Below are 139,293 nucleotides of genomic sequence, written 5' to 3'. Positions count from 1 at the left end.
TCTTTGAAGTAGGTCACACAGGACAGGCCGAAATGCGGGTGTGATATATCTACTGTTCATGCCCAGACTGCTGTGGGGTGGAGGAGGACAGATTTGTGCTCACTCTTTAGGGAGCCCCTGACAAATCTGGGTACCTTCCCCTTTACCACAGTCCTAACTGTGGCACCTTTCCCATTCCCACTCCTCTGGCTCACAGAAATAGAGCTGGGGGGAAGTTTTTTGTTGTAACTTCATTTACATCAAAATGATACATTTGGTCAAAGCAGGAAGCATCAGTAGAATTACTTAATGTCTGGTCCATATACACAGACCGTAGCAGGACACCTAACAGGAATGGCCATGCAGATGGTGGTAAGGACAAGGGATGGATTCTCGCAACTTACAAGCTCAGACAAGAAGAAGATGCAATGCAGGGAGTTCCTGATTTGTTTAAACCAGCACTGCTGCTTTATAAGCTTCAAGTGTTCATGTTCTGTCAGAGACTTCCCATAGAAAGCAGCTCTCAGCAGCCAGGAGGGTACACTGCCAATCACCAACTGCCTTGGAACCTTCTGGCTGCACTATTCCATCCCTTCCTGGTTAAATAGATCCTTGATGGCCAGAGAAAGATAAGTTACTTACATTGTAGCATCTAAAGTTCTCTGAGATGAGCGGTCGCTGTCTATATTCCACTGGTGGACGTGGACGTGCATGTGCTCTAGGCACCTGAGACTGGAAGATTCTTACTTAGCAGTGTCTATTAATCTGCACCTACACCCTTCTCATGTTGCGAACCAAGAGTATAAGGGGCAGCATGGACAGACCGCTTCTCCAATTCCTTCACCACCACGGACCAAGGCAGATGGGAAGGAGGACAGGTAGCGGAATACAGATAGGGATCACACACCTCAAATTACTTTAGTTACTATAAGGTAAGGAACTTCTTTTTCTTCTTTTAGTGCAGTACCTATGTTCATTCCACTATGGGTGACTGACAAGCACAAAGGATGTCCACTGTGGAGGCTTGTACTATAGCATAGTGTATAGCATAGTGTCTCGGGAAGGTCTAAATGGAATGCCATGTAGCCACTTGGCTTATATCAAGGAGTGATGCTTCTTGAAGCAATGCTACTGAAGGTGCTTGTGGTCTGGTAAAATGGGTTCTCACCCCCTGTGCAGGAGGAAGATGTGTCAACTGATATCAGAGCAGGATATAATCTGAAATCCACTTAGAAAGTCTCTGACAGGAGATTGCTTGACCTCTCATTCATTCCACTAGGGAAACAAATAGTCCATGTGACTGCCGGATAGATTTTGTTGTTTGCTGGTAAAAGGCTGATGCACAGCAAGGAATGGAGTCTCTTATCCTCAACACTGGTATGAAACTTGGGGGGGGGGTAGTTGTCTTATCTGATTTACGTGAAATTATTTTAGGAGTTAGTTTTTGATGAATAACAGGGCCCCTGCTTCCTGAGCAGTCCCCCATGGCCAGAGTTCCCTATGCAGCTACCTCCTTCTGTTCGCTCTCTTTTTCTTCAGGGCCCCTTAGGGTATGTCTATACTGCAATTAAAAATCCACAGCTGGCCTGTGCCAGCTGACTCAGACTCAGGCTATGGGGCTGTTTAACTGCAGCATAGACATTCAGGCTCAGGCTAGAGCCTGGACTGTGGGACCCTGTGAGGAGGAGGGTCCCAGAGCTTGGGATCCAGCCCAAATCCACATGACTACACTGCAATTAAACAGCCTCACAAGCCCAAGTCAGCTGGTATGCCCCAACTGCCGGTGTTTAATTGCACTGTAGACATACCTTTAGAGACTCTCCACAGTCTCTTTTAGAAGTCCTGTCGCCCTTTAATTGGGGCTGGTTTAGTGCCCGCAAACCATTTCAAACAGTCCCACCAATTAAGTCCATCACTGCAATCCAAAGATTCATACTGATTTCTAGAGGTTCTGCCATCCATACTGAGCTCTTCTACCAGCCTACTCTTCACAGGGTCATGTTTCATAGCTGTGTTTCCCTGGAGTTTAGCCTTCTAGCCTCTAACTTCCTTCTCTTACCAGTGTATCCCCTGTTCTGAGCGAAAAGGCAGTCTATATACTGCCTTCCTCCAGAGAGCTCCTCCTGGTCGGCTGGAAGACAGGGGAGGCCCTGCCCCATCCTATGCTACATGGCTCCTGATCCTGAGCCTTTAAAGGAACAATGCCTTAGTGTTTTTCCCCATCCAACCACTTCCTCTCTTCCACTATCAGGGCATTTCCTGGGACCTTGTGCATTCAAACTCCCTGGAACAGGGTCTTCTGACCCTTCCACTCTTAACAGTATACCCTGTTACAGGGTCCAATTGCTATGAGACCTTCTCCTTATGGAATACTGTATACAATGGGTCACCCATCAGCGGTCCAAGTTTTTCTATGCTTCTGGCAGAAGTGATGGCCACTAGAACTGGCGATTGTCATCAATAAATGAGACAAACACATTCCTAATGGTTCAAACAGTGGTCTAGTTAATGTTAAGAATACCAAGATAAGATCCCAGGTTGGAGTTGGTTTGGTTATTGGTGGAAAGGTTCTAATTACACCTTTGAGAAAACATACCATCATCATGTGGGTGAAGATAGTGTGGTTGTTAATGGAAGGGTGTCAGACACTGATTGCTGCCATCTGAACTTGCAGCAAGCTAAGGGAAAGGCCAGCAGACTTGAGGGTGAGGAGATAATCCAAGATAGCAGAAATCCCCACTTTCTCTGGGACATGTGATGATGCTGAGCCCAAATGGAGAATCTCTTCCACTTTGCTATATAGCATTTTCTGGTGGATTCTTTCCTGCTATGGTGAGGATGACTTGTCTTCGGAACATCTCTGTTCTAGGTTTGATTTCCATCCGAATACCAGCTGTGAAATGGAGAGTGTGGGGGATGTTGGACCTTGCCATGTCCTGGGTCAAGGACTCTGGAAAGAATTGAATGCTGATGGATGGACAGATTGACAGGTGAAAAAGGCTGGAAAATGGGAGTCACAAGAATGATTATTGCTGTATCCTGTTGGATCTTCTATAGAACTTGAGGAAAGGGTGGAATGAGTGGAAAGGCATCCATGAGATTAGCAGGGCAGTGCCCCATAAGCCCTGACCCAGAGTCCCTCTGGAGCAGTACATTTTGCATTTCCTGATCGCTTGGGATGCAAAGAGATCCTAATACAGGGCTCTCCACTAAATTGTGTATCATGGTCAGTCAAGAAATGTCCAATGAGGCTGTCTGCTGAGAACTGTGTTTTCCGAGAAGTGAACTGCTGATAGGGTAGTCTCATGTTGAATGCCCCAGGTTCACAGACTGGCTGCTTCTATGTAGAGGGGAGTGGATCTTGCCCCTTCCTGCTGCTTGATGTAGAACACTGTAGTTCTGTTAACCAGCATCACTAGAATATGATGGGATCATATAACTGGTAAAAAAAGCTTTGCAGGCTTCCTGGACAGCTCTCACTTCTAGTAGGTTTATATACATTCTAGCCTCCTGAGAAGTCCATATGCTTTGTGCTGTATCCAGGTGGGCACCCTAAAAAGTAGGAATTCATCTGTGCTCAGCATTCTCTTTAGTGTGGGAGGGAGGAAGGGGACCCCCGCCACACACACACACACACACACACACACATATCATTGTTCACCTACCACTTTAGAGAATCCTTCAGTCTGGGGGGGATCATTACTACTGTGTCCTTGCTGTGTTTTCTTGGCACACAATCTGTTTGAAGCCAAGTTTATAGACAACAGAGATGAAACCTTGCAAAAGATGTCACATGGGTGCATGACACTATGTGACCCAAGAGGATAAGGCAGAAACAAACTGATGTCTGTGGACTCTTCTTGGTTGATTAAATTGTTCATTGACTGGAATCTGTCTAAGGGAAGATAAGCTTTTGCCCTAACAGAGTCCAGAGTTGCTCCGATGAATTCTATAGTTTGTGTTGCAGACAAGATAGACTTTTCTAAATTCATACAGTTCCCCAGTGATGCCAGAAGACTCAGAGATTAAGTTGATGTCAGAACTTTCGACCAGAACTTGCCTATCAAGGATCAATTGTCTATATAAGGAAAGACTATCGAGCTGTTGTAACGGACACATGCTGCTTCTACTGAGAATACTTTTGTAAACATTTGGGACTGCTTGTGATATTTCCACCTCAATGCTGATATATATACCCAAGGAACAGGAGGGTTGCTGTTGAGTCTTTTATGCTGTGTCTCCACTACTAGCTACAGGTTTCAGGTTCAGGCAGGTACATAGTCAGCTAAGCCATGTCTCCGCTACCCATGCTACCATCCCCACAGTACTCGTGCTAGTTCGATGTCAGGCACATGGAATGCATGCGTAAGACACTGTGGAATATACATAGGGACCAGCACTAGAAGAACCTACTGATCCCACTGTTAAAGTAATATCACCAAACATTCACAGGAGAGAGCAAAGCAATATTTTTCCCACATGACAATAGCAGCACTTTCTCTTGCTCTCACAGTTCCTGACACAATCACAGGAATGCACGCAGGAGGGCATTTTACCCCTCATACCACAATTACCTTGAAAATATCAATGGCTGGCTGCAGGACTAGCCACCTGCTGCAAATTGGATTCGTGACTCTGGTGGTAACACTCAGCCCACACAGGGTGAAGAGGCAGTAAGAAGGAGCTACTGTTCCTCCAAATAACAGCCAACCCCAAGGTAAAATCTTGGATTAGAGCAAGTAACTGAGTTTTACATACTTAGTTCCCTTTTTTCATTTAATGTAACCTGCAATCTATACACGTAGCCAGTCTATGCAAACATGCGTATCCTTTTACTCTTGTCTTCTCCCCACAACACACTCCATTTTATTTGCAACACCCTCATGCATATTTATTTCTCAGAAAGGTACACCTGTTGTTGAAAATGAAGAACTTGTAAGCTGTAAATAAAAAACACAAGAATGCAAAGCCAAGCTCTCACATATTAACTACATAGGTTTTTGAATCTGCCCTTAAATACTGACACATTTTTACTAATTTACTTACTTTTTAAGCACCTGATTTATTAAAACTTTTTGACCGACTCAGTGTGAATGTGCTGAAGCTTGATTGAAGCTGAATTGGCTGAGTGCAGATCTTCTAAAAATTTACAGTATTCTGAGTTCAGCTATCCTGAGTTCAGTGATTTTTTTTCTTTTTAACCTCAGTTTTCCACCATTTTGATGCCACACACACTGTAACATGACCTCCTACATAAACAGATTTGGAGTCAAAATCTGGATTTTAAATACTAGAAGAGAAGGAAGGAACTCAGGATTATAAAGCTCTGGGCTTACCTTTGAATTTTGGATCAGTCATTTTGGCTAAGTAATGGAAAGTTTCCAAAGCTTCTCTGCATTGTTTTTCAATGTTGTCCTTATGTTGTTCCAGATTTTTGTTAACTAGATTATGCCAGATTTCCACTCAAACTACAACAGTATAATCATGAGTAAATAATCTGTCAAGTCCCTCTGAAACCTCCTTCAATTGTTTTTTTTTTTTAAACATAATGCCTCTCTGTAGAGTCCTTTATTGTGTAAAGTATGTGCTGTGTTATGACTAAAGGCCGCCTTGTGTACAGTGCAAATTTCATCATACTTGGGACAGCTGAACATAAATTGAAGACACAGTCCTCCTGAGAGTTCTCTTGAGTGTTATTGGGAAACTGAAGCATCAAGCTCAGTGCTCTTCTCAAGGCTTATCTGTTTGGGCCGTCCCTAAGAGAAGTAGGTTGAGAGACTTGGAGTGATTGTTACAGGGGATTATTTATGGTGGGATTTTAATGAATTGTTATAGTGGCTTACTGTGTGATTACATGGGCTAAAGTATTTTGTGTCTAGGATATGTGTCCTCTTGTGCTTTCAGAATTGTTACAGGTATTTAGAGTTATGGTAGATGCCTTAATATATTTAAAGAAATTCCCATGAACAAGACTGTGAGATTTTCAGAAGTGCTTAGCGCTGGCCTAACTCTGCCTTAAAGTATGGAAAGTCTGACTTAAAGTATGGAAAGTTAATTTGCAATGGTGTGCACTTTGAATTAAGTTTTATAAAGGCCTAATTCCTACTGAAATTTAACTTCAAAGGGAGCTGAGTTGGGCCAACGGTAATAACTTTTGAAAATCCCTCCCAAACAAATAAATAGAAAAGCAGGACATTTTAAAGTAAGGTTGCACTTCCAAAGTAAACCACAATCATTCTCAGATAACTACAACCTTAAGTCTGCACCACAGAGACAACTAAAATCAGTCATGCTCAAAACTTACAGAAATAGCATTCCATTACATTGAACAGCCACCAGTAAGTGCAAGTAAAGTGGGCATAATGTTGCATTATGAGTTGGGCCCTACTAAACTTACTTCAAAGTGCACTCCATTGCAGATTCATTTTCTATACACATCCAAAATTCTAGGTGCATACATTCTGTTGCTATGTACGTAGGGAAAACTACTTTCAAACTCAAAGCACTGTGCATTCGTAATTAAGAAATTATATAATTTATTTTCTTAAGGTATCTTAGCATTAAAGTTATTTGGAAAATACAAGGCTGCATACCATTACAGCAGTCCCATTACTGTAGTGTCTACACTGGAGACACTTGCTAGGAAGGTTGGTAAATAAACAGTATATCAGAAAATAACCTTGAAGATCTCACAGGGTGGTGTTTTTCTATTGGAAAGGAAAACATACTGGGAATTACTGATGTTTCCTTGTTTTCAAAAACAGCATTATGGAAAGACAACACAATTGTAGTCTATAATGTTTTTGTCATAGTTGTCTATCAAGCAACAGAAAGCATGCAGAAAATGAGAGGAGCTTGAATGAAGTGTTAAGCATTGATGTCAAAGATTTCTTTTGTATTACGAAAACAATCACTACTAAAATAACTTCCTCAGATGTGTATTTCTTAGACATTTGCCTTTTCAATATCCCTATTCTTTTAATTGTTGAGGACCAGAGTTGTTGAAAATGCCTGGTGGGACATTTACATTTCAAACAGACGATTGGCACCTTGCCAAATGTTACAGCATATTTCACACTGGAATATTGTAGAAATTTTATTTCTATGCATCTGTATCTTGTGTTAATATCACAGCAGTGAGTACTGACTTCGCATGTTTTGTTTTTTACTGTGTTTTAAAATTGATTTTTATGTGATTTGAGCACACATACATTGGGGCTGTTGAAAATTACAGGCCACTCACAGTGACCCAGAATTATTTAGAGCTGCTCAAATGCTTTGACTCGACCAAGTATAAACTGATTATCTAATTTTGTAACTTGCTACTTTAAACTTTTTTGTTTAAAGCCTTTTTGTGGTATCTATGTATATAGATTTTTAGGATCCAGAGCCCATTGAGGTCAGTGAACCCTGCATCAGACCCTTAATCTATGTCTGTTGCCCAGCTGTACATGGAGATAACACTTACCTACCTTACACTGGTGTTGTGAAGCTAAACCCATAAATATTTGTGAGGCATTCCGATACTATGGTAATGAGGCCCATAAGGAGCAGATAGAAAGACTTCCTAAGTATTACCATTCCTTTTTATTATTTTTACTCTGCTAAACAACGCAGACAAAAATGTTTTAGTAAAAAATAAATGGGGATGACAAAACATTGTCTCTCTCACCAACAGAAGTTGGTCGAATAAAAGATATTACCTTACCTATCTTATCTCTCTATTATCCTGGGACCTACAGCTACAACACCACAGCATAAAACACTCAAATAACATTTTGAACAAAAATAGTCCATTTCCTACTGTGACCGGAGTCCCAGGGGAGCCAACTGAGGTCAGTTAGGGTGAACTGCAAAGAATGGGGCAGACAATCCCCAAAGCTGGTGGATATTCCAATACTTAGATTTACCAAGCCAGCACAAAAAAGCTTCTATAATACCTCACTGGTTACCCAGAAGCCAACAACACAGTTCCCTTGAAGTAACCCAGCCTTAGGCCTCCACCCAGGTCAAATATTATGAGGATTACTGAAAATCTTATTCATCATATAAGAAAGTTCTACCAATCCCAAAGGATCGGACACATTACCTCCGAGGTTAATGAATATTCCAGATCTTACCCAAATACATGCTTATGCCAATTCTTATTAATTAAACTAAATTTATTAAAAAAGAAAAGAGAGAGAGAGTATTGGTTAAAAGATCAGTATACATACAGACATAAGTACAGTTCTTGAGATTAGATTCATAGTAGAGACGCTGCACTTTGTAGTTGCAAAGAGTTCTTTTAGAAATAGTCCATAGGTTATAGTCCAAAGCTCATATTCAGGGAGATCCAGTCACGACTGGAGATCTCAGCCTTATAGCTTAAGCTTCCCGTGCATGAAGCATCAAGCAGATCTGAGATAAAAAGGATCAGGACCCAAGGGTCTTTTATACAGCTCCAGGCCTTCTTTGACAGGTCAGAGTCCTTAGGCGAACAATAGGCAATTATGGGGATTTTGAAGTAGATGTATTTCCTAAGCATCACCAGTAATTAGCTACACAAATTAACATAAGGCAGTTTATCCATTAGGTAGTCTATCACAAACTTTAGAGAGACATATAGACAATGACATTATTTCACCTAAGATTCATCTAAATGTTAATATTCCCTTTTGATCTTTGAATCAATAGCTATAGTGACAGACAGGAACTGTCTGTTTACATGGCTAACATTTAACAAGATATGAGTACACACATACAATTAGTATCACCTTTAATTTCTAACAACATAGGTTTGCATTTAAAAGTTCTAGCCTATGTACCATGGAATGGCCCTAATTACCATTCGCATTCTTTTCTAACATGTCTCTAAAGATTGAATCTGGATCATTTATCCTGCAGAATACTTAGCACTTTCAGGGCACGTGTCACATTTGTATAAGTTTTGTTGCAATTATATAACGGTAGCTACAATGATTTGCCTGGTCATATTTTAATTAGATAATGTCACACCTACTGTGTTCATATTACAATAAAGCCATCACAATTGGCACTAAAGTCTACTTTTCTGGTAGTTAAAGCAAAGAGAATAAGGACAAAGTAATGGAGCTTGAACTACACTATCACCCTGACGGTGGTGCCTTCAGAACAGAACTGAGGCTCATTGGTGGGACAATGTGGGAAAGCCTACACTGTTATTTATTTAGTAAAAAAAAGTACAGAAAAGATAAGCTCATACCTTTCATGAGCATTCAACTAACTCAAAACAATTCAAAAATTAATGCAAGAAAAAAATTAGAAAGCACCTCAGATAAGAACAAATTTAAATACTACTGCTACTCAGCACTTGTACAGTATTTTGCAACTTCAGAGTATTGTACAAACATGTAGTCTTACAACACAGCTGTGATGTAGGTAAACAGGAATTATGCCTATTTTATATATGGAGAAACAGCTAGAAAGGAGAAGTAACCCAAGGCTGTGCAATGAGAGAGTCAGGATTAGAACTCACGTTCTATAGACCATATTGCCACTTTAAAAAACAAAAAATACAGCTATTTACCTACTGGTATGAAATATGGGACTTTGTTTTACACACTAACAAGTGGTTTGAGCATTGGCCTACTAAACCCAGGGTTGTGAGTTCAATCCTTGAGGGGGCCATTTAGGGATCTCGGGCAAAAAATCTGTCTGGGGACTGGGCCTGCTTTGAGCAGGGGGTTGGACTAGATGATCTCCTGAGGTCCCTTCCAACCCTGATATTCTATGAAGTATGGAGTTTGTTAAAAAATAATCAGTAAGAAAATCAACTCTGAGAAATATTACAAAGTTCGATGAAAATATTCTTACCTCAAAAAGCAAACTAGAAAAGTACATGAGACTTTTTTCTAAGCAGTAGAGAAAACTGAATGATTAAATCAAAAGTAAAGAAATTTCAGTATAACATCATTGTTGCTTTTGCAATTCTTTTTTATAGAAATAATTGTAATTAATGCTATCTGGAAGTGTCTTCTGCATGTCACACAAAGCGTGACTATAAATAGGAGTGCTCTCCAGTAATATTACTGACCCTCTTTTTTTACTCGTTGACCGATCACATTCTTTTTTTAGTTACTGATCCATAGCGAGATCCAGACCAGGAGACAGGTGAACACCACAACTGTTCCAACTGACCTCACTTTCCTAAATGTATTGTTCCTGAATGTGAATGTCATTAAAGTAGCTGGCATAGGCCAGTCAAATTTTTCAATTAGAGCCTGATCATGTAAAATGTTATTCATGTGAGTAGTTTTTAGTGAGTAGTCCTGACTACTAGTGAGTAGTTTCACTGACTTCAATGACACTACTCATGTGAGTAACAGTTTACAAGAGTGGGCTCTTAGGCCTGATCCAAAGCCCACTGAAGTAAAAAGGAATCAGGTCCTTAGGAAGCACTGTCCTTTGCCATGTGGGAGTCCTAGTTTGGGCAGAGCTTGTAATCTGTTGGTCTGGTAGCAAAACACTGATGTAAGGCACTTAATCTTCAATGGGTATGAGTCACTCTTCAGTGCCCCTTGGTAACTGGTTTTACAATATAAGCACATTACAGCATTAGAATAGATAAAAGAATAGTGAGTACAGTATTCCAGGCACATAGGTCATGTACATTTATTTTGGAGGGAAAATGGGGCTAAATAGATACATTGCAAACTGAAATCTGTAACATCTCTGTGAACCTATCTCTAAGGATACATTTGAGAATGGGGAAATATATACTTTCTTACCTCAGAACATTTTAGGAACAGGAAATGGCATCTGATCTAACATTCTCTGTTCCTTTTTCTTTTATTCTGACCTTTTTACTTTATCATCAGTCCCCTCATTCTCATGTGTTTCTTAGCATTTGGATCTGTCTGCACAGCAAAGTTTTCCATGTTGAGGCCCCGTGCTTTTAATATGATATGGCAGGGGTCAGCAACGTTCGGCACGCGGCTCGCCAGGGTAAGCACCCTGGCGGGCCGGGCCAGTTTTATTTACCTGCTGACGCGGCAGGTTCGGCCGATCGCGGCCCCCCTGGTCGCGGTTCGCCGTCCCGGGCCAATGGGGGCGGCGAGAAGCCGCGGTCAGCACATCCCTCGGCCCGTGCCGCTTCCCGCCGCCCCCATTGGACCAGGATGGCGAACCGCGGCCAGTGGGGGCCGCGATCGGCCGAACCTGCCGCGTCAGCAGGTAAATAAAACTGGCCCGGCCCGCCAGGGTGCTTACCCTGGCGAGCCGCGTGCCGAACGTTGCCGACCCCTGTGATATGGTGTGATCCATTTTACGACATATTTGGGGCATGCCAAACTGTTATTGCCTTTACATGTATAGACTAGGAAGCAAATCCAAAACGGGCAGTTGAAGGATTCCCCCGTGGAGGTGAATCTCTGGGTGGTATAAAAACAGTCTAGCCAGCTCTAAACAATCTGCTCCCTCCCCACCAAACAGCCAGAGCATTCTGTGTTCCAATGATACAAGGCCTTTGCTCCTGGGACAAGTTAGATTACTTCTGAGGTTGTTTAACTTCTGCCAGGGGCTGACCCAATCCCAAGCCTCCCATTGGATTGAGAAAACCCCCATGTCCCTTTCCCTCCTAATGTAGCCCTGAGAGTAACTGAGGATCTGGTGCTATAACATGGTTACAATAGTTCAATACCATTCCCACACACACAAAAACCCTGCTATAATATGTTAAGGCCCTGACAGTAAATTTTGCTGTGTTGACACAGGCCCTTCTTGTTCAGCAGTTCTGTTTGAGACTACTTACACCACTTTTTCTAATGTACTTGATGTTCCCGAGATGCTGAACTCCTTACTAGTGGTAAAATATATTACTATTGTATGTATTGACTTGTTTTTATAATTTTGAAAAGCTATGTAAAAGCTACCTCAAAGTCACCCACCTTTTTTTCCAATGAGATGTCATTAATGAAATATTAGTTAATGAAAACTGCTAGGGCTTCCCATTACAATTCTATAGACTCTCCTTTTGGCAGAAGCAAAAACAGGAAAGATTTAATCACACAAGTTATGAAGCCAAGAGACTGACTTGCAAATGCTTAAAAGAAAAACATTTCTATTTATAGTAAAGAGCATATTTTCCTCTAAATTCTTGTTTATTCTGAGTTACAAATATTTTTAAAATACATTTTTCCGATATGTTACAAGATACCAGACAAGATTCACAGAATGGGCTTGTGTTTATGTTTTGTTAATAATTTTCATGTTCCAAACCAACAAGAGTCTGATTCCATTCCAAGGGGAAACGTGATGTTCAACAGCAGTTTAATGAATTGTTTTGACAGAGTGAAATACACCATGTCCACTCTTAGTAATGAGACATTTGGCAAAAAGTATCACATCACAAGAACAATAGCAGCAGATTGTCAGGACAGTCCACAAAATTCTTTAACCTCTATGCAATATCCCTTTAAACAATGGAGGGGAAGCTAGGATTACATTTCTTCCTTGGCTAACTGATTTTTTCCCTAACATTTTAGGTTTATAAAGTTTAGAGGGATTTCACTACTTTCGGGGAAGAATTAATTTAAGTAGTATTTTTGAAGTTGCTGATCTTTTTTTACATCCTGTTAATAGTAACACTTAACTGCATAGCTGATTTTTTTTACATAGATTTAGATGTACAGAAACACTTTCTGGACTAAACAACTAATTTTTTAAATATATTAGAAGATCATAACAACATCATTTAGTGGTATCTGTGAAAGCAATGTTATATCTATGTAACATGATCTAAATTTTTATGGCAGAGTCAGGAAATATGGTTGGGTGCCTTTCTTTTTTATACTTTGATTTAATTAGTGCTCTCTGGCATTTATAAAGTGCGTGCCACATCATATGTACACTATGTGGTGTTTGACTCTAAAGCAAGATAGCAAAGCAGCAGTGGAAAGGAAAATGGCAAATGGAAAATTCATAAGTAACCATTTAGTTAGATGTTACTTGATGCTCAATGCTAAAATAAATGAGAATAGGTTACAATAGGTGAGGAAATGAATGCAACAGTGAAGGCTATGTAAGAGGTTAGAGTGGGATTTTACTTAAATTGTACATGCAACAACTTTGATGATCTCTCTCAACACTCGACAATAACAATCAAATCGTCCTACTGCTGCTTCTTTTGAGAGGGGATGGGAAACAACTGGAAAATTAACGTCAGGAGACAGAAGCACAAGAGCAGCCCTATAAAATCATCTTCAGTTTCTATGTGATATAGAGTTCTGGTTTTGAAAAAAAACAAACAGAAAAATTGGGATTCTTGCAAAGATACTATTTAAAGCCACAAATGTTGCCAAATTGACCTTCAAATATTTATGCTTAGACATCAGACCAGTTACAGCTCTCTCCTCAAAAAAGATTGCTTCCATAATAATACAACAATGTAAGCTATTACAAAAATAATGTAGCTCTCCTGGACTAAGAGGGGAAAAAACATGGACTTCCACTCAGTAATTGAAAACTAATTTTGTCCCTTAACAACTTAAATAACAAACATGCACTTTCAGATTTACAGATTTCTCTCTAAACCAGATTCTAAATCAGTAAAAAAAAAACACATCCAAGAGTCAAAGGCCTGGAGCATTAAGCTGCTTTGGCATTCAGTACAATTTCACAAATGTTAAACACTGTATATAGTACACTAGGTCCTTCACAACAACATGTATACCATTTCTCATAAAATAGCATTTTACACGTCTGGATATTTCTTCAAAATGCCCCTGTTGTCCGATGGAAAAGGTTATGTATGATCTCAAGAGAGAAGAGCTCAAAAGAAGACATGATATATTAACAGCCATGTATGTAAAATACACTGGAATGTCTTAAGTAACTCAAAGGAGTAGTTTCAGAGAACAGCTTCAAATCCCTTGGTCTTCCCTGCACACGCATTTGGACAAGCGAGAAAACATTATTAACGCAATAGTTGTGGACTTTCCAATCTATTGCTGCTTATACATTTAAAGTAACATTGAATCGCCTGCTTGAAGATTTTAAACTATTATTTAATTTGTTTTGGAGCATTACAAACACTTGGTATACATATACATAAGGTTTTAGTATTGACTTTATTAGTTTGTTTTATATGTTACATTCATATATTAAAAATTGATACAACACATTTTTTTAAAAGGCAGGGTCTTGCGAGGAGGCTTTACTGAATTTAGTTAGTAAGTGGAAACATCACTTGGATAGTGGCCCCAATGGGAGATTTGCATCTGAAAGTACTGAAGGTTTCCCCATACTACAGATGTTCCACATTGATCCAATGGGTCAGTTTTCAGCAGTTTCCATGGCAACAACTATGAGAAATGCACACATAATTCTACATACGGTAGAGAATTGTGAATGTGCCCAATATGTGACACAGGGAATCCTTTTTCTTATTTGCCATATCTCTTCTTCTCTTTACACTTTTCACACAATCTCTCTAGACATCCTGTTTCTTGATAGGTTTTTAATGATGCAACAAGGATTACTGTTATCTTTAACAACATTATTAGCCATTAACTATAGAAGATTTGGGAATGAGCCAGTGGATTAACAGTAATGTGGTTTGAGCCAAGTTCAGGTATAATTTGTATCTTGATTTTAGTAAGGCTTTTCACACAGTCCCACATAACATTCCCATAAGCAAACTAGGGAAATGTGGGCTAGATTAAATAACTATAAGGTGGGTGAAAAACTGGTTCAGAGACCCTACTCAGAGTAGTTATCAATGATTTTCAGTTAAACTGGGAGAACCTCACAAAGGTCTCTTCTAGGAAAATATTCAATATTTTCATTAATGACTTGGATAATGGAGTGGAGAGCATGCTTATAAAATCTGCAGATGACAGCAAGTTGGGCAGGATTGTAAACACTTTGGAGGACAGGATTAGAATTCAGAACAACCCTTGACAATTGGAGAATTGGTCTGAAATCAACATCATGAAATTCAATAAAGACAAGTGCAAAGTACTACACTTAGGAAGAAAAAATCAAATGTTTAACTACAAAATGGATGAATAACTGGCTAGATGAAAAGGATCTGAAGGTTTTAGTGGATCACAAATTGAATGGGAGTCAACAAGATGATGCACTTGCAAAAAAAAGACTAATATCATTCCAGGGTGTATTAATAGGTGTGTTGTATGTAAGACCTGGGAGGCAATTGTCCTGCTCTACTTGGTACTGGTGAGGCCTCAGATGGAGTACTTTGTCCATTTCTGGGGGCCACACTTCAAGAAAGAAGTGGACAAATTGGAGAGAGTCCAGAGGAGAGCAACAAAAATGAAAAAAGGTTTAGAAAACCTGAACTTTGAGGAAAGGTTAAAAAAACTGGACATGTTTCATCCTGAGAAAAGATGGTGGGGGGAACTGACAACAGTCTTCAAATATGTTAAGGGTTGTTACAAAGAGGACAATGATCAATTTTTCTCCATGTCCACTGAAGGTAGGATAAGTGGTAATAGACTTAATCTGCAGCAAGGGAGATTTAGGTTAGATATTGGGGAAAACTTTCTAACTAAACTGGAATAGGCTTCCATGGGAGGTTCTGGAATTTTTGTCACTGGAGGCTTTTAAGAACAGGTTAGACACTTTTAGGGAGAGTCTAAATATAGTTGGGCCTACATCAGCATAGGGGGCTGAACTAGATGACCTCTCAAGGTGCCTTCCAGCCCTACATTTCTATGATCCTATGATAACTCAAGTCTCTTACTTTCTGAGATGAGACAGTAACATTATCTGTCTACAAAAGAGGGTTAATAGATAGCTGTTCACAATATAAATAACCTGGCAATATTAATTATATGTTTATTATTATTTATTTGTATAAGCATAGCACCTAGGAATCCCAGTCATAGACAAGGACTCTATGGTGCTAGGTGCTGTACAAAAAGATGGTCCCTGCCTCCAAAGAGCTTACAATTTAAGTATAAGACGAGATGGATATAGAAAGACAGATGGGGGAATACAAGGAATGAATCAATGAGACAATACTGGTCAGCATAATAGGTAATTGTGGTTTCAGCACACCAGCACCCTAACTGTCTCACAAGTCCTTAAGACCAGAAGGTAGAGTGTTTGTTTGATCTAGGGTTATTTAGTATTTTATGGATCCCTAAATTTTTTCCTTCCCTGAATGATGAAATAAAAACACTGAGAACCTTAGAGAAATGTGCAACACTGCAGAAAACACTGGGGGTAAAAACTTGCACTGACATCAATGGGAGTTTTCCCATTGACTTCAGTGGAGTCAGGATTTCACCTGTTGCCTCCTTTTTCTCCATAAACAGACTTTCCATTCTGATACCGATCATAGGTAAATGCTTGAAAAATATACCAGACACCCACAACCCTGAGAACTAAACTTACTAACCAAAGTATAAAATGATGGCCCCTAACAGCCACCCTCCACCTACAAGTGGGCAGGTGGATTTTTCAAGCCCTGATCATGACTGTTACTAATGCCAACAGTTCCACACACGTTCAGATCGTTGGCAGAAGCACTAAGTTGGCAGCCAGTAGGCAGTAATTCTGCAGACCTACAAAAGAAATAAGAAAAATAATTTAAACATACACGTTTCCTGAAATTGCAACCACAAATACCTGTTTGGGATCCCAGCTGCATTTAGTAGGGTAGACTCAATGTTTCCGCTTTAGCGGTCACAAAAAACATGAAGCTCTCTCCAAATTGGCATTATGACAACTACTGACTTGTGAGTTTAGAAAAAGTATAAAAGATTTTTCTTTTAAAATACAAACATCTTTGCCAATAATTACTCACACTTACCAATCTTATCAAATGTTATTCTGAGTATTTAATTGCATTTCTTCAATACTCACAGAGAGAATTCATCTACTGTATTAGAAACTAATAACTACTTCACAGCAGGGCATGTGTTTTTTCATCCATCTTTTATGAAATAGTTGTATCTATTACATACTGTGTGAAAGGTTGATTTATCTGCTAATTAACAGGTTTTTAAATTAGAATAGCATATTGCTGAGGGGATGATGTTGAAGAGCTCTAGTTAATGTTTAGCAGTAACTACTTTAACACCTTTCTACTTCAATTGCAACCTCAAAATACTATGTTTTAATTCAAATATAGTGGGGAAATGCATACTTAATGCTTACAAATGTGTACTTTTTAGTTATGTTCCTGGTACTTTACAAATAATTTTATCCGTGTCAGGATAGTTGTTTGCAGACACATTTTTATTGTTAATGAATGAATATTACTACTCCCCTGTTGCCTCATAAATTTAAGCTGTTGCCTAGATATAAGTACTTGTCTCCTTGTTTTAAAAATGTTTTCAGCATAAGATCCTGATCTAGCAAAGAGATCCACAGAGTGGCATTTCTTAACTTTTGAGTGCTTGCTTTTGCAATCTTAGTACTGTAATGTCCTTTTACTGTAGATTTTCTGTGTGTGTAGTTATAATAATATAATTATAGTATTGACACTCATTAAATGATTCCAGAATTGAAATTATTAGCTTCCATTGTGGGGCTATTTTTGACACACTCTCCCCTCTGACTTTCTGAAAAAGCTAACTTTCCATATTTCTTATGTAGTTTCTTCCCTGGTAGAATTTTTTTTTTTTTAATTTCAGGTTAATTGGATAAACCGTTTTGGGGTTATGAGGTTTCATAAAGGGATGTGTTTTCACTTTTTGAACATTTTTCTACCTTTTTTCATTTAACTCAACACAAAATTGATTTAGCTTAACAAAGTTAACCTTGTTTTTTCACACTAATCCTCAATGGTGCACAGAGGACAAATCGGAGTATAAAAGCTTATGATTATTAGAAAAAATCTGTGTGGGAATTATAACTTGAGCTGGTCAAGACTTGGACTTTCTGGTTTATGGGAAATTCTAATATTTCAAAACTTCCTCTTTCCAGAATTGGAATGGAAAGTAAAAATTTTGAAGTTCCCCACAAAAAAAGTTTGAAAATCTTTGTTTTGGAAATTTGGAACATTTCCAACCAGCTCTACTTATAACTTCTCTAAGAAAGTTGGAAAGTGTTACGAACTTTGTTGTACCTAATCTATGCTTTCATTTAAAAAAAAAAAAAAAGAGTGCCACAGAGGCCAAGGAATGAGACAGTGCTGCAGCCCATTCAGAACAAGGGAAGCTGAAGGGCACACAGGCCCAGTACGGTGACCAGGGCCGTCCTTACCCATACGCAAGTATGCAGCTCCATAGGGCACCAGGGAATTTGGGGCACCACATTTCCTGGTGCCCTGCACAGCTGCGTAATGCTCCAGCCCCCTGCTCCGCCTCTTCCCCATGGCCCCCACCCCTGCTACACCCCAGCCCCCCGCCTCTTCCCGCCCCTACTCCGCCCCAGCCCGTAGGGCACCAAAATGGCTAGGGACGGCCCTGGGTGGGACCCAACCACGGCAGCCTAGCAAGTGTTCAACTCTATCTCAGGGAACTCTACCAAGGCTGAGACACATACTGGAAAAAGGTGGGAAGCAGTTTGTTGACCAGTCATTGGCATTTTTACTACAATGACAGCTAGACGTGGATTGCCCTCTTTTAGGAATTCTGGCCCAGATCCTTTGGCTCCTAACTTCCATTTAAATCAATGGAAGTAGGAAGCCTAAATACCTTTGAGGCTCTAGGCCTCTCTTCCCTGCATTCTTTTGTGGGTCTGACCTTTTAAATTTTTCAGACCCAAGCAGCTGCAATCTTAATGTGGCTATTTTGCAAAAGGTTGCTGTACCTCTCACTATTTCTGCTCATATGTATTTTCACCTTGAGTTATGTTTTTCCCCGTCTTCTCGAGTACAATGTAAGTAAAATCCATTTATTCGTGTCTGAATATTGTGACATCATAGCAGAATTTTTGGAAGCCTTCTGAATCCATTGCTAACTTCCCAAACTCAGCAGCTGACCTCCTAGTGATCTGTCACAAACCATGTATCTATCCATCTCCATGCTGGTCATTCCCTTCTATGATAATCCACCACCATTCCTTCCATGATAACTTCTGAGTTTATTCCCGTGTACACCTGAAGTGATCATATTCTCAAGTAAGGAAGAGGAATTTAAGACAGAAGAGGGCTTTATTGAATCAGACTTAAAAACATGTACTTTAAATTTTAAAAGTATAGGCTGTATATTAGCTAAACAAAATCCAGAATAGATTAATTGGATTTATCACTTCACAGTGGATAAATCACAAAACTAATTTTACTAAAATTCAGTAGTAATATTCTTCTCCGACATACTGCTCTTTATCCATATATCTCAAAGCAGTTGCAAGGAAAGGTAAATTTCTGATTCCCGTTTTCACATGGGGAATCTGAGGAACAGAGTAATAAAATGATTTGCCAGAAGTCATACAGCAAGTCAGAGGGTTACTGAGAATAGAACACAACTTTCCTACTTCCCTGCCTGATGCCCTCTATACTGTCTCAGTTGAATGGAAACTAGGGGAAAATGAACAAAGGTTACCAAAAATACAATACATATTTTATAAACAGTATACTTTGGCAGTGATCTTATTTCCATGGATGGTGATTTACCCATCTTTGTTACCAGATAGGTATCCAAATCCTCACACCATGAGAAGACTATATATTCTTGTACTGTTACTTTGTATTCATGCCCAAAATCCAGAAAATGCAATACTTCTTTTATCTTAAATTATGCATACAAAAATCCCCTTGATGAAAAAGAGCTAATAGTGAGTGCAAGTAATATAAGTTGGATGTATTATTGTTCTTTGCTTTGAGAGGATGTACATTTAATCTATTGTGCTTCATTTTGATGCAGAAAAAGCAATGATGCAGAAATGAAACCAGAGTAATCAACTCTGACAGGAAAAAGACATTAATAGGAGCAAGCAATGAAAAAATAAACTGGAGATCTAAGTAATGGCTAATCAACCTAAGAGGATTTACCTAATTAATCCTGTGTTGCAGAGCTATCCAGATTGCTTCTCAGTCTACTCCATATGTAACTATTTGTTACTTACTGTTAGATTTCTAGAAAGAAGTAAAACATCTTGTAACCAGGAAGACTACATTACCTATTTTTGAACTGCTTTATTGTTCTACTGCACAGGTAGTCCCCAATACGGCTACTGTACAGTCAAAATATTTCCAGAATTTCAATAATTTTGCAGTCATTCTTAATCATAGTCCAAATGAAAAGTGAAGAAAAATAATAATGTTGAGTGTAATATTTTTTATACTATTACCTGTTTTCTTTAAAGAAATTGTGAACGAAAACAATAGTTAACTATCAGAAGGCTAGATTGCCTGGGACAGATACAGTTGCAAAATCTAACACTTATAAAAGAAATTTAAACTGTGGTCATTTTTTTTGTTTTGTTTTGTTTTTTCCTTTACATCGTTACATCATTTGCTGAAGACAATCTCACAAAAAGTATTTTGTAAGAAAAAAAAGCAAATGGTTAATGTTTAAAGAACATTATTTTTTTATAAATTTTAAATATCTTACAAAGAAGTTTCAGAATGTGGCAGATGTGTGTCATGTATACTTCTACAATCTAAGTAAAGCAACCATATGAAGAGATTTTAAAAAATAGATTAAGTGTTTTATAACCTTGCCTACACTAGCCAGCTGAAGGCTTTAAATAATTTAATCCCTACAGCAACTGCCAGTCCCAACTGGAATACTGAAACAAGGCCTGAATTCAGTTTGAAACCCAACAGGTGCAGTCTAATAGTGCTTCCTTAATTCAGCTACTGATCTGAGTTTATGCTCATGGAGGACACTATATTCTTAAATTCACCAGGGCATTAATTAAATTAGTCTAAGTGCCTCATGTTTTGTCCCATCTTCCACTATCAAATTTACCTCAAACATTACTCTATTTTCTCCCCCCTCACTCCTAGAAATGCTTGGTTTTCATGCCAGATGCAATACAAATAGCTTTTAAAAGCTTTTTAATGTTAATATAGTCTTATAATTCTATGCTATTATGATGAATTGGGGCTATAGCTATACAATTTATGAATTCTGGTTGGTACTGTGAAAAACTGCTGTGTCGTGAATGCCTATATGTATGTGGCTCCACTATTGCTGACAGGTCCTGTACAGTACACAAAGAGAGAGACACTGGAGTGGTGTTTAGGACTAATAAACAATGGGTGAGCTCCATCCTCTGAAGGGGTGGAAAAGGCAGGAATGGTGGAAAGTTATCTAAAAGACAGAACAAAGGAAGCTGAGGCAGGGGAGTTGGGGGAGGATGTTAGATAGTAAGTAAACACATGCTCTCAGGGCAGCCTGCAAGTGGGCCCTTGTCTCAGTTTCCCTCAATTCCTGGCATGAATTCAGAACAGCCTTCAGAGTACATGAACAGCCCTTTTTTGAGAAGCCTTTTTTTACCAAAACTACCACTACCATAAACCAGAATCCTCCCCACTCCCAGTACAATCCAAACAGAACATTCATCCCCACATCCAACATCTCTCACCAAACCCCATCTTGGGTACAGTTCTGGCATCTCTCTCACCATGGCTCAGCTCAGCTGAGGTATCTCTCACCTGGCTCACCCCAGCTCCTATACCTGGGATCTTTCACCACCCTGTTTCCTTCCCAGTTATGGTTCCAGGCAGCTCTTGCCTGGAGACATCTGCCAGCTCAGCCTTCCATCATTCCCAGCCTTCAACGCTCTTTAGTCCTCCAACTTTAGGTCTCTAGCTCAGATAGCCAGCAAGCATCTCCCTCTCCAGCTCTCAGCCTTCAGCCCTCTCCAGCCCAACTGTGGTGTTCTAGCTTGGGCTCCCACTCGGGTGGACAGCACTTGGTGCTGGGCACACAGTCCTTTTGTAACCTCCCATTGCCGGGCAGATTATTACAAGTCATGTGACTATTTCCTGCTACAAGTTCCCACCAAACTTCAGAAAGAGCGCCAACTGGGCAATAAAGAAAGGGGACTAACATGGAGGGCAAACAACAACTCAGGCAAATCAAAATGGCGAAACCAGCCAAAATAGTGAAATTGGCCCTACTGAGAGAGAGGAAATCGTCTGGATGCAGTGGGCATGCCATCTGACTGGGAAAGAAAATAGCCTGATGCATGACTGACGTGTGTTGTGCCCCTTGCAAGAGTCTCACATCAATTTCCAACTGGGAGAACCACCATCCTTTTGCAGGGTGCCTGTTGCTGAGTCATTGGTCCATCTACCTTGGGGGGAATTTATTTTACCTGAACCTGTTTTAAATATGGTTCCCCACTGAGTTCCCGCCCTGCTGAGCAGCAGCAGGAGCTCTGTGGCATTGAATGAGCCTGCTATCCAATCAGATGAGAAGTACAAGGTAGAATTTCATCATAGGCGCGTGAACCACCAGCTGGGGGAGGCTAGCCCCAGCCCTGCCCCTACAGTCTGAGGCCTCGCCCCTTCTACCCCCGCAGCCCCAGAGCCCTCCCCACTGCTGCTACCAGCCCCAAGCCCCACTCCAGGCTAGCCCCCCCAGCCCCGGAGCATGGGAAGGTGGGTGGCATGGGGCCCCAGCCCCCCCAAACCTCCAGTCCCAGAGCGCCAGGAGGGCAGGCGAGTGGTGCTGCTGCAGCCCCTCCAGCCCTGGCCAGAGCACAGGGGGACTGGAGGTTGGCGCCGCACGCACGTAGAGTGATGGTAAGCAGGAGTGGGGGGGCCTGGGCATGGCAGAGCGTGGGTGGGCCCACGCCTGGCTGTTTGGGGAGGCACAGCCTCCCCCAGCCTATGGGACCCACCACCCATGGATTTCATTATTTCCATGAGTCAAGTGGCAGACAAAGCCGGGCAAAATCTGTGCTTAAGAATAACTTAATGGAGGGCTGCATGGCCCAGAGGATATATGAAGGGATACCAAATCTTCCCTTTCAGGTCACCAAGTCAGTTCTGACCCCGGTTGGTAGCTACCAAAAGTCATGCTTGCAAGATTTATTGTATGAAATTAGTTGGTGGTCTCAGTCCAGTTCCCAGTGAATAGGTTCATATCTGTCTGAGCAGCAAGGCCAAAAAGTAAATGGAGGCTTGTGACGAAGTGGAGATTTCCCCTTGTTATGTTGTATGTGAGTCTTACTGTTGAGCCTATGTGAGTTTTACTGTTTTGCATGAATACAATGTGTGCCTCAGTTTCCCTGTGTGCTGCACCAACACCTCAGTGGTGGGAAGAGGAGTCTGTGACTTTGGCTGAGACCTCTGGGGCAGATGAAGCTGCTCCAGCTGCCTGCACATATGCTATGACCTGTGCCCTTCATAACCTTAGACCCAGGAGGGGGATGCAACCAGGTGACGACCAGGTGACTCTTTGCCCAGGAAGCGAGACAAAGAGAAGGAGGAGGAGCAATGTGGGTGTCTGAGGTCGGGTCGCTGGAAGCTGGCAATCTGCTTAGGGGGACTGGAAGAAGGGGAGTCCAGGCCGCCTGGCCCAGAACTCCCCAAGATGGACTTAGCTGAAAGTCACTGATTTCTGTGCTAACAAGTTCTGTTCTCCGCTGTGTTCCTGTCGACTAATAAACCTTCCATTTTACGCTGGCTGAGAGTCACGTCTGACTGCAGAGTTGGGGTGCAGGGCCCTCTGGCTTCCCCAGGAGCCCCGCCCGGGCAGACTCGGTGCAGGAAGCACACGGTGTGGAAGGGGATGCTGAATGCTCCGAGGTCAGACCCTGGAAGGTTGAAGCTGTGTAAGCTTCTTGCCCTGGTGACAGTATGCTCAGAGAGAGGAGTCATGCTCCCCCAGAGTCCTGGCTGGCTTAATACAGAGTATTAAGCATCTCCCCGTTGACTCCGTGACAAGGCTGAGCCACCAATCCACAGATTCCTGCAAATCAGGGTGAGATACTAAAATAGAGCAAGTTGGTGCAGCAGCTATTCATGTTATAATATGAACAGAATAGCTGCAGTGACACTGTAGGATTATCAAGAGTCCAAACCCCAAAAGTATAGGCTTCTATCAGCTTAAAGTAAAACTATTTTTCAGTACAAACCACTCCACAGGCAACCTTAAAGGAGAAGCTAGGAGGCAAAGGTATCTGGCTTCTTCATGTTTTCTCAAACCCCTTTCCCTTTCTGTTATGAAGAGTCATGAATTTCCTATCAGGGTTTCTGTGGGTGTATCCCCAGCTGGGGAAGTTTGGCCTAAAAAATTTTGCTTTCAACGCAAAATAGCTTGAAGGCTTTTCTCTGCATCTTCATTCAGGATCTTCTTCTTAGATCCCTCTGCCCCCATATCACCTGCCCAGAATCTCCTTTAGCCGAGTTCTAAGGACGTAAAACAGACTTTGTGGATGAGCACTGCTTTTTTTATACTTACAGTCCTCCAATATTCTGTTGGCATTTGGTATTGGTGTAAGTGATTTAAATGGACTGTCCAGTATGTAAAGGTGTATTATCTAATCATATGCATAGGGAATGGAGCGTTCAAAACACCAGAAGAATCAGCCCTGGCTTTTCTGAGAAATGTATCTTGTATTTAAGGTAAGAACATTATTAATGGAACAAGTAGCAAGTGCATGACTGTAGTTTATTTTAGTTAAAAAGGAGGAATCAGACTTCTTTTCGTTCAGCTGCCTGTGTGCCTAACGAAGGGACACTACTAACTATTCTCTGGTTAAAGTGCGCTTTGTTGAAACGTGCCACAATTTAAGATACCTGAGACTGTCAGATGATGCACTAAACACATGAGGAGATATGAAGGAAGACACAAACATGCGAGTTGGTTAGCATTACTAACATAAATAATAGCAGTAATCATGTATTGTTTGTACAGTCCCAAAAGTGTCTAGCTGCTTGTATAAACTGAATGTTTTGTTGTGGGTTAGCCAGCTAGTTAGGATAAAATAAGAACTGCCTTATCACTGTGTTATGACCCCAATATTTTAATAAGAGACTGTGACTTTACCCAGGGTACAGTCTGGACTGTTGAATGGCTGTATCCCCTCAATCCTTCAGCCTGGGGTGCCTTTTACTCTGCTTTGCTGTGAGAGCAACCACTCCTGGTCTGCTCACACACAGCCTCCAGCATGTAAATCACTCCCAAATATACTGTGTGAGTGCTATGGCCAGCCACTGTTGAGTTACACTGCAGAGCAACACCAGCAAATTCCCAGTCCCACAGTTGCCCCCAGAAATGTGCATCTTGTACTGTCCAGCACCCTCCTGCACAACACAAGCTCATATAAAGTCCGTCATTTTATTAATAGAAAATGATATGGACAAATCCTGTTATACCAAATGGAGTTTCCCAAACTCGTCAGTCCAAGCACACTGGTGTTGATAAAACATAGATAAAACAATAAAACAAGTTTATTAAGTACAGAAGGATAGCTTTTAAGTTTTTACAAGTAATGAGGCATAAAAGTCAGAATTGGTTACAAGGAAATAAAACGTAAAATGCAATTAACACCTGACTTAACAAGCGAAGTGAATTCAAAGAAAAGTCTCCCTCACCACATGTTCCTCAGGAAGGGCTAAGTCAGTTTAAACACAGCCTTTTGATATCAAACCCCCTTGTCTGTTGACCTCTGGAAAATCCAGACCGAACCAGTATATGCAAGCCTACCTGGGGCTGCCACTCTGGAGGTGCTTACAACCTGAGTGATTCACCTTACTCAGCCCTCCCCATCGTTTGTAGTTCATGGAGGAACCGTGGAAATCTTCCCCATGGCCCAAAGTGATATATAAACCATATATAACCTTAATGCAGTATGTTTCCCCTAAAGAGCCTGCATGTGGGTGCACCCTCAGTGCAGAAGCCCTCCCATCGGCATAGGGAGTGTCTTCACTGAAATGCTACAGCAGTGCAGCTGCACCATTGCAGCATTTTAAGTGTAGACAAGCCCTAGGGTTGCCAACTTTCTTATGGCACAAAACTGAACACCTCTGTCCCACCCCCTGCCCCTTCCTGAGGCCCTGCCCCTGCCCCACCCCTTCTCCGAGGCCCCGCCCCTGCTCACTCCATCTCCCCTCCCCCCTCACTCACTTTCAGGGGGCTGGGATGCGGGAGGAGGCGAGGGCTCCGGTTAGGGGTGCGGGCTATTGGATGGGGCTGGGGATGAGGGGCTTGGGGTGCGGAAGGGGGCTCAGGGATGGGAATGCAGGGGGCATGAGGGTTCCAGCTGCGGGTGCAGGCTCTGGGGTGGGGCTGGGGATAAGTGGTTTGGGGTGAAGAAGGGAGCTCCAGGCTGGGGCCGAGGGGTTTGGAGTGTGGGAGGGGGTGCAGACATGGGATGGGGCTCAGGACTGGGGCAGGGGGTTGGGGGGGTGTGGGGGAGGTGAGGGTTCCAGCTGGGGGTGTGGACACTGATGTGGGTCCGGGGATGGGGGGTTTGGGGTACAGGAGGGGCTCCGGGCTGGGGCTGAGGGGTTCGGGGTGTGGGAAGGAATGCGGGGTGTGGGGTCCAGGCGGCGCTTACGTAAGGTGGCTCCCAGGAAGCAGCTGGCAGGTCCCTGTGGCCCCTAGGCATACGGTGGGCCAGGGAGGCTCCGCACGCTGCCCGCGCCCATAGGCACCACCCCCACAGCTCCCATTGGCCGCGGTTTGGAAAGAGTGATGGCCAGAAAGGTATTGTGATCAAGGAAACTATCTCCTGTTTGATCCTACTGCATGCAGCAAACCAGGCTTTTGGCATATTCTTTGTAAGTGAAGAGGATTGCAGCACAGACATACCTGACATTTTTATTCTAACAGAAATGAACCACAAGACCTGAATACTCGCTAAATGCAAAAAAGGGTAAAACTATGGAGCTCAGCAATCCCTTTGGGGGAAAAACCTTAGAGAGATGTATTGTGGATGTTCCTGAGAAAAACTGAGACAGCTCCAGCAGATCAATGAACTATACAACTTAAGGGAAAGTTACACCCGGGCACAGTAGCAGGTGTGCATCCACTGTGTACCAAGGCATACTAGACTGGCACTAAACTGCAAAATCTAGCCTGAGGTGCTAAGTAGCAAGTAGGAATGAAGCAGGAACCTGGTGTCCTAGCATAGGCGCCGACTCCATGGGGAAAAATTGGTGGGTGCTCTGCACCCACCGGCAGCTCCCCGCCCCACCCCACTGCCCCAGCTCACCTCCGCCTCCACTTCACTCCGCCTCCTCCCCTGAGTGCACCATGCACTGCTATTTCCCCCTAGCTCCCAGCACTTGCGCCACGAAACAGCTATTTCACGCGGCAAGCGCTGGGAGGGAGGGGGAGGAGGGGGAATGCAGCGTGCTTGGGGAAGAGACGGGGCCAGGGCGGGGATTTGGGGAGGGGTCCAATAGGGGCAGGGTGGGGGCGGAGTTTGGGCGGGGACTTTGGGGAAGGGGTTGAAATGGGGGCGAGGCAGGGGCAGGGAAAGGGTTGAGTCGGGGCAGGGCCAGAGGTGGGAGGCGCGAGCACCCACCGGCGCCAGGGAAAGTTGGCGCCTATGTGTCCTAGTGCAGCAGGCACTTTGGCTGTTGCATTAAATAGTGTCCATAGCACAAGTCTCTGCACAGAGCACATAGATGTTGGCTGATGCCCAGGAGAGGGGTGGAGTGTGTTATGCTGCATGCTTTGGCAATATAGGAGAGTGGTGAGGTGGTATGTGCAAGGGGGCAAGTAGTGAGGAGGCATGTGATGTTGGTCCTTGTGTTGTCTTGTGGAGTCATAGGAAGGAAGGCTCTGTTAGAGCCAAAACATAGTTACATAGGAGAGCTATGTACTCCTAGCTATGTATCTGATCAAGCTGCTGCTAGACTGCTTCCAACCAGTTCTCATTAGCATGTGCTCTGCTCTTAAAGGCACGGTATACACTTCGAAAAACAGTGGCCCGGGAACTGGGAGGTGGTTGATTACAACAGGGAAACCACGTGTGGTAGGGTGACCACCTTTTCAAAAGGCAAAAGGGGGACACATTCAGGAGCCCTGGCCCTGCCCCCTGCTCCTCCTCTCCCCTCCAAGGCCCTGCACCTTGGCCAGGCCAGAAGGCAGAGTCGGGCCCTGGTAAGAACCACCCAGGGAGCTTGGGCCACTGTGGGGAGTCCTGGACCCTCCACCTGCCAAGGGCCATGGGGAGGTGGAGGGTGTCACGGAGTCACCGGGCAATGCTCTGGAACTACTCCATACAAAGCCAGTCAGGACTCGGGGGGAGCATGCCTCCTCTCTGTGAGCAGACTGTCTCCGGGGCAAGAGCTTACACAGATTCAGCCTTCCTGGGTCTGACCTTGGAGCATTCAGCATCCCCTTCCACACCGTGCGCTTCCCACAGCGAGTCCGCACAGGCAGGGCTCCTGGGGAAGCCAGAGGGCCCTGCACCCCAACTCCGCAGTCAGATGTGACTCTCAGCCAGCCACTAAAACCGAAGGTTTATTAGACGACAGGAACATGATCTAAAACAGAGCTTGTAGGTACAGAGACAAGGACCCCTCAGTCAGGTCCATCTTGGGGGGCAGGGAGGCCAGAGCCCCATCTGGGCCTCCCTCCATTTCCCCAGCCAGCTCTAAACTGAAACTCTCCGGCCCCTCCTCTAGCCTTTGTCTCTCTCCCGGGCCAGAAGGCCACCTGATCTCTTTGTTCTCCAACACCTTCAGTTGGCACTTGCAGGGGAAGGGCCCAGGCCATCAGTTGCCAGGAGACAGGGTGTTGGCCATTCTCTGTACAGACAGCCTCATTCTGGCCCTCTAGGGCTCTGCAACAATCACACACCCTTATCCCCCCACCAAGATAATTAAGAAATGCATAGGGGAAACTGAGGCACCCACACAGTATACAGAGAAAACATTAAGAACAGTCCCACTTCGTCACAGAGGCTCCAAAGCTCCCCACAGCAGCTTGGGCTGCTGTGGGGAGCAGGGCCTCAGCAGGGAGAGGAGGAGCAGGGGGTGGGGCCTCATGGTGATGGGGCCTCATGGTGATGGGGGGCTAAGGCTCACCTCAGCCTCCCCCACCAGGAAGAGGCTGGTGCCGCCCCTGAGCCTCAAGTAGGCGCAGAGCGGTACCGCAGGGAATCCGGGACAATGCAATCCTGGACTCAGTCAGCCCAGGACTGGGACTTGAACTCTGCATTTCGGGACGGTTCTACTCTAACATGGGGGAATATCTGGTTTTTGATTTGGAGAAATGCAGTTTATTTGGTGTGATTGGTGCAGGGGCGTTTGGTATTTACATAGGGGGATGCAGAAGAGAGGTATGATTGTCACAGGGGATGTCTGGCTTTTCAATGCTAACTGCAAATTGCTTGGTGTCCTGCAGGCCATGGAGCAATGAATTAATTGCAGAGGAAGCACTCTTTCTATTTAATAAAAAGGGGGGTTACTTTGCAAACTGTGCCTTGCATCGCCCTGATGATCATGCAGCCAAACCCCTGAGCTTCACAGGAAGCATAACCTTGGGCTGGGCAAAGCCTTTGTGGGCCTCTGCCCTTGAGGAGAATTCCCATACTCCAGCCTGTCTCTTTCCAAGCAGGCTCAAAGATTGACTCAAGGCACCACTTTCTGATAAACAGCTGGATTCCTGAAAATGCTGCCTCAGCCAGCAAGGGGAGGGGGTTGGATGGGTTGGGAGTTCTGAGGTAGGGTTACCATATTTTAATTTTAAAAAAGGAGGACACTCCACGGGGCCCCGGCCCCGCCCCAACTCTGCCCCTTCCCTGCCCCGCCCCTTCCCCAAAGTCCCCGCCCCAACTCTGCCCCCTCCCCTGAACGCTCCGCCCCCCTGCTCCACCCCCTCCCCTGCTTCCCGCAAATCAAATGTTCGCAGGAAGCCTAAAACAGGGAGGCAACAGGGAGGCAGCAGGTAAGCTGGGGCTGGGGCACTGGCGGAGGCGGGGCGCGAGGAGGCGCGGCCCAGTCCGGCCCCCCCGGCCAAGCGGCTCCCTCCGGCAGTCCAAGCGGCTTTGGCCCCCGCATCTCCCGCCCAGCTCGGCTCGGGCCCTGGGACGTCGGACCTGGTTCCGGCCGAGCGGCTCCGGCCCGCCCGGGCCCCAGCGGCTCCGGCCCAGCTCGGCTCGGGCTCCGGTTCCGGCTGAGCGGCTCCGGCCCAGCGCCGGCCAGCGGCTCCGGCCCGGCACCAGCCCTGGCCGAGCACCGCCGGCCAGCGGCCGAGCACCGGCGGCTCCGGCCCGGCACTGGCCCTGGCCGGGCACTGCCAGCCCCAGCGGCCCGGGCACCGCCGGCCCCGGTTCCGGCCGAGCGGCTCCGGCCGACCACTGCCGGCCCCAGTGGCTCGGGCACCCCCGGCCCCGGTCCCAGCAGCTCCGGCTCAGCTCGGCTCGGGCCCCGGTTCAGGCCGAGCGGCTCCGGCCCGGCACCAGCACCGACCCTGGCCGAGCACCGCCGGCTCCAGCCCGGCACCGGTCCTGGCCGGGCACCGCCGGCCAGCGGCCGAGCACCGGCGGCTCCGGCCCAGCACCGGCCCTGGCCGGGCACCGCCAGCCCCAGCGGCCCGGGCACCTCCGGCCCTGGTTCCGGCCGAGCGGCTCCGGCCGAGCACCGCCGACCCCAGCGGCTCGGGCACCCCCGGCCCCGGTCCCAGCGGCTCCGGCCCAGCTCGGCTCGGGCCCCGGTTCCGGCCGAGCGGCTCTGGCCTGGCACCAGCACCGACCCTGGCCAAGCATCGCCGGCTCCAGCCCAGGACCGGTCCTGGCCGGGCACCGCCGGCCAGCGGCCGAGCACCGGTGGCTCCGGCCCGGCACCGGCCCTGGCCGGGCACCGCCAGCCCCAGCGGCCCGGGCACCGCCGGCCCCGGTTCCGGCCGAGCGGCTCCGGCTGAGCACCGCCGGCCCCAGCGGCTCGGGCACCCCCGGCCCCGGTTCCGGCCGAGCGGCTCCGGCCGAGCACCGCTGGCCCCAGCGGCTCGAGCACCCCCGGCCCCGGTCCCAGCGGCTCCGGCCCAGCTCGGCTCGGGCCCTGGTTCCGGCTGAGCGGCTCCGGCCCGGCACCAGCACCGGCCCTGGCCGAGCACCGCCGGTCCCAGCGGCTCCGGCCCCAGCGGCTCCAGTCCGGACCCAAGCCCCACAACCCCTCCCTCCCTATTTTCCAGGACATGTCCAGCTTTTGGGGATTTCCTCCCGGATGGGGATTTGAGGACCAAAAAGCCGGACATGTCCGGGAAAATCTGGACGTATGGTAACCCTATGCATGCCTGTCTTATCCCCAGTTTAGAGGAACATCATTAAAATATTCCCAAACTGGGTCTCTTTTACAGCCTGCTGCCATTATAGGTTTTCCCTTCTAGTGACAGAATGGTATGGTAGATCTCAAATCAATGAAGGCAATGAGGTCAGAAAGACCTTAAGTCTTCTGGAATATGCTGCTCAAACAGTTTCACTTTTGTTTCTACTACCTGTCCCTCCCTTCTCACATTTATCTCCAGACTTCTTCTCCTTGTCCCAATCTATTCCACCCCCAACAATCTTCTATTCATTGAACTTTTTGAAAATTTGCACTTTTAAAAAGAGGTAAGGGATTGACACTCTGTGTATACAAATTTGCAGAGGGACAATAGGGTTGAGGTCTGTTATTTCTCACCTCAATATATTATTTATTTATTTGTTTGTTTGTTTGTGTGTTCGTTTGTTTATTTTAAAACATTTTTTGCTCTTAACAAGACTGTTATCTCTGGAGACACAAATCCACAGTTTGAGAACTGCAAAACTAAGCATCTCTGATGGTATCTTCTAGACTGAGCACTGAGTCCCATTGGGTAGATAGAAAGATTAACCTAAATAATCTATACAGAAGCCCCTGGAATCCCATAAAATTGGGTCCCTAATCCATGAACTATTGGAACTCATTTACAAAACTTTTTTTAAACATTACATGAATATATTGTCTCCTACTATAGAATTAGAATTTATAATCCCTATTCCATGGTGAGATATCTTTGAGCTATAATGTATCTTGATTAAAATGATCTTTAGATAGGTTTTTTCCTCAAAAAGCATTTTATCAAAAAAATCCGGTTTTGATTTTTTTTTTAAATCATTGATTTTTATCCACCCTGATTATCATGTACACAGAGGTCCCTTTACACTGCAGCAGTGAGCAGGTGCACAGCTCCTATCCTGAGTCCCTGGGTGTGTGAAAGTTGCACTATCAATAGTGCCCATACCAAAAAAAATCATAACAATGACTTAAACCTCACTAAATTAAAATAATCAGTTGTGGGTTCCTTTTACTTGGCTTCTGGGTTTTGAGCCTATAGAGCAGGGGTGGGCAAACTACGGGCTGCGGGCCGGATCCAGCCCGCGTGGCGTTTTAAACCAGCCTGCGAGCTCCTGCTGGGGAGCAGGGTCTGATGGTGTCCCCGCTCTGGCACTCCAGCTGGGGTGCAAGGTTGGGGGCCGCACCACACGGCTCCTGGAAGCTGCGGCATGGCCCCGCTCTGGCTCCTATGCGCTCCAATGGCCCCCTCCAGCGCTCCAATGGGAGCTGTAGGGGCGGTGCTTGCAGACAGGGTAGCATGCAGAGCCGCCTGTCTGCGCCTCCGGGTAGAAGCTGGAGAAGGGACATGCCGCTGCTTCTGGGAGCCGCTTGAGGTAAGTGCCACTCAGAGCCTGCACCCCAAAGCGCTTTACAATAGTTAGCTAATGGTACAAACAACATTTGGAAAGATCATTAAGTGGTCCGCCGAGACCCTCAGCAATTTTCAAGTGGTCCGCGAAAAAGATAGTTTGAGAACCACTGGTCTAGATAATATTTAGTCCTGCCATTAGTGCAGGGGACTGGACTAGATGACCTCTTAAGGTCCCTTCCAGCCCTACATTTCTATGATTCTATGTCCCCACCTCCTTTGTGTCAATGTTTGTCCTTTGGGGTCAATGGAGGGAGAAGCTCCTGCTCTTCCCCAAGAGCAGAACTGTGGTTGTCTGGCCCTAGTGTGGAGCACACAATTGGTTTGGCATGCTCTCTGTGCCCTCTCCCCCTTGTACGTTCACACAAGAGCCAGGCACAAACTAGCCTTAAATTGGGGAGCAAGGTACTAACTCAGTTTTATGTATCCATTAAACTATTTCTATTTGATTTTGCTATTAATTTGAATGAAAGATAGCATGGATGCAAGTGAGAAAATAACACCACTTGCTAGAGCCAGGCATGATGTGAACAGACACCATGCAGCTTCCCCTCAAAGCTCTGCCAATGCACAGCATTACTGATTAGTCTAGTCCTGGGAACTTCCTGAACAGAGGCTGCTGAACAGTGGTGATTCAGTGGCCTAGGTAAATGTCCAAAACTCCTGCCATCCAAGCTACTCTGCTATACTGCAGAATTATTATTAATGCTGTAATCTTCTTTTTACTCTATCAGGTGTGTTTGAAGAGCACAGCCATTGCCTTATCTAATCTGTGATCAATTTTAATTAACAGAAAGGACCTTGCCCTTCCAACTCCTCAGCTGAACCACAATTATTTATGTGTTGTTTTTGTTTGAGAAGGTTTTGTATGTTTATCTTTTATTCATTCGTTCACCTTCATTATTGTAAAAGGCTATACAGATACGTGTTGCACATCATGCAGTGAAAACAGTCAGCCCAATGTAAACTGATCTCCAGTTGAAGGCCCATCAGGTACAATGCTTTGCCCACTCTATTGTATTGTCTTTCTTGTAATGTTTTAATGGTTTATGGCCCAACCTGCAGGTGTCCTCAACTCCCACTGAAGTCAGTGGGAAATGAGGCTGCTCAGCCTCTCATAGAACCAACCCTAGAATATTTTAATCTACTTATGGTTTTTTTTAATATTCATTATGTTTTTGCTGTAATTTGTATATATCTCGGAATGATTAACAGATCATTTGAAGTAACAGTGCTTGTACTTCTGTTACTGGTTATAAAAGCTACATCAATGTATTTTAAATACTGTAAATACAATATGAAATGGCAATAAAAACGACATCACAGTCAATTCCCTGTCCATTTTTTGGACTATGAGAGCTCATATGGGAGCAGATGATTCCTCCCCAGGGGTTTCCAGATTTTGTGACAGGTAGTTTTCCACAACCCAACGAGGTGTGCCTAATCTGCATATAATAAGGATACTTTATACTTGTAAGGCATCTTTTTTCCAAGTATTTCAAAGCATTTTACAAATATGAATCTATGTATTTTAAGTATTTATAGTAGAGCTGTCGATTAATCGCAGTTAACTCACGCGATTAACTCAAAAAAATTAACTGTGATTAAAAAAATTAATTGCGATTTAATCGCATTGTTAAACAATAGAATACCAATTTAAATTTATTAAATATTTTGGATATTTTTCTACATTTTCAAATATACTGATTTCTATTACAACACAGAATACAAAGTGTACAGTGCTCAATTTATATTATTTTTATTACAAATATTTGCACTGTAAAAATGATAAACAAAAGAAATAGTATTTTTTAATTTACCTCATACAAGTACCATAGTGCAATCTCTTTATCGTGGAAGTGGAACTTACAAATGTAGATTTTTTTTGTTACATAACTTCACTCAAAAACAAAACAATGTAAAACATTAGAGCCTACAAGTCCACTCAGTCCTACTTCTTGTTCAGCCAATTGCTAAGACAAACAAGTTTATTTACATTTACATGAAATACTACTGATTGGGGCTTATTTACAATGTCACCTGAAAGTGAAAACAGGCGTTCTCATGGCACATTCATATGCCCCTTCGGCCACCATTCCAGAGGACATGCTTCCATGCTGATGATGCTTGTTAAAAAAAAATGCGTTAATTAAATTTGTGACTGAACTCCTTGGGGGAGAATTGTATGTCTCCTGTTCTGTTTTACCTGCATTCTGCCATATATTTCATGTTATAGCAGTCTGGGATGATGACCCAGCACATGTTCATTTTAAGAACATTTTCACAGCAGATTTGATAAAACGCAAAGAAGGTACCAATATGAGATTTCTAAGGATAGATACAGCACTCGACCCAAGGTTTAAGAATCTGAAGTGCCTTCCAAAATCTGAGAAGGATGAGGTATGGAGCATGCTTTCAGAAGTCTTAAAAGAGCAACACTCCAATGCGGAAACTACTGAACCCGAACCACCAAAAAAGAAAATCAATCTTCTGCTAGTGGCATCTGACTCAGATAATGAAAATAAACATGCGTCGGTCCATTCTGCTTTGGATTGTTATCGAGCAGAATCCGTCATCAGTATGGAAACATGTCCTCTGGAATGGTGGTTGAAGCATGAAAGGAGATATGAATCTTTAGCACATCTGGCACGTAAATATCTTTCAACGCCGGCTACAACAGTGCCATGCGAATGCCTGTTCTCACTTTCAGGTGACATTGTAAACAAGACGTGGGCAGCATTATCTCCTGCAAATTGTAACCAAACTTGTTTGTCTGCGCGATTGGCTGAAGTAGGACTGAATGGACTTGTAGGTTCTAAAGTTTTACATTGTTTTATTTTTGAATGCAATTATTTTTTGTACATAATTCTACATTTGTAAGTTCAACTTTCATTATAAAGAGATTGCACTACAGTACTTGTATTAGGTGAATTGAAATATACTATTTCTTTTGTTTTTTACAGTGCAAATATTTGTAATCAAAAATAATATAAATTGAGCACTGTACACTTTGTATTCTGTGTTGTAATTGAAATCAATATATTTGAAAATGTAGAAAACATCCAAAAATATTTAAATAAATGGTATTCTATTATTGTTTAACAGTGCGATTAATCGCACTATTAATTGCAATTAATTGTTTTAATCGCATGATTAATCGCAATTAATTTTTTTAATCGTTTGACAGCCCTAATTTATAGAGAACATGTAGATGATAGTGTCCGATACTGGCTCACTGAGGTCAATAAGAACTTTACCATTGACTTCAGTGGGTTCAGGATCAAAGTTCAAGTGCTCAGAGGAATCCTGTGAAGAAACAGAGGTATTATTATGCACATTTTATGGACATGGGGACTACAGTTAAGTGATAATTTAGTATATTTAGGTTTTTATACTACATTCATCACCATAGTATCTGGGTGCCTTCCAGTAGTGCATTAAGTGATGTGACTAACATCTGTCACATGTGGTTTATTCTCCCATCCTATTCCCAGGAGGGGAATTTTGTGTGCGGTTGAATATTTATTTTGGTAGGTTTGGGAGTTTGTTTTGTTTGGGATTATTTTTTGGAGGGGGGGGGTTGGTTAATGCACAGGCCCGGGGCTCCAGCTGTCTCTGCCGCCCTGGTCCTTAAAATAGCCGCGGGAGTCCCGCTGCTTCCCCAGGGCTCCCGCGGCTATTTACAGGGCCGGGGCAGTAGAAGCAGGGGAGCCGCGGGCCCTTTAAATAGCCCCCAGAGCCCATGGGTAGCAGGGGGCTCCAGGGGCTATTTGGGGGGAAGGGATAGCTCAGTGGTTTGAGCATTGGCCTGCTAAACCCAGGATTGTGAGTTCAATCCTTGAGGGGGCCATTTAGGGAACTGGGGTAAAAATCTGTCTGGGGATTGGTCCTGCTTTGAGCAGGGGATTGGACTAGATGACCTCCTGAGGTCCCTTCCAACCCTAATATTCTATGATTCTATGAAGGGGCTCCAGCTGCCTCTGCCGCCCAGGTCCTTTAAATAGCCGCTGGAGCCCCGCCGCTTCCCCAGGGCTCCCACGGCTATTTACAGGGCTGGGGTGGTAGAAGCAGGGGAGCCCCGGGCCCTTTAAATAGCCCCTGGAGTCCCAGGCTGCTGCTGCTGCTGCTACCCCAGTGGGGGGGGACACTTACCTTACAGGGTGGGTTGGGGCTGGGGCTGGCTCTCACTCCCTCAGCCATGCCCCTTCTGCCCTAGGCCCTGCCCCTTCCGGGGACCAGAGCTGGCACCAGCGTACCGGTAACTCACTGGACTTACTTTCACCCCTGGATTCAGTAGGCCAAAGACCTTCAAACCCTTCCCTAAGGGTGGGGACCACCCTTAGACCAGAGGACCTGTCCATTTGCTGGATCAGAAAGAAGGCCCTGAGTCAGTTTAAACTCAGGCTATTTGACAAAAGTCCTTTCTTTTTCTGTTGGTTCCTTGAAGATCTAGTTTGAACCAGTATATGTGAGCCTTTCCAGGTGGTGGTAGCTCTGTGGAGGTGTTAACAACCTCAGTGAATTTGCCTAACCACCCCACCACTGTTCTTAGTTCCTGGAGATCTGTGGTTCCCCTTCCCCATGGAATTACATATAATCCCACAATAGTAGGGTTACCATACGTCCGGATTTTCCTGGACATGTCCAGCTTTTTGGGCCTCAAATCCCCGTCTGGGAGGAAATCCCAAAAAGCCACACATGTCTGGGAAAATAGGGAGGGAGGGGTCGTGGGGCTTGGGTCCAGGCAGGAGCCTGGGGCCGGCGGTGCTCGGCCGGGGGCCGGAGCCGCTGGGGCCGGCGGTGCTCGGCCGGGGGCCGGGGCCGCTGGGGCCGGCGGTGCTCGGCCGGGGGCCGGGGCCGCTGGGGCCGGCGGTGCTCGGCCGGGGGCCCAGGCTGCTGGGGCGGGAGACGCCGGGGCCAGAGCCTCTTGGCCTGGGCCGGCCGGCCGCCGGAGGGAGCAGCTCGGCTTGGGGGGCTGGACTGGGCCGCGCCCCACCCCAGCCCCAGCTTACCTGCTGCCTCCCTGTTTCAGGCTTCCCACGAACATTTGATTTGCGGGAAGCAGGGGAGGGGGAGGAGCAGGGGGCAGAGCGTTCAGGGGAGGGGCAGAGTTGGGGCGGGGACTTTGGGGAAGGGGCGGGGGCGGGGAAGGGGCGGAGCCGGAGTGTCCTCCTTTTTTAAAATTAAAATATGGTAACCCTACACAATAGTACATAAACACTGCATTTATATTTTTAATACAATGAACTCCTAAAGTACCTATGCTCAATTCAGAAAGGATATTGTCTTATCTGTCACAAACAGGAACTTGATACTTATTTTTCAGGCCCTAGCCTCCACCTTTTCATGCGTGTTGATACACTAAAACCTGCATATACAGGTACTTGGGTCTCGCAACTGTTTGTGCAAAAAATACTGGGTAGAGAAGGAAGTCATTTTGATGTCCCATGTAAAATCTGGCCCTCTTTATACACAACCTACACAAAGGGGATTTGAGGATTATGTTCTGAGCTTTTGGGAACATATATACACATCATAGCACATTGTGAGGTGTTTTCTTTTCTTGATGCACTGACCTCTTATTTAATTTAAACATGCAGTTATATACACATCTACAGGAGAGGATTAGATTCCTACAAGGAGTTTGGAGGCTCAACAAGGCCTATGCAGATCAAGAACTTTGCGTCCCCCAAAGCAGACCCCTCCCCCTGCCAAACTATGGTTAGCACCCCTCTGCCCGCACCTCTGTTTTCCCCTTTACTCTTGATTTTGCTCCAAAGTGAAGACCGGGCAGCCTGTAGTCACTCAGCAGTAACCTCTATGCACTGGGTTAACACATGCACCTCTGCTTCTTACTCACTGCTGTACCTGGATCCTCTACAGTCCCATGGCCCAGATACAAGTTTTTTTCTGGCATTCAGCTCCTGGATCCCTGTGCCTTTTACTACAGAATCTCATTACGGCCACTGGGGAAAACCCTATTCTTTGGGCCAAATGCTGGTATTTGCCTACAGCCTAAGCAAACAGGCTAAGAACATGGGAACTACACAGAGGCTAGGGTACTAGGTTGCAGTGATATCTCAGGTCTCTCTGTATGAGTTTTAGCCATTGGATCCCTGTAGTTGTAGATCTACTAGTCATGCAACCACCCCAAGTCCCTCCACAGCTGCTTAATTCTCCTGCATGGCCTCTCTGCTCTGTGCCCCTCTCCTTGAACAGTTCTTCCACCCCAGGATAATTTATTATTAAAAGCATATAACATGTTGTGGCTTTGATAGGCACCAATAAAGTCAGCAGTTATGAAGGATGTCATAGCCACACATTTTTTTTCTTTTTTTAGTAAAACCACAGTGTAATTAATCCACAATAACTTGTATTTGTTGTGCATAAAATACTGAAGAGCCTATGGTATTTACAACCTAAAGTATCATACATGGAGATTATTTGTTTAATTACTTCTGTGAATAAAAGAAATTCTTGCTTGTTTATGGTTACTTGCCATACCTTTGTACAATAATCCATCATATACTGTTTTTGCTGAAGTGTCATATGGTCCAAATCTTCTGACTACTGAGTTTCAGAAACAGCATTAGCAGTATCAAGTCCACTCTAATGTCTCTTGCTGTCAGGGTCTTAGCAAGCATAATGTTCTCCATAGTGCCGTTACCATCACAGTCACTTTAATTATTATAATCAAAGGTGACATCTGTGTCATTCAGATGTATAACTGCATTTTATAAAGGTGATGAACAGTTGCTTAAGGTAACAAAGGAAGCAACTGGACAGTGCAATAAAAGAGTACAAAGTTAATGGGATCATTAAGATGTTTAACTATGTTCTATTCTGGTGAGCAGAGATAACAACTTACAAAAACATAGAAAAACAAAGGACCAGTATGACAAATGTAACAAGTATCAGCCTTCATATTTTCATGTATATTAGTGGCTGCCTCTGATGGGATGATCTGACCGCTTAAGAGTAGTGGTGGCTAGCAGGTAGCATGGCCCCTTTAAGATTTTGGGAGGTCTGAAATACAAAGACCAAGCAGATATTCCTGGGTCTACTTCCTCTCTCCCAGTAACTAGTGTTTGGGAAGAATCCCATCACTGTTTCTCTAAGGGCCATGAACCAGGAGCCTTGAAGAGTGGGTTGGGCAAGGCTGGAATGAGATTTAGGAGGGTGTCACAGGACTGGCCCTGTAAGGGAGTCAGATGCCCAGCCTGCCTGTTACAGGCTCCACTGAAGGGAATGAGCCAACCCAGGTCCACCTGGGCATAGTTGACTGCCTAAGTAGCTGGAAGGCAATTAATTAAGGAGCACCTGTACTTAGGTGCTTAGGAGAGCTCAGTTGAAAAAAAGCACCGGAGGAGGGATGCTTCTAGGGTGACTAAACTAGGCAAAAGCTTTCCAGGCAGGGAGGTCCGGGAGAGGCTGCTGAGCTCACCAGGCAGCAGAGAAGCCTAAGGCCTTACAGTAGAAGGAGCTACTACTGCTGGAACACAGAGATGTGTGGGGATTTTTTAAGTTTTATTTGGGCTCTGAGGTAAGAGCCTTTAAACACTTGCACAAGCACTCCTTTCATAAGGCTTTATTAAAGGGATAGAGACTGCTGTAGAGTGTTTGACTTCTCCTTCATTGGGCTGTTTATGTGGCCTCATTGTTACCTAATTAAGTGGGGGCACCCAAGGCAGGACATAGAGTCACACTCGACTGCCAGGGGGTACTCAGGAGGTGAAAGTGCCCCTTCTACAGATAGGGAGCACCATATATGCTGTCTCCTCCCTCCAACAAGGCAGCCACCAGGAGCAGTAGAGGGAGAAGGGGCCCCAGATGAAGGTGAAGCTGGTTAAAGCCCTGCAGGTGCCTTAAACCACAAGCCCAGCTCCAGGAGGATGGCTGGGGGAACTGCCATCTGACAGAAGACGTTAATTGCAACCTTTTATTGGACCAATTTCTGTTGGTGAAAGAGACAAGCTTTCAAGCCACACAGAGCTCTTCTTCAGGTCGAGGAAAGACATTTAGCTCTGAGACTTGTAGTATTAGATGAACAGATTATAGAGCATAAGTAATTAGCACATATTCTAAGGGACCATTCAAGGCAGATACTTGATACCCAAACATGTGACACACAAAATACAAATATGTTCTGCCCCACCTTGAGCTTTATTTTCTTTTTTAATTACTGGATATTAATCACTGCTCACACTATTCTAAGGCTATGTTTACACTGGCAATTGAACGACAAAACTTTTGTCTTTCAGAGGTGTTAAAAAAAAAAATCCTGAAAGACAAAAGTTTTGCCACAACAAGCGCCAGTGTGAACAGTGCGTCCTGCCAACAACACAAATGCCACTCAGTGGGGGGTGGAAGTTTTTTGTTGGCAGGAGAGCCGACAAACAGTGGCTACACTGCATGACTTTTAGTGGCACGGCTGTAGCGACACACCCATATCGCTTAAAGCTGTGTAGTCTAGACATAGCCTCAATATTAGGAGCTGTTCCCTCTCTGAGTGACATTCAGCCTTTAACATCTGCTTCCTCCCTCCCACATCCCCTCCTTGCTACTTTTATCTCTACCTTGAGTGCAAACAGCTTTAGAACTATCCTTCTGAAATAAGGCATAGTTTGAATACTTAAAAAGTGACCCATCATTGCAGGATGAGTGTCCTGGAGGGGAGTCATAGAAAGCCACATTCAATGTGACATAGGAATGTGAGAGGGTAGAGTTCTGGAATCTAGATATAAAACCACCAGAAATTACAGAGATTCCATTTTCCCTGTTGGACTATTGCCAGGAATGAGCTGAGTCTCATGACCACATGCTTTCCAGAACTAAACTAAAGAGTTTTTGCTGGAGTTGTGTTAGTCTGCCATCTAGTGAATAACACTGAAATGAACACTTGCCAGAATTCGAAGGGATGTGAGAAAGAAAAATTTGGTTATCACTTGGTGGGGGTAAAGATATGTTTTAATTACACACAAAAAGAATGTTATTTAGGTTGCAAAGTCTAGCACTCAAAAGTTTGCAAATGCCAGAACTAAGGTTGTCTGTGCAACCTTAATTATGTACCTTTGTGAGTATACATAGTTCTTATTACATGTTCACATACTATTCCCTTCATTCGGTGCACAGGTAAGACAGTGTTGATCAATATTTCTTTTTGCTTTCATCATGTGATGCCTTATTTACTGCACACCATCCAAAGCTTTCACTGAATACAGAAATACAGTATTAATTTCCTCAAGGCCTTTTCTAGTAAGTTCATAATGCCTCACAAATGTTAATTAATTTATCTTTACAACCCCACTAAGAGCTAGGAAGATATTTTATCCCTATTTTATAAGTGGGTAACTGAATCACAGAGAGATTAAAGCCAACATTGTCAAAAGTATCCACACATTTTGGGTGCCCAGTTTGAGACATGCAGAGCCTGGTTTTTCAGAGATGCTGAGCTGTATCTCCAGCTTCAGTGGTGAGTGCTCAGCTCCTTTGAAAAGGAGGCCCTAGGTGTCTCAGGTTGAACCTAGAAAATGTGGGGCACACAATTAGGCCCCAATCTTGCAAACATATATGTCTATGCTTAACTTTAAGTATGTGACCATTCCCACTGAGGCAAATGAGACTACGTACTGGCTTAAAGGTAAGGACAAGTATAAGTGTTCACAGGATTGCGCCTTATTACTAATGCAAAAGAGGATTGCTCTCTGCCCTCAAATTAGCTGAAAAACATTATATAATTCTCTTTTGTATAGACTCCATTTCACTCCTAAAGATTTCAGTTGAGAGCCAGAATATCTAATTGTTGGCTTAAAGTGGATGTCATGCTGTTCCTGATGTTTAGCAGTCCATATTCAGTTAAAAAGTGAATCCTGAAAATAAAGTGCTAATAGAAAGACATGCAGCCTTATTTAAGTTTCCAAAAAGGTTTACAAGAACAATGTAAATAAATAATTACGAAATAATAAAAGTTGACTAATATTTGTATAAGAAAAAGAAATAATTAATTGAGTGGAGAAGAGTATTCAAGTAAAAAAGGAACAGGAATTAGAGAGAGAGAAATAAATCTAAATATGGGTGAATTGTATATACTTCCTGGAAAGCTGACCCAAATATTTCTAAGGATGTTCATTTTTATTTCAGTATTGTGCTAAAACACACAACCAGGGTGAAATCCTGGCCCCACTGAAGTCAGTGACAAAAATCAATAAATTCCTTAGTTTATATTATTGTGCTAAACTACATTTAATTTACACATTTCACCCCATCCTGCACTCTGTCCACTAAGCCATCTCTGACTACTTCTAATATTCCAAATCTCTAAGCATCTTCCACATCTTTTTGTGTACAAGTGTTAAAACATGAATAGTTCCTGTCTACTCTGCAAAATGGAACCATCCTTTATTCGCATAGTATCTGGGTCCTCTGACAGAAGTATTTCATAGATTCATAGGTTTTAAAGCCACAAGGTACCATTATGATCATCTAGTCTAATTTCCTCCATAACATAGGCCATAGAACTTCACTCATTTGTAATGCTGACAAGACCAATGATAATCACCACCACCTTGAATTGCACCTGGTAGTGAACAAGCTGTGAGCACAAAGACTTGAGCACATATGTTAGATGCCTGCAATGGCCCATTCTGCTCAGAAGGCATCCTGCATCAGATGAAGCTGCTGGCTGATCTTTTAAGCTATCCCTAGGTACACGGGGATACCTGCTGTACTCAAGATTGATGATGACAAAAGAGTGCATGAATCAGAAAGAATCATAGAAATGTAGGAGTGGAAAGGACCTCGATAGGTCATCTAGTCCAGTCCCCTGCACTGAAGCAAGACTAAGTATTATCTTAGATTATCCCTGACAGGTGTTTGTCTAACCTGTTCTTCAAAACTTCCAGTGATGGAGATTCCATAAACTCTCCAGGTCAGTGGTTCTCAAACTTATTTGATCGTGCCCCCCTTCTTGGTGTCTGTAGTAGTTTACACCCTCCTGGACCTTGGCCAGCAGTCGCTACTCTCGCCACCCAGCTCTGAAGGCAGAGCAGAGTGGCGGCTGCTGGCCAGGCACCCAGCTTTAAAGGCAGTGCCACTGCCAGAAGCAAGGGTGGCATGGCATGGTATTGCCACCCTTACTTCTGAGCTGCTGCTGGCGGTGGCACTGCCTTCACAGCTGGGCAGCCATCCAGCAGCCACCACTCTCCAGCTGCCCAGCTCTGAATGTGCATAGTAAGCTTCTTTTCCCTAAAGCTTCTCAGGCCCCCCAGAATACATTCTGTACTCCCCAGTTTGAGAACATCTGCTCTAGGTAATTTGTTCCAGTTCTTAACTACCCTTACAGCTAGGAAGTTTTTACTAATGTCTAACTTAAATCTTCCTTGCTGCAATTTAAATCAGAAATAACTATAGTCTTCTGGCCATTATAGATGATAAAAGGGACCCTCACTGTATCTGAGAGTCTGGGAGCAGCAACAGAGCCAATAGCACAACTCAGCTGAATTATTTTTGCAAAAGGTGGCTATATCAAAGGTGTCCATGATTCTTGAAATACAGTTAGGTTCTCTGCATTTATAGTGTAGAGTGGAGTGTCAGATGAATTCCATTTTTTAATTATGGTCTGTGGAGATGAGGTATACATTTTGGACTACATTCTCCCTTCAAACCAAAGAACACCCATTGAAATCAATGGGAAGATCGTACAAAGTTCAAGGGTAGAATATGGCCTTTATATAGTAACGGGCCCATCACCACTCTTCCCTAGGTAGACTCCCTCCCCCCACAACCCCCGACCAATGCTTCCTTGTCTTCAGGCAAGCAACAGTCCATCCTACCCAGTAAAGGACTCTGTGGTATACCCTGCCAACACTACCCAGAAGAACTATGATGGAGTGGGAACAGTAAAGGCTTCCCACAGAGCCCTCTGATGGGGTGAAGAGCTCTGGGTTTCAGAGGTAACCCATAAAAATTGAACAGGACAGTTCAAACCTCTTAGAGACATTGTTTCAGGCCTGGTCTATGCTTAAAATTTAAGTTGACCTACCTACGTCAGTCAAGGATGTGAAAAATTCACACTTCTGAGCTACATAGTTAAGCCAGTCTAAGCCTTAGTGTAGACAGCATTAGCATCGATAGAAGAATTCTTCCATTAACCTATTTTCCACCTCTCAGAGCTTGGCTACACTTGCAAGTTAGAGCGCATTAAAGCAGTCCCGGGCGCCCTAACTCCTGAAGTGTCCACACTGGCAAGACACGTAGAGAGCCTGGACTCTGCAGCTGGAGTGCTCCTGGTTATCCACCTCCATGAGAAGCATAAAGCTTGCTTCACGCCGGCTGAAACACCCAGGCGTCAGTGTGGACGAGGTGTTGCATTCAGGGCCGGCTTTAGGAAGTGCGGGCCCCGATTCAAATACCCGGCGGCGGCACTTCGGCGGCGGGTCCTTCAGTCGCTCCGGGTCTTCCGCGGCACTGAAGGACCCGCCGCCGAAATGCTGCTGAAGACCTGGAGCGAGTGAAGGATCCACCGTCGAAGTGCCGCCGAAGACCCACGGGGGCCCGATTCGGGGGAATGGGGGGAATCGGCCTAAAGCCGGCCCTGGTTGCATTACTGCGCTGTGATTGGCCTCCAGAAACATCCCATAATCCCCTGAAGTCAAGTGGTCACTCTTCTCATTGTTTTGAAATTGGCTGCAGACATGCGGATATCCCCTTTCAAAGCTCCGTTTCTGACAGCCGGCATGCTTATCTGCTCCAGGACAAAGCAAACCATTAGTGTGGAATGCTGCTGTTGTGAGTGTGTGAGAGAGAGAGGCGGGGGGAGCAGGGTCTGCTGCTGTCTGAACTTACAAGACAGCATGCTGACACGCTCTCAGCCCCCCCAAAACACACTGTCTCTCCCTCCACATACACACAACACACTCCCTGTCACACTCCACCCCACCCCCCATTTGAAAAGCACATTGCAGCCACTTGCACACTGGAATAGCTACCACAATGCACTGCTCTTTGTGGCGTTGCAAGAGCTGCTAATGTGGCCACGCCAGTGTGCTTGCAACTGACAGTGTAAATACACAGCAGCGTTTTCCCTGCTGTGGTCTCCGAAGGCTGGTTTAACTCCCAGTGCTCTACATCTGCAAGTGTAGCCAAGCCCAGAGAGGTGGATTTGCTGCTGATGAAAGAACCTCTTCCATCGCTATAGGGTCTACACTACAGTGCTACAGCAGCGCAGCCGCAACTATGCTTCTTTATCACCATTTCTAGTGAGGAACTAGCCTCAGGATGTCTATAGACTCAGAAAGACATAGTTATCCACTACAGTCAGTTCACATTTAGTAGGTTTTCTTCAAAATTTATGTTTTTAAAACACTATAGCCTAGATTCTGACAATTGAAATATGTCATGAAGGCCACATACATGAAGTGGACTGAATGTTTGACAGCAAGAAACTTCTGAATAGCTTGAGATTCAGTTATTTGAAAAATTACCTCTTACCCTATATTCTGAGGTAGCAGTTAAATATCAGCTGGGCAACCAATGATTGGGCTATCTCTGAGAGCAGCTGCCTTTGAAATTTGCTCCACTCTGTGGTCTGCCAGGGTTTGAATTTCACAACCTTCAGGGTGTAATGTAAAGTCCATTTATCTTGTTTAGCATTTGATTGACTGATTCTACTTTAGTTGTTTCTTCAAGCAGCATGTAATTTGTATCTTTAATTTTTGTAATTGAAGCACCTAAGGTGCCACAGTAACAGCTGCTATAAATATTGGTACCATACATAAACTCCTTTGTGTTCATCCACTGATTCATAACTCCTGCCATAGTCAGTTATTGAGCAGTGGAGTCCACAGTGAATTACTCAAATAATTCACACCTAGTTGTGTATTTGCCCTTCAGCTTCATGCCTATTACTGAACAAAGCATGAATCACTACAGTGTAGTTCAGATTAGAAATTGTCTTGTTGCTTTAACTATGTGAGCCTTTCAAAAAAATTAAGAGAAGCTCTGTGTAACAAGCAAGCTCAGATCTATAAACTGTTATTTATTCATGTTATTTCCAAACACAATCTATAATTTAAACAACACAGCCCTCGCAAATGCATTTGGGCTGACTCTTGTTAGGTAACAGACTTCACCTCCCACACATAAAATAAAATTCCTTTTTAATCACACTTCCATGAAAGCCCATAAACGTAACTGAAAAATCATTCAAAGCTTCAACCAGAACTTGCAACAACCAAAACATCTACAGGCATTTTTCTAAAGGAATTTTATTTCTGAACTTAGATGCCTCTTTCAATTCTCTCATGTTGGGCTGTAAAAGAAATAAGACGATGGGGCATGCCCACAATTGGTGTAAATTGTCCTGATTCCATTGAACTTCACTGATTTTAATGGAGCGACAGTTTACACCACTAAAGGATCTGCTCCCATATTTCATACTGGCCTACTTTGTGCCTGGATTGTAGTAAGAAGGTAATTTTGTTTTTAAAGGATGGAGTATTATTTATTACCAATAGCAGTCAGTGAACAAAGAAGAAGGGCCCTGAAGAGTTTACAGTCCAAAGACAGGAAAATAAACAGACAGCAGATAGAGAAAAGGAGAACAACAAACATATGGTTATTAGGGCTGTCAAGAGATTAAAGTAATTAATCATGCGATTAAAAAATTAATCGTGAGATTAATCGCACTGTTAATAAGAGAATACCATTTATTTAAATATTTTTGGATGTTTTCTACATTTTCAAATATATTGATTTCAATTACAACACAGAATACAAAGTGTACAGTACTCACTTTATATTATTTTTTATTACAAATATTTGCACTGTAAAAAACAAAAGAAATAGTATATTTCAATTAACCTAATACAAGTTCTGTAGTGCAACCTCTTTATCATGAACATTGAACTTACAAATGTATAATTATGTACAAAAAAACTGCATGCAAAAATAAAACAATGTAACAATCCAAAGCAGAATGGACTGACACATGTTCATTTTGGAGATAATTCTGAAGGCCCAGAATACAGTGTGTGTGGTTTTAAGATGTAAATGGTTGTGAGAGTCTCCACGGGCTATGCTCTAAATAGTTCATTTTATACCAGTAATCGAGTAGGATGGGAAACAGGGAAGGGCATTACACTACTGAAGCAGAAATGCACCTATTTTAAAACAAGATTGTACTTATAACCAAAAATCTATTGCACTGAAAGTCATTGCGGAGAGGGGAAATTAATAATCTATATGTTAGGCACATCAGGTAGGAGGAAGTGGTGCAGATCCCAGTGAAATATTAAAGTCATATAGCTAATGACATTCTTGATTTAGCAATTAGGATGAGCAACTGGAAATTAGACCACTGTCATAAATCCACCATCATCTCTAGAATTCTGAGGTTGGGGCACTTTACCTGTCGGAGTATTTTGATAGTCTGTCTTCGAAGGCTAATGGAACCAGAACTCTTTACGAAGACCCAGAAGGAAGATACTGTTCCTGCCACAGGCTGTTCTACTGTGAGTTGGCTAGGATGCTATATTCATCTTTCATCCTCAGTCAAGTACCCAGTGGGCACCTCTTCCTCAGACTTCTATGGTTTAACACAGTGGTCGGCAACCTTTCGGAAGTGGTGTGCCGAGTCTTCATTTATTCACTCTAATTTAAGGTTTTGTGTGCCAGTCATACATTTTAACTTTTTTAGAAGGTCTCTTTCCATAAGTCTATAATACATAACTAAACTATTGTTGTGTGTAAAGCAAATAAGGTTTTTAAAATGTTTAAGAAGCTTCATTTAAAATTAAATTAAAATGCAGAGTCCCCCGGACCAGTGGCCAGGACCCGGGCAGTGTGAGTGCCACTGAAAATCAGCTCGCGTGCCGCCTTCGGCACACGTGCCATAGGTTGCCTACCCCTGGTTTAACAGATGATATGTAAAAGATGTGGCAGGAGATAAACTGACTAGAATGCCAGTATCAGAAGTTTTTAACTAAAGCTGAGTGACTGTATCATACAGAATTCAGAATTCTTACGTTATTGCTGTGCAGGAGGCAAAGTGAGTTTTGGCTTTCACTTTAGCTAGGGTTCCTAGGCAGTGGTACTGTGATAATGCAAATAAATAATAAATAGTGGATTTGTTTCACAAAGTAGACAGGTTGGTTAATCTAAATTTCTTCCTGTTGTGGAGAAGTTTCTGATTATTTTGCAGATAAAATTGAGCAGATTTAGGGTGAGCTGTCTGGTTCTGTGGCTGCAAAGCCGTATAAATGCTGTCTTCTCTGGATGAGTTTGGGGTAATACTCACTGAGGTACTAGAGGTGCTGGGAGCTCTTCATCCTATAACCTGTCCTTTTAACAGGAGTCCTTTTGGCTGACGTGGGCCTGCTAGGTGAAAAAATTGATCCACTGCTGGTGGACATTGTTGACGCTTTCCTTATGGAGGGTAGGATGCCAGCTTATTTTAAGTAAGCTGTTGTGCAGAAGAAGAACCCACATGATTCTAACAAGCTAGTTAATTATTGCACAATATCTAATCTTCTAGTTTTGGATAAGACTAGAACACCTATACGTCTGAGGTCTTCAAACAGAAACTGCACTTCTGGTAGATCTCCTCCTACTGAGGACGATTGGGTTTCCATACTGATAGATTTAATGCTATCAGTTGTTTTTGATATTATTGACTGTGAGGAGTTACTGATTCACCTGCAGACTGTGGCAGAAATTGACAGGGCTGCTCTTGGTGGCCCCATTCCTTTTTCGCTGAGCATTTACAGAAAGTGATGTTGGGCAATTGCTTTCATTCTTAAGAGTGTTATCATGTGTGAGCTCCAGAGGCTTCCATCTTGTCTCCCCTCTTGCTGAATATGAATGTTGAGAGGATTAAAGAGGAGACATAGGCTGATGACATCTAGCTTTGTATCTCACCAGATCCTGCCACTGCAGTTAGATGCCTGGAACAGTGATTGGGGCCTGGATGAGATGCAAGTGGCTGAAACTCACTCTATATAAAATGTAGGTGATGTCGGTGCACTGGGGAACTCAACCAGTCGAGGGTGGGAGAGGTGGGAGATGACTGATGGTGTTTCTACCACTTGTCAGGGGTCCTCACCTCAGCCAGCGGTGCTGTTGGCTCTCCAGTTAGTGTGAAACAGAGGGCAGCGGGGCCCCAAGGAGGCTTTCTCCCATCTCCCTCTGGCTAAGGGGCTGGAGCCACTTCTTCTAGATGTGGTCCTGGTTCCTCTGACTCGCATCACAGTCACACCATTAGTTTGGCACAATGCGCTCCGAAGGGGCTGCTCTTCAACAATTAGCGCGGGGAAGCTGAGGCTGACATCACAATGCACCGGGGCACCACTACTAGGTCGGGAGAGTGCGAGCTGCTCCCTTCGGTCCGCCCAAGGGAGCCTCCTTTTGCTCCGTTCCATAGACCAATCCCACCTATAGTACACACATCAATCACTTCCGCCTCGCTCCGGCGTGCTGAGGTCAGAGGGTGTGCGTGACACGCTGTTCTCTCCGTCTCCTCCTTTCCCGCTAGTCTCAGCGCAGCGCGGCGCCCCTACAGTTTCGTCGCTCTCTGTAGTTCTCGCGCGTACGCTCTGCTCCCTCGGCCACCCAGCAGCCCCCGCGCGGTGCCGCTCCTCCCACCCCACCCCCAGTGAAAGCCGATCGGGGGCGGACGGGCGGCCATTTTGTTCTCTGGACCCTGGGTTGCTGGAATCGGCGGCGGCGGCCGTGTGGCTGGCGGGACCCGGGGAGCCGCCGCAGCGCTGGTCGCTTTTTAAAGGGTTTTAATCTGTCTCAAGGGGCCGCTGCTCGGCCCTGTTTTAACCCGCCATGTCCGGAGAGGGAGCCGCTGGCGACCAGGTGAGCGGGAGCTACGAGGCCGGTCCCCTAGGGGCAGCGGCCTGGGGTGGGCAGCGCGGCAGTGGCGACGGGGGTACGCGCGCCCGCGTAGGCCTTGGGTGAGCGGCTTGGCCGAGCCTCGTCTGTGGCTGGGGGAGGGGGCGGTCGAGCCGCAGGGCTCCGCTGGATGTGTGCATGGGAGCAGCGGGGAGGTGGGTGGGAGGCGCGGAGCACAGGCGAGGAACACAGGTTGGTTTTTTTTTTTTTTTGCTCTTTAGACTTTAGGCTCCCCCGGCCAACTGCAGGGCCTTACTGTAGGATGGTGGCACAATCAAAGAATGGGCCCGTTCTCGCCTTCCCCCAACACACATTGTACGAAACCTCAGACTTCCATATTTAACCAAATACAGTTGGGAAACGCCTTGCATGCGTTCACGGTGGGTGCTGGCCTGTTAGACTAGTTAAACCGAAGAAATTTTTAAAAATTCGCTTTCCCCATCCATGTTGGCAAGCACGTTTTCTTTCGAGTCAACTTAGACAATAGGAAGTGTAATCGGTTTCAGTTTCTGGATGCCATGCACTACTAGTAATATCTCGGTTTCAGACTCCAGAAGATAGTTGAAACCCAATTAAGCTGTTTATATACAAATATTTTATTTGCCTTTGTAAAATAAATTTAAGCTTTGGGCTTATACTAAGAGATTGTGACCCTTTAAACAAAACTCTAGTGACTTTTCTAAATTTCAGAAATGTTTTTAATCAACACATTTAACAATGAAAATATTAAAACGTACTTGTTCAACAGATTCCAGAGTAGCAGCCGTGTTAGTCTGTATCCGCAAAAAGAACAGGAGTACTTGTGGCACCTTAGAGACTAACAAATAGCCCACGAAAGCTTATGCTCTAATAAATTTGTTAGTCTCTAAGGTGCCACAAGTACTCCTGTTCTTTTTGTTCAACAGAGGTGGTTGTTTTCCCCTGAACAGTTTTGTAATGGAGGGAATCTCTTCCTGGTTACTTTTTGTGCGGGCAAATACCTCATTTTAATTACTTTTACATCAACTTCATTGTGTGTTTAATTATGCTGTTATGGGTAAATAACTTTTCATTAACTTGTTTTTGTTTATTTTTATAGGCAGATACAATCTGGTGTTGTACATCAGCCCCCTTAGAACTGGTGTTACTATGAAATGCTTTCTTCACTTACCAGCACACTTTCTTTCTTTCTTTCTTTCTTTCTACTTTTGGGTATTGAAGAGCCTGCTCTGCCAGTCAGAGCTATATTTTAAGTCCATACTCACTTTGCGGGGAAAACCCAAAGTTTCTGAAGCAGGGAGGAGTGATGGAAACAAGCTCAGAGGAGATGGAGACCACATATATACAGTACTTATACAAGTTGATGGTTCTGCTCTTCCCGTCTTAGTGAACTTATTTTTTAATGGAGGTGTGAGTTAAGAGAAGTTTCCCTGTAAGTCAGCATGATCACCCCCACTTCTCGCCCTAGGCTTTAGTAGTGGGGAAAGTGAGTGTCTAGGTTATGGGGAGACACTTCAAAGGAACACCGGTTCTTGGGGGGGAAATGGGGACCTCATTATCTATTTTAACATAAAGCTCTCAAATCTTGTCTGCCTGTAAAGTAAAAGAAATTAAAACAAGCTAAATGAAAATAGACTTCACAAAAGTATATAGCAAAATTGAGCTAATAAATATTCAAAATTCAGTGCTTTTCCCATTGAAACCAATATGGAAAGTTTCTTAATCACAGTTACTCTGTTTACTTCTTGGCAGCCATCTTCCTTGTAAAGTTCACTGCAACTGGAATTATGATGCTCCCATACTTATCTAATTTTGATGTAAAATTATGGCAATCAAAAAAGCTAACAATGTTGGGAATCATTAAGAAAGGAGTAGATACTAAGACAGAAAATATCATATTGCCTCTATCTAAATCTATGGTAGCTCACATCTTGAATACTGTGTGAAGATGTGATTACCCCATCTCAAAAAAGATATATTGGAATTGGAAAAGGTTCAGAAAAGGGCAAAAAAAAAAATGGTTTGAGGTATGGAACAGTTTCTGTATGAGGCAAGATTAAGAAGATTGGAACTTTTCAGCTTGGAAAAGAGACAACTAAGGGGGGATATAATAGAGGTCTATAAAATCATGACTGGTGTGGAGAAGATAAATAAGGACACATTATTTACTCCTCATAACACAATAACTAGGGGTCACCAAATGAAAGTAATAGGCAACAGGTTTAAAGCAAACAAAAGGAAGTATTTCTTCACACAACGCATAGCCAACCTGTGGAACTTTTTGCCAGAGGATGTTGTGAAGGCCAAGACTATAACAGCGTGTTGTTGGGTTTTTTTAAATAAAGGAACTAGATACGTTTATGGAGGATAGGTCCATCAGTGGCTATTAGCAAGGATGGTGTCCCTAGCCCCTATTTGCCAGAAGCTGGGAATGGGCAACGGGATGGATCACTTGCTGATTACCTGTTCTGTTCATTCCCTCTGGGGCACCTGGCAATGGCCACTGTAGGAAGACAGGATACTGAGCTAGATGGATCTTTGGTCTGACCCAATATGGCCGTTCTTATGTTCTAAATATTTTATATGCAACATTACATAGGAAAATCTTAGTGTTTCTCTTTAAAAATTGAATGGAATTGTACTGATAATCCTTTGGCCAATTTGAAGTTGTTTAATGAAGAGTTACCTCTTGGAAATAACTTTTAGTGTAGTTTCATGGAAATTTCAACAAGACAAAATTACTGGGCAGTGACTTAATTGTATACCTTTTTCATCACTGCAGAGACTATTAGAAAGTCATTTATGAAAAATTAAAAATATATTTTCCCGTCCACAGTAAGCGTAAAACCATTCCAAAAGTAAGCTTCCTGGTATAATTATTCTTGTGTAGCCATGCATTTGAGGATTTCCATAGTCAAAGGACTTTCAGGACTCCTTGTTCATGGATGTGCAGCATGAGAATGGAAGGTGGTGGTGAGATTATCAATTTTAGTAATGTTTACATGTGAGTAAATTTTGTATAAAGGGAAAAATACTTAAGTTTAGCACCTGAGGGCCAAGTCCTGAAGGGCATCATCAACTCCAATACTGTCTGCAGTACGGAAATGTAGGTCCATGAGCTACCTTCCATTGGTACAGCTGCTGTTAGTAAGATTAATTTGTGTGATGGTAAAAATGCTAGATCCCACTGGACTGTTGTCAGCATTAGATCTCCCACCAGTTCTATCACTGGTATTACCATTTAATTACCTAGTGTAGACAAGGCTATGCTGTTTTCCAATGATAGTTGAGGGTGTTGAGCACTTCAGAGATCAGGCCCTTAAGCATATGCAGTTTGAGATTTCTTTATAGCTTGTCTAAAGCATGTAATTTCACATAAGGTTTTGAAGCTTGTATGGTTTATATTAAAGGTTGCTAATATTTTCCTCCCTGCCCTAACTCAATTTCTTACTAATCCCATGATCCTTTAACTGTATCCATGCTGGTGAACCTCCCACCCAGTTTACTTCAATGGGGCTCTGTGCAGACACAGGGTTTTGACCATGTGGGTATAATCCAAGGATCAGGACACAGCTTCTTCAATGTACTTGGTAAAATTTCCAGTAATCTAAGTGACTTAGACATCCAGATCTCTTTAGTGCTTTTGAACATTTTAACCACAACTAAAGTATCTGTAACAGAATGAAATTTAGAAATGCCTGTTAAGGATAGTACACTATCTGTGTACTAGTATTTTCAGTTTCTAAAAATATGGAACTGGGCAGTTGGTAAAGAATTTTACCAGGATGCAAGTGTAATTGGATTCAGTTTTGTTCCCTGGATCAATGTAAAATGTCTGAGATTCCCATTTCAATGATAACAGAATACACTTTAATATTAAAAGGTTTTCAAGGTAAAAATGAAACCACAGAGAATAACATGATTAAATAAATCCTCCAACTCACTCCCCTCCTCCACTACACTGAAAGTACTTTTACCAAGGTATTTCACAACCTCTTTCTGGCCAAATCTCAAGGCCTTTTTATTTCATTCTCATTCTCCTTGACCTCTTTGGTTCTGCTGATACAGTTACATATCCTTTTTGAACTCCCTTGGCTTCAGCGATACTGTCCTTGCCTTGTTTTCCCACGTCTTTTATTTCTACAGTGACTGTTGTCAGGATGATCCCTCCTTTCTCGGTCCTGGATGTCTCACTGCCAACTTAAACTTAGTGGACTCAATATCCTCTGCTGCACCCAGTCTCCACTGAGCGCAACAAAGGAGGTGTGACAACTCTCTGATTAGGCGGATATCTAGGTGCCAGGTTGCCTCCCTCCAGGTTGCCACTTCAAGATAGCGTAGAGCAGTTTAAGTACTGCTTTAAGCTATGCCCTAGCTTTAGATGCCTCTGAAGGCCAACTACCAGCTAGGGATTTCTGGAGTGCATGCAGGTCTGCCTCTACTTGTTCCCCTATACAGATGGCTGCGCAGGAGATGGTACAGCTGGCTACACCACTGGAATCCCCATCTATCCGTCCAAGTCCATATATAGCTGGGAGGGTCTGTAATGGGTTCAAGGACTGAATACAGCATTGTCTACCAGAGAGCTCCTTATTTTTCCCCACAAAGCTCACCCTAATCTGTCCATTCTTTTGTCAACCTCTGTGTCACTCAGGCTACTCAGTTTGAGGTCATCTCTGAATTCTTCCTACACCTTGCCCCACACATCCAGCCTCTGTCTAAATCCTGTTGCTTTTTTCTCCACATCTCTCAGATCTGACCCTTCCTCTTTATCCAGACATCAGAAACTCTCATCCAGGTACTCAATGTCTCCTGTTTTGATTACTGCAACTCTAATCTGCCTGACATATTATTTTCTCAATTTCATACGAAATACATTGTATCCAAGGTCATATTTGCCTGAAAACCTGATCATTTATCCGTATTGTTCTCTCCTTGATCTTTGCATTAACTCCCCGTTTCCCCCTCACTTTTTGTGACTGTCAAACCACAGCATATCTGCCTTTCTGTGCTTGTCATCTTTTGCTTCTATCCCTGCCTCTTACCTGCTTTATCAATAGTGCTAGCCTCGGAACATCCATTTGTTCACCTTTCCCACAAATATCTCTTCCTTCCACACTGCCTTTACATAAACAACACTAATCTAATTGCTAATCTAATCTGTAAAGCCACTACCCAAGGGTGGATTATTTTGATAATGATTTAAATCACCAAACTGGAAACATTGATTTAAATACACCTCTACCCCGATATAACGCGACCCAATATAACACGAATTCAGATATAACGCGGTAAAGCAGTGCTCCGGGGGGGGGGGGCCCTGCGCACTCCGGTGGATCAAAGCAAGTTCGATATAACGCGGTTTCACCTATAAGGTGGTAAGATTTTTTGGCTCCCAAGGACAGCGTTACATTGAGGTAGAGGTGTACTTGATTTTAGTCGTGTTCTGTATTTGTACTTTTTAGTTCTTTTCCTAAAGAGAGGTTCATTCTCATTGGTTGGTAACCATCAAAACATGTTTTGCGACAAACTATGGCCTCTACATATACTTGGTGCTTTATCCCCTGGGTTAGCATATACTGTGTCTGTACACATGTAAGTAGTTATGTAGCATAAATATATTTATTCTGATGCTTAATTTGTTTCCTCTTTTTGTTTTTAGAAAATGGTGACTAACACATTGATTTTTATTTTACTTTATTTTGCCTGTGATGTGTCAAACTGTATTTGGATGGAAATTGGAATTCAATTTAAAAATGCACAAAAAAAAAGCATTTTAAAATTTTTTTAGTTAAATTGTCCTTAAAGTGCTAGAGATGCATAAGAAGAAAGTGTATCAAAATGTGTTGCATTTAAAACTAACTGATTACTTAAACAGGAAGTATGATTAGTAGTTAGTGAAATGAATTGATTGTTTCTGGTTACCAAGATTTTAGAAGTAGTAGATTGCATCCTCTTTAGTCATAGGTATGAAGAGGAAAACAAGTTTTTCTGTTTTTAACTCCCAATCTGTTTCGTTATTTTTAACTGAACTAGATGAATAAACTGAAATGAAGAAAATATGCCCTCTTCATCAGCATAAGAGGCAACTGCTGTCAAAAACTGATTTAGCACTTCAACAAACTCTGGTTCCAGGTGCTTAGCCACTCACTTCCTCTGGTTCAGTGGTTTGACTTTACTTAAAACTTTGGCAGCAAATATGTATGGCTTGAATATTTATTGAATTTAAATGATTTTAGTAGATTATTGTAAGTTTAGGCCTTACGATAGAACATAAGAACAACCATACCGTGTCAGACCAAAGGTCCTTCTAGCCCAGTATCCTGTCTTCTGACAGTGGCCAATGCCAGGTGCCCCAGAGGGAATGAACAGAACAGGTAATCAGCAAGTGATCCATCCCATTGCCCATTCCCAGCTTCCGGCAAACAGAGGCTAGGGACATTATCCCTTCCCATCCCGGCTAATAGCCATTGATGGACCGAGCCTCCATAAACTTATATAGTTCTTCTTTGTTTTTAACGCTGTTATAGTGTTCGCCTTCACAACATCCTCTGGCAAGGAGTTCCACAGGTTGACTCTGTGTTGTGTGAAAAAATACTTCCTTTTGTTTGTTTTAAATGTGCTGCCTATTCATTTCATTTGGTGACTCCTAGTTTGTGTGTTATGAAAAGGAGTAAATACTTCCTTATTTACTTTCTCCACACCAGTCATGATTTTATAGACCTCTATCAGATTCCCCCCTTGTCGTCTCTTTCCCAAGATGAAAAGTCCCAATCTTAAATCTCTCCTCATATGGAAGGTGTTTTATGCCCCTAATCATTTTCCAATTCCAATATATCTTTTTTGAGATGTGACCACATCTGCACGCAGTATTCAAGATATGGGCATACAATGGATTTATATAGAGACAATATATTTTCTGTCATCTTATCTATCCCTTTCTTAATGATTCACAACATTCTGTTCGCTTTTTTGACTGCTGCACATTGAGTAGATGTTTTCAGAAAACTATCCACAATGACTCCAAAATCTCATGAATGGTAATAGATAATTTAGACCCCATCATTTTATATGTATAGTTGAGATTATGGTTTTCAATGTGTATTACTTTGCATTTATCAATATTGAATTTCATCTGCCATTTTGTTGCCCAGTCATCCAGTTTTGTGAGATCCTTTTATAGTTCTTCACAATCTGCTTCGGACTTAACTATCTTGAGAAGTTTTGTATCATCTGCAAATTTTGCCACCTCACTGTTTTACCCCTTTTTCCAGTTATGAATATGTTGAATAGTACTGGTCCCATTACAGACTCCTGGGGGATACCACAATTTACTTCTCTCCATTCTGAAAACTGACCATTTATTCCTACCTATTGTTTCCTATCTTTTAACCAGTTATCAATCCATGAGAGGACCTTCCCTCTTATCCCATGACAGCTTACTTTGCTTAAGACCCTTTGGTGAGGGACCTTGTCAAAGGCTTTCTGAAAATCTAAATACACTATATCCACTGCATCCCCCTTGTCCACATGCTTGCTGTCCCCCCCACCCCCCTCAAAGAATCCTAGTAGATTGGTGAGGCATGATTTCCCTTTACAAAAACCATGTTGACTTTTCCCCCAACAAATTATGTTCTTCTATGTGTCTGACAATTTTGTTCTTTATTATAGTTTCAACCAGTTTGCCTGGTACAGTACAGACCCTTTTATGTTCGACCCGTTTACAGGCGAATCCGCTTCACACGCGGTAGCACCATGTCTCCCAGTGCTACCTATTTAACATGCGAGACTCGTTAACATGCGGTACAGGAACTTGCTATGTAGCGCTACAGATTTGCTCACTAACTCACTGACAGAAATTGACAGGAAGTGCGGAGCAGAAACGTGTTGTACGTCTTTACCGATATTGATAAAGATGTATCACGCACATTTAGTCATTGTCACGCTAGAGATATATATAATATATACAGTAGTACTGTAGTTATATAGTAATATATATACTACATGAGAAAATTTTAACTGTAGACCTAATATAATGGCAGAGGGCAAGCGTCAGCGTTCCTACACTGTAGAAGAAAAGCTAGCTGCAATAGATCGAGTAAATAGAGGAGAAACCCAGGCCAAAGTTTCAAAAGATATTGGGATTGCCGAATCTAGTCACCGAGGATGGCTAAAAAACTAATCTAAACTGAATGGCTTTGTACAAAATATCAATTCTGCCACGGGGCTTAAGCGAAAACGTGTGCGCTATTCAGCAAAACCCACAATAGACAAAGCGATGTGCATGTGGTTTGCTCCGGAAAGGCTGAAAGGAATGCTGCTAAGTGGGCCAATTCTTCAAGCCCAAGCGACAAAATTTGGAAATTTAATGGGGGATGAATCATTCCAAGCCAGCAAGGGGTTTATAAGTCGTTTAAAAAAGCGTCATGGCATAGCGCAGGTATCTATTTCTGGAGAAAGCCGATAGATGAATCGGCCGCGAATGCGTTTCCCGCCGAGTTAAAATCTATTTTACAAAATGAAGACTACCACGAAGAACAACTTTATAATTGTGATGAAACAGCTTTATTTGCAAAACTGCTACCTGATAAGACTTTAGCCTTTAATTACGAGACAGAGAAAACAGCTGGATTTAAAAAGAGAAAAGATTGTGTGATTCTTCTTGTTTGTAGTAATAAGACGGGCAGCCATAAGCTTACCCCTCTTCTCGTTGGCCGCTTTCATAACCCTCGCTGCTTTAATCACATCAATAGAGCCAAACTGCCAGTAATATATGCTAACAGCAAAAATGCTTGGATGACAAGACACATTTTCGACAACTGGTTCCACAACAGCTTTGTTCCAGCTGTTCGTAAGCATCTGCAATCAAAGAAACTCGAAGCCAAAGCACTTTTGCTACTTGACAATTGTCCAGCCCATCCTCCAGCCGAATCACTGGTATCGAACAATGGAAAAATTTGAGTGCTGTACCTACCATTCAACACAAAATCAAAAATTCAACGTTTAGACCAGTGCATTATTCAGATTTTTAAAAACAATTATCGACGGGAGCTGATTTCTGTGATCATGTCATGCACGTCTTCAGGCATTTCCGAATTCCTGAAACAGTTGAACATGAAGGAAATTATTTAGTTAAAAAAAGCTTGGGACAGAGTAAACCAAAAGTCCATTGAAAACTGCTGGATGAAGGCTCTCGGTGATGCCTTTTCTGTCAAAGACGGCTCATACTCGGAAAACTCAGCAGTGGCACTGATTCAGAGCCAGACTTTGAAGGATTTTCAGAAAAAGATGTCCTACAAACGCATGCAGACAAGAGGATAAAGGTAAACTTCTCTTTCAAACGATAAAAGATTTTAGTTTGGATACGTCGCCAGAAATCATTACCGAGTGGCTGGAGATGGAAGAAGACTGCCCGACTTCAGAATTTCTGTCCGAGGAAGAAATATTAACGGGCTGCGAGGCTACGTCGGACCGCAAAAGTGATGGCGAGAATTCTAATAACGCAGGCCTAAATGACAGTGACGAGGATGTCGTTGAAAAGGTCAAAATTTCGCCCACAGAAGCCCTTAGTGCTGTAGAAACTGTTGTAAGATTTACGGAGGATCAAAATGCGGAAAATATCGAAATCATTCATCTGCGCCGAATGACAGACTTCATAAGAGAAAAAAAATGCGATTATGAAAGAGCAGAAAATAACAGCGTTTTTTTCTAAGTGAATCATAGGCACTTTTTTCAGCATGGCCCTCTTAACCCGCGGTCCGTTAACCCGCGGTCGTAACGGCTTGACTCCCGACATCTGCGCGTAAACGGGTCTGTACTGTACTGAAGTCAGGCTTACCGGCCTGTAACTGTCGGGATCACTTCTAGAGCCCCTTTTTAAAATTGGCGTCACATTAGCTATTCTCCAGTCATTTGATACAGAAGCTGATTTAAATGATAGGCTACAAACTACAGTTAGTAGTTCTCCAGTTTTACATTTGAGTTCCTTCAGAACTCTTGTGTGAATACCATCTGGTCCTGGTGACTTATTACTGTTTAGTTTATCAGTGTGTTCCAAAATCTCTTCTAACAACACCTCAATCTGGGACAGTTCCTCAGATTTGTCACCTAAAAAGAATGACTCAGGTTTGGGAATCTCACTCAGATCCTCAGCCGTGACGACCGATGCAAAGAATTCATTTTGTTTCTTATCGTCCTTGAGTGCTCCTTTAGCATCTAGATCGTCTAGTGGCCCTACTAATTGTTTAGCAGGCTTCCTGCTTCTGATTTACTTAAAAAATTTTTTGCTATTACTTTTTGAGTCTTTGGCTAGTTTGTTCTTCAAATTCTTTTTTGGCCTTCCTAATTATATTTTTCACTTGCCAGAGTTTATGCTTCTTTCTATTTTCCTCATTAGGATTTAACTTCCACTTTTTAAAGGATGCCTTTTTGTGTGTCACTGCTTCTTTTACTTTGTTTAGCCACAGTGGCACTTTTTTTGTTCTCTTACTATGTTTTTTAATTTGGGGTATACATTTAAGTTGAGCCACTATTATGGTTTCCTTAAAAAGTTTCCATGCATCTTGCAGGGATTTTCACTTTTGGCACTGTACCTTTTTAATTTCTGTTAATTAACTTCCTCATTTTTGTTGTCATAATTTCAAATACATTTATCTTTTTTTAAAATAAACCTATTTAACTTAAATAAAAAAAATTATTTTTATCCACCCTGTTCTGCCTTCACTTCATTCATTTGCCTCCTTGAGGCCCTCTTCTGCTGTGACACCTATGAGCAATTGGCTTACTAATGATGGCTAAATTCATGGGCAGTTGGGCATATCTGATATTATGTAATTTTTTTTTTAATTTAAACATTACCAAGTTGTACAGTAGTTAGCCTACATAAATGATTCCTATCGTGTGATTCTTACTACTGTTACACTCCTACTGCTACCCCCTTCATCCTTTTTGTTCACACTTTTATTGCTTTTGTGAACTCTTTGGGGAGGGACTTTCTCCCTGTGTATTTGTACAGCCTAGCCCATTGGAGCCCAAAGAGGAAGAATGGCCTTAGGGTTAAGACACTGATTGACTTGAGGATCTGGGTTCTGTTCCCAGCTCAGCCACAAACTAACTGTGTGAGCCTGGGCAAGTAATTTGTTTGCTTCATGGTTACTTCCCCATTTTGAGAATGAATGTGAGATGCTCAGATGCAATGGCATTTAGAACCATAGAAAAGCTTATTAAGAAATCATGATTGTGACCTTTCAGCTCCACTGAAATGCAGAGAGATTTTCCTGCCATTTTTTGTTAAAGAATTAGATCCCTTTCAAATATACTGTCAGGGTTATACTTTAGCTGATTTATTTTGGATACAAAAGTCAGTGGACAGAGCCCTAGTAAATGTACTACAGCAGGGGTTAATGTACTTCTTTATATCGTCTCTTCCATTTCCAGATTCTATATGCAGTGTTAAATAAAATCTTATTTCGCTTAAGTGCAACTTTAAAAACACACCTCTACCCCGATATAACGCGACCTGATATAACACGAATTTGGATATAACGCGGTAAAGCAGTGCTCTGGGGTGGGGCGGGGCTGCGCACTCTGGTGGATTGAAGCAGGTTCAATAAAACGCAGTTTCACCTATAATGCAGGAAGATTTTTTGGCTCCCGAGGACAGCGTTATATCGAGGTAGAGGTGTATGTGTGGTAGCAGTTAAATTACAGAAAGCTGTCTAGTCTTGAGTGATGTAGCATGGGAAGTGAAATTTAACTTTGCAGTGTTAAGAGTGATCAGAAGGCAGAGCAGGTAGAAGTGTAGAGGTATTTGGAAGGTAAACACCAAGGGGGAAAATATTTAGGATGGCACAAAGGGCTTGTTAACACTTTATATATAAGTGGGTGTCTTGGTTACAGTATGGCTAAAACCATGGATTATTGAAGTTTTTGGTCTGGTTATGCAGACAGTTATTTCCAGTCCCTATGTAACTGTTTGTAATCAATTCCTTGGTTTGGTTACATTTATCAATAAGCCCTAGGTGTACTGGGAAGAAATTAAGGAGAAAAAGTGGTCCAAAAGCTGAGATCTGTGGAATAGCCTCAAAAGGGGGATGGGGGGATGAGGTGTAAGCCTCATTTGCTTCTTTACAATTAAGTTTCTTAATTGTAAAGTAGAGTCCAAACATACTTGTACAGTTAGAGGTTGGAGTAGATGGTCAGCTTAACTGCATTGCTCATATGTGCGAATTTTTCACATCTCTGAGCGACATAGCTGAGCTGACAACTTTTGAATGTAGACCTAGCCTTATTCACAGTAGTTACTCAAGTGGTTTTTAAAAAAGCTCAAATCAGCTGTTGTGAATGACTGTTTAAACTGATGTCCTGTCCACGTGAACCAGTTTAACTGTATTTAAACCACATGAACAGGAGGAGGTTTTAAACTGCCTGCCAAATACCTTTCAGTAAATGCAAATTGAGCTCAAATATGAATGAGTTGTTTGAGTTTTGATTTTGTTACGCACTTTGGAGTCTGCTATGCCGTGGGATCAGGGAATTGAGAGTCAAACCATTGAGTGCGCTCTTGATGGCAATGTAGAAATGGATGTGAATGAATTTTTCCTTGAAATGACTTGCCAAAGAAAATTCAAAGTAAAGTTTAGTCCTGAAATATGTCTTGTTTTGCCCCAGATAAACCAGACTAAGTGGAGCATTTGACCCCTGGTTTGGGGTGAACTCATTGAATTAACATGTTAGATCATCTTTTGAAAGGGTCCTCATGAACTTCAAATTGAGTCATCTGAAAACTAAAATTAGTTTTAGGTACAACTGTTTCCATCAGTGTGTTTGGCTTTGCAGGATTTTCCTATTTAAAAAAAAAAAATCACCTTCACACAAAAGGAGAAACTGATTAATTTAAGTTCTTACTGCAAGCAGTTATGTTTATGGTTAACTTTTCATACTTCAGTAATTCCATTGTTTAAGTGGAATTACTTGTGTGTAAAGTTAAACATGTGTAACTGATTGTGATGTAGGGGCTTCATTGGCTATACAGGCGAAAATGACACTACACAAGTGCTGCCAAACACATGAAGTTAAACTAAAAATATTTTTCAGGCATCTAGTGATCTTTAAATTGAAGTTTCTTTAATCACCTTTACCTAATGATATAAAAATACAATAGATCTGTGACCATTTGGACCTCTTTACTTGCATTGGAGCTGGTATAATAAAGAGGAACAAATCAATTCACGGACTTCAGTTTTGCAGGATTAGTGTATGGGCTTTAATTTGCCTCTAACCTTACTCACTGAACTGGGCTGCTCTTACCCAAGAATGCCTTTCCCGTGAACTGCTTACTCAGCTTGCCTCTCAGGGTAGGTGGTGATGTCTTACTTCCAACTTTTAGATCAAACAGCATCAAACTGAGCTCTGGCAGAATCCATGCACTGATAATGGGGAAAGTTTCTCTGCTTGAGGGAAGGATTTTTTTTTTTTGGTACCACTAGTGCTTCTAGTTTCCACTTTGCCACAGTATCAAATAGGAAATAGATTTCAATTTAAAAGCGCTCCTTCAGTCAAAATATATTTAGAAATGTTACTGACAAAGCTGAGAATTAGTTTCAGTTCTGAATAAGAAATAGAAGAATTTTTACCTTTAAAATATAACTTAATTTAAAAATTGTAAAATGGGCAGGGTCTTACATATTTGCAGTTAGTAGAGACCAATTACCAGTTTGCCTCCTTTGTTGCCTTCTGTAGCTAACAAGGGAACTACAGTGCAGCAGCTACTCCTCTGAGTGAATGTTTAAAGGGTTAAAACATCAGGAGAACAATGAAGCTTGTCATTTTTCTTCTTACACCCAAATTTCACAGTGATCCTGCACCATGCTGTTTGAGTTACATAAGTCTACTGGGTCATTGTTAGGATGTACTACTGTGATACAGCCCATCCTCCAACCTAAAAAGGACCCTGTTTCTCTACAGACAGGTTTATAGAGACTAAATCCTCATAAAGTAGCATGTTGTTTTTGAGCTTGTATAGCATAGTCAGACTAACAAGTTTTACTTGTTTTAAGTTAACAATAGTGTCATCTAAGCAAACAGTACTTGCCAGGAGCAAAATTGTATTCCCATCATGTTGTTTCATAACTTCACTAAGGCAAAAACAGGTGTCTGTGAACTAAACTTTGGTGAAGTTTGTGACTTCATTGTAAATTCCAAATACAAGAAACAAACTTCGTATATATTTTCCCAAAAGGAGTCCATTTGGAAGTGCTGTAAAACTGAACTTTTAAATTTAAAGCAAAAAGCAAGCTAATTAAGTGGTGACTTTTCATAGAAACTTTGCGATTCCCAGTAAATACGCAGCACTGTAAGTCAGAACTTTGAAAGAGTAGGGATGTGACAAATTAGATTTATAAACACCTGCTGTTTTCCATCACCTGTAGTCAAATAATTTTTAAAAGCTATCTACTAAAATGGGTATTGCTTCATGACACTAATGGTTTTAGGTATGTTTCGCTTGTGTTTTGGGCTCTCATGGTGTTCGTGTCCCAGAATGAATTGCTGTGAATTGGGGGGTAGGGGTGGGAGTTAATGTTGGGGAAGACTCACATTAAAGATATGTATGTAGAGCTGGCAGCGCTACCTACCACGGACTTCTCTCTTCTCTACTGTCCCTTCTTCTCCCCCTTGCCCCTCCCCCCCCCCTTTCCTGGTGTCAGTATGTCTTCCCTGACATTTTCTTTGTTTATTTTTGGTACTCCATAAGTATGTCATAAAGTTTAATGAAAATCAAATTTTGCTCATATAGTTAAAGAATTTCAGACATGATATATTGTTAGTATGTAAATGGCATTTTGAAACTTGGTAGCACTGAATGAATAGAAACTTTTTAAAATAGATCTTTTTGAAGCTATCAGGTGGTCTTGGGAACCTTAGTATATGTATGAAATGCACAGTAAAAAAAAAAAAAAATAATGAAAATGAAAAAGCTAAGGTTCCTGCACTGGCATTAACTCAGCCTTGTTGCAGATATAAAGTATGTTTTGTTTTTGGATTTTTAATTAAAACAAATTTTTTGTGGATTTAGTATTTCATTGAGGCTTTTAAAATTTCATGCAAATTATCCTAACAGTAGTTCTTGTTCCGTTCCAGGCCTGAGAATATGGTCTTCCAAGGGGGTCCATTATTTCACTGGATTTATATTCTTGGAATAATGAGACTTTGGTGGGGTAATGCACTCTTAAGGGGGTGTGATTTCTAAAGCACACTAACATGTTGTGCATTAATTGGTTCATGCAGACCCTGCTGGTGTGCTTTATGATAGTGCTGTTTGAAACAATTCTAACATTAAAATGCACTAAAAAACCTTTGGTGCACACCAGCAGGGTCTACAGAGACCAATCAGTGTGGTAGAGTGTAGTGTGCTTTAGAAATCACACTCCCATAGAAAACATTTACCATGATGTAGACAAGCTCTGTGACGGGGATGGATATTGGCTGACTTACACTAAAACAACATTTAGTGTTCAATGTATTGTCAGTATTTGTTGTGCTTCTTAGCTGCTTTGTCATCTCCTGCTTTAGTAAGTGTGAATGATGGTATGAAGTGCTGATAGCTGCTGTTCTTCCATAACCAAGTGTTTTGTCTGCTGCCTGTCTTCCTTTCATTGTAATCCTAAGGTTGTGCAGGTCTGTATATTTTTTTTTTTTTTAAACCATCTAGTGCCAAGTAAACTTCAGAATGGAAATCCCCATTTGTTCTTTAAAGTTCTTCTAGCGCTACTGTCTAGTGCTACAACTCTAAGCATGCTAACGGTTGTCAAGTACTTAAATATACTTGGTGTACTTGAGGCTGTAAAATATGTAGTTATGTTATTTCTTTTTGAAATTTAAGTCTAACAGAATACCAAGTTTTTAGTAATAGTTATGATTGAAAAACAGTTGATCATAACCCCTTTTTTTCACAGACATAGCTTACTGAAACATCCAGTGCTTAGGCTGAAAGTTTCCATATTTTATTTGACTGAAATTGAACTGTTTTTGGAAAATGTGAGCAAACCACTTCATCTATTTTGAGTTACTGAAGAGTGGTGTGGTGAGAACCTTACCTACTGTTAAAAGAAATAACTTCTAAACACACTTGTTTGAACAAAGCAGCCTCAAAATCAGCTGAATTTGTAGTTTAACATAACAGTGGTCCTCACAGAAGTTGGTTTGTTTAATGTCTTTGACTTAAAATAGGTATGACAATTTGAAAGTTTGTTACTGAACTTGCTAAGAGGGAAAATTGCAGTATGTGCAGTATGGCCATGTATTTTTTGCAAGTGTTAACTTAATTAACTGTATTTTTTGGTACTTTAATTATTTTTACAATACAACTTAACTTCAAATTCATGTTCTCGTGCATTTTTAAGAACCATAATAAATCAGTTAAATAGAATTACAAATACAGAACACTTGTTAGCAAGCTTACATGCCAAGATGTTTCTTACGGACTTAGGCTGTGTCTACATTGCCACTTTTGTCACTCAGGAGTGTGAAAAAACACCCCTCTGGATGACAAAAGTTTTAACAACGAAAAGCGGAGCTGTGCTCTCAGCGGTGAAGCTACCGCCCCTCGTTGGAGGTGGTACCTCTCAGTGATAGAGTGGCTACACAGCACACCTTACAATGGTACAGCTGCAGCAGCACAGCTGTGCCGTTGTAAGGTGCGCAGTGTAGACATAGCCTTACACTATCATATTATTTATTTAACTTATTTCTTCTAGTTTGGGCAATGAGCCACCAAATTTTGAATGTTTTCTGTTGGGAAATACATTTTAATGTTTCTGAAGGAAAACTTGCTTTACATTAAAATAGTCATTTTACTTTAGATGTGAAATGCTATATTTTCAAAAGACATTAAACTTATACTCTAAGTAGTATTGGACTCCTCAGACTCTGCTTATAGGTACTTACGCTTCTACTTTGTTTTTTCTAGGCTGCTGAATATGTTCCAGAAAAAGTGAAGAAGGCTGAAAAGAAATTAGAAGAGAATCCATATGACCTTGACGCTTGGAGCATTCTCATTCGAGAGGCACAGGTTTAGTGACATAGGATTACATTTCCTTATCTATGGGTCCACTCACACTATTTGGTTCTGGAAGTCAATATAAACATTTACATAAATCATAATATTGTAAATGCTGTTTGTTGGTTTTCAATTTTTTAGAATCAACCTATAGACAAAGCACGGAAGACCTATGAACGCCTTGTTGCCCAGTTCCCCAGTTCTGGCAGATTCTGGAAACTGTACATTGAAGCAGAGGTTAATATTTTAACATTCTTTCTTATATAACACTTAATAGGAATTTACGTTTACATTCTATGATAAACATAACTGAAGTTAGGCACATAAACAAATCCAGGTAAAGGAGGATTTTAAACATATCTTGCCTTTATTTTGTAAAATAGGTGCAAAAGAGTAATTAAAATGAATTCTCAAGTATTTGGGTCTTTTTATGAGCTGATGATTGTTGCATTATGGAATTGCAACAACATTAAAACCGTTTCAATGGTATTGGAGTGCTTTAGCCTTTTATTTACTTGTCGTGTCAATTTATTGCCTCCTGTGTCATTTATTTAGAGCTCATTTTTTGCTCATATGTACAAACGAATTTGAATTACTTTCTATGAATGTTTGAATCTTTAATATTTTTGCTTCCTAGGATATTTTGAGTGTCTCTGAAATAGTCTTTTCCAGGGAGGGTGTGGGAAGGAAGATTATTTCTGATGTAAAGTGTCTTGAAAATGCATAGTTTACGCATAAATATTGACTAAACCATCAAAAGTCCAACTAACTTACAGAACTATTTTTATATATATAAATAGTAGCTGTATTTTGTTCCCGTTGGCTATGCCCAAAGACCAATCCAAACAGTCTTTATTTCATGCCATGCCATGAAATTATTTGTATGGGTATTTTGATTATATTTTTTTAACTTTCTGTAGGTAATTGATAGTTTATCCTGGTACACATGCTTTTCACTGGCATTCTTAAGCTATAAATTTTGATAAATATAGACAAGTCTTTTATTAGTTAAACTCCTCAAATGCAGGGGATTTCTGTTCCTTAGATGATAAATGACCTAGTTTAACCTCAGAATAAATAAATGTCTGCAGATTGGTGAGTAGGAATCTGAGTGGCAAACCACATTGCTTAATCCTTACTATATCATATAAGTTGTGTCCAAATTAGTTCTGACACTAGATAAAAGTTTTAAAGGTAATGCAAAGAACTAGGGAGTCGGTTGTAACTGAAAATCTTGCATACTGTACTTGAATTACTGTTTATACTTAGGTGTAAAATATGCAACATAAATTCAAATATTCACTCTGCTTACATATCCTATAATTGGCACTGTTTCGTTTCCCATCATATGTAGAAGTTAGTGAGATATCAGCTGACAGGACATGTGTGGGTGTGTGTACTCTAATACATTCATGTGTGGGTATCTCCTATCCAATCTTAACGTTAGATCTTGCAACTAAGTCGATCCTCTGCCTCCTGCAACCATGCAGATCTAAGTTGCAGGATCAAGACCCTAGCCTCAGGACTTCATCAAAACTCTCTCTGGGATCATTAGTGCTTATTTAGAACTGTTATCATTCACTGGAGATGCCCCTAACTTAAGAGGTGAATGAGAGCTGACCTGTGCTGCTTTTTGGGGTCACCAGGAGCCATTCTTGTATTAAAGCAAGAAGTCTCAAGCCACTTCTGTATTGGATCTTTTGAAGAAGGCCTGACAGAAGTACTCTTCTTTGTCATTTATTTAATGCCATACCTTTTAACTAATGAACAAGTTAGTAGTATATATAAGCACAAATACTATTGAAGCATAAACAGTTTAGGATACAGCTACCCCTCAGGTGATATTTCAGTAACATACTACATAATAACTTTGCATTGAGTTAACTATAGTCATGAATATAGTGGGTTTAATTACTCTTGACCTGTAGGATAAATGGAGGATAGAATTAAATCTTTCAAAAAGATGAAGGAAAAACAATTGTGGTTTAGTATTTTGACAGAGGTGTCTTGAGCATGTTGCATTTTAAGCTTGATTTCTCTTAAATCAAAGTTAATTTTTTTAAACCAAAATTTTGATTTTAAATTTGAACCTATTTCCTTCTAGTAACTTTCCCTGTAGTAACCTATACAGTTAGTGGTATAAATGGAAAACCTGCATTGTTCATTTCTACCTTAACAATTCTATCTGGTAACGTGTAGACTTCAGTGTAAGAAGTTAATTTGCTGCTGCTTTTTTTCCCTTCTGACTTCATTGACAAGAATGAACACACAAATTGGATTACTTGGCAATACTGCCTAGATGTTGCTTTAAAATGCCTCATGTATGCTTTGAACAGACCGCTTCAAAGTAACTCCAGAATTATACATGTTTCTAACAATGTAGTTGAACCTAAATTAATACTGATACAAACTCATTTTAAAGGTGACCTGAGATAGGGGCTAGACTAATTGGTTTGTGGATTCTTTTATTGTTGCTTTATAATTGTACAAAGAAAACCCTTTCTGCTTGTTTATTACTTTAGACATATCAGAAATATCAAATTTAGTCTTCTTACCTTGGTCGAGGCTTTTCTTGGATGATCCATAAATGTGAATAGGGAAATTTCACAGCCCTGAACAGAAGTGGGTGGGCATGTTGAAACTTCATCAAGAGGAGTTCTTAATGAGCTTCATTCCCATGGTATTTTAAATCCTAAACCTACTAGTTGTTCAGTCATCCATAGTCTACACTTTTTCTGGAAGACCAGACCTGAATTTCTAATGTGACAACAAAAAGATTTTTTCCTCTCAAAGAAAAACACAGTTTTCATAGTTACCTTTTATACATCACAGAGAAGCAAAGAGGGTAACAAATCATTGTTTCTCTTGCTTTCTCACCTTTAGCGGTAGTGAAAGTCTTTCTCTTAAGAGTTTGACAGAATGACATAGGAAGAAACTTAGGAACAAAATATTTAAGTGTTGTGTATTGCATAGGGAAATAAGTTAGGTTGAAGATTATACCCTCTGGGATCTGTTAGCGTTAATGTGGAATAGCTGTATTCAGCTATTTTCTTTATGAAAATTCAAGTGTCTTAAATATTAAGCATTTTTAAATCTCCCTTTAGCTGATTTCAGGAATTGACCTTTTTTGAGTCACACTTTATACCTTTGAGTAGAAAGCAATTCAAATTAGTCTTCAGCATTGATATTTTAGCCTGTGATATAGACAAATCTTTTTCTCCCGTACTTCATTTTTCTCTGTTATAATTTTTGGAGAGAGCTATAAACCCTACTAAAATATTTACCTTTATTAACTTCAGAATTACATATTTTTGCAGCGCTGTCTCGTCTTTTTGCTGTTCGAGTGTGTTCCCTGGTGGACTATTGTAGCATATTATATGAAGCAGTTTTCATCACTTACCTATGATAACCTTTATTGTCATCAAATTTGAAAATAAGTATACAGTAAATTGGATACTTTACAATACCATTTTTTGGTATGCTGAATGATGCTGTGGGTACTCAAGGTTTTTTATGAAAACTACTGACTTTGTAGTGTGTGAATGAATCTGAACATAGATTTGGACTTAATCTGAGTTGAGTACACTTCCTCTCTGACTCCCTTCACTGATGGGAGACAAAACTACTACTACACAAAAATATAAACCTGTAGCAGTGAAACAGCCTGCTTTTCACCTTGGTTCCTATTTCTACAGTGACTTCAAGAAACGGTTGGGGGAGGGACTAAAGGGAGGGGCAGTTATTAGCAATAGAAGAAATAACTCCATCTGCAAAAACACTTTATCATGCTGCGGTGTTGAACCACTTGCAATTTGTGAGCATACGGTTTTGTTTAGGGGTTTTATGTAGGCTATCCTCTACAACCTGTTTTGTAGCAAGTTGAAACAAGTCACTTGCTAATATATACTCCATCTTTTTTGAAATTTTATTTATATGGCACAGTAATAGTCACTGTAGTCTTTTTCCAGTTGCTTAACATTAAAATAGTTGGCTATTCCCTTGATGCCTTTTTTCAGCAAAAAGGCCACTCCCACCAACCTGCTTGCATAAATCCACAAAAATGCCTCTGTTTACAGTTTTAACGGAGCATGTTACAAGTCTCAAACATCCACATATGCTATACATGCTAAATTAATAGTTCAGTGATCTGGATTCTATTTCTGCCCAGCTGACTTGGTGTGCCATCTTGGGTAAGTTATTTAAACTTTCCTGCCAGTAAAATGGGGATAGTACTTACCTACCTCACAGGGTTGTTGTGAGGCTTGTTTATAGAACAACGAGATGCTATAGAAGTACAAAATATGTATATTCTGATGAAGTACACCATGTGAGCCCGTGAAACCAGATGCATAATATATATCCATGATCTGATTTTGATCGAGACTGCTAGATAACCCACTTATTTTTAGATATTTATTTTTAGAATTAAGTTTAATTATCTTTTTGATGCACTTGAAGAATTTACATGGTTGGCAGTATCATAAATGTTTGAACAGTACAGCAGTGAACACTTGTATGAAACTTGTAGTTAACTTTTTAATTTTCAGGAATTTCCCTGCTTTCTAGTTTCCCGTGGAAAAATGGATCCGCAGAAAATCCTTTTAATCAATTTGTTACAAATAATCTATACTTACAATATTCTTGAGCAGTAGTATTACTCTCATTCCAATCTTGACATTTGAAATGGTATCTTTGAAAACTTTTAGGATCCCATGCTATAGTCCTTGGATACTCTGGGCAAGCTTACACCATGCTAACGTCATTCTTTCATGGGCTTATTTCAGTATCTCCTTGTTCATTCTTTCTGCTGTTGGGAGAGTTCAAAAAGTTTGCTATAACAAAATATTTAAAAATCACAACCACAATACAGTTCTGACAAACACGTAAAAAAAACCCAGAAACTAATAAATGCAAAGCTAGTCCATGTGTTTGTAAAGTATTTGAGCTGTTCATATGTATTTTCACTGTTATAAATTTCTCAAGTTTGAATTGTGTGTAATTGCTTGCACTAAAGAAAAAAACTTTTTTATAAATAGAATAGAAATATTTGTAATTTTAATATGAACATAGTTTATTTTAAATGTAGTTTAATAGCAAGAGATGTGGTACAAGAATTCTTTTTATGGGACAATGGGAGAAGGAAGAGGGCTTGAACTATATAACCAAAGGCTAGGATTGATGGCTTTTGCATTTCAACATAAACATATACATGAGTATCTTTAACTCGTGTAATTCAAACTGGTGTGAACACTAGCCAGAATGTATCATTTCAATATATTTGTACATTAAAAAATGTAACTTTAATAAAATCATTTAGAAAAATGATTGGTTTTGTTTAAAATGTTTTTTCTGCTTGACAGTATTTTCTTACTCCTAATACTTTGATTTGGGGCTGGAGAGGGAAATTGTGAATACATACTTTCAAAATTAGTGTTCTGTTTGGAAAATTGAACTCATTTCTGTCAGGATGAAGCTGATGTGACCTAAAGTCAAAATAGACTTCTCCACTGCTGATATTCCTTTATTGGCAACATCTTAACTGAATTAGAAATAACTACTGTTTGCTAAATTTATGTAAACACTCTTATAGTAATTGAAAAATATACCCGTATAAAACTTGCTGCTCCAGTTACATAAGCATTTTTCTTGGTCAACTTTTGTTGCTGAGAGAGTATGTTGTACAGAGTTTCTGCACATCCTAAACATTGGAAACTTCTGTCCTGAGCTTTTAATCTTTACAACTGTACTACTTATGATCTTTTCTTATTCTTACGGACTTGTTCCTTTCTTGTTAATAAATGTTCTATGTCTGTGTGATTATTGTAGACTTGTACTAGAAATCAAATGCAATTTGTCCGTCTCCTGTCCCTTCTGCCCTTTATGTAAATATAAGGGTGTGCAATTTACAAAGTGAACAGAACATGTTTTTAGTTGTGTAGTATCAGAAATACTTTTCCACACAACCACAACTGATAAAATGTTTCTGACTTAAAGTAGATATACAATATTGAAGTGGAAGACTGTATATTTATCTGCCTTCCGTATATATCAATTAATACATAACTGTTCATTAAGCTAATTTTAATCCTGAAAAAGGGGATAGACAATATTTCTAATATTAGTGGTGAAAGGACAAGATATGATCAAAGAATATCACTGTGGCTTTCTTTTGTAGTATGTAGTCATTTTCGCATGAAGAAATGGGTTGTTCGCTATTCTGCCTTAACAGTATTCTTTCCACTTGATGTGGCAATGGAAACGTTCACTTCATAAGGGTTGGCTAGCTAAACATTGTTCCTAAAGATATCTACATTCTAGATCAATTAGATAGCACCAAACATACTACAGTAGAAACCTTAGGCCTCCATTAGCTTCATCTTTTTATTCTGATTTTAATAGGAAAAACACAAGCATTTAGCTTCCCTCACTGGCTACAATTTTCAAAAGCTTCTAAGACCCACTTACAGAATTTATGTAGACAGTGAAAACTTCAGCCATTATATTATTATTATTTTTTTTGATACATCAATGTGCTAATACTACTACTGACTTTTCTTTCCTATAGTTAGGCATAAGTTAAGCCTCTTTCTGCTCCCATTGGCAACAGACTTTCAATATAGTATAGAGCTTTCTCTGCCCTGCAGTGTTTATGGGTGGGTCTCTTGAACATGGACCAAAGGGGCCAATATAGCCAGTTTTCTTCTTACCTTGTCTTCGCCCTCATTTTTGTACCTCGCTCCAGTTATCAGGTGGTCAAATATCTATTCATACTCCTTGGACTACTTCAAAAACTTACTGTATATCATTACTATTTCTTTGCACACCTGTCGTGCTAAAAGTATGTAGGTAATAGCCCCATTGCACACTAGAAGAAGTGAGGTTTTTACCCACGAAAGCTTATGCCCAAATAAATCTGTTAGTCTTTAAGGTGCCACCAGACTCCTTGTTGTTTTTGTAGATACAGTCTAACACGGCTACCCCCTGATACTAGAATAGTGCATGTTTTCTTATATCTCAAATCCTTTTGCAGACTGTGAATAACCTGTTGAAGGGAACACAGTGGCCTCTCTGTGCCAATAACTTATGACCAGTCATGTGATATACTGTATTCGGTTATGGCATTCATTGTAGGATATGAATACGTGTTCGTTTAAAATTGGACATCAGAATCTTTTCCCTAGCTACAGTAGGCTTTGCCAATCTTTGTGCCACATGATGTCCCATGTCCTGTGACAGCCAGCTTGTAAAAAATTTGCAGTGAAGTATCAGGTAGTTGATAAAAATCATTTCGTTATACTATTATGAGATAAAAACGTAATGTTTGACAGACTTCTTCTAATACACACACACACACACACACACACACACCTCTACCCTGATATAACATGAATTCGGATATAACGTGGTAAAGCAGTGTTCCGGGGGGGGGGGGCTGCGCGCTCCGGCGGATCAAGGCAAGTTCGATATAACGCGGTTTCACCTATAACACAGTAAGATTTTTTGGCTCCTGAGGACAGCATTATATCGGGGTAGATGTGTGTATGTGTATATATAGGCAACTCCTACATAGGAAGAAACATCAATGTATGTGTGCAGTGAACATGTGTACATGTTTATATACAAAAAGCAAGCAAACATCTTTATATGTATCAACATAGTTTGTGTTTATGTAAGAGCTGATTATATTTTATAAATTTCTTGCAAAATACAGTGATCTCAATCTATTCGTAAATATTTACATTATGGTAATTGGATTGGGGCCTTATAGTGCTTTTGTTTGTCTCTGATCAAATTGGCTAACTTTTGTAAGTATGGACACACTTTGAGTGCAATACGGCTGCTTGTGCCATCAGAAATTTGTTTGGTCAAGTGTATTGTCAACAAACTTACATTGGAGCATGTGCAAGCCATCTGCATTAGGCTGACAGTTTTATTGTGAATAATCCAAAACTGATCCTCTGAATAAATTACACATCTTCTTAAGTGTTCAGTGTTGTGACTTGTTGAAGAGCTGGATTTTTTTTGCTTCCCATTTGACATAGATTCCAAGTAGCTTAAATAAGCAATATCTGTTCACACAATGAACTTCCTAATTCGGTGCAATTCAGCCTCTCATCAGTTCCCTCATATCTCCTATTAGTTCATGAGGTGAAAAACAGGAAAATTTTAATGTGGAAATCTAGTTTATTACAGGAACACATTTTGCTTCACTTAAAGAAAATTCCATTCATTGGGGTGGGGAGTAACTTCAGTTACAAAATGCTGTTAAATAAGGCTCTCACTTAAACGCTTAATTGTACAAAATTCATAGTAAAAGACAGTCTGAGACTTTGGCACCAGTTCATCTGTTATATACGAGAGAGAGAGAGACGACTTTAGTGTGAAGGGTTAATTTGTTAGGTTTAAGTGAGAGGCTTCATGTTGCTAACTGGTTTTGTAGTTCCTCTGTTGCTTGGTTAATCACACATGTTTTGGACAACTTTACTCAGATCTCTCTTCTAGAAGTACAGGATTTCAAACTCGTAAAGTTCTGTCACATTCATCTCTTATTACTGTAGAAAATCAACAGTTATGTAAAATGAGACTGGATCATTAATGGTTCCTAAAAATTGTTGGAGGATGTAATCCTGCCAGTACATAAATGTGTGCTTACCTTTATGCAGTTGAGTAATCTCATTGAGATCAATAGGACTACTTACATGCATAAAGTTAAGCATGTGCTTAAGTATTTGTAGGATTGGGCCCTTACTTGCTTGAAAGGGACGCTTTTAGTGACTCTCAAAATAAAACTTAGATTTTTCTTTAATACTCTTTGGTTTGGAGGAAACTAACTTTTCCCTGTTTTACCAAAGGCAAGGCACAAACACAGCTTCCTTTCTGTTTCTCCCATCTCCTTGCACATCTTCCCCTTACCTTCCTCCCAAACCAACAGACTTGTGTATAAGCATTACATGGGTAGTAATCTGCCACAGTCAGTGGGGTGCAGGGAATGAATTATCCTCAGTTGTGAGAGTTAGGCTTCTCCTATACAGTTGACTGACTCTAGAGCAGCAGTGAAAAACATGTGATTTACTTTCTTCTACACTAGGAATATGGTCATGGAATTTTTGAGAGAACTAAATTTAAAGATGATTTGGAAAAAGTAGGGTTATGCCTTACTTTGATTTTTTTCAAAAACAATTTTGCTTAATTTTTTAATAGAAAAATTAGATCTTACCTATACTGTTCATTTTGGAACGCACAATGGGTGCCCAGAGAGCATATGTTTGTCAGAGAAATTGTGCAAGTAAAATCTGCAAGAGGAAGTGACTTTTATTCAGGCATCTAAACTTTTATTTTGTAAACATCTATTTAACTCAAACTGCTTTTAGAATAGTTCTTTGCTGTTAAAGCTTCAGCATCCCTGTCCTTTCAATTAAGGGCTGAGATAGCTATTTAAGACATAGTTGAGCAGAAACACAGTGAAGAATTGACATTTCTAATACACCTCTACCCCAATATAACGCAACCCAATATAACGAATTTGGATATAACGCGGTAAAGCAGCGCTCCGGGGGGGGGCTGCGCACTACGGTGGATCAAAGCAAGTTCCACTTTTTGTACTTACCCAAAATTTAGTTCAATTTCTGATTATTAAGTTTTATGTGCATATGCTGTGGGTATGTATGTTTAAAAAAAATAAAAACCTTCCATTGGCCCCTATCCCGCAAAAAGAAGAGCTACCTCTGTGGAGTCTTAAGGAATCTTTTTGGATTTCTGTGTAGGTAAATCCATTTACTGGATATGGAGACATAGTGTGGTTCATATATGGATTTAAATTGACAAAATAAAAGCTTAATCCTGATTATTCTGATAACTCATCTAGTTTTTTTTGTTACCCTTAGTTGGATCTTATAAATGATTTGAAACAAAAAGTGTGAAAACATACCATGATCGGTTTCTTAGTCCCAACCTTTTGTATAGGTTTTTATGAGAACTTTCAACCAAACCTGTAACCTTAAATAGTTCAACAGATTAGTTCCAATTGTGTATGTTTTTGGAGTAGTGGCTAGACCAAATACATCTAATCATGGTCTCTCTCTGGGGTAAAGCTTGTATATGCACTATGCCGTCTAGATGGTTTTACACGTAATAAGCTTATAAAAAAATTGACACATTTTACATTCCATTTTCTTTTATACACCCCAGTGGTTAAAATTAATAATCTATTAACATTATATACAACTCAAGCGCATGTAGGGAAACTGCTGAATACAAAGCAAGGAATGACTGAACTAGATTGTCCTACTTTGTCATCCCGTCTTGACTGCATTCTTGTAAAATGTGAATTTTCATATTTTACATGATCACGAGCAGAGTTTGAAAAATGTTACAAGCAACCTATGAACAACTTTTGTTGGTTTGGAGGGACAGGCCCTCGTGTACCTGAAGAGCAACACCCTCCCGTTGCCTAGCCCATACCATTAGCTGCTGAGAAAGGGGAAGGTGCTAGGATTCCTAGCCAAGGTATGGTCCCTGAACTGTACCACAGGATTGTGAGTTTAGAGCCAGTGTTGGCACCTGAGATGCATGACATATATTAGGATTTTGGGGGGCTTAGAAATATCAGGACTAATTTCATTTTCATTTAAAAAATAGTTCCTTGCCCTTTCCTTTAGGAAGAGATCTTCAAATCTAATGTATAGCCAGCACTGAAAGTTTATCTGCTGATTTTTTTTCTCTTTTCCACCCCTGTAAAGATCATGGGTTATTCAGTGTTTCCCTTTCACCATCTTACAGTTGCTCTAGCCTGGCCTTCACTTACGGGTTTGTCAGACCCACAGGTCAATTCAAGGTTTTTGTAGGGAGTAGAAGGGATACTGTCTAGTGGCTACTACTGTTGCTACAACTATTGCAAGTTACCTCCTTGCTGGGTGCCTCTTGGATCTGCGTCCTCTGCTGATCAATGTGATCTTTGGCCACAAGAAGGTGTAAGTAAATAGCATAAAGCAACCTGGTATAGAAGACCAAATATGGGACTAAAACCACAGAACTCCTGTGTTGTGATCCTGGTTCTGAGTTTGGTTTCCTTTGTGGCCTCTAGCAAGTTACTTAACCTTTCCATCTTAACTTCTGTCTGTAAAATGGGGCTACGTGTTAGAGATATGACAGAATAGTTAATGCTAGTAAATTAGTATAAAATACTAAAATTAACTGGAATGGATACACAACGTTTAGTGAGGGGGTGACTTGTCCAGTTCCTTGTAAAAGTTTTGTAAACATTTGCAGCTATGCATAGTCACCAGCATAGGCACCTGGGATCCACTTCTACAGAGAAGATTATTTAAGTGGCCCACACCAAAATACAGATGGCTGTTTGATTTAGGCAAACATACAAAAACTTGTTCCTACCAATTTTTTCACTAAAATAGCATAGAAGCTAGCCAGATTGTAGAAGGAAGATGTTAGTAATTTTAAAATTAGAGGTTTAAAGTTGCATTTTTGTATGGGCATAGTATACAACTTTCCATGTGTTCTAGTCACATAACAGCATAAATGTGCTGCTTGGAATTGAGTAGATAAGGAAAAACTGTTTTCCCATTTCTGTAACTCTGCATTTGTAAAAAGGTGATGCCTGCAGGTTTAAAATCTTGTGCAAACACCTATTACAGGATCACTGGCTGTTGGCAGATGATATTTTGTGAAAAAGCAGAATTGGAGAAATTTGTAATAAGTGTCTTCAGTAAGCATGAATGCAACTGATCTAACTCTGGAGTTCATGTTTCTCCCAGATTGATTTGATAAGTGGAGATTTTGCAGTTAAATGGTGTTGGAAGGCAGCATCTCTTACCAGTCCTGCTTTTGGGCAGAGTATCCTTGATATTTCTTATGTCTGTAACCCTGTGTTCTCTGAGCATCAACGAAAAAGGCATCTAGCAGTAGAGGCTGCATTTCTTAACTTCATTTTTTTTGTCTGAATTTCCCTGTTTGTTTTTTAGTTAATAATGCAGTGCCGAGGCTTGAAATTGAAATGCAATAACTCTCTGCCCCAACCCCAAGATTCAAATGTTAAAGTTCTTACACCAGTGTTAACACAGTAGCTCATTTATATCTATGCAACTTCATAGTTGCTGGTGAGATTGTAGTGGTATTAGTGAGGGCAGAAGTAGGCCTACTACATATATAGTAAGATACATATTTAGCAGTATAAACAGCAGTCTAATAATGTGCAATGTGGCCCATTAACTGCTCCATAGCACATTTTGAAATTTTAGAGTTTTTGAATTAAATTTGCCTTTACAGTCTGAAGTTAGTTCTACTGTACAGTCATCAGTTACCTTTCATACTGTCTGAAAGAAGCATCTGTAATTCTGAAATGATAAATTGGCAGTTCTCTTTAATATGGCATGGGGATCTTGGGATATAAGAAGTCCAATGGTTTCATTGACTCTTCTGAAGAAACCAGGTAACTAATGTCTTTTTGTTCTGTTTGTACAGTGCCTAGCACAATGGGGTTCTGGTCCATGACTAGAGCTCCTAGGTGCTAGGGTAATTAAAATAAATGGATTTCTATCCAACTGAAAGTGCTGTGCACTCCTAATAGCTTATTAATATGCGTTAAAACTGAGCGCTACCATGAATGAATATATATAGAGACAATTACTGTATTGATGCATTGTATAAGTGGGAGTTCTGCATACAACTTTCCTGCTCCTGGATGTATGTTTGCTTTTCTTGAATTTTTCATAAGCGATTCAGTAACATCATTGTTTGAAAATGGGCAAAATACTTTCACAAGTCTGTATACTTTGAGAATATTGACAGTGTAACATATTCAAAAAGGAAAACGAGTCCATAACAGACTGACAGATTTTAGATTGAGACATGGTCTTAGGCCAGGAGCGGGAATTCCAGAGTTCTAACATCACTTAACCTCTATCTTCCCAGTTGTAAGATAGGGCTAAAAATATTTATCCGGGTATTATGACCATTATTGGGAGACTGCTTTAAAGAACATAAATTAATATTCTAGTCAAAAACAGAAAAGGTCATGTGAGCTGGCCTTTAACTGATGATGGGAGTCTAGAGTCAAGTGTTCAGTTATTTAGGCATCTATAAGTACAAATAGTGCCTAGTGGGATTTAGAAAAGTGCCTAGCAGGTTAGATGCTCAACTCCCATGTTAGGCACCTAAGCAGGTTAGGGGCTTTTGAAAAACCTCACTGAGTACCTACCTGGATCTTTAAATGCCTAAATACCTTTGAAAATTAATCCTTAGTCTTGCTGAACATTGGACAATGTCAGAAAACTATTTTAAGAAGGAAAAAAACTAATATGCTGAAAGGGGCAATATCATATTGAGTCAGCTTCAGAATTCAGCCTGATAATATTAAATCTGGAGTATATAAGTGGATTGATGGAGTGGGTAGACTGAAAAGAACTGAAAATATTCCTGAATGTCTGCAAGAAGAGCAGTTATCAATGGAAAACAATCATTAAGTTAATATAGGGATACAACTAAATAGAATGTGCTACTTCCATTAGAATGTAAAACTTCATTAATGTTTTCTTCCATAAAATGTCTTTGAATCTGAACACAGAATTTTACTGTAGAAGGCCATAAATTAGAATTAATATGTTATGGCAATATGCCACTTTTTTCAAGTCTGATATAGCTCACTTGCTGCTTAAAGATGAAAGTCTTTACAATTCTAAATGAAGTGCATAAAATTTTTATTCTGCACAAATATTTTTGCTGTAGTATTGGTAGATCCAGGTAAGTGAATCTTCCATAACAACCCAATCCCTCTGCTCTTTCTTTCCTGTGCTGAGGAAAGCACAGAAGATTACAGTGCATGTAAGAGAGATCTCATTGTTTGTTTGAAAATAGCTTTTTGATTAATAACATCTGGTCATGTACTACATACTAATTCAGTGTTTTTTACTGATGTTCTTTGACTTCTACACTTGAAAATGATAGTGTTTCATGTGTGTTTGGAGAAATTTTAGACTTTCCTACTTTTCCCACTTAGAAATGAATTTGTCTTCATTTGCTCTTATGTAGATGAGTTGAGTCATCTCTTCCTGTTGATGGGTATTGCTCTGATCAATTAAACAGTGGTCATGAATCTACCAATTGCTGTTCTTATACAGTTAATGGTTGAGTAGAAGGTCAATCTACCTGCTGGTGTTCACTGTTAGGTCTGTGACTGCTGTAGCGCTTTACTGTAACACTTTCTCATTGCTCTTGGAAAAACCTGTTTGTATTGATTCACTGGGTAAGAATCTTGTTTGAGCCATAAAAAAAAAAAAATTTACTTGGTTTCATAATTATGTCATCTATACTTCCATCTTCTCCCAGATGGTTGGAGATGCTAGAAATACAAGCTTGTCAAGACACAATTTTCTGTGGTGGTTAAGCCTCTGCGTCAGTGCTATCCACTTCAGTGCAGGTCCTATCAAAGTTGTGTTGAGAACATTTGTGAATGCCTGCGATGGTGCTTAATGCTGCTTAAAGCTTGGAGGCACCATTTCTCTCAAAGGGCAGGCTAAGTTCTGAGTGAGGGGAGATTAATTTGCTCTATCCTTTCAGCTACTCCGCCCTTGCTGTTGACTTGGATTTTGAGTTTGAATACTTTGGGCACTGATAGACCAGACTCATGTTCTAGCTGCAGTTTTTTGTTTTTTTTTGTTTTTTGTTTCATCAAAATGTTTCGGTCGTGCCCTGATAGATGTACCACATCTTCTGGCAAAGTGAGCTATTGAGCTAATGCAAGAACCTCTTTGGAGATTAAAGGGCTTGGATATCCTGTGATCAATGCATTGATATAACACCTGCTGTGATAAACCTACCATCTGTCTTACCTTAGGAACCGGAACCTACTAAATGGGACAGTAGGGATGACTACACCACAGTGTTACCTAGAGGAGCCTGAGCCTCTGACACACTCTACATCTGTAGGCAAATGGCACCCTTGACCCCTCAGATTGAGGAGCTTAAATGCTCTTTTTAGATCCTGTGCATTAGATGCCAGCAGAATTTCAGTATTGAGATTATTTAGAACCTTGTGATGTTCCTTTACGTGGATAGTAGTGTCAGTCCACCTAGTCTTCAACTGCCTTCTAAAAATCTGTATAATACAATTGCAGTCTCCAAAATGGGTGGTGTAAAGTGCTTTGCACATCGAGAGATGCTTATGGCTTCTTCCAACCTACTCACAGTTTGCCTATGGCTTTTGTAACAGTTTGCACAGTTTAGGGGTCCTGGAGCACAATTACAAGCACTGCAGTAATTGCAGTGGGAAGATATGTGTCTTTGAATCTAGGTGCTCAGGAGTGCTACAAATCTCACATGGGCAAATAGTTTAAGCTTCAGAAGGTGGTTCACCCATTTGTGCCTCAAAGAATAAATATGTGGACTTCCAAAACATTCATAGATTTAGTTTTAGAAATGTCCAGTAGGTATTGGTATTATATGATATGACACACATGGCATTAAATTTGTCTTTTCAACCAAGAAGTACAGCAATAGTAGCTGCTGGAGGACCTTCTGTGACACCATTATTTCCTTTGGAGATAATGTGGAGGCCAGTCTCAAGAACATGGAGAAAGTCATGGTACAATTTGTTTCCTTCAGTCAATAATCTTATTTTCCTCTTCTGAGAAAAAAGACAGCGGACAGCGAGAGGCTTTAGGCTATAACCAATACAAGAAGTATCCCCAAACAGCGTACTGATTTTGGCAGGGACTGAGTCTTTGTATTTGGAAAACATCTACCACCCTTCGGGTGCAACGTGATCTCAGCAATATGCCTTTAACTTCAAAGCAGCAAAACGTGTTTTTTTTTTTTTTTTTTCTCTTTTAAATTTCTGGATCAAATTAACCTGCGTCTGCCTACCCTGTATGATCTCCCTGTCAGAGGAAGATATGGGCTTTCTTCCTTCTGACTCCCCTAATTGCATATACATGGGTCCTCAGGATTGTCAAGCAGAGTCACAATACTCATTTTTGGAAAAACAAATCCCAACAAATTGAGTCCACAGCTTCACTCCTGCAGGAATGCAGCAAAGAGGCATTCTAGTAAATATAATTTTAAAATAAAACCCTACATCAAACTCCTATTACCATATGTCTCTGATAACTGAACAGTATTGCCAATTCAGTTTTGCCTTTTGCACTGGTGGTGTGATTAGCAGTTAGAGCAGTATACTGACTGAAAATGGGAATTTGTTTTCCATTTTCAAGATAATAGGTTAAGAATAGCATTTCTTGAAGGAATCTGAGGATTTACCCATGTCACCAATGGGTGCTGGAATCACTGGAGCTCTTTAATATAATTAACTGACTCAGTTTCTCTCCCACTGAGACTATTGGAATATATGAGACCATATGACCATGTCTTATCTCAGTGCCTTCTCTCCATTCCTCACAAGTCAAAGAAATTGTAAACCTTGTAAGAAGAATTTGCCAAATTAAACAAGTTTCAATAAACAAGCTATAGATATTGGGACTAATAGCCACAGCTAGTCATTGTACCCATAGCTCATCTCCATGAGGCAATCTCAGTAGACCGAGGTTTATGTGGGTCACAGGCCACGCATGTATTCAGTGCCCTCTTCGTGAAACATTTGGTAGACCTCTAGAAGCAACTTGTAATATGGAGAATACTTCCAAATTTATGCCATTTAAATTCTTGTAACCATGGATTGATCCACTGTGAGATATGGAAAAGGAGGGATGTTTCACACTCAAGGAACTTAGTTTCTGCAGACCCCCATAGCTCCACCAAGTTACTGGAAATGAAGATGGTCCTGTGTACTCTTCAAACTTTCAAACAATTTAAACTGGTACAATCTCTCCCCTGTCAGTTTTCTTTCTGAAAAGAGAGATCTTGACAGGGTCTTGGTGTGTCTAAACAGGTTTCTGTGTTCTTGTTGCTGGGAAAGACCTTGTCCAGTGTGAAGAGGGCCAGTGTGAATCTCATTACTTGTTCTGAATAAGCTGTTTAATTACATACTTCACTTGGTCCATAGAGCTATTGTGACTAAACTTTGTTTCTCATAAGCTGCTGAAGGTAAAAATTTCTTCTGTCATTAAGTTCATGAGATTTTTGTTGCATTTGAAATGCATTGTTAGGTATAGTGACAGATATTTTCTAGAAACATCTCAGATGCTTAAAAAGTTCCCACTGTTACACAAGATTAGCAGAGTCTTTTATTAAGCTCTTCTTTTGAGACACTTGATAATTGTGAGCTGAAGTTTCTATACTTGGAAGATTTTATTCCCATGGCTTCAGCTCAGAGAGGGAGAGAGATCCAAGTTTGTTACATACTTAGGCTCTTTCAGAAAGAATATCATGGGGCAATTCAGGGCCTACAAGAAGTGAGTATTTAATTGGGCTTTTTATCTGTTGTCCCCATTTCTGGGTTCCCCAATTTTCTGAGTATTTTAGGTAGTCCCCTTGTCAATGAGCATATGCTCCTTTATCATTGTGTAAGGATAAAAATATACGTCAAGCACAAACGTACTAAATAAACGATACATGCTCCTACCAAAGGTGACAGAATTATACCTACACAGTCAAACATCCTGCCAAAATGTTTCCCACAGCCTATGCCTATTCCAGGAATATTTTTTTAATGGCTCAGTGTTAGGGCTTGTCTATGTGAGAAAGTTGTACCTGTTTAAAGTGTGAATTAAAACCAATTTAAACTGGTACAAACCCCTGAGGCCAGGTCTACACTACCGCGGTAGTTCGACAGCTGGCAATCGAACTTCCGGGTTCGATTTATCGCGTCTGGTCTGGACGCGATAAATCGATCCTGGAAGCACTCGCCGTCGACTGCGGTACTCCAGCTCGGCGAGAGGAGTACCGCGGAGTCGACGGGGAGCCTGCCTGCCGCGTGTGGACCGCGTCTGAACCGCGGTAAGTTCGAACTAAGGTATGTCGACTTCAGCTACGTTATTCACATAGCTGAAGTTGCGTACCTTAGTTCGAATTTGGGGGTTAGTGTAGACCAGGCCTGAGAGGACACTTGTCAGTTAAACTGAAATACCATTTTAGACTTAAACTAAACAGATATACGACATTTAAACTGAAGTGTCCACTCAGGCATTTGTGCCAGTTTAAATTGGTTTAAATTCACACCATAACTTTAACAGGTACAACTTTCTCACGTGGATATGACTTTAGAGGGTGTTTTGGGTCTTACCTTGAGAAGACTAAAACTCAGGGTCTAATTCTTTACTATTATGTACGTGGCCCCGCAATTCACGACCATAATGTGAATTGCAGTGCACAGAAGCAGGCAGCGCTGTAACTGCCCTATGTGGCGCCTGCGAGTGTGTACTAAAATGTATCTAGTTTGCATTAACTCTGCTGTTTATACCCCCGTAGTCTGAACTGTGGAGCTGTGTAGGCGTTTCTGTTGACACTGGTTCAGTAGAATTTATTTGGAGTCTGTGCTTTCTCATCACTGTTTAAACTTATTACTGTTCAGTTGTCTTGATTTTTTTTTTTCAAATATCGTAACAAATACGGATTTCCTTCATTGTTACTATAATAAAACTTTTGCCACCTTGATTGAGTGTAGACATGCTGTTTTTGGTCTTCAGTTCTGTATTCGGTAGTTTGTTTAGAATAGAGAGTAACTTTGCAGTCTACTATCCCTTAAAAGATTTCATTGTCAAGTTAGAAAACGGCCTCAGTGGAAATGTCATTCAAGTAGCTTTCTTAATAAAGCTCTAAGGCATGATTTATAACAGAACAGCCGATATATATTATATAAAATTATTTCTCGTTTGTTACACATAATACCTAAACAAACCGACATAAATCAGCAACTGAGAAAATAGATTTGAATGTGAAAACAACTTCAAAAACTTCATAAAATAAGGTACATGATCATGAAGCTTGGGTTCTTTTTAGTTTAATAGTTTTATAGTCCAGAAACAGCAATAAAATATATAGTACAAAAGGTAATTAACCCAAGTACTTCAGCTTATTCTTTTCATTCTTGTTTTCCTTGCCTCTTTATAAAATACATTTTTGATGGGAGGAAAAAACTTTAAGAAGTAATTTTAGGGAAAATGTTCTCTTTAGTATGTTTTCTCTACAAAAAATTGTAAAAGATCATAACTTCCATGAAGAATGCTTCCAATATGTGCAGTCCTATTTTGAGAAGTGACTTCTTGTCATGTAGGGATGGCTAATTACAGTTATGATGTATAGTAAAAACAGTGGATAGAAAACTGGTTGCACTAGAGTTGCACTTAACTTATCCCACCACTTTCAATGAATAGACCAAAATTTAAATGCTAAATAAACCTGGTTGTCATGCATCTTGGAAAACCATTCTAACCCAAACTTGTTGAAAACTTAGGAATTTTCTCTCTCCTTCCTTCTCTTAAACTGATCAGTTTCAATATATATTAGATAAATGGAACACATCATAGACAAGTAATCCACTGAATACAGACTTTATGCAGTAAGGTTATAGTTTCCCAGGTGTTTCTCCATTAAAACATTGGGTTAATGTTGGTTCTGAAACAAGGGTGTATAGCCCGGCAAGGTTGGTAAACTATTATTGTGGGATGCCAATTTCTCCTGTAACTTCTATCCACCCTTTCTCATTTATATATAACATAGAATGAGAATGGTGCCTTTGGCCTGTGTCCTGGGACAAGTAACCTGCTTGAGAGCTAAAAGTCCTACTACGGGACTGATGTTTCATTAAAAAACAAAAGGAGGATACTGCTTCCTGGATCCAGATCAGGTTTTGTTGTGCTACCAGCTTGTATTCACGTTAAGTGCATTAATCCTAATATTATGTATTCCCACACATTAAAGTCTGCTTAAATACTAGTTTTAATACAATTGTAATTGAATTGATGATTTTGAAGACTTTTTATTGTAAATATTCTTATTGTAGATAGTTTGGGATCAAGATGTCGTCATTAATTGAATCTTTAAGTAGTTTAGCTAGTTTAGGCCCAAAATTTAGGCTCTTGGGCACTGAGAATGGATAGTTCTGCAAAAACTGTCTATTAAAATTATGTATTTAAATTAAACATTTATATTTTTTATTTAAAAAACTCCTTCTTTACAGTAGCTCTTTTGGATAATTTGTTTTAAAAATTAATCTAATGTAAATAAAATCTTGGGAAATAGGAAACAACTGTCTTGTGATCTGGTTCTCCAACCTTTTATGCATGAGAGTTATTTTACTGACATAAGTAGCCTTATTAAAGCCGATGGGACTCTTTACCTGAGTAAACTTTTACATGTTTCCAGGATTGGAACCTTACAGAAAAATATTTATATGCCCTTTTTTAAAAGTACAGTAAGGTTTGTCAAAACATAAGTGGTGTTGACAACTTTTTAAAATACTGATTATGTAATTTTTCCATATATTTAATGGACTGTGTGGATGTTTGTAAAGATAAAAGCTGCATTTCCTTACTTTAATACTTTAATTTTCTGATACTTATACAAATAAGTACATGCATCAGTGATTGAATTATTTATTAATTTTATGAAACATCTGTTTTTTAGGTTTTGTGTTTACAAAAATAAAAATAATCCCTCAACCTAAATTTTGGACTAAACTACTTTTACAGTGCCCCTTCATTTTCCTTTTTCATGTTTTTGTCAAATTGAGCCTAATAAACTGTTACTCCCTCTTCCTAATGGTGTTAAGTATTGTTGTGCTCAAGTTATTAGTTTGAATGTAACTTATGGGTTCTATTCTCCAGCTATAAATTATGACATAAAATAACAATTAGTGGTATGACACAGTGCTGCTATGTTGTCAAACCATGCAAACACGTTTTCTAACTTGAAAAGAAGAGAACAACCTTAATTAAAAATAATTAGATTGCATTTACCATAATAGCCTTATTGCTTCTGACCATGTCTTTCTACGTTTTCTTCTGCTTAATTGATACTAATATGATTGGTTCTAATTCCCAACATGGGCTGCCTTTTACGGTTCAGTTTAACCTCCCTACACATCAGGTGGAGGTAGAAAATAAACGGTTGTAAACATCTTGTCTTCCTTTATTTTTATTTTTTTTTTCTTCCTGCTTTCAGTGGAGGGAAACAGTCCTGGAGTTCAGGACTTGAATATCCTGTAATTGAATTGTGAAGGTTTTTTCATATTTTAAATCCACCCTGAGTAGCTGCACTATTTACAATTGCAGAGTAAACACTATTCCAGTAAATTCCAGGACAGAACTTCCGAAAGTCATGAATTCAGCCTTATGACGAGCTTAATCCAAAGTCCAATGAAGTAAATGGAAAGACTTCTGTTGTCTTTCATGGCTTTGGATCAGGCCCTGAGTATCCAACCTGCAGTACGTGAGGCGACTGATTATTGAGAAGACACTCAGCAGCAAAATTCAGAAATGGTGAAAATTCATCTGAAACCATTAATTCTCTCCATTGGATGCTAGTTTTGTATTCCATAATTAACTGTTTTGCTATGTTTCTGAAAGACTGCAGGTGTAGAAATGAGGTTTTCTTGTGTAATTTTCAAATTCTTGAGATTAAACATGACCTTCCAGTCACTAATAATGGGGAAGCTTTCTGGTTAGTGTGGTGGAAATCACTGGAGAAGTTCCTGGTTTTCTGATTGGCCCTTGATGGAGTTGGCTTTAGGACTCCAGAGGATATATGTGCAGAAAAAAAAATCACTTCATATCAGCTGAGGCTTTCCGTATTTACATTGCCCCATCACTGTAGTATCTGAACATGTCACAATCATCAGCTTGTTCTCACAGCACTGTGTGAGGTGGATTACTGCCCCTAGTTCATAAATGGCCAACTGAGACAAAGAGATTAAGTGATTGCTCGGAGTTCCACAGGAAGCCCATGACTGAGCTGGGAACCGAAGCCAGATCTGCGTTCCAGTACTTTAACCACAAGGCCATCCTTCCTATAATACAGCTCAGTATTCTTGAGTTCTGCTTTAGTCACTGTACTTTCCATGGAGTGCAGTACTTCTTTTGTCATATATGAACTTATGAGTGCAACATTATATAGTGTGTAATGAGTTAAGGCACTATCTGTATGTAAGCCCCATTCTCTAATAAGATAAAATAAGTAGAGAGTTCTTTGAATTGGTCTTGGAATTCCAGATTGATTCCTCTTTTCCTTTGATCTGATGTCTAGCTTGTTGCTTCAAGTATTAGTGTAGTTGACCAATTTTGATGTTCAGTTTTAGGAGACTGATCTTTTTAGTTGAGTTCCATCACAGTGTTAGGAGCTGTTATTTGTCTTGTCTTTGGACTATTCCTGCAATAAATTAGTGAGGTGGTAGAGTTATTTGCTGTACAATCCCATCCTCCAAATGTCTCCTAAGCCTTCCTTTCTTTTTGCACCATTCTTGTTTCACATTGGTTTTATATGCAGTAAATTTAATCTTTAAGGAACGAACCCTGGTATATTAGCAAAAGACAACAGTCAGAGTCCAATCAAGCACTTGCATACTGTGTGAAGCCAAGGAGGCTTCTTTGTTTCCTCTATAGTGAGGGTGAAGAATTATCTGGCAGAACTACATCTTGGGTTGTGGTGGTTTCCTCAGTCTGATCTGCTTGTGGCCCTTCACCGGTTAAGCCATTGCTCACTGTGGTGGCTTTTCTTTTCGTAGTGAGAAGAGAGCCCTGTTGCAGTATATGTCAGCATGTGAGGGGATGAATGCACAGTCTTCGGATAAAATTGACACACTGTCTCTTTGAGATACGACAGTACTTAATAGTTCCGTCCTACCATTCATGTGTATGAACCATTCTTCTTCCTGATTAGCTAAAGTCAGCCAGGAGATGTTAAGCCCATTGTTGATGGAAGTAATTAGTGCTTTTCTAGGTTGTTTCCTGCTCTTAAATGTGTTTAGAGTCAAATGTCACGTTAAAAGAAGTAAAATCTTAATTTGGTCAGATGCCAGCTGGTCTCTAAGCTTGCCTTTTCATATAATCTTCCTGGTGATTCTTTAAATAAACACAGAACAATCATTCAACTGTATCTTCAAACTTTTGCAACATTTGGTAACCTCATTCAACAAATATTTGTCTAGTACTTGATTAGATTTGTAAAATACCATGCAATCCATATTTCTCAAGGCACATAGTCTGCTTATTTGGGCTTTTCTATTGATACTTCCATTTGAAAGGGATACTATATGTAGTCAGAAGGAAATTAGAGTGGAAAAATCATAAGACTTAAGAAAACTAAATACGAGTATGATTTACTTACATGTAATATAATGGAAATTTACTGGAAAGGACTTCGGTAGGTCATCTTGTCCTGTCCCCTGCTCTGAGGCAAGACTGAGTGCCATCTAGACCATCCCTGACAGGTGGTTGCGTTACCTATTCTTAAAAACCTCCAGTAATTCTACATCTCCCTAGGTAATTTTGTTCCAGAGCTTAACTACCCTAACAGGAAGTTTTTCCTAATGTCTAAAATAAATCTCCCTTACTGCAGTTTAAGACCATTACTACTTGTCCTGTCACCCTCCTCTTTAACAACTGTTTACATGCATGACAACTGTTATCATTTGTCTTCTCTTCTCCAGACTAAACACAATTTTTCCCCCCAAATTTTCCTCTTAGGTCCTATTTCCTAGACCTTTAATCAATTTCTGAACTTTCTCCAGTTTGTCCACATCTTTCCCGAAGTATGAAGTCCAGAACTGGATACAGTACTCCAGTTGAGGCCTTATCAGTGCTGAGTAGAGTGGAAGAATTACTTTTTGTGTCTTCCTTACAACATTCCAGCTTAATACAGCCCATAATGAGGTTCTTTTTGCTACAGTATTACATTGTTGAGTCTTACTCATTTTTTTATCCTGTTTAACTCCCAAATCCTTTTCTGCAGTACTCCTTCCTAGGCAGGGATTTCCCATATTGTATCTTTCCAATTGATGATTCCTTCCTAAGTGTAATACTTTGCATTTCTCTTCATTCAATTTTATCCTGCTTATTTCTGACTATTTCTCCAATTTGTCAAGAACATATAAATACTAATTCTGTCCTCCAAAGCACTTGCAATCCTTCACAGCTTGATATAATTCACGAACTTTGTAAGTGTACTCTATCATCCAAATAACTTAAGAAGATATTGATTAGAACCAGACCAAGGACAGATTCCTGCGGGACCCCACTCCATATGCCTTTCCAGCTTGATTGTAAACCATTGATGATTACTCTGCGGCTACGTCTACACTACCCGCCTGAATCGGCGGGTAGAAATCGATCTCTCGGGGATCGAATTATCGCGTCTCGTCAGGATGCGACATTCGATCCCCGAATCGATGCTTGTACTCCACCAGCGGAGGTAGGAGTAAGTGCCGTCGACGGGGGAGCCGCGGAGGTCGATTTGCTGCTGTCCTCACAGCGGGGTAAGTCGGCTCCGATACGTCGAATTCAGCTACGCTATTCGCGTAGCTGAATTTGCGTATCTTAAATCGACCCCCCCCCCGTAGTGAGGACGTAGCCTAGCCTAAGTATGCTATTTCAACCAGTTGTACATCCACCTTGTAGTAGGTTTGTATAGGCTATACTTCTCTATTTTGTGTTCTTGATATACTATATGGGTACAAGTAATTGGATCTGAAAAGAGGCACTCCAGTAACATTATTAATTAAAAAACAAAGCGATCAGCTTAATCTTAACTAGATCTGCGAAGAATTGGTATTATAAACAAACAATTATTCCCCTTTGCATTTTTTAATTCAAAAGCAAACTAGAGGATTTTTCAGTGTTCAGTCAAATCAAGGAATATATATGCAAAACCAACTTAAAATACCATGATGGGAAACAAATCTATATAATGACACTGAATTAGAGTAATTGGTACTTCACCTTTCTTCCAGATATTGCTGCATAAGGTGTGTACACTTTATAGTACTTTACCTGTTGCACTAATCTGGCCCCTGCATTACTTAGGCCCAATGAAATCACTACAGTGTATCCATCTTATTTTTTAATTTCTTTGCTTTTGTGACACAACCTTAAAATTAACTTCAAATAACATTTAGTGGTAAAAGATCTTCAATCTTCAATTCATCCCATTGCACCTTGGCATGTTGAGGGAATGATTTTGCATTCCATATGTGCTATATTGATTTTTTTTTTTTTTTTTTTAATTTCAATGGCAGTGTAACTTCAATCACATCCTTCTATTGATAAGTGAACCACTACAGCAGGGGTAGGCAACCTATGGCACATGTGCCAAAGGCGGCACGCGAGCTGATTTTCAGTGGCACTCACACTGCCCGGGTCCTGGCCACCGGTCTGGGGGGCTCTGCATTTTAATTTAATTTTAAATTAAACTTCTTACACATTTTAAAAACCTTATTTACTTTACATACAACAATAGTTTAGTTACATATTATAGACTTATAGAAAGAGACCTTCTAAAAATGTTGAAATGAATTACTGGTATGTGAAACCTTAAATTAGAGTGAATAAATGAAGACTTGGCACACGACTTCTGAAAGGTTGCCAATCCCTGCACTACAGTGTTAGTTCTGGTTGTAAAGGCATTGTGAATGTGTGTGTGAGAGATGATATGCCTCTTAACAGCGGCAAAGAATACCAGTAGGTCGGTTTGTTAATTGAATTATGCTTAATATCTATGAATACTTTCATAGACTTGTAACAACTCCCATGTGTGTTCAGTATTTTTTCACTGTCATTGTAGTAGATTACAAAGTCTGAGAAATAGGGAGTGAAATGGGAACTACAGTGAATAGAACTAAGAAAAGTGAGCAGAGAAATGGAGAAAAAAATAAAATAACTCTTGCAAAGGGAAGCAAGGCAGTCTGCTACAGTGAGTTGTGTAATGTTTATATTTTTTGCTGTTGACCTGGAGGTGGCACATATGGGTAAGCAATATAAGCTGTTCAGAAAGGTGAAATAGAAGTTGAGGCTGGATGTGTAACATGATCATCTGGGATGTTGAAGACTTTTCTACCATTTTATGCAAGAGATGCTTACAGCTGAAATTAAGGAAAATTTCAAACACGAGAGGACTGAATCTGAGTAGAGAGAAGTGGAAGGTAGAAGAAAAGATTGTGTTCATAAAATGGATTGTTCCATCTGAATACATCCAGAGAGAGTGTATTATCTTGCATTATATTTGACAATGGACAAATAGAGCAAACCAGTGGTCCAAGTTGAAATGTCTGGTAACTGCACTGATTTGAGAAAGTCTTGAAGAAAGTTGTGGATCAATGAGTGGAAGATCACCATGATCAGGGATTCTTCAAAAAAGGAGTGAATGAGGAATCCAGTATAGACTAGAAAGGGAGAAGAATGAATCTAAGAAACTGACTTGTCATTATCCAAGTTGAAATAAATAAATAAATAAATAAAGCCAACATAAATAGTGGGTAGGAGGGGAGAGTTTTCAAAGAGAAATAACTTTTTAAGGGTGAGTTAATTAGTAATAGCAACCCAGTGCCATTTCCTGTTGGTTATTTTGTTTTTTAAAGTCCAGAATAGAAAATCACTCTGTTTTTGTTGTTTTGTTTGTTTTTTTTAATTAGTTTTTCTCCATAAAGACTTAGCTTGTATCTTGTAGACTGAGGTTATTGAAATGTATGATAGCTTCTAAGACTATCACTATAAAGAGTGGGCCTCTTTCTGTAAAGTGCTGAGCACCCTTAATTTTTGTTCAACTTCCATAGAAATTGAAGGCATTCAGCAGCTTGCAGTTTTAAGCACCAAACTACAACTGTGTTGTCTGAAGTCTGTAGTAGAATGTGGAATGCTAAGGTGGTGACCAAGATTACACCATAGTGTGGGTTGTTAAATTCTTCCAAGAAAGCTCAAAAATGAATCGGTCCTTAAGGCTTTCCAGGTCTTTAAAATTAATTTGGATTAAGGTAGGCTGTGAATTTAAAGAGCAGTAACTGTTCCTGAATAACTCCCGAATAATATTCCTGAATAGCAGTTATGGACATTCTTATTTTGGAATGTTTATTTCTGTTTAAATAATCCACATTCAAAGTGGATTAAGATAAATGGGAACAATGCACTTTTGCTCCTGAAGAGCTATTCGGGAATAACTCAATGTGCAGAAAAGCCCTTAGTATTCAAAAGCATATTCTTAGCTGCTAGAGGAGGGAAATTTCTGTTTCAGTGAAGGTTGTTGTGCCCTTTTATTTTTTTCTCCTTTAGGGGATGTAATTAGGAAGGTTAGCAGCCCATGTTTCACCTAAAGCTTGATGATTAGGGTATACCCAGATTCTGAGTGTTGGTGTTTCTCTGTCATATTTGAATGCAGACTTGATTTATATACTTCAGGAATTTGCATTTTAATGTGACCTTGAATTCATTCCTCCCATCTTACACTGGAGATTTAGTTAAAGTAGCATATTGGATCAAATCAGTAGATTCTGTGAGCAGAAAGAGAAACTTGTCATCTGCAAATTGGTTTTCATTTATTCAAATCTTACATAGGCCTTTCTTAGAAGGATTTAACCTAGCTTCCAGTGAAGCATAATATATTTTCTTCAGAGTTTCCAACTAAGGGTTCTGATGGTTAGTGTTGGATGGTGGAAACACCAATATGAAAGCCTTTCTTTCTTTAGTCTGCTGCTTTGGCTTTAAGGAAAAAGATGTATAAAGTTCATTAATCTGGATTGTGGAAACAAAGATCTCTGACAGAAAGGGCTACTACATGCTGCCATCCGGTTTGATTGTCCCCTTAGGGGGAGGGGAGTGCTGAGGCTGTAGAGGGCTGCAGGTTTCCAAGAATCCATGAGAAAAGCAGAAGACATCCTTGTATATACCAGGCCATTCCTGGAAAGGCCTTGCCCCTCTATACTCTTATTATTTTCCCACCTTCCCTTGGCAGGTTGGCTCCCTAAAGAGAAATGCTGCCATTCATGTCACTCTCGTTCCTCATGGAGGGGTGCTTTCTGCTATTCCAAGAAGCAGTAACTAATGAGCGAATTTCCACTGAGTTCTTTGTGGTCTCTGAAGACAAACAGATTTCCCTTTGTCACCAGGCAGGCTCGGGTGGGGGTACTAAGTGCCATTTTCTCCTTTTCATAACACAAAACAAGATAACACAAGGTGCATAGTTTGAAAGTAAAAAGTTCCTAATTTTGCTAAATACTCTTCAAATTCTTTATTGCTATATTTATGTGAATAGTAATTGGGTAAATTGACGATACAGAAATATAATCCTTTTATAGTTCATTTGAAACGACATTCTCAATTCTTTGGAGAATGTTCAAAGAAAATGTGTTCATATTTAATTTCTTATAAATAGTCTTTATTGTGAACATGTACAAAGTGACTATTCACATTAGATTGAGAAAAAATCTTCTAAATGTGGCAAAGCAAGGTCTTCCATTCATTTCAAACACCTCCATCTTACACTTCCTTCAGGAAAATAAACTATAAAACTCAAAGGATAATTATGAGAAGAGTGACTATATAATGACAGTTTCTTACTCTCAACAGCTCAGCTTTCTAGTAGATGCAGAGTCACAGCTGCTGCTGTCTTGCATGACAAAAAACAAATTGTTCTCTTACCACTGAAGAGCCAATACAGCTACAGAGCAAGGGGACTGATTGTGTGTTGTTCTGGTAATAGGTAAAAAGAACACCGCTTGGCTTTCAGGTGCTGATGTGATACTACAGTGATGGATGCTTTAGAACTAAGTACATGTGATAGTAGAAATAATCCTAAATTGAACTTCTAGCACTAACAGAAGAAACTCCTTTTTACATGTAAGATGAACTAATTTGATCTGGAATCAGAAACGGACAAGAACTTTAAAACCCAACAAAGCCATTTTAGAGTCACTTTCAGAGCAAGACTTCACTTCAAAACAAAACAATGGAAATAAAGAAGGGAAAATGTACACTAACATGATGAGACTTGTAAAGAAAATTTTTATTGTAATTTTAAGGAAAATGTATTTCTTTGATCCATGTAAAAGGGGTTTTTCTTCCTGTCTATCTTTACTCTTTCCTTTATCTAGGTTTTTTTTCCACCTCTCATTTCTTAAGTTTTAGCTCTTAATTATCCTTCAGTATGTCTTATTGTGAAATTTAGGGTAACAGGGGGACAAAACTACAGCTAATATTTTGCAGTGATTTAGGATTTGATTTGCATGTAGAACTGCTGCAGAATTTGAATCTGTCATTTCAGTCTTCCATGAGTATATTACACAGGTCCTAGTAAAGGAGCACTGCATGCCTTTGGCTTCTAAGGCTGTAGTTTTTGTCCTGGTACTATATAGAAATTAGGAACCTGCATTTAAATCATTTAGTCCCTGAAAAATCTGACACATTTGGAATCTATAAAACTCCTTGTTAATGCAGCAAATTGGTTGAGATGGTAAGTATTCAAAAATCGAGAAGTAGTTATTAGAGCCATCAAATCAGCCCTCTTGTATATAGATATTTTTGATACTCTGTGAGACATTTATGTTCTGTTGCCACTGTAGAGCCTTTCATCTCTACATCACTTATTTGAACAGACCCTAGGTTGGTAACAACAAAGTTGTTAATGGCTGGTGGCTGTCTGGCCCATGTGAAATGAGTTTGGTCCTCTCAGGTGCTTACCCAATGAGATACCAGAATTAGTACTAAGTGGCATGCTGGCAGTCTGAGCAGACAGGAAAAAGACTGAATGTGCATAAAGAACAAACTAACCTGTTACTTTACAAATGGTCCCCCAGGTCAAGGATGAAGCTTACCGTTGGTCAGTGTAGGGAAGCTTGGCAATTCAGAAATGCTGGGTTGGCTCTAGAGAACTGATGATCTCATTTTACCCACAAGACAGGTACAGCATAGAAAATGGCTGTACCTGTTTGTGGGTAAAATGAGAACATCAGTTCTCTAGAGCAAATCCAGCATTTTTACAAACAACATTTAACAAAGCCAAATATTAGTACATATGCTATTACTACTATTATTATTTGTACTGTAATAGGACCTAGACATCCCAGTTAGAAAATGGGACCCCATTGTGCTAGGTCAGCGGTTCTCAAACGTTAGGAACCCAACAACCCCCATTTTGATTTAAAGTTTTTCATGAACCCCAACCCCCTGCTCAGGCCCTGCCCCCACTCCACCCCTTCCCCCAAAGCCCCACACCGCCCCACCTCTTCCCGCCCCTGCTCCAACCCTGCCCCTCTTTCCTCCCCTGAGCATGCTCCATCCCCACCCCTCCCACTCCCTCCCAGCGCCTCCTGCATGCTGCTGAACAGCTGTTCCCCAGCCTGCAGGAAGCACTGGATGGGAGGGGGAGGAGTTGATCAGTGGGACTGGCAGACGCCCTGGAGTACCTTCGCAGATCTCCAGGGGTCCACGGACCCCAGTTTGAGAAACGTTGTGCTAGGCAATATACAGTTAGGCAGTAAAAAGACAATGCCTGCCCCAAAGAGCTTAGTTTTTCTCAATGAAAAATGCACAAGTAGATGAGACAGAAAAATGTGTTGAATGTGTGGATGAGTTCAGTGTAGCCAGGTTATTTTCTTTTGGGAATGGTAACTTTAAATCTTTTGAGTGGTAGCCGTGTTAGTCTGTATCAGCAAAAAGAACAGGAGTACTTGTGGCACCTTAGAGACTAACAAATTTATTTGGGCATAAGCTTTCGTGGGCTAAAACCTGATTTTTGTGTATTTAAATTCTCACCTATAAATTGCATGAAGGTTGAGTTTTAACATGGAACTCTAATTGTTTTTGAATAAAGAAAAATTGAGACCTGCAATTACTGCTCATTCAAATAAATACATAGTTTAAATATTCTTGTGTGTACCACATATAAAATCACATACTGAAACGTGTTGGTATGTGGTATATTTAAAAAAAAAAAAAAGTGGAAGGTATTTTACATGCAGTATGTTTTGCAGTAACTTCATTGTGCAGGAACAACATTTCTTCAGACATGTTAGACATTTGTCACGGTGAACTTAGTCGATAGCAAATTTGACTTCAGGATCGTATTGCTGCTGTGGCACTATACAATACACCTCTACCCCGATATAACGTGACCCGATATAACAGAAATTCGGATATAATGCGGTAAAGCAGTGCTCCGGAGGGGGGGGGGGGGGGGAGGCTCTCTGGTAGATCAAAGCAAGTTCGATATAACGCGGTTTCACCTGTAATGCAGTAAGATTTTTTGGCTCCCGAGGACAGCGTTATATCGGGGTAGAGGTATATTTAAATTAGCCATTAGAAAACCAGCTAGTCCCTATATCTTCCAAGATTCTCCCCTCACCCCTATGTTAGTTGCGGTTACTCTTTTGGAGTGATGGGATAGTTTGTGGCCACTGGAAGACAAGGTCTGTTTGGGACTACTGCCATCCCTCCTTTTCCATATCCACTCTGCCATTTCATCCCATAAATCCTCTTGGAGCAGGATACACCTAGCAGCGGCAAAGGCTGAGGTGGGGGGAAAGGGGGCAAAAATTTTTGGCATGGATGTCAGAACAACCACATGCAGGGAGATGAGCTAGAGAAAGTGGAGTTGGGAGAATTAGCCCCAAATTTCCCAAGCAGAAAGTCTAACTTATACAGCAATCATGGAAGGAACAGGGTGCTAGAGAAATAGGAGAGGTCTCCTATTGGAGAGGCAGTAAGGAGGAGGAGTCATGAGTAGGGAAGAGGTGAAGGGGTTGAAGTTTTTTCCTTAGGGGTCAGATGCTGTACTCTTAGGCTTTGTGTACACAATGCACCTTTTAGCGCCACAACTGTGCTGCTACATCCATGCAGCTAAAAGGCGCGCAGTGTAGCCAATGTTTGTCGACAGGAGAGAGCTCTTCCACCGAGAAAAAACTTCCACCCCCAACAAGCAGCGGTAGCTTTGTCGGTAGGAGAGCGCCCCTGCCAACAAAGCGCCGTTCACACCAGCGCTTTTCGTCGGCAAAACTCTTGTCGTTTGGGGGGGTGTGGTTTTTTTTTTTCACACCCCCTGAACGACAAAAGTTTTGTCGTTCAGTTTCCAGTGTAGACAAGCCTTGCTGTCCTATTGTGTGAAGATGGAATGCTGAAAACCTGTCTTAAAAACAAAAATCCTTCGTGCTTCTGTTCAGAATTGTTGACTGTTGATAAATCTTGAGATTTAATTCTATAGGTAACATAGTGTAAGAACTTATCCTGTGCATACTATAAATAACCCCTTTAGAAGCCAATTAAAATCCATGCACTACAGCATCATAATAGATGGGCTAAATTTTGCCATTGATTTTGTAGTAGGAGTTGTGCAAACACATCTTAGGGCAAAATTTGTCCCTGTTGTAAAATGATGAGTATGAGCTTCTTGTTCTTATAGTATAATACGTTTATTTTGTAACAATTGAACTGGACAATAAGAATTACTTATGATTGGATGTATGAAATACAGAGCTGAAATGAATCTTCTATTATAATGGATGGTCTGATCACAGAACTAAGAGCCAGGAACTCCTTTTTCTATTATTTATTATTACAAAAGCACTCAGGTGCACCAGTCAGACTGGGGTTCTGTAGTTCTGAGAACTGTAGAAATACAAAGTGACATTCCCTGTCCTGAAGAGCTTATGATTTGGACTAAGACAAGGCACAAAAATTGAAGGTAACAGAGGTAGGGAGGACAAGGATAAAAATTATGCACACGCATGATGATAAAGCTGGGATTAGCTTAATTTGCAGGGTTTGTCTTTTTTTAAGGATAAAAATAAAGGAACTATTATATCAGTAATTCCTAAAATTCCAATCCTGACTTTATTGAAGTCTATTCCTGTGTCTATGGTCAAATCACTTAACTTCTTTACCTCTATTTCCCTATCAGTAAAATAGAGGTAACATGTAGTTCACAAAAGAGATGAGAATTAATTTTGTGAATATTTGTAAAGTGTTAAATATTAATATCCAAATATAATCCTACTTTAATAGTTTCATAACCCATTTCATCACAGCTGCAGTAGAGGAACAGATCTCAGTTTTTTTAATTTAATTTCAACTTAACCTGAGTATTATCTTGATAAAATAGGATTGCAGGTATCAAAAATGAAAAGTCTACAGTGTTAGCTGCATCCAAGAACACTACTTATTTAAATGTTAAGGGTTAAAGTTAGAGGTGAGTTTAAATTGCAGTTTATATTTTCTTCCCTGCCTCCCTCCCAAACAAGTATGTTACATCAAATTAGTCTCCTATTAGAATCAGACCCCTTCTTACCCATCACTTTGTATTTTGGTCCACTGAAGAATCTGAGAATTCAAAATAATCTGACTTGTCCTGAGGAGTAAGAAAGCAGACGGGTATTAAGAAAAGCATGAAACAGGATGTAAGAAGGTGGAAGTGAAAGTAGAGCATTCTCCTTTAATTCTTTAGGCTCTTCAGCATGTAAATTACACACCAACTCAGAGTCCTTTATATGGTAGCTGTGGGTGTAAGTGGATCTCAGAGTTTGCCTACACATCACCTCCTAAATCTATCTCTGAGAATTATAAATACATATTAGGTCCTTGCACATTGATCCTTGTTCAGCAAGATGGTGGCTAGATGCAACTGTCTCAGAAATAGTTGTCAGTAGCTTAATTTTTTTATTTTTAGAAGATTTCATATGTTAGCCTGGAGAGAAAACTAGACCCAGAACCCACTAATAGTTAATAAATCCAAAGGGCCTGCTTTTGAGCTCTCAGCTTTGTAAATCAGAAGTAACTCTGATGAAATTCAGTGTAGTTACACTGGTGTAAGGTAGATGTGAGGTTAGAATCAGGTACTAAAAGTCTAGTTGATTTAATTTTTTTTATTTAATATTCCTACTGAGGAAAAATCATAATTTTTTTGTATACTCTGAAAATACTTTTTCTTCTGAATGGATTTTATCACACTTTTACTCATGTTTGTCATTCTCAGTAGCACCCAGATTTAAAAATAAATAAATCTTGCAATACAAATAAATTGGAGCTGTTGTATTCTCATGCTGTAAACTTGTAAACCATTGCTGCTTGAAGCAAAATGGGCTGCCTCTATCTTAAAAATATTTAAAAATATTTATAGAAGTAGAAAGCATTTGAAAGAAATGGTTTGAGATTTGTATTGTCTGGTCCGAAATGTGACACACTTCTCTTACCTTTATGTTGTATGTTTTTAGACTTCATGAACATGTTAATTTTTTCACACAGTAAATTAGACCTGGATTCTCTCCTGCACCCAGTCTCGTCTAAGTATAGCCTGTGGGAAGCGATCAGAGAGTTGGTTTTGACTCCCTGATCTTGAGGTTGGTTTTATGTAGGGTGACCAGATGTCCCGATTTTATAGGGACAGTCCCGATTTTTGGGTCTTTTTCTTATGTAGGCTCCTATAACCCCCACCCCACCCCATCCCGATTTTTCACACTTGCTATCTGGTCACCCTAGTTTTATGCCATCCCTAACCTGACAATGATTAGAGCAGCCTAGGTCCTGCTCGAAACTCTGCCTGCTTGGCATAGCCAGAGTGAGGTGTGCTCTGGCTATGTCCTGTCCCCCAATCTTGACATGGCCCTGAAGCCAAGAACTGTAAGTTAGTACCTGTGGTGACTGCACTACATTAGGGAAGCTCCAGCACAGATGATGTGGCCATTCCCCCTCTCCACCTTTCCAGTGGCACAAAGCAAGCTGATTGAGGCAGAAGGGGGCAGTATCTGGTGCCTGTTATGCTTTTTATAATCAGTTACAGCAATCTACTATTAATGGTTAATAAACTGATGATCAGTGTAATGGGGGCAGGTATTTTTTCCTAAGGAAAGAATTCAGTTGCAGCATCTCAAATATTTATTAAAAACAGAGTAAAGGTTTTTTTGACAGATACAGTACCTAGTAACTTTTCTATATAATCAGCATATGTCTGAAATACACAGGAGTAGCTTTCTTCTAAAATTGTCAGCTCTGCTGATGTATTCACATTGCACTGGACTCTGAATGTTAATCATAGGGGCAGCCTTCCTGTGACCAGCTGTAACTCATGTAGTGGAGAGCTCCCTTGGTTCTTCATACAGCAGTAACACATGCATAACAGAATACATTTGCACAATCTAACTTTGTATTGCTTTTATCTTTTCAAAAATATTCTTAAGGGGTGTTCAAGTACTTTGGGTACAAAATTGGGCCTAAAAGTGCTTATAATGTGATGGCTAATACTGTGCCTTGGGGTTTTATTGGTCAGCTTTTGGCTGTTACTAAGCAACAGGCATAATGCCCCATAACCTGTTGCTGTAGCATTAATAAGCTAGCAAAGCAGAGTTGCTGAGATCGGCCCTAGGGCGCCCCCCCCTCCCCCATACTGAATGTAGGTGTCCAGGGAGCTGCAGGTTGGGGCTCTTGCCTTGATCATGGTAGGTACATATGCAGACTGCCCCCATTGTTCCTGGTTATTCTGGTTGACGATATAAGTCACAGATGACCTGCAAAACAGTGTTTCCCTGGCTCTCCACAGGTGGCAGAATCCAGCTGACCTGCATCTGTCTTGAACTCCCCTTGCTCCCTATATTGTTTTGGGCATGCAGAAAATTGGGCTAGTCCTGCACTAGTGTTTATTTCTGATTAGTCAGTGACCAAAGGGTGGACTACGTTAGGAGTTATTTATTTTTTTTTTAATATACATTTCAATTTTTAGATCCCTTGTGGGATTTAGAAAAAAAACGCTTTGTGCCCCCTGTTGTGTGGGGAACAGGGGCAAAAGTTAATTCGTATGCTCAGATCTAAGAATGGTGACTTATTTCTACTGATCTTAATGAAGATTCTACAATAATAAGTAGAAGTAAATAGAACCAAGGCCCATGGGCTTCTCCTGCATTAGAAACAAGAGTCAAAAATCGCTATTAGCCCAATGGAAGAGGACAAGGGACATGAGCCTGTAAGACCTCCTTGGAGATGCTGAGAGCTCTCGCCTCCAATTGTCTTTAATGGGAGTTGAGGGCACTCTTCACTTCGTAGAGATGCGCAACACTTTGTAAGATTAGACCCAAATCTTAAAGATGTCCTTTTCAGGCTTCCAAGACCTTACAAACAATTGAGAATTTTAAAGCTATTGACAGTTATGCCCATTCATCTGCAATTAAAAAAAATAGGATGGAATCAAACCCTTCATGAAAGTTTGCATCCCATGAGAGACTTTTGTTAAAATAATTGTAAGGTGTCATGATAAGCATTTTTAAGAGAAGTTATGCAAACATCGTAATGTTCCAATTATATTAAGAAGAAGTGAGAAGTGGAAGTAGATAGGTACTCCATACCTGGAGGTATGCAAAGCTGATGCCTCTTATCACAGAGGTTATAGGTGTCCCGTGGCAGCAGGGTCACTCTACTTTTAAATTTTCTTTTGTTAAATATTGATTTGCCTGTTATAGCAGCGAATGCCTTCTTCTGAGGCCAGCTGCTTTTTTATTACATAGTTATTGGATGCATCATAATGCACAATCCTCTATAGAGGAGTAGAAAGGGAGATGTACTGTATATGTTGTGCACTCTGTGTGTAAAAACATACTCTTATGGAATGGTAGGGGACTTTGTGGAGTCATTTATGCCTGTGCAAAGTGATTGTAAATGTTTACACTCACTGCACAGGTGTAAATGACTCTATAGGGTTCAAGGCAGTGCAGAATCAGGTCCACAGTCTTTAATTTCTTAGATTTCCTCTGTAATATTTCTTTCATGTTTTGAATTCTCAGAGTTTAAATTACTCTCTTTGTTCCTGAATTTATTTCCAAATATTCAGGAATGAGGGGATGGGAATCAGGTTGCTTGGGAATGTGGGAAGCCATCAAAGGAACAGGAATATTGCGAGACAGTATCTGTGTTAGGGTCCCTATACCAACATGGAGTAGGAAGTATTTTAGTCCAACTTCCGCCCCTTGTCCCACTTGTAAAAGAAATTATTCCCTGCAAATGAATGAGAAAACAAAGGAAAAGTTACCTTCTGGGTAAATGCTGTCCTTGAAGTGCTACTGGCCACTAAATACGAATAAAAATATGAACAGAACTTTTCCAAGTATAGGGAGAATAAATGGAAGCTAGGGTTCTCCTCAGAGGAAGATTCAGCAGGAGGGAGTGATTCAGATGAATTGCAAGAGGCTGCAAGGGTAAATGGAACCGCTGATGCAGCTGTTAAAAGTTTAGAACCCAAAATAATATTTCCTTCAATGCTTGATTCAAAATCCCTGTTTCCCTGTCTCTGGAAGCTAAATGAATGGTAGCTAGCAGAGTGTATAAATAGGAATGTTTATTTGAGGCCTTCTGCAAGCTCTTTTAAAACCTATCTTCCTAGTGTTTTAAAATAATAAGGAAAGTACATCTACATTAAAACAGACCTTGCTCACTGTGTCCTCATGGATTTCTACCTCCTCATGGAGAATGAGAAAAGGCCAAGAGCTTTTATCCTGTGGCTCTATAGCTAAACGGTAAAAATTTTGAAAGCACTGAAAAAACAAGAGCAATAGGATTTATAGTGCAAACTTTCTTTTTTTGTTTGTTTTTAAATATTCCAGCACTTTTCTCTCCAGTTACAAAATAAAAGAATTCAAATAGCATCTTTGCAAATTTTCCATTAAAGTATGAACTCCTTCCATAATGTTTAATGGCTATAACTAAACAAGAGCCATGAAGAATATATTACAAATCAAATGAGAGAGAAAGGTCTAAAATATGCACTGCTACATGACAGCGTTAATTAAATGAGGATATAATGATATATACATTTAATAAACCTAGATAGGCAGTGGCCTTAAAACGTCAAAGAGAATCAAGATGCTGGCTCTGACTAAGCCTGAAATTCAGGAGTATAGCTGTTCAAGCTAAATAATTTCCATTCCTTTTGGTTTAAGGATCCTTTTTTTTTTTTTTTTTTTTTTTTACAGCAAGCATATTTTTTCTAGCACAGATGGAACTTACATTTGCAGACTTTCTCCCTTCTACTTTAAGGAGTGACTGCTAATAGCTTAGCATATTTATGCAAATTTAGCCCATATTTACCTGGGTGGTTAGGTCTTCTAATCTGTGGACCTGAACATAGCTCAACCTGCCCTGTAAAATGCAGCCTTAAAATCAATTTTAACTATCTACCACATAGTGGCAGGTTTCAGAGTAGTAGCCATGTCAGTCTGTATCAGCAAAAACAACGAGGAGTCCTTGTGGCATTAGAGACTAATAAAGACTATTTCCAAATAAATTTGTTAGTCTCTAAGGTGCCACGAGGACTCCTCGTTGTTTTATCTACCACATGCTCATCGGTGTCATGAGAGGCAACAAATTTACTTAAAGCTGTCAGTTACACAAATAAAGGATAGCAAATATAGTTTAACACTGTGAGCCTTCTACTTGGGTGTGTGTTTCACTGTCTGTTAGGCAGTTATTGGATGAAATAAAGTGTTATGAGAGCAATATTAAGAGTGAAATGTAAGGTCATGAGATCCATGATCAACGGGTATCTTGTAGAAAGGACATTCCAGAGCTGTGGGGCAGATACTGAGGAAGGCAGGTCTCCTGCGCTTGCAAATCCCAGTTTCAGTAGAGTCAGCTCCAGCATCCCTGCTGCTAGTAGGATCAGGTCAAGGAAGGAGAGGCAGTCCTACGATAGATGGGTTTCTGTACACTGAAAACCTGAAAAATCAAGACCTTAAGTTGGATCCAATATTAAGCAGGGAGCAGGTGCCATGTTGAGACTGCAAAGGTGATGTGATGTCATTGACCTGTGTCAAAATCAGGAGTAAGATATAGGGTTTATTGATCTCCTTAATATCTCATGTTTGTTTATAGTCTTTAAAAGTTAGGAAAGCAGTTCACACTTTAAGGTAAAATTGATAAAGAAATATTACTGTTGCAATGTGTTTGTTAACATTGAAGCAACTGATTTGTTTTTTGTGTCTTTGACAAGGTGCGCATGATTCACAGGAAGTTTGCTGGAGTTGGTAACGCTCAGTCAAAATAGTTTGTTTTGTTCATGGGATATGGGCAAGCTTTTGGAGGTGGCTTTAGTAAAATGTTTACTTGGCTGTCAATAGATCAGTCCCATGTGTTTCTAGTAAATGTTTAAATATGCATGGAAATATATTGGGCCCCACAGGATGAATTCTGGAAGTGGCTAATGTCCCTTCTCCTTTCTTTTATGGGGAAGGTTCCTTCATAGCTTTAACCCTAGAAAGATGACGCTATTACTTATTATTTACTGTATGTGTTCCCCTCAGTTTAATTACAGAGTTTATCTGCATGTCTAATCAGACTTAGGTCCACGGATAAGGGCAGGCTTCCATTTCCTTACGTAAGATATTATAATACTGTTTGTCAGTTACTGTTCATTAGCAGTCAGCTTTGTGGAATTGTGATTCTGTCCCTTGGATTTTATGGTACAGCTGCCCTTTTTTACCAGATTCATAAATAAGTCAAAGATGCTTGTTAATGTATTTAGTGCTCCATTCTGCGTGTGGGGATGTTTGTATAAATTAAAGGGAAAGGGCTCTCTCATCCCTCTCCTAGTTCTGTGTTCCTCCTGGTATTTGTGAGCTTTGTCTTTGAATGTAAGAGAAATGGCACAAACTTGGCTGATTGGCTTGGAAAACCATTCATGATTCAGAAAAAAGCTAGCAGCTGCCTTTTGTATAAATTTTCTGGTAAGCCAGGGGAAAGGGTAGTATAATAATCAGTTCTGGAAGTGGTAAAAATATGGACTAGAGGCCCTCAGCCTCCTGAGAAGACAAAGTATCCATTCCAGCTAGATACTTAAGGACATAAACTGAACATTCAGAAATGCATTCAGTGTATTTCTGCAAATAAAGCTGGAAGGCAGAAATGACAACTAGATATTTAACCATTTAAAAGAAACCAAAATCACAGATTCATACATTATCCCAGTTAGTTTGATAAGACTATAAAGCTAACCAGAGGCTGCAGTTCTTGGGATGGCTTCTGTAATAGGAAGGAATCTTAGCATCAAGCTGAACTTTTATATATGACGATATTGGGATGACTTACAGGCATAATTTAGTTTGTTCATTAGCCTTATGAACTTCCAACCACAGAACTATGTGGGAACGAATGGGCTAAAAATTAGATGAGACCTTTGTCTTTTGATTTTATATTTGTAGCAATTATGGACTAATTGTGTACAGCATAAATATAGGGCTGTAATAAACTTGAGAGGATCTGTTTGTCACAGACTGTAATGCTGCAGTTCAGTTAAGCTCTAAGCAGGTCTATGAGACTTCAACTATGTATTTATTCCAGGGCCGTCAGTTATTTATAATACATACATCAACTTTTTCAAAATCCCACTAGAGGTTACAGATGGTCTCCATGTTACTAGTGAAAAGCAACTGGTGTTTCTCTGACTTCTTGGTAGAATTATTTTTCTCTCTCTCTTTTTTTTGGGTCAGGGAACATGGTCTTTATATGTTAGGACAATAGGGCCCTGATCCTGATTGGGGCCTTTGGGAATTGCAGTTTACTCTGTTGTGGTTTACTTCGTAAATATTGACCAGGAACGTTTGTTTCCTGGCCAGTGGAATAGATGGTCCAAGGTGACACCAAAGGCTGTTAACCCAGCTGGTCATTAGCAGCCTCACATAGAGATCACTATTATTGCTGTGCTCTGTGAAAATATAAATATTTATGGGTTGAAAGCGGAACTCTACTGGTTTGGGCTTACAGTGTTGGCAGTTTACAGTCATTTCCTCGTAGTGTAAGATTGGTTCCGTAACTGATAGGAAAGCAGGATTTTGTTCTAAACTATAGAGCAAATTCCTTATTTCACATAAAACTAGTTGGCAAATTTTGCCGTTTTCCTGTTTGTGAACATTCACAAACTGATCCTTAATTTTTCTAATATATTTATTATTTGTAAATATTTGCTGAATAATGTAACCAACCAAACAAGTTTGAGCCTTTTGGTTGTTTGGAATCTATTTACTATGACTAAGCTTCCATGACTTTCTGTGACCTCTGAGACTTCTGCAGCAGACGGTGCAGCTGGCTCAGGGGCTGCCTGCAGGAGTTTGGGTGTGTGGGAGGGGGCTCAGGGCAGGGGATTGGGGTGCGGGGCAGCACTTACATTTGGGGGGGCGGTTCCCGGTTCCCACCCGCATGTCCCTGCAGCTCCTAGGCAGACCAGCCAGGGGGTTCTGCGCGCTGTCCGCGCCCACAGGCGCCGGCCCTACCCCCCAGCTCCCATTGACTACAGTTGCCAGCCAATGGGAGCTGCAGAGCCGGCACTTGTGGTGGGAGCAGCACGCGGAGCCCCCTAGGAGCTGCAGGGACATGCTGATTGGAGCTGGGTGGGGAACCGTGCTGAGCCCCCCCAACCGCCCCCAGCCCCAGCGGGGGTCCTGGGCCGCACGCTGCCGTCAACCTCCCCTCACTAGCACCAGCGGGGGTCCTAGGCCACGCACCGCCACCTGCCTCTCCACCCCAGCACCAGTAGGGGACCTGGGCCATCTCCTCCAGCACCCGTGGCACCCCTAGATCACCCCCACAGAGAAACGCTGGCCCAAGTTTTAGTTACGGGTATATAGTAAAATTCGTGGACGGGTCACAGGCTGTGAATTTTTGTTTACTGCCCGTGACCTGTCCATGATTTTTACTAAAAATACCCGTGACTAAAAAGTAACCTTAACTATGACTACTCAGAAATCAGGTTCAGTTAGTGAATGATTGGTCACGTAAATCCCTGGATATTTCTGCTTTCTAATTTCATGACTGAAACTTTTAAGAGGAAAATAACACACTTCTGGTATGGAGTTGGAATGAATAATCGCTCTTGCTGAAATTTGTAGAATTTGCTAACATACTTGCAAATGATAAATAATATGACTCCACAAATGAGAGAGAGCTGAATTTACTGGGTTTACTCAAGAATACTTTGTTATTCAGCCAACTCTTGTTTGAACATTTCAAGAGGTTTATTTTAACACATACACTTTTCAGCATAATGTATTAATGTTTGCCAGCAATATGTTACAGAACATCATTCAAATGTTATAGTGGATTGATAAATGAAATGACCCATTTAGCTCAATATTCAAACTAGAGTGGTTAAGGTGGGGTGCCCAGAACCTGATCTGGATGATTAGATGGGCACAGAGGTAACTAGTATCTGTTTTGTGCACTTAATTCCACAATTTAGCACCTTAAAGTAAGTGTCCAACTTAGAAAATTTGACTTCCAATACTGAATATAATTAAGGATGCTCATTAAGGCCAAAATTCTGGTCCTGTTGGAAGTCAATGAAGTAAACCTTATTTGACTAAGACTTGGCCCTAAAAACAGAAATAGCCAAGAAAAATAGGCTTCTTGTACAATGAATAATAATTATGCAGTTATGTTGTGTTGAAATATTGGGAGGCAATGTGGCCTAGTGGCTAGAGCAGTGGAGTAGGACTCATTATTACTCTAAACAAAGACAAATTAAACCATTTCACCACTGCGAATATAAAATTTACTTTTACCTTTAAAAATAGGATTTTTCCAACTTATTTATTCTTTTCTGCTTCCCTACAGATTAAAGCAAAAAATTACGACAAAGTAGAAAAGGTGAGTCCAATAATAAATTCTATACTTTATGTAATTTTTAAGATTTTGTTTTTTAAACAAAAAATTCTAAGGACCTTACATATGAAATATATATTTATAAGGAGACCAGGTATCGTCTCATTAGGCTGGGGTAGTAGATTGGAAAGAACTGCAGCTTGCATTGAATATTTTATCTGAGTCATTCTTTTTTTATCCAGTTTATCCAAGGATACCTTAGAAGTATGATCACGAAAGTGGGTTTTATTGCTGTCAACACACTGTAAATAGTGGGGTCACCAGAACAATTGTCCTGCATTTTATACCTCTCCAGTTCTGACTACCTAACATGAAGATAATCTTACCAAATCAGTTGGTAATTTAGGTTATTCTTTCCAATAAATTTCAGCTCAGAATAACACAGAAGGTTTTAATTGAGGTGCTCTAAGAAATAATATAAAAACCTAATTTCTGTTCTTGGATTCCTGATCACATTTTCTCCACATATTAACAGTTGTTTCAGAGATGCCTCATGAAAGTGTTACACATCGATTTATGGAAGTGTTACCTTTCATATGTACGTGAAACCAAGGGAAAGCTACCCAGTTACAAGTAAGTAAAAATGGTTTTTTCCAAATTCTTTAGTTTTGATGGTGATTCTCTTTTCCTTTACAAGGCATTGAACAGGGGTTTTGTCTTGACAAACCTGGCTCTGAGCCTGGAGAGCTGATCATAATGGGTCTATAACAGGGATAGGCAACCTATGGCACGCGTGCTGCCTTCAGCACGTGAGCTGATTTTTCAGTGGCACTCACACTGCCCAGGTCCTGGCCACCGGTCCGGGGGGCTCTGCATTTTAATTTAATTTTAAATGAAGCTTCTTAAACATTTTAAAAACCTTATTTACTTTACATACAACGATAGTTTAGTTATATATTATAGACTTCTAGAAAGAGACCTTCTAAAAACATTAAATGTATTACTGGCACGCGAAACCTTAAATCAGAGTGAATAAATGAAGACTCGGCACACCACTTCTAAAAGGTTGCAGACCCCTGGTCTATAAGATATCACCTGCTCTCTGTTCCAAAAACATTTTCTCTAATACATCCCTTGATTCTTTCTGGTAGGCAGTTGCCATGCTCATGCTCCATATAAAATAGCAGATAAAGTTGCTTCCTTGAGACAACCAGAGAAGTTAGAGAAGTAAATTGTCCAGTCCATTTGCCTGCTAATGAGGGATTGTTCCCTATCATACATTATCTTTTGCCTGGTCTAATCTAATTTTAAACTTCCTGGTCAATGGGGGCAAATAATAAAAGCCTTCTGTAGACCAGGATTGATGGTCAAGTAATACAGCTCAAATGTTAGCTTTAATCAAGATACAATATTTAAGGTGGGAACAATTGAAGAACTCTAGTTTTGACATGGCCTGGAACTTAATACATCATGGTGTCAGGAAGAATTTTTGGATATTCATCTTAAACTTTTCTTTCATCCCATTTCTCCTAATACTCCTGTGTACTGCACTAAATAATTCCTCTCCATCCTAAAGCCTGGCCTACATTTACAAGTTAGGTTGACATAGCTATAGCACTTGGAGGTGTGAAAAATTCACACCCCCAAGCATCAAAATTAAGCTGACTTAATCCCTGATGTAGATGTGGCTAGGTTACTGCAGAATACTTCTGTCGACCCAGCTACTGCTGCTTGAAGAGGTGGATTAGTGATACCAATGGAAAAACTCCTTCTGTTGCCGCAGGAAGCGTCTACCCTATGGCGCTAAAGCAGCATAGCTGCAGTGCCATAGCTGTGCTGCTGTAGCGCTTGTAGTGTAGACATGGCCCTAATGTTTACACTTTAAGTAGCTGCCGGTTGTTGTCATGTTCTCTCCACATAGTCATCACTTAACCTAGCTATACATACTCATTACTAGTGCTGTTAAAAATGGTAAATAAATTTCATGAAAAAAATCAGAATTTTTAATTTAAAAATATCAATTTAAAAAAAAAAGAGAAATCACTTTTTTTGTTTTGGTATTTGTTCATACCCTTCCTTTATCTTATAATTCCCTAACCCTTTTTTCAGTGGCAAAATTGTGGGGAAGGGGGTGAAAAGGGAGGTGTGAAGATGGAAAAAGGGAGAGTGAAAACAAAATTACAGTTTTTGGCAGGGAGGGGAGGGGAAGACAAGGGGTTGATGGCTGAAAGATTTAAAAAAAATTTCCCATGGAATCTTTTGATTATTAAAAAGAAGCCATTTTTATGGAGGGACAGGAAGAAAGGCATTTCAAAGTAAAACCAGGTTGCAAACCACTCCTTTTAGCCCTTAACTGCTTTTTCTTGCCTTTCTCGGGGATTCCTAATCTCTTTCAGGTATTGCCACTAAGTAAATCAGTCAGCAAGGAATATTTATAGAGCAACTGGCCATATCTTCTCTATTCCTGGTGCACATGGCATATGTGAGCTCCAGTCATCTAAGAAGAGAGGCCCAGGCACCCGAGAGCATTATGTACTGCCATCAGTGCACTAAACCAGCCAGTTCTCCTTTTAACTTCCTTGCTTGTGGTAATTGTCTGAATACAGAATGCCAGGAATTTAAGGAAACCAAACACCTGTTTTACGGCACTATCCTTTTTTACTTAAATATATATTTAGAATTTGTTGCAAAATATTTTTTTAAATGAATACTATTTATTAAAATTGATAAAACCTAGTCCCAGCTCTGAATGTTTTCAATATTTGTGGCATTTTTTCAGAGAAAAAATGGCTCAGGCATATGACTTTGCTCTGGATAAAATCGGCATGGAAATCATGTCATACCAGGTATGTGTTGTTATCTAACTAATTATTTCTGATTACTGTACTAAGTGCTTGTTGATGTGATTTTTTTTTTCTGTTTTTTTTTTTTTTTTTTTTACATAGATCTGGGTAGATTACATCAATTTTTTGAAAGGAGTGTAAGTACTTTTAAGTATTTTTTAAAAGTTAATTCATGTAATTTTAATGTTTATATAAGTTACAGTGTTTTAATTACTGACATGTTAGTGTCTCACTTCACTATTTAGAGAAGCAGTTGGATCTTATGCAGAAAACCAGAGGATAACAGCTGTTCGTAGGGTTTACCAGCGAGGTTGTGTGAACCCAATGATCAACATTGAACAACTCTGGAGAGATTATAACAAATATGAAGAGGTAACTGAGAAAATAAAATTGTTTGTGATTTCAGGTTTGTTTAGAAAATCCTGTCTTAAAAATTACTAAAAGTTAGTCCCAGAATTGTGTCCACCCAATACATGTGTGCAAATAGATAAAAGGTAGTGCAATACGTGTTTTGCATGTACAATGGTGAGCTCTTTGTGCATCCATGCAAGAATTTTACAGGCACGAAGTAGGTACCTATGTGTGATAATTTGTTTTTTTGTATTTCTTCACTTACAGACTGTTTGTTCTGGATAAACTTAGATAATTTTTCCCTTTTCATATAGTTTGTAGTGATGTTTTAAGTTACATAGTGTCATGTGTTTCCTGTCTGCTGTATTGGAGAGTTTGTCACATATATATATTTTTTTAATATTGATATCCATTGTGAAGGGTCAAGAAAAACGTGAGCCTTTTGAACATCTAAGTGTGCTGGTGTTTAGGGGCTTATTTGATCTGTACTCTGTAGGTGCCATATCCCCACAGAGTTCCCTTATGGCCTGAATTCAGTAGGAGTTTATGGTGTTCAACAAATTGCAGGAGACAGTAAAATTTGCAGGATCTAGTCCAGTTTATGTCCTTAATTAATAATCAGGTGTGTAAGGCATTTTAAGTAGCAAATACAGAGGGAGTTTCATTCCATTTAAATGAACAGCATGATGAGTTTAAAGAATATGATTATCTTTCTCAGAAATTTAAAATTAATATATCTATTTAAGGGGCAAGATTATAACTTGTCCTATGTGCCCACCTAGGGGAATAAGTGTGTACAAAGCCTACTCACCTACTTGAGTACCCAGATTGCAAATCTGTATTAATGGGGCAGAGCAGATATGTGGAGCTGTTACTCTTAACCCCTCATAGGTGAGCAGAGAGGGGATGGGAGTAGCCAGGGCATTGGCTCTGACCTCTGGGGTGTGCTGGCCAACAGAGCTGAGCTTCACTTGATAAAGGACAAGGGGCAATGAGGGAAGGAATTGTGACTGACTGTGGACTGATCATTATTTAGGGCAAGACAAAATTTCAGTCTCATGTCCCATAATGTGTATGTAAAGTTTATTCTTAGGTTTTAGAAGTTTAAATCTGAATCCTTCATGCACAGGCAAACGTCGCTTAGGGCATCTGTGTGTTAGAAGTAAAAAATCAAAAATATTTTGTGATATAAATGACTAAAACTTTTTGCTCCCAAAACTGAATTGCCAAACACAGATTATTTACATCATTGTATTTGTTCCCTAACTTGGCCATTTACCATACGTTATTTGAAGATATTTGTTGTTTCCTGATGTCCATACCTTTTAAAAGACTTCTGTTGAACGTTCTTAAATAGTTTTACATCCCCTTTCAGGGCCCTTCCTCTCTCTGAAATAAAATTCAGTAGTTTGTATTTTTTTGTAAAATAGTGTATTTTCAATTGCTGTTTATTTTTTTCCGCAGGGAATCAATATTCACTTAGCTAAAAAAATGATTGAAGATCGGAGTAGAGATTATATGAATGCTAGACGTGTGGCCAAGGTACGGACTCCTGTTCACTTCATTTTTAAATTGTTTAATTCCATAAAAGCCAGAAAGCATTAAGCCTAGTTAAGATTTTCAAGTACAGCTACTTGTTTGGTAGGCTGATAGAATTGATATTTTCATAGGACAAAAATGCTAAGCATACCTGTAAGCAGTCACTTTCATTATGCCTATTTCTCTCTACAACTTAAAACATTATTTACCTCTTCTTCAGGAATATGAGACTGTTATGAAAGGTCTGGATCGCAATGCTCCCTCCGTCCCCCCACAGAATACTCCCCAAGAGGCTCAGCAGGTCGACATGTGGAAGAAATATATCCAGTGGGAAAAGAGTAATCCACTGCGCACAGAAGACCAAACTCTCATAACAAAAAGAGGTAACATGATTAGATATCAGAATCAGGCATAGATACTCTGCAGCATGTTTTGAATTATTGCTGAGAATCGTGAGTGACCTTGAGCTGAAGAAATGAAGTGTTCTTAACATTGACAATGATTGTGCTATGCCCAAAGTTGGTCAAATCATGTTTTTTCTTCATTAATCCCCATTCGGGCTCTACATACAAATAACACTGCAACACTTATGTCAGTACTTCAGCCTGACTTAACTCTCTTCAAAGGCCAGGCTGCAAATGACCTACCGCAGGCCTGGAAAATCTGCAAATACAGACTATTTCAGACCATGATGGGAGGTGTCAGGCCCATATGCAGAAGACTTTTCCAATCACCCCCTCTCTGTTATACTGAGGGGATCTTGCATCGGTATCTCCACTGACTACAACTGGGGTAGTGTCCTGAAGAGAGGCAGGCTGGCCTCAAACCACGTTGGGTATTGGTAGGATCTACTGTATTATCTGATACTTCTGTGTTTGATACACTGGTTAATTAAGTTACAAATGTAAGTTATTAATATACAGTCATACAAATGCTTTTGCTAGGAATATTTATCACTTTGACTTTTTTCCCCTAGTTATGTTTGCTTATGAGCAGTGCTTGTTGGTCCTCGGACATCATCCAGATATCTGGTACGAGGCTGCACAGTATCTTGAGCAATCCAGTAAGCTGCTAGCTGAGAAAGGGGTAAGGGAATGGATATGGCCAAAGGGGAAAACACATTTTTAGCATTTCGAACTGTGTGTAGATTTGAGAATTCTGAATAGTATTCCATAATATTAAAATTAATTGCACTTAAGAGACTTTTGAGTTATGAAATGCAATTATAATGTTGGCATTAAATATTTTAAGTAGTTTAAATCTTAGACTTTTATGGTTGATACATATAGTAGCATTGTAAATGCTGACCGTTCAAATGCTTATGTACATGAGCATGTGAATACTCCATTTGAATTCAGTGAAACTACTCGCATAAATAAAATCATGTACACAAGTGCCAGCCGGATCAGATCTTAATTTTGTCTTCAGTGTCATGAGTATTAAATAATTTTGTTACAATATTTGTTTATCATAGGACATGAACAATGCTAAACTGTTCAGTGATGAGGCTGCTAATATTTATGAAAGGGCGATCAGCACTTTACTAAAGAAGAACATGCTTCTGTACTTTGCATATGCAGACTATGAAGAGGTGAGCATAAAGATTTCAGTACTGACTCAAACTCCAGTGGGACAAGATGTCTTTTCTCCAAAATCTCATCTGCTTGAAAAGTACTATATAAACAGAATATTAATTCTGCCAAACTTCTCAGCCTACATTGACACTTTCTAGGCTAAAGTAATATAATGGAAAAATATTTCTATATTATTAATTTCAAAAATATGTTAGAAATATTCAGCTTTCTACTTAATTCTTTAATTTTTTTTTCTTCTTCCAAACAAGTAGGTAGAGGCAGAAAGTGGCAGAGAGAGACTTCCAGGAACTTCAGTGTGTCTAGTATTATGAAGCATGTTAGTGATTTTTTTTTTTTATATATATTTTATTTCCTCAGAGTCGAATGAAGTATGAGAAGGTGCACAGCATATATAACCGCCTCTTGGCTATTGAAGATATTGATCCCACATTGGTAAGATGATTCTATACTATTCAGTTTTTCCACATTTCCAGTAATATTGATCTCAGTACACCCAAAGAATGGGTAGCCTTCTCATCAGTTAATAGCTTGAGTGGATGACTAGTGGACTAAGATTAGGTTGAGAATATGTAGACTCTTGGAAACCACAGTTTCAGATTCCAGCAGGGTCAGTGACTCTGCCCTTTAGTCTTCCAAGGTAGATAAATTAGGTACCATGCACTTTAATTTCTGTGTCCTTAAAAACCAACAGCAAGCCATATCCATTCGAATGGACGTTGAAGATCCCATTACATGCTTCATAAGAGTAGGCATTTGCTTTGTTGACCAAAATTTCACTTCCTCTTCCCTAAACTGTGTGCTTTGCACCCATCGATTGCCACTCTCTGCCCCAGTGGATGATGCAATGCAGTGGTGCTTTATGTTTAAAGTTTATGAAGCACTTTGGGATGAAGTACACTGCATAAATACCAAAGATTAGTACTACACCTCCACTTTAAGGAGGAAAAAAAAGAAAATTGTATTATTACTATTTGTATTACAATAGTGCCCATTGTACTAGCACTGTACAAACACATAGTGAGATAGAGTTCCTGTCCTGAAGAGCTTACATTATGAATAGACAAGACAGAGTGGGAAGGGAACAGAGGTGCAAAGAGGTAAAATGACAAGTCCAAGGTCATACAGCAGGGCAGTGGCAGAGCCAGAAATCTGGTCTCCTAACTCCAGTCCAGGTCTCTGTTTACTAGATCACAATGCAGCTTCAAGTTCAAGTGCATCTCTGTGAAACTCCCAGAGCCTGATTCTCTCTCTCAACAGTTTTACAGTTGAATCAATGTTGTTACTCCTAATTTAATCCAGAATAAGTGAAAGGATACTCAAATCCATAGAGAATACACACCACAGATCAGCCACTGGATGAATTAATTACCGTATGTTTGCTATTTGCATGACCATACATCAACAATATCAGTCCAATAGGACAGAATGAGTGGTATTTCAGATCCCGTTACCTACTAGTAAATGTTGGAACAGACTTCTAGCATACATCTTCAGTTATGGGTCTTATGGCCTCCTGTATGTGCTCTGTTATCCCTATAAGATACTTGCCATTTTTAGAAACCGCAAATGACTTATGTATAATTGTAATTCTCTGAAGGCAATAGCCTATGTAAATTCAATACCCTCCTAACCACCTCTTCTGCCTCGAGAATTTTAATATTGATTATCCTTATAATTTTATACAGGCCTCGTGCCAAAAATAAATAGGTAGGTTAAAGCTGTGGCCCAGTCTATATTCCATGATGCTGCCTCATAGTTGCTACCTTGTCTGAATGTGTTGTTTATATTATGAATTATTATATTTTGTGGCTGGAGTGGATTCTAGATATGCCCAAAGGATCTCTTTCATATCTTAATACTTTTATATTTTGGATATCATCTTGTGTGCTGAACAAATCATCATGTATATTTTAGGTATATATACAGTATATGAAATTTGCAAGGCGGGCAGAAGGCATCAAATCTGGAAGAATGATATTTAAGAAAGCAAGAGAGGATGCCCGGACCCGCCATCATGTCTATGTTACGGCAGCTTTGATGGAGTATTACTGTAGTAAGGTAAACTCAGACATATTCTTTGGGATTAATGAAGTGTTAATAATTGTGCTGCTTTTTGAAGCTAATAATGCTATTTTAACATTTGCAGGACAAGTCAGTGGCCTTCAAGATTTTTGAGTTGGGGCTGAAGAAATATGGAGACATTCCAGAATATGTACTGGCATACATTGACTATCTGTCTCACCTTAATGGTAAGCTTTGGGAACTAGGAGGGCTACTAATGAAACATTAACCTTCACTCTCTGAGAGTTTGGCTTCAGTCCAAGTTTGAATTCCTTCCTACAGGGCAATAATCTTCTTCACAAAACCTGTGTGATTGATTTGAAAAAAGTGCCATTTTCTGCACAGTGAAGATCCAGAAGTGAATTGACATTGAGATCCCATATTGTCTCATCACTATACAGAGTGGGCTTTCCAAGTCATTAAGTACTTTCCACTATGGCAGTTTCACTCCATCTGGAGCTGACAGTGGAAAACGTGTTAGGAAAATCTAACTCCTTGGGCACAAAGATTCATAGGGGGTTAAAAAGTCTGTCTGCAGAAGTACTCAACAGCAGTGATGGATTGATCCTTTCCTGTAGTGACTGCAGAATTCTGGGTCCAGTTTTCTGACCTTCGCAAGTACAAATAAAACTCATTCTCCAAAGTGGATGGGAAAAGCAAAATTCAAAGTAGTATTGTGAATTAACTGACAACTTAGAGTTGGCGTTTCCTGGGCAGGGGGCTATGCCTGTCAAAGGCCATTGATAAGAGGCGCATACAGTGCTCCAAGGTTACAAAGCCATCCATGTGCAAGGGGAGAGGGAGGTATGCAGTGTCAGTGTACCCGTTGTGCGGCTAGCAGCAGGGCTCTGTGTCACGGAATCCCCGGGCGATGCTTTGGAACTGCTCCCCACAAAGCCAGTCAGGACTTTGGGGAGCCTTTTCTTCCATGGAGCAGACTGTTTTTAGGGCAAGAAGCTTACACGGCTTTACCTTTTGGGGGTTTTTTTGGGAGCATTTAGCATATGCCCCTTCGTGCGCTTTTTACAGCGAGTCCGCCCAGGCGGGGTCCTGGGGAAGCCAGAGGTTTTGCACGCACCCCCACTTTGCAGTTAGACGTGACTTTAAGCCAGCCAGTAAAACAGGTTTATTAGATGACAGGAACACGGTTTAAAACAGAGCTTGTTGGTTTAGCGAATGGGACCTCTCCACCGGGTCCATTTTGGGGCCAAGCGAGCCAGACACCCCCGTTTGCCCTTACTTCTAGTCCCTAGCCAGTTCCAAAACTGAACACCCCCCCCCCCCCCAGCCCCTCCTTCTTTGGGCTTTGTCTCTTTCCCGGGCCAGGAGGTTACCTGATCTTTTTGTTCACCTTTAGCTATTTCCTTGCAGGGGGGAAGGGCCCTGGCCATTTGTTGCCAGGGAGACTGAGTGTCAGTGATTTATGCACACTGGCCTTTATCCCACCACCTAGAGACTTAAGAAATGCATAGGGGAAACTGAGGCACCCACACAGTATTCAGAGGAAACATTAAGAACAGTCCCACTTCGTCACACTCTGCCACTGCAGGACTCGTTAGTGTGGTAGTTAATGGAACAGAGAAGAAACTGGAGCTGTCTGAAGCAAAGGTATGGGGTTGCAGTGGAGGCTGTGTGTGTAGCTGCTGTGGTGTTTCACAGATTCAGAGAAGAGTCGGGAGAGTGGCTTGTCCTAACTCCCTAGTCTCCTTCCCTGCCCAACCATGCTTTCTAAAGATTCATCAGATCCCCAAACTGCTGAGCTCACATGGAGGGGCTTCCACAGCTGTGAGTGATATTGCTTATCCATCCACGTATACTGGCCCATTTGGCCCTACCCTTGCACCACTTTCCTTTCTCTACACTGGCATTTAAATGATAGTGTGTAACCCTTAGTTATTATCTAATAGCTCAATTGGCACGCTTCATTTATTTTCTCTGTTTAAGAGAGATTTTGAAGAGGGGGCAGACTTGAATCAAGGGGATGTTTGTACAAAAATCCAGTTCCCCCTAACATCCCTCTGAGAAAATGGATATTTGTGTAAATTCTCATAAGAGCAGATGTAGACAGGGAAAAAAGCAAAGACTTTGTAACATCACATACCAGTGAACAGTCCACCTGCTCACTTAAGAGATTTTTCTGAACAAAGGTAATATTAGTGCTAAAGAGCTTCACACTAAATATTTTTGAAAATAGCGCCCCCTTGTTGTTGTAACTATCTGGCTGGCATAGGGGGATTTTTGGGAAATCAGATGAATAGATAAGAATTTACTATGTACCATTACACGCAGTGTCAGCTGGAACTTCACCAGCAGGACAGGATAGCATCACAGCAATAGTGGTGGTGGGTGTCATGGTTACTGGGCTATCTGCACCCTGACCCCTCACTGGTCTCTAAGTGCACCCCTTCAACTGTCAGGCCTTGAGTCTTTACCACTTTTGGGGTGGAATCCCACTCTTGGACCAGGGTCTGGACTACTGTCCCCTGGAATGAGTCTTGCTTATCCAGCAAGACCAAGTGGGTTTAGTATCTGCAGTTTCTTCCCTTCAGGAGTTTGTGGCCAGTGGTGCAAACAGTGATCAGACAGCCTTTTTCAAAGCAAAGTATTGTTTGATTTTAACAGTAGAAATAAAGCATAGCATAAGAGAAAAAGGATTTTAAAACAGTAGGTCTATATGCATCTCTTTCTTATCTAGAGGCGTACCATCCCTATAAAGACTCTAGCCAGGCCTGAACCTCTTGGTCTGGGTGTCAGTCTGTTTCCCCTTAACTGTGTTTTCCCTGTTTGATGGGGGTGTTGTTTTAAAACTAGTTTAGGTTTTTGTTCTCCTGAGTTCAGACTTGGACCCTGCTGCCCACAACCAGTTTGGGGAACTCTGCAGTCAGTCAGAGATAGACCATCAAAGCAAAGGGCTCCTGCATTGTACCTTGCTGGCAGATGGATGGTTATCTCAAATTATTGTCCCTGTTCCCTGCTTGTTTTTCCAATAGCCTGGTGTTAAACTAAACCAACATACTCATACCGTGAAAAACCCAATAACCAGGTCACAATACAGTATTCCTATGTTACACAACAACTCCATTTCCACCACGGTGAGTATCTATAAAATTGAGAGGTCCATGCAGGAGGCTTTTGCATTTCCTGATCCCACCACAGTAGGATTGACTTGCATATTGATACAGCTGTAGCTGTGAATCCTATTTATTGAAAATAAAATAAAGTCAGAGCATCATATCGTTGGAACAATCTTTTATTTTTCACTTGAATGATAAATTTCTCTGAATAGAAACAGATTTGGAACTGGATTTAATGTTTATACTTTTTAATTGTTATATATTTTTATTTTTTTAGAGGACAATAATACAAGAGTTTTGTTTGAACGTGTTTTAACCTCAGGAAGCCTCCCACCTGAGAAATCTGGGTAAGTTTGTCAAATTATTTTGTTTTTCTATCCTTGAAAACCCTCCTTTAAAGCTTAAACATCACAAATTAACTATAAGAATAGCTGCAGGTGTACTCTCCCTCGTAATCCCACCTAAAGGAAAGGGCATAGAATTCACCCCTTGGACTACAGAAGCTGCTCAGCACAGCATTGGTGACAACATAGCGCAAAAACCTCCTACACTGTAAATATACACCACTTTTTTTAGCCAATGGTACTGATGATCACAATATTGTTCCCTGCCATTTTGGGAAAGGAAGGGAAAGATTGTGGGGAATAATGCGAGCACCTGAGAGGTGGTGAGATGGGAACTGATGGGAGAGGGACTTTACAAGGAGTACAAAAAACAGAGCAATAACCACAATCCAAACGGATCATAGATGAATTTGCAACCCTTTCCTATCTGGTCCTTAACCGTCAGCCATGCTTCCACCCTCTCCTCTATTAAATGCAGTTCTTCCAACAAGACTACAAACCCTGGTGCTCCCCCCAGGGAAATATCCACAAGCCTTACATTACAAGACCTATACATCATAGTCAAATGTTCCACTGCTCTGCTCATTCATGCCCCCGTTTGTTGCTTCTGATCCTCTGAGAAAGAAGAATTTTTATCCACATTTCAAAGAAAGAGGAACTGAGGTATAGAGTTTAGAAACCAAATTCTCCTCAAAGGTGGGCGGGGAAGCTAAAATGAAAGTTGAATTAAGCCCAGGTATATGTGCTCAGATCCCTTCTTACCAAGCTGTGTGGGATTTTCTGCAAAGAAGTTGGGATTTACCATTGTGCAGAACACGGTGCATTGGTTGGTCTCTCTCTCTTGCTGCCCTCCACATCACTGCAGTGGTGCTGGTTGTATATAGTTTGTAAAATGCTATAAGATCTATTGGAAGGAAAGGTGTTATAAAAATGAGAGAGATTATTAGGAGCATAGTATTAGTGTTACCTATTATGCATGCACATAAAATAGATACTTGAAGAAGTTATTTATTAAATGGTAATGTCCATACTTCCTAATCCCTTTTATTGGAGTTTGTCATCTTGTGTATCTTTACAAGTAGGAGGGATTCAGCATAGCTTTCCCCCAAACAATCATTCATTCCCTTTACCTGTTTTCTTTCGCAGAGAAATCTGGGCCCGGTTTTTAGCTTTTGAAAGTAACATTGGTGATCTAGCTAGTATACTTAAAGTGGAAAAACGGAGGTTTACAGCCTTCAAAGAAGAATACGAGGGTAAAGAGACAGCTCTGCTGGTAGATAGGTACAAGTTCATGGATTTGTACCCTTGCTCTGCAAGTGAACTTAAAGCTCTTGGTTACAAGGTAGGTAGCTGAGAAAATTTAATTTTGTGATAGTTCTTTTGAGATCTGGTGCAATCCTGTAACACTGTCTCACCTCGTCTTGCACTTGCCTTAAAGTTTTCCTTGACAGACAAGAAAAAATAAAAATGGGTGCATTTTTTTATTAGGGTTTATTCTTTCATTTTTTGAGCCTGATCCTGCTCCCGTGAAGTTTTGCCATTGATTTTTGCCACTGAGTTTCAAATAAAGCAAGATTGGGTTGTTATTACCATAGGCTCCTTTTAATTTTTAGTTGTTTTAGGTGGACCCAGATCTGATCTAGAATGGAATTAAAAGCATCGGGTCTAATTCATCCCTGATTTAACTCCAAGTTAAACCAGGAATTAATGTAGTTCTCACAGCCTTTCTGTTCAGTCCTTCACTTGGAATGGTATTGGGTGGTAAAATGAAAACTTCAAGCGGTCCCAGGCTGCTGGTTCTTTGAGTGCCAGGCATTAACTATTGGGGGGGAGAGAACATGACTAACACATACAACTTTGCCTAAATCAATATTTCAGTTTTTGTCTCCATCAACAAAAGGTTGGTGCAGTAGTGCCTTTGCCCTGCAGTCCCCAAATCCTCAGTGCAGGCTTAATTCTGAGCTCCTTACTCAAGCAAAATTCCTGCTGAAGTCAATGGGCATTTAAGATCAGGCATTCCTCTGCTAAAACAAACGTCAAAAAGACAAGTATCAGAGCAAAGAGCCCAATTGCTGTTCAGTCAATAGCAGAACTCCCATTGACTTTGACGGCAGGATTGGACCGAGATTGAACATGATATTAAGCAGGAGGACTGAGAAAATCTGCCTGTCCTGTCCTAGGTGGATTTGACACTGCCTTTATTTAATAACCACCATACTTCTGTTAGTGCTGAGAGCCTCAGGCATGTCAGTCACTATTTAATAGAATGTGCCAAGTGCTTGTATCTGATCTGTGGTACCGGCAGTTCTAGGTCTGTTAAGCTCCAAGAATGTTTTGACCACAGTTTAGTTTTTCCTGAGTGTATTTTTTTCTGATGTTTTAATTTTTTGCGATATGTAAAGTTTTGGGGAAATAGTAATTGAGGGATAAGACTAGATGGTTTTTGAGTGCAATGTAAAATAGGTAAACAAGTGTGAGAGCAATAAGAGCTTGTTTGCTGGAAGGATTGTTTTGTTTCCCACTTCTGCTAAGAGGAAGGACACTGGAATCACATCTCTCAGAAAGGGTGCTTCAGAGTCACTTGTTGTGTTCCAAAATTGTTCATAAAGAACCTGATCACGCGAGCCTGCTTCATGTGAGTACTCCTTATGAGAATTGGCTTATTGGCTTCAATTGAACTGCTCACGTATGGAGGACTGGGCCTAAACATTGTTTACAAACAATCCTTGTTGGAAGCAGGGCTGGTGTTCAGGCTTTTTGTTTGTGGACTCATACTTAACAATGTGTGTGTGGGTGTGTGTTGTTTTTTAACATAAAATGTTTATAAATACACACAATATACCGACACAACCACATGTTTCAGATGGTGCAAGTAGCAATGCCTTTAATTAAGGTTGCCTAAAATTTTCCATTTTAAGATACTGAAAACAGTATCCTACTATTTTGCTAAATTTCTGCTGAGCTGAAATTTCCAATGCTGGGTGCAGGCCTCATACTGACATTGTTTTTTTTCTTTTTTTGGTGACGTTTCAGCTAAAATGGTTCAGCTGTTTCCACAAATGAGATGAGAGAAAATGTTTTGCAGATGCAAGATGAACCATTATAAGTCAGGTTTAAACACACATAAAAAAGTGTGTCCACACCGTGATTTGCATCAGTTTAACTGTTTTTAAACCCATTTAAGTTAAGCTGGTACACCTTGTATTTAGACAAGCCCTAAATCATTGTTCTGTGCCTAGAACAATGGAGTCTGATCTCAGCTGGGGCCTCAAAGCAGAACTGTCATTTGAATAGACTGAACAAATGTCTTCAGAAAGCATTAGAAAAAACGTAGCTGAGATTGTCAATCTATCTTTAATTCCTACTATGATATTGCTTTGTGTAATTTAAAACATGAAATAACTAAATTCCCTGGTTCAGTGCTCTCTAATTTGTGTTTTCAGGATGTCTCACGTGCCAAGTTAGCAGCCATAATTCCAGACCCTGTGGTGGCTCCTTCTATAGTGCCTGTTCTAAAAGATGAAGTGGACAGAAAACCTGAATACCCAAAACCAGACACACAGCAGATGATTCCATTTCAGCCAAGACATTTAGCACGTAAGTCAAGAGTTTAGTCATGTTAAGGTTAAAAAGATTTTGTTCAGGGGCCCGTTACCACCCCCTAACTCAGATCAAGCCATCCCATTGAATTTAATTGAGCTACTCATGAAGGCCCCTGTTCCGAAAAGCATCAACTTTAGGCATCTGCTTAAATCCCATTGGGACTTCAAAAGAATTTATGCACATCTAAAGTTAAGTTGGTCCTTAGGGGCTTTGCTGGATTGGGATAGATTTAAGTCTTTGCTGAACAGAGGCCAGACTAAGGTAAGCATGAGAAAGGGTTGCAGAATCTGGCCCCGAGGCTTCTGCTAGCTGTAATAAGATGCTGTAGGTTGTTTTATACCAGGGGTTCTCAGACTTGGGGTCGGGGTTGTGAGGGTATTACATGGGGGAGGGGGGGCAACGAGCTGTCAGTCTCCACCCTAAGTCCTGCTTTGCCGCCATCATTTTTAATAATGTTAAATATATAAAAAAGTGTTTTTAATTTAAAAGGGGGGTCGTACTCAGAGGCTTTCTATGTGAAAGGGATCACCAGTACAAAAGTTTGAGAACTACTGTTTTATACTTTAGGATTCAGATAGCTGAAGATGATGACAAAATGTACTTTTAGATTACGTCTGCCCATTATTCATTTCTGACACATTCAAGAGCTCGAAAGCTTGAATTACTCTGCCATTCACATTTGATTTACACTGTTCTTTTCCTCAATAGCTCCAGGTTTGCATCCTGTGCCAGGTGGTGTATTTCCAGTCCCACCAGCTGCTGTAGTTTTAATGAAGCTCCTCCCACCTCCTGTGTGTTTTCAGGTTTGTTTCAATAATTTAATATATTCCACAGGCTTCACAACTGGTACAGACACTTCAGAAGAGTGCTTTAATGAATGAATTATATATACTGTGCTACTTAATGCTTCCAGTAATGTGTAGATATTTACTAGTCAGTCATCTAAATTCTTCTCCAATAACAGGGCCCTTTTGTGCAAGTGGATGAACTCATGGAGATTTTTCGAAGATGCAAAATGCCAGAAAGTAAGTGTTCTCTTTTTTTTTTTTTTTTCTTCTGTCATTGAAGTAGCAACATGGCAGTGCAAGGTGAGTATGGGGATAGCTATATAGCCTCTTACAGAGGAAGTCTGTACTGAGATTAGGCTGCTGCTTGCTGCCATTTGATTATCTGAGATTTCCCTATAATAAAGAAATGAGAATTATTGGGTCAGTATATTTCTGTAATTCTCTGATTCATTATTGTTTCTATTAGTGCTGCTATAAACTTTCTATTATAATTTCCTTCGGTGAATGGTTCATAACTCAGCTAATAAAAACCCCAGGGCTGGACCTGGGCATACACATTTCACAAACTTAAAAAGCATTGGCCATTTTAGAGTATGCAGTAACAGTTCAGAATGGGGCTGTATACTCAACAAGAGATCGAAATTGATCCAGTGTCTTTCTTTACCTTATGAGTCTGGTCCCCTATAAAACTCCTAGCTCAGAGTAGAATATGACACAATAGGGCTGCAGAGAGATCCCATATAGGGTGAAGATGCTGAGAAAGTGACCAGACCTGAAACCTAAGTCTCTCTTGTTAAAGGAGAAAGTCACCATAGGCAGGGACATTAAAGATAGCATTTTCCTTTTATGGAGTAGAGTACTTTAGATATCAGTTCTTTCTGAAAGTAGAATGCAGCTGACCTGACTCAAAAGTCAGAGCAGTAAATTTCACTTGACTTTTTCCTGAAGATGTTTTCCCATGCAGTAGAGTATAGTTTTCAGCCCACTCATTTTTCTTGCAAAATTGACATCCAGAGAGATGACTTAGATTTTGAGAATTCTCTAAATGGAGAAGGTGCCTTAATTTTTTAAGTTACAGTATCCTGAAAACTCTCTCTCAAACATTTGTAAGGAGTAAAATGGCAAAATTCTTCATTGTCCAAAATGCAGTGGATCTAATCAGTAGCTTAAATGAACCATCTTTTTTCATGTCCTTGTTAAATTCTAATCAAGCATTGTATTACAGAACTGTTAACTGTATTCTTAAGTGAAACTGAGAAATGTGGAAGGAATGCCCTGTTAGGAAGTTTCTGAAATGTAACATTTCACAGCCAAAACGTCCTGCTTTAGCAAACTAAGCTACAGCACTCAATGTGAGTTCTATTCCCCCCCTTGGCAGCACACTTTGATTTAACTCTTCTATAGCAGCATAGCCTTTGTCAAAGGCAGTAGTAGGAAATCCTGACTCTCACCTGGTGTCAAAGGGCCACTCATTTCTCTTCTGTTTTCAGCAATGTCTCTCAGTACACCTGCAGAGTGTCCAGAGCAGCTTAATAATTTGCTGACTTGTTTTCCTCATCAAGGAAAAACCAGTTTGTTTCTGAAGCCAATTTATCTTTCTTGTTCCAAAGCTGTTGATGAAGCTGTAAGAATAATTACCGGAGGCCTGCCTGAATTAACTGTGGAAGGCAATGGACCTGTGGAAAATAATACCATGTTCAATAAAGCTGTCAAGAGACCAAATGAAGATTCTGACGATGAAGAGGAGAAGGGATCCGTGGTTCCTCCTGTACATGACATATACAGAGCACGACAGCAAAAGAGAATCCGATGAAACAAGTTCCAAATCGGACTGTGAAAGACTTGTATTAAGAGATTTTTTTGCCTCTTATGTCAAATGTTTAAAAAGGGACAACCGTTTTTAACAAACATCTCGGCAATGAGGTTTTGTTACTGTGGTGCCTCTTTATACTGTATGGTTCTTGATCAGCAGAGTCTTAGAAAGTGCTCTAAACAAAATTAGGTTTTTCAAAAATAATAGCACAAAATGTCTGAATTGCATTTTGTTCCTCTTCAAGTGTGTTTACATCTACCACTTGAAGTCTTGTGGGGCTTTCAACAGTTTTATTTTAAAAACTGGATGGCTTATAATTGTGAAGCATTTTTAATTCACAGTTTCTGGAAAACAGTTGTTCTCAGTTTGCTCATGTAGTGTCCTGCCTTATTGTTTGTTTTTATTTATGGCAGAATGTATGGAATCTGTTTTGTAGTTTTAAAATGGAAAAAACATTCCATTAAAATAAAAAAATATCAAAAACTTCATGTCTTATTCAGATTTTATGTATACACTCTTACATCAACCAAACAAAGCAGCCTCAAAAGAGATAAATTTGTTGGGAGGTAATTCCTCATAATGGTTTCAGAGTTCTACCTCTGCCCCCTCCCCAAAATATTGGAAGATAATGCATTTCCTCATTCCAAAGCAATTTAAAATGAAAAGAACTGACAACCACAAGATAAGTTATCAGATGCACACTTTGTATATTGAAATTTCCAGAAGTACGGTTAGTCCTGCATTAATTTTATCCATCGTTACTGTCTTTAGTTTACAGGCAAAAACAAGCTATCAGTTATTAAACATATTACGATTTTTTTTTTAAACCACTACAGTCATTTTCAAATAATGGTACTTCTAGAAGCAGCTTCTGTGTAATTGTACATCTTAGATTGTATTTAAACTTGCACCTTAATATTCAACCTTGCACTTTAATAATTAGAGCATTATTTTTTCTCCAGATTATACAGGCTCTTACTACATAAGACAAACAAATTCCAACCACTCATCTGGAGAGCTGTAGTTTAGTGGTGCTAGTGAGATTTGAAGAGTTGGACATATTCAGCCAGTAAAGTATATTCTTCATATTGTGTAAGTTGGATCTGCAATAGGAATTGCTTAGTAACCTGCAGGACCATACTTTCATTTGATGGGAAACAAGATAAAGCGTAGAGGGGGATATTTACAGAGATAGGCCCTCATCTGTTTGGCACAGAACTCTAGACTGAGGAGCAAATGTGGCTACGTGAAGCAACACACAGAAGTTGGATCAGGTTCCAGTTGCTGGCCTGAGAGCTTACAATGCCATACTTATCTGAATTTATTTTTTAAAGGGACTTTATCAGAAGAATATTTTTCAGTTTAGCTTGTCACCCAACAATTAGAACACCTGGGGCAAGTAACTGAAATGTGACATATAGTAACTTAAAAAAACCACACACTTAAAATTTAGTAGTAGGTAACAAATGCCCAAAATAAACATTACAACACAGCAGCAACTTACACTATCTGCAAGACTGACAAAGCCCAAACATGGAGTCGTTGGTTCTCGGTTAGTACAGCACCCCACACTCGACCAATGTGCCTGCTGCCCAGATACATTTTTTTTAAAAAGCTAAATGAAGCTTTAGGAACAAAACACAATATTGAGAAAGACAGGACTTTACTGTACTGACCACATGAGCAACATGCACGGGTGTGTGTTGAGAACAGTAAGCAGGAGCTGGCACTCATGGACATCTGGACTTTGCAGCTTTGTCTAATGATCTCCTACATTAAGCAAGTACACATTTATCTGACAATTCAGTATTTGACCATTGCTTATCCATAGAGCAAATCACCCATCCTGACATTGTACTTAGCATCCATTGAGTAAATGCTGTGATAAGCATATGCAGTCTCTGCTCATGAGAGACTGTTTCAGTATGCTCATTTTAGCATTAAGCTTGTAGGTTGGTTTGTAAGCGATCAGTGATAAATGTAGTAAGAAAACCAAAACAGATTCAGTGTATTTTTTAAGCAAAGCTGGTAGGGGAACCACTGGAGGTACTAAAGTCTAAGCCTGGAACTCTGTGCAGGATTTCCCAAACACTTCTATAGCACAACATAAATAAGAAAGCTCACCCACAAAAGCCATATGGGGCTGAGAGTGAGTTGTGTCAGTCACCACGCATCTGCTACTGGTGTGCTTATTCCTCACCTAGACACCTACTCCAAAGATTTTCAGACCTGGGTGGTTAACTCCATATTTAAACATCTGATTAAGTAGTTTTATTTTCAGGAGGGCTGAGCACACAAGACCCAGGTTTGAAAATGTTAGCCTTAATTCTCAATTTCACATCCTATCAGCTCATGACTCCTACTTCTCATTTTGGCATCAGTCTCGGTCTTGTTCCTACCTTGAAATAATCACTCAAAAGGTTTCAGGGTACAGTAGTCAGAAGTTTGGGAGCTTTCACTGAACAACTTGAATCTACAAAACTGGGCTAGAAATGACACTAGGAACTGTGCCAATGGCCTGAGGAGAACCAGGATGTACAGAGGAGTGTGAAAATAATAAATTCCATATTAAAAAAAAAAAAAAAAAAAACAGTTCAGCTGTGTCTCTATGTCCCTCCTCTCTATCCCATACCACTGCACTTGTATCATAACAAAAATGGATGTAGTGGTACTAGAAAGATGTACTGATCGCTTTGCGCATTGTGTCCTTTTCCCCAGCAATTTAGAACCGGTACACTTAGATCTCATAAACAAGAATATCACAAGCAGAGTAGTTTGTTTTCTAACCTTCATCTCAGGAATTGTTGAGGTGAAAACCAAACCATAGCTTTGGAGCTGCAGCAGCATTTGGGCTATTGCAATTCAAGAGCACCATCTGCTGTAATAGGTTTGAAGCATCCACTGCGAATACACAAGAGAGTTAAGATCACACTGACGCTACACAAAGGTATGGAGAAATGTAGTACCAATGCTTGAGGACAAGAGCAAGAAATGCATCTCTCTAATAGCCCTCAGTAACCTCTATCTATGGAAAGTATAGCGTTTAAAGGTCAGAGTCATCTAGTCTGAACTCTTGCGTATCGCAGGCCACCAGTACCACCCAGCACCTGCACACTAAACCCAACAACTGAAATTAGGCCAAAGTATTACAACCCATAGAAGACTAGACTATTATGTGCCACAGGTAGAGAACAAAGGGATTGAGGTACACCAGTGACACCAAGAGTAGAATAGAACATGGACAGTACAAAAAAATAGTGCTAGATAAACTTTTGAGCTTAAGCTACTTATTTTCAATTTACTAAAGAATGTTCAAATATATATTTTCAGGAGTTCAGCCAAAAGAACCATCCAACAAAGAAAAGGGTTTCCTAATATTGTTGTTAGTTTTGTAATCATAAAAATGAGGTAAGCTTTGTTTCACATTGTGCAACCAAAGTTTGAGATTAATTTAATACACTAATGTGGTGATACATCAAGCAAGTAAAGCTATTGTTATTTTATTCCATCTTCCCCATAGAGCAGAAAACTGTTAGAGCTGTACATCCGATCTCAGTTCTAGCCCTAGGAACTAATGAAATTTCAAAATGCAAAGGGAAGTGTAAGTATTAGAATAAGTACTCCAGGGTACCTCCCTTCTTACCACTGTTCTGTTGAATGTGACTGACTAGTCAACCAGTCTATTATTTTATTAATCAATAGTGTCAAAAAAAAGGCCCTCTTTTAAATTCTTCATTTTAGAATACAGTAAATACTCTATTTTTGTCATAGCGTCCCCCTGCCCCAAAACTCTTAGGACAAGGTACCAGCTTATCATTTATTAATATGAGCTCACTTCACCTTATATTACCTGAGATGCTAAGAACTTTGGCAACCATTTCTTACTCAAAACCTGATGGGCTCGATCAGCTGAAGAAAGTTTCAATTTTGCTTTTAACTGTCCTAAACCTTCTATTTACTTCCAAGAAAAGTTTAAATTTCCATATTTTATGAATTATTAAGATCAGAAATCCTTCAGAGTGCATTTAGAGAACATCTTGCTAGTTATCTTCTCAAGAATCTAAAATACTTTGAGTTCAAGAACATCTGTAAAAAGTGAAAAAGCATCTAAAACACTAAATAATATTTTCCCATGACTTCAAATGAACTTTAAATAGTTCATTTCCTACTATACCTTTTAAAGTCACTGTTTAAAATATTAAGAAATTATTGGTATGTTTCAATTTCAGTGATATTTCTGAAACTATGAGCATATACAATTGTCTCATAAATCACAGTTTTAGAGGGAAAAAAAGGAAATTTCCTCAAGCCTGAAATTCAATGCATAAGTCTTTATCCATCTTCTGAAAATGTTAAAATGTTTACTTTTTTAAATTAGTATTTCACATAAAAAGGAGTCAACTACCAGCAAAAGAAAGGCAAGAAATGCCACTCTTATCAAAACATTTTTCTCTTGGCCCACCTGAAAGTTTTACAAAGAGATAAATACAGCTGCAATCTTATAGACTGTCACCCTTGTAACACTGTACATAGTAGAAGACAGTTATTTGATAACCAGAAAATTCACTACAAAATATAATTATATCATGTTTTTGGTAACTTATTTGCAGACAGAGAGCAAAAATTGCTATAGAAAATGTGATTAGCAGAAAGACTAGTAGCCTTATACTATTACAATAAAGTGCTATGTTTGGGCCTGCTCTTAACCACCATTATTCAAGTTTCTTACATCTCAAATTTTAAATTATTTCTTCAGTTGTTAAAATAGGATTTCAGAAGGCCAAATCACTCAGTATGGAAGAGACCTTTGCTAATCTTCGCTAGAGGAATGCATACACTAACTTCATGGTAAATTGGAGAGTTAGAATGCTACAAAAAGCCTCCCACAAAATCAGCAATTTAAAAATGAAGTCTGGTTGTACAATTGTTTAGTCTTATCTAACATCTGCTCAGTAGCAAAAACTACAGCCATAAAATTAACAAACATATCTTCAGCATGAATACTTATGCTAAAAATGCATCTATTTACCATTTAATTCAAAGCGCCTATCCCAACTTATACATAATTTTCCCCTTCAGAATCAGTGCTATTGAGTTACAGTAATAAAACTATGTTTTAATGGAATGCCATTTTCCAAAGCCAAGTTAATTGCAATTTTTTTTAGCAGACAAAATTAACACTATCTAGATAGCATACAAACTGGTATGATGATTCTTCTGACTACCCTAACAATTGGGATTCTTCCTTATTCAGTAGTTTGCTGAGGATGACATCATAGTACGGGCTGAACACCATCTTGTTATAGTTGACAAGGCGAACATACTTGACAGCAATTTCTTCCATCTCTCTTTGAATAGGGCCTAATCCCGCAGGAATAGCAGGAAACGATTTCTGATGACCAGAAGTCAGATAGCTCTCCAAAAATGTCTGGATTCGAGAATCTGGGGGGAAAAAGGACCAAGGTGTTTTTAAATACAAAACAAGAACAATGCATGTGATCTTCCTCCATGGTGCATTACCAAAAAAAAAAAAAAAAAATGGTGAGCACACCCTGTGTTATGTACTTCAGTCCAGAGACTCCTCCGAGCACAGATCCCAACATTATGTTCTACTGTCTGAAAAGATCATCACTTTAAATAATTACAACTTCAGGCAGTAGACTTGGTGATGCAGGTGGCTGGACAGCTCAGTGAAGATCCAAGTTTAGGAATTAAAGATCACTTCTACAGTTGAAACTTGGGCAACTACACTTGAAAATTCTGACCTGATTTTCAGAGTTGCTGAGCTGCCCAAGAGGTCAAGGTAAGGCACTCAACTTTGTCTAGTGGCTCACCATACCTCAGAAGCAAGTGTTATTAAATAATCAATATTAAATCATACAAAACAGGTTATTCAATGAGTTTACTAGTAGCAAAAGAAAAAAGCATGTTTGAGAACACTGCATATACACTCCAAGATTACCTATCAACTTGCATATGGTGTTGTCAGAGTTTCCCAATGTCTGGATCTGTCCTTTAAGCGCAATCTCTTTCTCAGTTGTGAATGGCGTGAATCCATGTTGGGAAAGACAGCTATTAACTTCAGCACAGACCTTCTCACCAACAGTAGCCAAAGATTCACTCAGGTTAAAGGAGCTAGAGAGAACATGAAGGAGTAAACCATTCCTTAAGGACTGTTGCTTAGTCATTTATTTTGACTCTTTACAATCAGTCCAATTATACTGATTTGAGCTGCCTATATATTAACAAAACACTTGTTCCTCTCACCACCGTCTATGGCAGTCATTCTAAACCAACAGGTGTCTGCACACATGTACAGAACAAACAATTTTGTGAAGGATGGAGGGAGACTGGTCCAAGCTATGAAGCATGGTTAACTGCCAACAAAAGGCTGTGGACTTGATAGAAGACTTCACATGAAATAAGTAATGACAGCAAATGAATTGTTTGGCACAGGCGTGTCGGATGGGGAGGAAAGGAATAAGGTGGTTAATTTCCTTAGAAAAAACTGCTAGCCTTGTATGCTTGCATGAGTGAAAGCCCTCCATTCTAATCACTCGTCCCTTCTATCCTTCCTTAAGTTTCTTGAAGTCAAGAGAGTAAAAGACGCCCATGCAATCAATACTCACTAGGATCACAACAAAATTAAGCCACTGAACACCACTTCCACAATTGAACATAACATAGTTGAGAGATGCTATGTAGGAGTCATTCAGATACTCACGGAAGGTGCATTCCCGTCAACAACACCTTTATAATGGTTTTGATTTTGTCAGCAAACCCTGGCAGATTGGAAAGTGCTGCACCTGCTACATTGAACATGACCAGGAGGATAGAACCAGTCAAGGTGAGCTGTTCCAGCTCCAGCTGCATTTCCTGAAAGCGGGTGTGGTCCATTAACAATGTCTGCAAAGATAGAGTAAAATCAAAATGCTGGGTTAACAAAGTATAGTGAAAATGAAATTGTGAGGCCATGTAACATAATGAAGATTATTCTGAAAACTGAATTCCTTTAGTACACAGACTTCAAAATTGTATCAGTATTCCATTCATTTGAAGGATGGGCCAGTGGTACCAATGCCACTCTGAGTAAAATCCAATAAGGGGTGCTCTGTAAGCAGCATGTTTGGAAGCCCAGAGAGGAAACATTTTATCTCCATTTGCTTCTCCTACAAGATTTCCAAATTCACTCCTAAAACCCGATTTCCCAGATAGCAGTAGAATTCAATGTCACTGTTAGTATATATCAAAAAGATGCAATACTCAGAAAACAGTCCTCTTCCAATTAAAAGCTTTTACTATGGTTAAAGTTAGATAATTACTAGAGATTCCTCTCTCTAGGACCCTTCAAGGGATTGGTGTTGCAGTGGGATAGTGCACCAGTCTTTTATTTCCAACACCTAATTACACAATCAGTCTAGTCAAATATGGTCTATCTAATCTGATGTTTTCCCTATAAAACACTGGACAGTGCAAGAAATCCACAATGAACAATTATAGAATAACCTTCCTATGAGAGAAATCTTTCTACACAGGTTAGTTAGTGGCTGGTTTATGCACTGAAGATGTTTGTATCCATTATACATTTTTTATCCTAAGGTAGACCCAAGGTTAAGTGTCAGTAAAGGTTTCATCTTAGTGCTTAGAGGACATTTGTTTCCATCCCAAATACCACTATTTACATTTATTAAAACTTAGCATGATAGGCAGTTTGTGCTCCAGAAAGATCCAGGAGTGGAGTATCAGGGATTAGCAGGTGAGAACCAAGGTGATTTAACAGAGCTGTGATGGTAAACTTGCACAATGCCTGGCTTTATCTAATGTTTTCAGTCCCTCGCTTTAATGAGCACTAATTCAATACACAAAATAAAAGAATATTTTAAAAAAATGCTTATATTTCATCTTTGAATTACTCAGCTTCTATTACAGATGGATTTGTTTCAAGACAAACGAATAAAAAGTTAAAACTTATTGGGTTACTACATTCAAAATAAAGCATGAGAGTTATCAATTAATGGATCACATTACACCAATCAATTTATAGTGAACAATGTAAACTTTTGTAGCTCAGTTGTGAATGTTAGTTTTCTGAACTCTCTCACACGTGCCTTCCTCTCAAAACAGACTTACAGGGAAATACATTAGATGGTTCATAAGATACAAGTTACAACTACCATAAAGGGGAAAGATTTTGTAGAGTGTTCATCCTGGGTGGGCAAACAGCTGTTTGATTACTTAACTCAATGTCAGTTCTCGACATATCATATCCCTATGCTTCTCCCTCCATCAAACTGAATACAATGGTCAAAGTCAATGGAATAACTCTAGGTTTATAGTGGTACAATAGAATCTAGCTGCACTGCTTCTGCAATAAGCTGAAGGTTGTAAATCTAGTTTAAATTCAGAGGTTTGGGTTCAGAATCTTCCCAGCAATGAACTAGCCGTCCAGGTCTTAAAGATAAGAAGGTAAGAGACAGTTGATTCAAGACAGAAAGACAGACAATTCTTCTGCAAAATCCTAAACCCCGAGATTTATGCTGTGAGCCTCATACACAAACAGCTATTAAACAGACATTTTGCATGCATAAAACCAGACATTAGTAATCAAAACATCTGCTCAGCCATGCAGAAAGAACTCTGAAGCATCTTTTTTCTTTACAGTAGCTGCAACTCACATAACATAATGCTGTAGTGAGAGCCCATGTGACAGTGTTTGAGACATATATACATATATAACCCACAGAAAATTACAAAATCATATACAGAAAATTCATAGTGGAACTCCCTAAAGGAACACCTGTTAAAGAAGTAACCCGATAAAAAGAATACATTATGATTTGTATTACAGTAGCATCCAGGGGTCCCACTGAGATTGGAAGACTCCTGTGCGGGGCACTGTGAAAAGTATTAGACTATCCCGGTCCTGAAGAGCTTACAATCTAAATAGACAAGACAGAAAAATGGTGGGAGGGAAAACAGAGGCACAGAAAAGGAAATGACTTGTGCAGTGACACAGAGCCAGGAACAGAACCCAAATCTCCTGATTCCCAATCCAGTGATCTATACAGTAGATTACGCTATCTCACCTTCAGTTAAACTTCAGTTTTTTTTGGGGGGGGGGAGGGGGAAGATTTCAGGATGGAGTTATCCTAATAAAAGAACTGCAAGAGCTTCAGTTAAATCCTAAATCTTTTAGTATTTTATGTCAAGAACAAGGTTATGGATCCAAATGATTTCTGCTATATCACCAAAAACAGTGTAGAAAATTAAATAAAAGAAGCTACGTCTTCTCTTAAATACCTACTTCTGGGAAAGGCCTGTGCACATGATCCCACTTAAGCAGCTTTAGATATGCCCAATTCTGTACAGCAGCAGGACACAATACAGGAACTCCACTAGCAGCAGCACCAACACCAGGGGAAGGTGGATTTTTACACCTCAAATTGGCAAGATCATCTAATGCTTCTTGCAGCCAGTCGGTGACAAAGTCTAGAGAATCTGAAAGAAAGCATTTTGGTAAAAATCTTACTTTCAGGAGTTATCTTTTTCCCCCATGAATAGTTTTCAAATAATACCACTACTAGTCTTTCGTACTACCCATGGTGCTAGTTACTGAGATGCATTTTATTTACTTTATGATTCAGAACTTCTGCAAGATACCAAAACAGATTGAACACAGAGAACCTCTTGGATGGAAACCACAAATTAAGCTGGCAGTACTACAGACAAGCATGTTGATGCTGATTTATAGTGTCATATTATATTGATATCCTAGGTCTGGGTTTGTTTTTTGTTTTTAAATGCAGAATTGTTGTACCGGTAAATTTCTTGAATTGAAGCTTAGGGACCAGAGGTATCTCTTTTTGAATTATGGACCAATGTAACAAAATACTGAATTTGGTGGGTTGTTTTGTGTTTGTGACACCAACATGCAAAGGCACATAATTTAGAAGAGGAAAAAAAGTCATACTTGGCTGTTTCTCAAAAATCTTCTGAAACTTCTCTCTTTCGTATTCAACAGATTGTTGCATTAACTGTGGCCTAATGCTACTGACAGCAAAGTTAGCCATGTCCATTTTCATTAAGTCTAATACAGAGAAAATTGCTCTAAAGAAAGAAAGAAAGAAAAAAAAAGAAAGAAAAGAAAAAAGATGTTATTTTTTCAAGCAGAGCGGCACATGTTTAAAATGTAGTTTGCAAGACTTACTTAGCATAGACTGTCCAAGGAAATGAGCTATTAAGAACATTAAAAAAGAATGGTAAGTATTTACATGGAGCTTGAAGTCTTGGGAAAGAACGCCAGGGTAATGAGGCTTGTTCCCCTGTAAAGAAACTTCTGAGAATGTACTAGAGTCCTTTTCACAGATCAGTTCTCTTGGGACACGTCATCACATGCTGAATTTAGGAAAGTCTTGAATTCCAAGCCTAACATGAGGCTTATCACTATACATGTGTATACTCTGACCTCTGTCAACCAAATGGCTCAATACACTACTGATGACAGTTAACAAAATTCCCTATAACTGTTGAGAACTTGCACAATTTATTTAAATGAGATAGTAACAAAACGGAAAATAGCATCAGACATATACAGGCCCTATATGCTTTCCACTTTTAAACACCTGTAATATATTCTTTTATTACGTATGAGAAAGGAGGTGGAGGGGGAGAAATGAGGGAGGAATTGGTAGAAGACCACCCTAAAGCTGAGTGAACTTTATTATTTTCTAAATTATTTAATGTATACCAGCAGAAAGGAAAAGTGAACAAGGAATTCATGCTTTTTCTTAAGACGGTCTCCCAATATCCAGGGGAAGATTCTCTTACCTAAATATGCCATTTCAGAAAATGATGGTTTCCAATTACACAAAGCTACACAGAAATACCTTCAGTCCACCAGAACCAAAAGGGTCCTTGCTAATAGCTGCTGGAATTTTCTTCTTTATAGTTTTCCCCCTCTGCTTGCTTTATATTTTTCTAGAAAGAATTTTTTGCTAGCGGACTGTTTATGCCACCAGCATGCACAGGTAAAATTTGGATCTTTAACAAGGATCTACAAGCAAATCTGAAATTAATTAAGTGACCCACAGTCTGATTCCTTGCAATTCCTTAACGTCATTCCAGTACCTGAATAGTGGGACTATTTCATGAATGTCTTTCAGTTTCTTAATTTCCTCATCTCTAACTGGAGCACAAAGGGTCCCCATCATTCCGATGATGAATTCTGCCAGCTTAGAAATATCCAGGGCCCCATTCACTGCCTCCTGCTTTATCAGATCCAGATCCAGAACTTCAGTAATCTGATTTCTTAATCTAGTATGACCAGGCAATAAGAAAGATAGAAGAGCCTGAAAGAAAACAAATTTTCATTTTGTTAGTTTTTCACAACAAACAACATTATTGTTTCACCGTCT

General features: G+C 40.3%; 2 protein-coding genes across 2 annotated transcripts in view; one reads left to right on the top strand and one right to left on the bottom strand.

Annotated features, from left to right (window-relative positions):
- The first annotated feature begins 50,162 nt into the window (after window positions 1-50,162).
- On the top strand, window positions 50,163-128,329 carry CSTF3 (cleavage stimulation factor subunit 3). The gene is made up of 21 exons (XM_065402954.1): window positions 50,163-50,351; window positions 67,333-67,434; window positions 67,564-67,659; window positions 109,881-109,913; window positions 110,404-110,501; window positions 112,648-112,714; window positions 112,814-112,848; window positions 112,957-113,083; window positions 114,527-114,604; window positions 114,822-114,984; window positions 115,578-115,687; window positions 116,076-116,192; window positions 116,554-116,628; window positions 118,111-118,254; window positions 118,343-118,445; window positions 121,609-121,678; window positions 122,822-123,017; window positions 125,119-125,272; window positions 125,987-126,081; window positions 126,243-126,303; window positions 127,677-128,329. The coding sequence occupies exons 1-21, from the start codon at window positions 50,322-50,324 to the stop codon at window positions 127,877-127,879; spliced, it is 2,157 nt and encodes a 718-aa protein (XP_065259026.1). The 5' UTR covers window positions 50,163-50,321; the 3' UTR covers window positions 127,880-128,329.
- A 4,771-nt stretch (window positions 128,330-133,100) lies between these two features.
- Window positions 133,101-139,293, bottom strand: part of TCP11L1 (t-complex 11 like 1) — a 13,239-nt gene continuing 7,046 nt past the window's right edge. The window contains exons 4-9 of the mRNA XM_065404034.1: window positions 139,007-139,227; window positions 137,850-137,986; window positions 137,184-137,377; window positions 134,604-134,785; window positions 133,842-134,014; window positions 133,101-133,321 (exon numbers count right to left, since the gene is read on the bottom strand). Coding sequence (XP_065260106.1) covers window positions 133,101-133,321; window positions 133,842-134,014; window positions 134,604-134,785; window positions 137,184-137,377; window positions 137,850-137,986; window positions 139,007-139,227 — 1,128 coding nt within the window. The remainder of the gene's footprint in view (window positions 133,322-133,841; window positions 134,015-134,603; window positions 134,786-137,183; window positions 137,378-137,849; window positions 137,987-139,006; window positions 139,228-139,293) is intronic.

Source organism: Emys orbicularis, chromosome 4 (genome assembly GCF_028017835.1).
Source record: "Emys orbicularis isolate rEmyOrb1 chromosome 4, rEmyOrb1.hap1, whole genome shotgun sequence".
Lineage (NCBI taxonomy): Eukaryota > Metazoa > Chordata > Testudines > Emydidae > Emys > Emys orbicularis.
Note: the sequence above shows the minus strand (reverse complement) of the source record. Positions and strands in the feature narration are given on the sequence as shown.

Coding starts and splice junctions, on each gene's coding strand:
- CSTF3 (XM_065402954.1), top strand. CDS start 50,322: ATGTCCGGAGAGGGAGCCGCTGGCGACCAG. Junction 112,715..112,813: donor TGGAAATCATGTCATACCAG/GTATGTGTTGTT, acceptor TTTTTTACATAG/ATCTGGGTAGATTACATCAA. Junction 115,688..116,075: donor AGCTGCTAGCTGAGAAAGGG/GTAAGGGAATGG, acceptor TGTTTATCATAG/GACATGAACAATGCTAAACT.